This window comes from Hyla sarda, chromosome 6, assembly GCF_029499605.1.
Source record: "Hyla sarda isolate aHylSar1 chromosome 6, aHylSar1.hap1, whole genome shotgun sequence".
NCBI lineage: Eukaryota > Metazoa > Chordata > Amphibia > Anura > Hylidae > Hyla > Hyla sarda.
In genome coordinates this window covers 204,675,011-204,819,189 of record NC_079194.1, presented here as the reverse complement: position 1 = coordinate 204,819,189, position 144,179 = coordinate 204,675,011, and positions in this window count along the sequence as shown.

Here is a 144,179-nt window from a genome sequence, read left to right as displayed (position 1 = left end):
CTGCCGGCCAGTGATATGAAAAGAACATCACTCATTCATATTTCCCGCTAAGTGCGGGGATTGGCTGCAACCATCCGGCCAATCACCACTTTGGGTGGAAAATAGGAATGAGTGATGTTCTATTCACATCACTGGCTGGAGTACAGAGCAGAGATGGGAATGCTGTATAGAGCCGCTCTGCATCTCTGCTATATTATGGACAATCGCATCGGGTGTCAGGAGTGACACCCGGGGCGATCTGTCTATTAGTACAGGTACTACTACTCCCATCATGGAACAGTCTGTAAAACATTTAAAAATAGAGAAAAAAAGTGAAACACACACTTTATTAAAAATGAATACATTTTCTTTATAAGCAGGCTTTGTGCATGACAGATGCATACTGATGTCACGGATGCTGCTTTTCCACTGGGCCCTGCTGCGAGGGGAAGCAGAAGCAGTGACGTCATCACACTCCTGCTGTGCAACAATCCTGTCGCCGCATTAAAGAAGATAACAGAGGAATGGGACAACAGATTGGGGGTAGGTAAGTATAGTTATAATCAGTGGCACATGCACTGCCTGCCTGTACCAAGAGATTAGTGTGGGTGACACTGATGACAATTTGCCTTTAAGTCAAACGACGCTAAAGAATGATGTTGCAAAGAGTGGTGTGCCTTTTAATGCATTTGATGCATCTTTGGCTCTCTTTGCACCAGTAAAATGAAATCAACACTAGCTATGAGTTGATGTAGATTTCAGTACACAGTGTACAGACTTATCTGCTTTCTGCTCTGTTCCAATGTGTATAGCAGTACTACAGCTCTGGCAAACAGCTGATTTATGGGGTTGCTAGATGTCAACACTAATAACTAATAACCTGCATGCATCGTATGTCTTAGGGGGGATTAAACTGGCAGAGTCACTGGTAGAGAAGGATCTGGGTGTACTTGTAGATCACAGACTACAGAATAGCATGCAATGTCAGGCTGCTGCTTCCAAAGCCGGCAGGATATTGTCATGTATCAAAAGAGGCATGGACTCGAGGGACAGGGACATAATACTCCCCCTTTATAAATCATTGGTACGGCCTTACCTGGAATATGCTGTTCAGTTTTGGTCACCTGTCCATAAAAGGGACACTGCGGAGTTGGAAAGGGTGCAGAGACGCGCGACTAAACTAATATGGGGCATGGAACATCTTAGCTATGAGGAGCGATTAAAGGAGTTACAATTGTTTAGTCTTGAGAAGAGACGTTTAAGGGGGGATATGATAAACGTATATAAGTATATTAATGGCCCATACAAAAAATATGGAGAAAAACTGTTCCAGGTTAAACCCCCCCAAAGGACGAGGGGGCACTCCCTCCGTCTGGAGAAAAAAAAGTTTAGTCTCAAGGGGCGACACGCCTTCTTTACCGTGAGGACTGTGAATTTATGGAACGGTCTACCTCAGGAACTGGTCACAGCAGGAACAATTAACAGCTTTAAAACAGGATTAGATACATTCCTGGAACAAAATAAGATTAATGCTTATGAAGAAATATAAAATCTCATCCCTTCCCCAATATCGCGCCACACCCCTACCCCTTAATTCCCTGGTTGAACTTGATGGACATATGTCTTTTTTCGACCGTACTAACTATGTAACTATGTAACACACCACCAATCTGATATTACTGTCCCATCTTGAGGATGGATCCTTAATATTTTTGCCTGGAAATCAACTTTAAAACATTAAGGCTAGGAAAGGACTGAAAAACTTATACCTGTGGGGGTCCGACTTTTTGTACCCCTGCTGATCTGTTGAAAAGAAGGATCACCAGGATTTGAGCAAGTGCTGCAACTTCTTTGCTGTGTTCATTCACTGGTTCTCACACATTGGCCCAGATTTATCAAAGAATGTCTACAGTAGAGCTTGTAGTGGAATGGGTTCAGCCTGTCCCATAACCTGCATATTTGACTGTATTCGTGTATTGTGTTCATGTGTTTCTGTATGCTCTTCGTATGTGGGTTCAGTAGTTCATGGGAAGGAAACTACCGAACCATAGGCGTTCACACTTCTCATAAACAAAACTGCAACTTAAATTGTAATTACTGATGCCTGGGTGTCCGCTGTTCGGTAAACGAACCACGTGCAGCGGCCATCTTACGCATGAAAGTTTCAGCGGTGTTTGGTCGTCAAGGGTCTGGAACTCAAATCGGACACTCAAACAACCGAACACCCCTGAGACCTCCAGAACTCTGTAACTACCGAACGGAGAGACCTAACGAGTCCCCATTCGGTAGAAACAAAGTACCGAGCGAGGGAACCATAATCCAGGTGAATTTAAGTGTGGATGGCTAAGATTATTGTATATTTTAACTGCTGAACGGAGACCGACCGCAGGGCCCAAATGCATGGAACCCTTTTCGGATACCATCTCGTGTGCGGTCGGTCAAACTTCAACTTCCACCTAACTACCGAACCCCTGGTCCGATCTGGGTGAATTTTGGATATATTATTCACCCAGATCAGGGCTACCTGGCGGTACCCTGATATTGATGCTATATACTAGTTTAGGGGTACATCCAGGTTTGGGGTAAACCTAAAGTACAGTTAATGGGATTATGAGTCACTCTGAGGGGAGGAGATGTGTGGGAGGTAACAGTTATAGTATTGGTTACTGTCCTAATTGATGTGAATCCCTCCCTTGCATGGGAGCATGCTTTATAAGGCACCCTGGAATAAAGATTGTGAGTTCTGCTCCTGAAACTGTGTGTCGTCCGGTTATTGGGAGTGATGTTGGGATATTGCTGTATTACTTTGCCTGCTGGAAACTCTGCTTGTGGATTTACAATTGCCTTGTTCCTGAGCCTACCTGGGATCATAAGTGGAGAATAGCTGTCGGATAGCAGCTCTTTGCTACAGAGCTATTTTCCCACATTTATTTGGTGGTGGGTTTGACTAACATGCATCTTATTTATCAAGGTGCAGCAGGATGATAAATTTTGCGCAGCTCTGCTGTGGTGGGAAAAGCTCTACCACATACACTTTTTCTAGATGCTTGTGAGGGAAGGAAGTAGACACTTTCCCAGGTCCTGAATTTGGCAAAGCTGCCGTGACATTTTTATTTGCATTTTAGACGCTACAATCAAATTTGATTGCGGTGTCTAAGGGGTTAAAGCCGGTGATGTCTGGCATTAGAGATGGGCCCTGGTGGCAGATAGCCGTCAGTACCACCCAACTATGACCCGCGCTCAGCTCCAGAGAGCGTGTAATAGAAGAGGAGTGGGACGCTGTCGTTCACAAGAGGTTAAAGGTTGAATTGAGGCAGGTAGAAGTGATTCTCACGCTTACTGGTAGGTGGTTTAGCTTTGCGCCTAAAAAGTACCTTTGCGCACAAAATAGCGACTTTTGACAAAAGTCACAAATGATAAATATGTGACCACTGCATGGTCAAAAAGAAAAAGTTCTACAGTTAGGCAAAAAGAGTAAAACTGTCTATATCAAAAGATGCATAAAAGTCGCAAAATATGCTGCTTGCGCCTGAACTGCGCCAAAACATAGACAAAAAAAATTGCTCTGAAAACAATTATAAATCTCCCCCATTATGTACTATTCAAAGAGGTTGTAAAAAGTTTTGCAGCTGTGCCTCTTGTAAAACTCAGGAGACACACCAATGATGCCAGAGCATATTTCTAGTACGTTGAATTATAAAAAATATTATTACATACAATTCCTTGAAGGGCTAAATAAAAACTAAACTAAAATAAAATAAAAATGAGAATACATGTTATTTTCTTAAATACATATACAGTAATATAACTACTCTCGTCATAACATATACTATAATAAAATGCACTCAAACAGCCTATAAAACCTATGGTGATGGTGTTGATGAAGGGCAGATGTTATTACCCCTTGGGGAAAATGGCATTAAACCATTGTGTTCGTGACGCCAGGGCGTGGTTATCTGCTACATCACCCCAGGTATGGCCGCTGGTTCCTGGGCCAGACACGGGGCAAACAATCACTCGGATGCAAGGTTACGGAACAACGGCAGCTTTACTGAGGCAGACAGATGGTATAGTCTTTACAGCTCAGTTAGGCCCAAGGAGATGACCAGTGACTTTAGAGGACTTGCGGCCTCTCTTCATTTCATCCATGCACTCAGAGATAGAGAGGACGGGACTGCGTGTGTGTGAATAGCTTATACCACAGAGTTACACTGCAACTGCTAGTCACATCAGCATTGGGGAAAGACAGGAGTGCAGTGCTTTGCTGTTCTCACGGAGAAGGATCTTTGATAGCTAAACCTCCTATTCACGTTATTGAGCATTGCATCAGAGAGGGGCAGATAGCTGTCAGCTGCCTCATACAAATAAACAAGCTGCCTGAACTTAATGAACCATCTTATCTCCTCATTTTTCAGCGAAATTCAGTGTTTTTTTTTTTTTGCTCCACAAATCATCTGCTGCTCAGAATTGTGTAACGGAGTGCAATTTAGGGTTTAATCCCTGTTTCTTTTTTATTGTGGTGCTGCACTGTTGGGTCCTGCTGCTGTTCACAAATAAGTTATTTTTCAGCGGACTGTAGTGCATTTGTCTGCCCTCATACGTGCATACCACATGCCTACATCAAAGCAGTCTACTATTCTGTATCTGTAACAAGTCTAGCTACAGGGAAAGTCCTGATTCCTGGCAAAAGTAATCACCTGCTGGTGTTGTTAAAAAATGCTGATTTTTTTTCTGCGTATTGTTGCGCACATTACTGTCTTCATCAGTGCATCCAGCATACGTACATCCAAGTATTGTACCATTTTCTACCTTTTAATCTGTCAAGGTCCTACATACTGTGAAAGTCCAAACAATAGTATTCACCGGCTGGTGTTTTACAAGAATACAGATTTTTTACTGCGTATTGATGCGCAAATTTCTGCCCTCATCAGTGCATAACACATACGTACATCCAAGTAGTGTACCATTTTGTACCTTTTAATCTGTCAAGGGCCTACATACTGTGAAAGTCCAAACAATAGTATTCACCGGCTGGTGTTTTACAAAAATACAGATTTTTTTTACTGCGTATAGTTGCGCATATTTCTGTCCTCATCAGTGCATACGTACATCCAAGTATTGTACCATTTTCTATCTGTTAATCTGTCAAGGGCCTACATACTGTGAAAGTCGAAACAATAGTATTCACTGGCTGGTGTTTAACTAAAATACAGATTTTTTACTGCGTATTGTTGCGCAAATTTCTGCCCTCATCAGTGCATAACGCATACGTACATCCAAATAGTGTACCATTTTGTACCTGTTAATCTGTCAAGGGCCTACATACTGTGAAAGGAGAGCCATAAGTAATCACCTGCTACTGTTTAAAGAGTAGTGTAGCGTATTGTAATACCCTCATATGCGAACTAAGTATGTCAGGCAGAGAAGTGCCAGGACGCGCACAGAGGATTGGCAGAGGCCTAAATACTTCAGGAAGAGTTGGCAGCAGACTAGGGGCGAGTGGCAGCAGGAGTCGCAGCGAGAGGCCTGAGCTCCCGTTATCAGCCAGCGGTCGTGTCTCCACCAGCAACCCATCTGCCGTCGTCGATTGGTTAACACGCTCATCCACATCATCACAAGTGACATCTGACACCCCCTGTCAACAGTCGGTGGGTTCCTCAGACACAACCCTCAGTTGGCATGGCCTGGGAGCAGTCCCTGTCCTCCCATTACCTTTGTCCTATGCTGTTTCCTCATCTAGAGAAGTATCTTATGCTGTGGGTTCAGCTCCACTATTCACTGAGGACGATCTAATAGGGGACAGTCAGCAGCTACTGCCCAGCCAAGAAGGGGAGGAGACATGCGCCGCTTGCTCCGCTAGGCGGCCAAGTAGTGATGCGGAGAGCGACGTGGGAGGCGGTGATGCAAGGGTTCAGGGTCCTGAAACAGACACTGTTGGGGAACCTGAGGAGAACATCAGTGACTTGCACACACCTATTGATGATGATGAAGCCGATCGCTATTGGGAGCCGGGTGCAGAAGGGGCTTCATCACCATCAGGAGAAGAGAGTTGCAGGTTGCCCTTGAGTCAGCAAGGCGGTAGCACGGTTGGCAGTCAGCGTGGTGGCAGAAGTGGAAATTCAGGAGCCAAATGTGCCCGGGGGAGACCCCCTGCTTCACGGCAGCCTACCTTTCTGGGAGGTAGTGGAACAGGGGTTCTCGGAGACGGCGCCAGTAGCAGTCAATTAGTGCCGACTGTAGGTGGGAAAATCATCTACTCGGCGGTGTGGCAGTTTTTCATCAGGCATTCGGAGGAGGTTCACGTAGCCACATGCAAGATCTGTCGGCGAAGCCATATCCAAGAGACAACAGCATGCGCCCACTCATCCAACGGCGCAGAAGTTGAATGTGCTCCTGTCAAAGTTGCTGGTGCTGCAGTCCCTCCCTTTTCAAGTGGTGAACTCTGCACCTTTCAGAGAATTGATGGCTTGTGCCGAGCCAAGGTGGAGAGTCCCAAGCCGTCATTTCTTTGCGAAGAAGGCAGTACCAGCCCTGCATAAGTTTGTACAAGAGAAAGTGGCCTTCAGCCTGTCGGTGTGTTCAAAAGTGCACGGCAGCGCCGACGTGTGGAGCTGTAACTACGGGCAGGGACATCAGAGCGGATGTTTGGTGCGGCCAGGGCCATAGTCACCCCAAGGCGAACTTGTCTGTCCACAAAAAAATGTGGAGAGACTGATGTTTGTTAAGATGAATCAGGGATGGATCAGCCAGAATTTCCAGCCACCCATGCCAGATGCCTCAGAGTAGATTGACCATGCTGCTACACCAACACTTCCCGATTATGGTTATGAAACCCTTTTGGGTTATAAATTAGGGTTATGAAACCCTCTTTGGTACTGCGAATTCCTGCTCCTGGCTAATCCTGTGTATTTCAGGAACTAATTGCCTCACAGATGCTTCGGGCCTTGGCCCTTTAATTTTTGGATGTTTAGCAGTAGCTAAATACATGCTTAATGCAAATTTCAACATTGATCTTTAATTGTAAGGGGTTATGAAACCCTCTTGGGTACTGTGAATGCCTGCTCCTGGCTCATCCTGTGTCTTTCAGGAACTACTTGCCTTCATGATGCTTCTGGGCTTGGGCCTTAAATTTTACGATTTGTAAAATAGATACATACATGCTTAATTAAAATTTCAACATTTATGGTGCAATGTATGGGGTTATTAAACCCTCTTGGGTACATTTTTTTTCAAATTTTATGATAATTTTCTCAGTAATAAACTTGAATTTTCAAGAATAATAACCATTACACCATTGAACGCTTGTTGTGTGTGATTTTTTAATTAAAATTGTCAAAAATAATACGGAGATGGATGAACTATTATTTATTTTAGAAAACATTATTTTAGAGAAGAATGTCTTTTTGTGGTCCACCGTCCGGCATTATAAAGTCTTCTGGACTCTTGGATATGCGCTTGTTCTTAAACAAAGGTACAAAAAAAAAAAAAAAAAAAAAAAGGGCCGGTCAGGGCAATGAAGACATTGCACCTACATCTCACGGCCACATGAGCCCTGTGGGGGCTTGTTGGATTTGGTCCGTCCTACCCACACGCTGGCGTCCGGGACACTCAAACTTTGATCTAAACTTCAAAGTAAAAACTGGGACATGATGTTCCTTCTGGTGCCTCGGGGTCCCCGAACCACCCTCTCTGGACGACATCCTCAACCACCTAGACGGGATGAGAAATTCCAGGACCCTCTTCCTCAGAGACAGAAGCGCAAGCCCTGATCCTCCTGAGTAGACACCTCCTCTGCACTCTCATCGGACTGCTGCTCTTTCATCTGACTGTGGTGACATCCAACCCTGGTTAATTATTACCCCCTCTGCCCCTTCCCATATGTCAGATATAGAGTAGTCACCCGAGTCTGCTACCTTCCATATGATGGTGGCACCTTCCTTTGCCTTATTCTGCCTCCCGGCCATTAGGTAGCACTGGGCCCTGTGCCCGCCCACATGGTGATAGCCCGCTATACACTAGCACCCCTTACCGTTCTTTCAGTTTGGGTTCCCTTCCCTTTGCCAACGGTCCCGTGTTTGACCTGTTTCTCCAACCTTTCTGTAGCATGTTGCTTTCACCATTTACACCCTGTTGTGCCTCGCACTCTGGCATGCCTTCTGCGCTACCTACCCTGGCATAGACATTGGACTGGTTCCGATTGAGTCTTTGGCCCTTACGGCCCACTCTTCTAGTACCTTTGTACCCGTGTCTGTGCGGTTGCTTTTCTACACTCCTCCTACTTTCTCTCATCCCTCTTCTCTTTCTTCTCTCCACAGGCTATTCATTCTCCAGCGGTGCCGTACTGGTGGATCGGATGCTCCTTCAACCTCCCTTCCTCGGGGTGAGTCAGTTCCCATTCACACGCATTCTCATGGCAGCTGATATCAATATTACCTCCCTTAATATTAGGGGATTCAACACTCCTGAGAAGCGTGCCCAGACATTATACTCCCTACATAAACAAAAAATACACATAGTTGCCCTACAGGAGACCCATTTCAAGGAAGGAAATCTTCCCCAGCTTACCAATCATTATTTTCCAACCTGGATTCACAGTGTTAACCCGGACACCAGGACGAAGGGAGTCTCTCTGGCATTTCATAAATCCCTCCCAATCACCATATGCTCCTCTCGAATTGACCCAAAAGCCCGCTATATATTTGCAAATTGCTCCCTCTGCGACAAATCCCTCACAGTAGCCTCCTTGTATTTCCCAAACCATGGCCAAATACCCTTCCTCATTGACACGCTAAATGCCCTGGCAAACTTTGCAGACGGCCCCATCTTATTATGCGGGGACTTCAACCTCTCCCTCAATCCTTCAGTCGACACATCCTCCGGACACTCCTACCTCTCACATACCAAGCTCAGAGCTTTGAAACGACAACTGCATCTTCTCCAGCTAGTTGATGTTTGGAGGACGTTGAGACCTCATGACCGTGACTATACCTTCTATTCGCATCCTAGATGCGCTTACAGTAGGATAGATTATATTTTCTGCTCACATTCCCTGCTGCTCAGCTTCCACTCGGCTGTGCTAGGTGTTGTGACATTTTCTGACCATGCCCCTCTGACATGCACATTCTCCTTGCCCTCTTTTGCCAAACCCCAGGCCTCCTGGAGACTGAATGAGTCTCTTCTGCTTGATGATCTGTGTATATAGGATCTTAAAGCGACAATCTCCAATTTTGCACTAGATCATGCAAATGACCCATCTCCCCCATTGACTAAGTGGGAGGCGCTCAAGTGCGTGATGCGCGGTACTCTGGTTAGGCATGGGGCACGTCTCAAGAGGGCAGCTTCAGCTAAATTATCATCCCTACTCTCACAGCTTCATGTTCTTGAGTCGCAACACAAGCAGTCTCAGCTAGAAGTGACCCTCAGAGAAATTATCATAGTGAGACAGGAACTGCTGTCTATTTTGAATGCAAAACACCGCTATTACAGACAAGTCACGGGTAAATTGTTTTATGAGTGGGGAAACAGGTCGGGACGCCTCTTGGCTAACACTCTGCGAGAAAGGAGATCCTCCCTCTATGTCCCCGCTATACGTTCTAAGAAGGGCACAGCCACCTACCTCACTCTGGAAATCCTGGAAACGTTTTGCTCATATTACGCGGATCTCTAAAACCTTCCCAAACCCTTAGCACTTGGCCCCCCCCCGACCCCTCCATACCCTCCCTCTCCCAATATATTGCAGATACTGAGCTCCCCTTCCTCCCTCCTGACGCCATTGCCTCCCTCGAAGCTCATTTCACCCCTGAGGAGCTGGAATGTGCGATTTCGGTGTTACCCACTGGCAAGAGCCCGGGGCCTGATGGCTACACAGTCAAATTTTACAAGGTCCTTCGGGGTGAACTGACTTCTCCATTACTCACGGCTTTCAATGACATCTCAGGCTCCTCGTCCATGCCCCCTTCCTTTCTACGTGCCTTTATTACTGTTATACCCAAGTCAGCGAAAGACCCTTTGCTCTGCTCTAGTTATAGGCCCATATCCTTGTTAAATTCCAATGCTAAACTGTTTGCGAAATTGATCTCAAATAGATTATCCTGCCACATGGAGTTCCTAGTCCACCCGGATCAAGTGGGTTTTATACGGGGTAGGGAGGCGAGAGATAACACTCTCTGTGCCTTCTCAGCTATACATTTAGCTCGCTAAAATAATAGGCCCCTTTTCTTGCTCTCTCTAGATGCGGAGAAGGCCTTTGACCGGGTGGACTGGAAATTCTTGGAGGCTTCCTTGTCTCAAATTGGCATAGGCCCCGCAATGAAATAACACATCATGGCCCTATATAGATCCCCCCTGGCCCAAATGCGTATAAACGGTCAATTTTCAACACCCTTCGGAATCAGTAAGGGTACGAGACAGGGATGCCCTCTCTCACCCCTCCTATATGTGCTGTGCATGGAGCACCTGCTAACGACGATTCCAAATAACCCCGATATCAGGGGACTGCCGACACCCCGAGGCCATTACAAATGCTCGACGTTTGCAGATGACGTCCTATTGTACCTGTCCTCCCCACTCATCTCTCTCCCGTCCTTGATGGCCACCATAACCACATTCTCCAAATACAGCAACTATAAATTGAACCCTTCAAAGAGTGAAGCCCTGAATGTCACCCTCCCTCCGGACATAGTTCACACCCTTAGATCCCTATACCCCTTCAAATGGCAACCGATTGCATTAAAGTATCTGGGTATACATGTCCCGACTAACCTATCAGACACTTACCAGGTCAATTTCCCTCCCTTACTACAAACTTTGCGTTCGGATCTCACCAGGTGGGAACGCAAGGATTTCTCCTGGCTGGGGCATATTAACATATTTAAAATGAATGTACTCCCCCGTCTCCTGTACCTCTTCGTGACTGTTCCCACGCTTGTCCCCAGCTCTTTTAACGAAGTGTCCTCGCTTCAGACTGCTTTCGTCTGGGGCCATAGACATCCGAGACTGGCCAGAAAATTCATGTGCAGACGCAAGGCGGAGGGGGGCCTGGCCTTACCAGATTGTCTGTCTTACTACCTGGCATGAACCTTTTGTGGAGGCCGGAAACCCCCTCCGCGTTGCGTGCGCAGACCCAACTACCCCCGATTATGGACTCCATAGCTAGAACCTGCTCAACCTATCTTTCCCACCATCCCCTGTTTACCCCTGATGGCCCTTTAACACCCATTTTTGGTAACCATGTGTTTCCACCTGCCCTGTCTTCCTCTCACTTTCTTTCTCTCAAATGCACTGATGGACCCACGTTCTGCTCGGTCTTGCTGGACAACGACCTCAAACGCCTCCATGACATTTTAGGATCCTCCCCGCACTCCATTATGCACAACTTTCAATATAATCAGCTCCGTCATTTTTACGCCTCTCACAAACACTCCCTCAGACTACATCGCCCACTCACTCAATTTGAGAGCCTGTGCACTCAGTCCTCAGCCATCCCACACGCCATAAGTGTTCTCTACCCCTTGCTCTTAGGTGCAGGTCCCGTGTCTACTCTACCTTTTTGTGCAGCGTGGGAGAGAGAGATGGGACAACCGCTGTCTGAGGGCGACTGGAAGCGTGCCTTCACCCATTGCTACAAGTCCTCAATTTCATGTTGGACACACGAAACCAATTATAAGATCTTATCCAGGTGGTATTGTGTTACGGCTCTCCTCTCAGGCATGTACCCGTCTGTACCAAATCTCTGTTGGAGGTGTGGACTACCGGGAGGGATGATGACACATATCTGGTTATCCTGCCCAAAGTTACATAGTTATTGGTCCTCCATTCTCCAAACAATACACTCCATTACTTCCCTACCCTTCCCAAAACCTCTGTCCGTTGTGCTACTCTCTATCCTCCCACAGTCCACTCTCCCATCCGCCTCTAAGCTAGCTAATTTCTTGCTGATGTCAGCCAGGGTGGTTATATCAAGACTTTGGAAGTCTACAGATCCCCCTACATACTCCTCCTGGCTCAAAGAAGTTTCTCAGGTGTGTCGAATGGAGGAACTACTGGCCGACTCCAGGAAACAAATCCTCAAATTTCAATAAATCTGGTCCCCATGGCTTTCCTATATGAACTCCCCTCAGTTTCGGGACCTTAATTGTACGGAGTGAGGTAAACCGCAACATACCCTAGGGGAGTGGGTGTCGGCGTTCCGATCCAACCGGTTAGTGCACACTCTGATCCCCCCCTCTTGTGTCTGTGGCCTGTTTTCTCTACCGCTCTCTTCTCCTCTACTCTCGTCCCAACACACCACCCCTCTATGCACCTACTTAACCTGCCAACTTACTATCCTTGGCCCCCTCCCACTGTGCCGTCTCCATCTTCTTTGCTCCCCCCTATTGTTGGTGCATACTGAACCTCCCTTTTTCTTTTTCTTTCTCTCATTTCCCCCTTACTCTCCTCTTCCATCTTGTCAAGCCAAGTAGTCCATAAATGACACATATTGCCTCATATTGCTCACTACAGGTGTCTTAGACATACTGTTAGATGATTGAGCTATTAGGTGCTGACCTGTAACCTCGACGATGACAAAATGAAGTACTTTTCTCTCTTTATTGTATGCATTTCTTCTGGACTCTATATTGCTCCTCACCTTGGGAGACTTACCGTTGTTATGCTCACACCCATAACGTGTTACGTTTACCATATGTTATGCTGATTGCATGTTTGTTACTTTGTTTTACTTGAAAATGGAATAAACATCTTAATCTTAAAAAAAAAATAAAAAAAAAATAAGAAGATGATGATGAACTTGACTCTTTAGACTCCTCCTCCTTGGGTACGCTGGTGGAGGCTTTAGGAGCAGACCTCGTCGGATTCAAGTTGAAGGGATCCGACTCCCAATCCGTTGACTGGAAATATTTGAAAGGAAGCTGTGTTGGGGCTGTTGGTCTGGTGACCGCTGCAGCCCATTCTCCATTAAGGCTCTGGACGGGGGTGTACTCCACAATTTCACCCACCTCCAAGGTGTAGAATTTCTTATGGAGATATGGCCTTTGCACTGCTCGACGGTTTACGAGGATGGTCTGCCCAGTGTGGCAGTCAAGGAGTGTCCCATAACCTCTGACCTTGTCGAACTTGGCCACAGTTGCTCTTCTCCTTTCTAACGGCTCCTCCCCTTCTCGGGGGTGATCCCATTTACGGATGTACAATGCTTCCATTTCTTTGGTATTTTATTGATACCGCACACTGTCTTCATAAGGCAAATGTACGTGCTTTGGAGCGTAGAGTACTTTGTATCGGGCCTTTAGCTTTTCCATCAATTCAGCCAGCTCGGCTTCATGACGGGCCCTTTCCCTCTCCAAAGTTGGGATTGGTGGGAGTGTCTTCCCAGGTAACGGTTGAAGTACTCTGTGCATGTACTCGATCAGCTCCGGCTCATCTCCGAACACCCATTGCGGCAATTTTGGTGAGCACGGTTGTGCACTTGGCAAGCTTGATTGAGGAATGACCTCAGGGCTGGAGGAGGAAGAATAGGCCGCCTCTGGCGGGGTACTCACAGCAGACTCCTCCGACGGGATCTCGGCCCACGAGCCCCAGGTTCTGTGGTGAGGGGACAATCTCACCGGTGACGCACCTCCAGGTGTCCCTGCACTGTTCGCTGGAGGTCTCTCTGGCCTATCGTCGTCATCATCAGGCAGTGTGGGAAGATTGCAGGCCCCCTCTTCGTCTAATGACAACCGCTGCAGACGGTCAGCAAGCTCTTGAAAAAGTTGGGCTGCGACTTCCACAACTTTCCGTGTTTCCGGCGCAATTTTGCCAACTTGACCACGTGGAACGCTGCTCTCCGCCATGTCTGTACTCTCCGGCTCTCTCTGCAAACTGAAGAGGTTGCTCTGCATGGCGCCTTTTATAGTAGGCTTCTCCAAAATGGCGCTGGGCAGGAAGGACGCTATCGGTGCAGCCCCGACTTCCGGTCCCTCCAGAAACGACTCCTGCATCTCCGAATTTCCGTTTCACCTGGCATACAGCCACTTGGCGTGGCGCAGCGCAGGCTTTCTTCGCGCACTTTTCCGGCAGCAGTTCGGCTCCGCCTGTGCCGACCGGACCAGAGGATCGCAGCATGAACTCATCAGTTTACACATTTCAACTGTAGACAAATCTTCGCCTCCCCCCTTACTTTTCTCTTGGCCCACAAGCACCGTTCTTGTACACAGCAACACATGAATAAAGTTTGCTTTCCTGGGGGGGGAGTACACTTTCACTTGTGGCAATAGTAGGCACACACCCGAATCCTGTTCGTGCAACGCCAAAAAGGCTTTGTGGTAGCCTTTGGGGGTGTATGGTAGTGGTGGTATGGTATCGGTATATGAGGGGTTAATGTTAACCCTATAGTTTGTGACGCCACGCTGAGGGCTGGTATGCACCTATCGCCCTTCCCAGTAATGATAGGTGCATGAAATGATTGAAGGTCCACAAGGAGATTGAACTTGAACAACTTTACTTAAGTGCTTGCGATACATCCAAGGCACAGTAACAGTCTCATACAAACAGTCCTTATATTGCTCAGTGACTGACAGTTGTTACGGACCTTGAACTAGTTAGAAAGTCTCTGAATTTAGGGTAGATATTTGCAGATCAATCCGGATTTAGGGGTTATATTAGGTCCGGTGATGCTGCAGAGTGTCTGGGGATTGATACACTCTCTATTCTGAATTACTCAGCCATTGCCACAAGGCTCGGGCCTAACTCACTGCGATAGTTGCTGCATAGATCCTTCTCGTTTGACAGCCCAGGAACAAGAGAGAGAAAACATGGCCGCCGCTCCCTTATATAGGCAGGGGGCGGGGTGAATCCGATTGGTCCGAACATCTGTCATTCACCATTACACAGAGTAATGGGATTGCATACGTCACCGGGCCTCCAAAGGTCCTTAAGCAGAATACCATAGAGTTTACCTAGTGTCGTGACCCGCAGGTCCTGCAACGCTATGGAACCAGTAATTAACCATTTATTTACATATATTACTATATTTACATCACCCTTACATAAATTACTAGGCTATTAGTTGGAATAGAGGCGACAAGGGGTAGGCTACACAACAGGGATCCCTACGTCCTAGGGACTCTGGCTATGGGGACCCACACATACATAGGATGCGGTACCGGGACACCACAAAATGAAATGCTAACATTTACATATCCTTAAATGATATGCATGGAATGGACAACTAAACTTTATAGCATTTACTTCTTTGACAAATATAGAGCAAGTTTATGGGGTTCTAAAAGCCAAAAATGGCACGCTCCTTAAGAAGCTAATGATAAATCTATCTATCACATACAAAAGCCAAAAGACAGCAGCACATCACAAAAAAACAGATGCACGGGTGCAGTCAGCTAGGAGCCCAGGTTCAGGAATCCATTTAGATATAACTAAAAAAGGCCGCAGCAACTCCAAATAAGGTGCAGAAAAAAGGTGCTTTATTCACACAATGTGAGGCGACGTTTCGGTTTGCTCACCAAACCATTTTCAAGCCTGAAAATGGTTTGGTGAGCAAACTGAAACGTCACCTCACATTGTGTGAATAAAGCACCTTTTTTCTGCACCTTATTTGGAGTTGCTGTGGCCTTTTTTGGTTATATATATATATATATATATATATATATATATATATGCAATAATCAAGAGAAAATAGCACACTAAAAATAAATAGATAAACAAACAAACAAACAAACAAACAGAAACCACACCAATCCAATAGGGTTTGGATAGAGCAGACAGCACCAGCAGATGCCACAACGGTCTCCGTACCGACACTAAATGCCTAATTCCTGGAGCAGACATTGAATCAATTGCTCTCAGATTAAATACTGTCCTTATTGCTACTTTTTCCTGCAATCTGTTCCTCTTGACAAAAGCATCCTCTAGATTTATGTAACCACTCCCCAGCTGTCTACACGGGTAGCAGCAAAGATATTTCACCATACAGCTGGGTAACAATTGTAATATTGCTACATCCCATTCCCTAAAAAACAACAAGAGGATGAGATTGAGCCGCGAACCTCTGCACATAAGGTCATTGTGATCAGTTCAACATGAAAGTGATGTGATTTGATTTTCTTTCGGGGAGGTGGAGTAGTATTTCAGAATTGCTTGTCTTCCCTTTTCTCCCTTATTAATAGTTGTCTTCAAAAGTTCTTTTACCCTTTTTTTTCTCATTATTGTCTGAAAAGGACAAAACTTTTTGGTGTGCAATAAAGTAACACCACTTTGATCTCTTGAACCATCGATGTGAGCTTTCTGCAGCTGAAATTGAGGCTTAAAACAATGTGCACTTTATTGTTGGCACTTGCTGAGCTCCGGAGACAGAAAAGACTGATTTATTAGCTTGTCAGGGGAAGCATTGTTGAAAGAGGCAATCAAAAAGCATTTACCTAGCTAAACCAAAATTACGGCCTTTTCACTGGCTAATTTGTATAACTCCCATGGAGGGACTTGGAAAGTGTTTGATGAGGCATAAAATGATGATTAATGAATTTATTGCCTTGCTTCTCATCAAACACAAAGTGCTATATACCCCACCCACCTTTTCTCTATGCAAGGCCACTCATAGCATAGACAGGAAAATCCTATTTCCAACCAGCTTGATAACAACTGTAATGCTGACCTATGGAATGACACTAACTGGGTCTGTGATTATTGGTATGCAGCGGTGGGGCCCTGGCTTTGAATCTTAACAAGGACAACATCTGCCTGGACTTTGTATTTTCTCACCATGTTTCTGGGGGTTTACTTCCAAATTCTCATGTTTCCATTTACACTCAAAAAAAAAAAAAAAAATACTAATAGGGTTGTTGACTTCCAATAAAATTGTCCCAAGTGTGTTTAAGATAGGAAATTTAGATTGGTTGGCATGAATGCTTGCAGTTTCTGAACAGTGTTGTGGAATACACTGGCACTATATTAAAAAAAAAGTGATACTTTTGTACAAAATTTCATATAAAATGTCAGATATCACAATTAAATAGATAGACCAGATGTATGAGGGGCTTGGGAATGACTGCGGCCTCTGAACTCTCTATAGTTATGCATTGGGTTTCCACTTGATTTTTTAGGCAAAAATAACCTATACTACTGCAAAAAACTCTGAGGGAGATTTATCAAAACCTGTCTAGAGGAAAAGTTCCTGAGTGGCTCATAGCAATCAATCACATTGCTTCTTTCATTTCTGAAAAAGCCTCTGAAAAATGAAAGAAGCGATCTGATAGGTTGTTGTGTGTAACTTTTCTTCTGGACAGGTTTTTATAAATCTCCTCCTCCATGTTGAGATGTTAGCTCAAAGCCAATAGGGAATTATGAAATGCCAAACCCGCTCGACATGTTTTACCTTGATATTTATTTTACTCTTCATTAGTGTTTTTTTTTCTGGCTCAGTGGCAATTTGTTTTATTATTTTTTTCAGGAAATCTTTCCCATAGACGTCTATGGGATGAAAAAATATCACCAACCACATTGCAGTGGGTGTTAAACATTGGTATTTTTTTCTGCCATGTCCCCACCCCCCTACAAATTCTTCGAGAAATAACCTTTTTCTTTCTGTTGACACAGCTGTATCGGGGGCACTGTTTTTATTTTCCTTTTTATGGTGTTTACCCTAAGGTTAAAATAATGTGTTAACTTTATTTCTTGAGTTGTAAAAATGCCACATGTATATTATTTTAAAATTTTTTAAAGAGTACCTGTCACCAAATAAAACTTTTAATATAGTGTGTAATTAGCTGACACTTTCCCATTCACTTGCTTTTAACATTATCAACATAAATATATTTCACTCCTTCCCGCAAATGGACTTATATTTACGTCCATTGCGGGCTCCCGCGGTATGATGTGCGCTCATTATACCCGGTGGGTCCCGGTTGCTATCAGCAATCAGGACCCGCTGATAATACCGGACATCGCCGATCAGGCTGATGTCCCATATTAACTCTTTTGATGCCGCCATCAAATTTGATTGCAGCATCTAAAATGGAGATTGCCATTGCCGGTTAGCTCAGTGGGCTGTTCAGGACTGCTGCGGTGAAATTGCAGAGTCTTGAACAGCTGAGAGGACAGCGGGAGGGTACTTACCAGCCTTTACGTTGTCTGATCGTTGCTTGATTGCTCCAAGCCTGAGATCCAGGCTTGAGCAATTGAGCACAGATAACACTGATCAATGCTATGCTATGGCATAGCATTGTTCAGTGTATGCAATCAAAATATTGCATGTAATTGTCTCCTGTGGGGAATAAAAAAAAAATGGAAAAAAGTTGAAAAAAAGTTAATAAATGTGATTTAACCCCTTCCCTAATAAAAGTTTGAATCACCCCTCCCATTTAAAAAAAAAAAATATGTAAAAAAAAAATTAAAATAAACATATGTGGTATCTCTGTGGTCAATCGCGTGCACGTAAAAAAAACTTCCAATGTAAAAAATTTTGTATTTTTGGTCACTTTTTATACCATAAAAAAAATGTATAAAAAGCGATCAAAAAGTCTTATCAAAACAAAAATGGTACATAAAAATGGCGATAAAGACTTCAGATCACAGTGCAAAAAATTAGCCCTCATACCACCCCGTATACAGAAAAGTAAAAAAGTTATAGGGGTCAGAAGTTGACAATTTTAAAAATAATAATTTTAGTGCATGTAGTTATAATTTTTTTAAGTAGTAAAATAAAATAAAACCTATATAAATTAGGTATCCTTGTAACCCTATGGACCTACAGAATAAAGATAAGGTGTCATTTGTAAGAAAAGTGCACTGCGTAGAATCGGACGCCCCCAAAATTTACAAAATGGCATTTCTTTCTTCAATTTTGCCCCACAAATATTTTTTTATGGTTTTGCTGTAGATTTTCTGGTGAAGTTATTAATGGTATTACAAAGTTAAATTGGTGGCGCAAGAAACAAGCCCTCATATGAGTCTGTAGGTGGAAATTTGAAAGGGTTATGATTTTTAGAAGGTGAGGATTAATGATGAGTAAATCGAATCTGATGAATCCGAATTCATTACAAATTTTAATAAAATTTGATTTGTAATGAATGTGAATATCGCGGCAATTCGATCACGCGAATCGCTTCATTAAACTCCATTTATTGCAGTCCAGGTGCCAGAGACCGGGCATCTAAAATGGTGTATCCACATGTGAGGACATGGGGCATGAGATGAGGACATGGGACAAGGAATCCTGGGAAGGTGGGAACAAGGGTGGGCGAGATGACCCTGAATCACATGTAGCATGCAGCCTATCAGCAGCCAGCCACCCCTGTGATGTCAAAGCCCTATAAATTCGGCAGCCATCTTGCGGCCAGTCACATCAGTGTTCTATTACAGAGAGAGAGGGACAGACAGCAGTGTGTTGCACAGAAAAGCATTTTTACAGCAGCGAGTCATCTCCTAGTCACATCAGCATTCTATTGCAGAGAGGGACAGAGAGAAATGTGTTGCACAGAAAAGCTTTTTTACAGCAGCGATTCACCAAATCCATAAGTACATCTAAGTGTTTTACCATTTGATCCTGTTAAAATCTTAAGGTCCTAGACACTGTGAAAGGCCAGGCAAAAGTACACACATGCTGGTGTTGTAGACAAATACTGTTTTAAGCGTACTGGAGCACATTGTCCTCCCCTCATGAGTGCATACCACATACATACATCTAAGTGGTGTACCATTTTGTTCCTGTTAAAGTCTTAAGGGCCTAGATACTGTGAAACGCCAGCCAAAAGTAGACAAATACTGTTTGAAGCATAATAAAGTGTATTGTACTCCCCTCATATACGCATGAAGTATGTCAGGCAGAGAAGTGCCGGGACTTGCACAGAGGAGAGGCAGAGGCCTAAATTCAATTTAATCACACACTGTGGGTCATAGCAGGATATAGAGACATTTAAGACATGTCCAGCAGGTCGCAGCAGACTAGGGGCGAGTGGCAGCAGGAGTCGCAGCGAGAGGCCTGAGCTCCCGGTATCAGCTAGCGGTCGTGTCTCGACCAGCAATCCATCTGACATCATCGATTGGTTAACATGGTCATCCACTTAATCACAAGTGACATCTGACAACCCCAGTCCATAGTCAGTGGGTTCCTAAGACACAACCCGCAGTCCTTGTCCTCCCATTGCCTCTGTCCTATGCTGTCCCCTCCCCCACAAAAGTATCTTATGCTGTGGGTTAAAGAGGCACTGTCATTGTTAAAAACTTTTCATATATTACAGGACTCATTATAATATGACATTTCACAATATACACCTGTTAAAAATAAAATTACATTTTCACCTGAAATTCAAGCTCAAAATAGCCGCCACAAGGGGTCGCCTGTCTTTTAGCCAGACAGACTAGTCTAGATTTGACAGCATACTGGATACCGGCCGTAAAGCAGATTAAAGCAAAAGCAAAAGGAGATTTCTATTGAGTGTATGCAAAACTACAGATAAAGGATGTGTGGACATGCTGGGAGCTGTAGTTTTACAACTGCTGGAGGCAACACTGCTCTAACACAGTTATTTACAAGCATTGCAGCTTCAGTTGTTACTAAACTACAACTCCCAGCATGCTGAAATAGTCAAAGCTTTCTCGGACTCCTGAATGACAAAGAAGTTGATCAGACATTCAGGAGTCTGAAAGATGAATGACACACATAGTGACAGCTATGCTGATTAGCATCCAGATTTACTAGGAGAAGATAAAACAGAAAATGCATTAAAAAATTCAAATGTATTCAAAAATTCTGTACTTTTATCTAAAAAATCCTTGCACCAATTTTATGAAGATCTATTCTTATATTTATACATTTTATCCTGTTATGAATTCACCATAATGTCTTCTGATTACAGCAGGCAAGCTCCAAGTATCTTCCTCTGACACATGACACAGCATGAAACCAGAGAGAAAAGGGTTACAGAGTAGAGAGTACTGATTGGCTGACTGCCCAGGGTTGCTCCTGTGAGGGAGACAGACTGACACGTCCCCTCCAGCCTGCACAATGAGAAAGTTACTCACCAGCAGATAAATGCTTATATCTCTGGATATATAGGTCCGAGACACATACAAATTATATGCACATGATCAGGATTGGGTCCTGAGTAACATATCACTTTTTTTCTTTTTTTTTTTTTTGCACTATGACAGATACGCTTTAAGCTCGTTTATTTAGTGAGGACGATCTAATAGAGGACCGTCAGCAGCTACTGTCCAGCAAAGAAGTGGAGGAGACATCCGCCGCTTCCTCCGCTAGGCAGGCAAGTAGTGATGAGGAGTAGTGTTGAGCTGCATAGGCCATATATTCAAATTTGCGATATTTCGCGAATATATGGACGAATATTCGTCATATATTCGCTAAATTCGCATATTCGTAATATTCGCGTAAAATTTTCGCATATGCGAAAATTTGCTTATGAAAAAATCTGCATAAACGGAAATTCGCATGTGCGAAAATTAGCGTAAGTGAAAATTCGCACATGCAAAAATTAGCATGTGCTAATTTTCACATATGCGAAAATTCGTACGCCAGTCTCACACAGTAGTATTAGAGCCTTCTTTACACCACACAAGCTGGAAGCAGAGAGGGATGATCATTGTGATGTGTACTGTGGAAAAAAAAAAAAAACAATATTCTTAATTACGAATATATAGTGCTATATTCGCAAATATTCGCCAATAAAATTTGCATTGCGAATATTCGCGAGCAACACTAATGAGGAGAGTGGCGTGGGAGGTGGTGTTGCGAGAGTTCAGGCTCCTGAAGCACACACTGTTGAGGAACCTGAGGAGGACATTAGTGACATGGAGACACAACTCCATGATGATGAAGTCGATCGCACTTGGGAGTTGGGTGCAAAGGGGCTTCATCATCATCATCATCATCATCATCATCATCAGGAGAAGAGGGTTGCAGGTTGCTTGTGAGGCAGCAGCTGAGCCAGCAAGGTTTTAGCATGGTTGGCAGTCAGCATGGGGGCAGAAGTGGAAAGCCTGGAGCCAAACGTGCCCGGGGTAGACCACCTGCTTCGCGGCAGCCTACCTTCCCGGGAGGTAGTGGAACAAGGGTTCCTGGAGTCGGCGGCAGTAGCAGTTAATCAGTGCGCACTGTTGGTGGCAAAATCAGCTACTCGGTGGTGTGGCAGTTTTTATCAAGCAACCAGAGGATGTTAACCTGGCCACATGCAAGATCTGTCGGCAGAAGGTGAAGCGTGGCCAGGGTCTCAATGTTGGCCCCATGGCCCTGTGTCAACATATGCAGCATCACAATAAAGCGGCCTGGGAGAATCGTGGCTCCAATGTGGGGGTCCAGCCTGCTGCATCACCCAGTGGCACACCACTCCCTGTTTCAGCCAGACAAGGCTCCACCACCTCAGCCGAAGGGAGCTGTGTCATACCCATTTTCTGTCGCTCCAGATGCTCCTGCTCCTCCTACTTCGAGTCAGTCATTCCGCCAGCAATCCATCAGCGAAGCCTTCTCCAAGAGAAAACAGTATGTGCCCACTCATCCAATGGTGCAGAAGCTGAATGTGCTCCTTTCCAAGTAGCTGGTGCTGCAGTCCCTCCCTTTGCAAGTGGTGGACTCTACACCTTTCAGAGAACTGATGGCTTGTGCCAAGCCGAGGTGGAGAATCAAAAGCCGTCATTTCTTTGTGAAGAAGGCAGTACCAGCCCTGCACAATTTTGTGGAACAGAAGGTGGGCCTGTCCTTGAGCCTGTTGTTGTGTACCAAAGTGCACGGCAGCGTCGACGTGTGGAGCTGTGACTACGGTCAGGGACAATACATGTCCTTTACAGCCCACTGGGTGAATGTGGTTCCTGCACAGCCACAACAGCAACTTGGACAGGTCACACCACTTCCGCCTCCACGCACTCCGGCCATTGGTCCTGTGACATTGTGCGACTCCGCCTCCTCATCCTCCACTGTGTCCTCAGCCTCCACTACATGGACAAGTCCGCTACGCTGTTCTTCACATCGTTTGCCTTGGCGAATGGAGTCACAAAGGGGAGGAACTGCTAAAAGGTATTCATCAAGAAATCAAATCAAGGCTTACTCCACAAAAACTGGAAATGGGAACCATGGTGACTGACAACGGGAAGAACATCTTGTCTGCGCTGCGACAAGGAAGCCTGAGCCATGCGCCCTGCATGGCACACTTATTCAATATGGTTGTCAAGCGCTTCCTAAAGTGTTAACCCCATCTGCCAGACATCCTAACAATGGGAAATAAACTTTGCATGCACTTCAGCCACTCTTACATTGCAAAGCACACCCTGCTTGAGCTGCAGTGTCAGAACGATATCCCCCAACATAGTGTAATTTGCGACATTTCCACACATTGGAATTCCCCCCTCTATGTGTTGGACTGACTATACAAACAGAGAAAAGCCATCACCGATTACTTGATGATCCAAGCGTATGGGGGACTCCCCTGTGTAACTTCAATGTCAACCAGTGGCAGCTCATGCGTGACACCTGCCATTTACTCAGGCCCTGTGAGGAAGCCACATTATTGGTCAATCGGCAGCAAGAGGAGCTAGAGGAGCTAGAGGGTTATGAGGAAGGCGAGACAGAGGACCCAGACACACCTTGGCAGTATGCAGTGTAGATGGAGGCTGGGAGTCCCTCCGAATCACTTGTACAAATGGCACAATGTATGCTCACTTGCTTGAGAAGTGACCGCCGAATTGTCACCATTCTGCAGTGGGATAACTTCTGGCTCTTCACCTTGTTGGACCCTCACTACCGGCATAAAATGGGGGCTTCTTTCTCACCCACTGAAAGGGAGGACAAACTGACTTACTACAGAGACCACCTACGTAGTCAGTTGGCCAATGCCTATCTGCGCCATCGTCCATCCTCTCGCAGGTCTGACTCAGGGGGGCACTCTGCACTCACCTTCCACTGCCATGGCTGCTGGGGAGGGGAGGGGTAGGGTGGCAGTAGCAGTACCATCTCCATCAGCAGCAGCCTGAGTCTACAGTCACTGATGAGTAGCTTTCTTCACCCGCATAGTGAGGCAACTCATCAGCAGCAGGTAGACCTGGAGCAGGACCTGGTGAGGTGTGGTGGCATACCTTGACATGACCATGCCAACACACCTTAAAGATCCACTCGACTTCTGGGCAGCCAAACTCGATTTGTGGCCGCAACTAGCAGAGTTTGTCCTGGAAAAGCAGTCCAGCCTGGCCAGTAGTGTGCCATGAGAGCATGTGTTTAGTGCAGCAGGGGCCATTATAACCCCAAGGAGAACTAGCCTGTCCGTGAAAAATGTGGAGAGACTGCTCTTTGTGAAGATGAATCAGGCATAAATCACTTGGTAACTCTTGCCAAGAAGAGAATTAATAAGGCGAGAGTAGGGCCTTACAGGGAAAGTTTTTTTTACCCCCATGTGCTACAATGGACAAAATGTTGTTCCCTTCCACCTTTTCAAGGAAAGTGTTACTCGTCTTTAAAAGTGTGGCCCCACACAGGAACCTCTCCCTATTTCAACCCAAAAACTCTGGGAAATGGCAGTGTTTGCAGGTGGAAAAATGGAGAGGTTCCTGTGTGGGTCCTCCCTTTTTAGGGCAAGTAACACTTGCCAAGAAGGGAATTAATAATGTGAAAGTAGGGCCTTACAGGGGAAGTTTTTACCCCTACCAGTTACAATGGACCATACATTGTTCCCTTCAACCTTTTTTTTGCACACCTTTCCTTTTGTTTGATTTTAAAAAAAAACATGTGGGTACATATATTTTACCCTAAGAATATTATTTGTGGTCGTGGCTAAAATGTGCATGAACTGCGTGGGATTAGTCCCTATAATAACCAATAATATGTAATAATGATAATAACGATGACAGTACTAACAATACTAGTAATGACGATAATGTAATGATTAACGATGATATTAATAGCAATAATGATAACACTATTTAATACAACAATAATACCAATGCTACTAATATAACAACAACAAGAATGATAATATCATGCTTACAGCGGTCAGAATTAAGCCCAAAACCGTGATTGTGGGCATGCCTATTGAGGGTCCACCCTTAGTAAAGAATAAGAAAAGGGAGGGTTGGGCAGCTGCGCCAAAATGTCCGACACACCCTTCCAGTATGCAGGAGGGCGTTATATATCCACTTGCCCCTCCCACAAATACAGCCTTAACAGGCTTTCACTTGTAGTCGTGGCTAAAACGTGCACGAACTGCGTGGGATTAGTCCCTGCAATAACCAATAATATGTAATAATGATACTACCGATGACAGTTCTAACAATGCTAGTAATGACGATAATGTAATGACTCTAACAATGATATTAATAGCTATATAATGATAACACTATTTAAAACAATAATAATACCAATGCTACCAATATAACAACAAGAATGATAATATCATACTTACAGCGGTCAGAATTGTGCCCCAAACCGTGACCTATAGAGGGCCAAAAAGCCTGTCAGTAATCAAACCCATTATCATGTACCTTGTCCTCGAACACCAGACCCACCTGGCCTTAGCTTTACTGACTATCTGGAACCATATGATGACGTCCTTGAAGCTGCGGGGGCGTACCTGTGCCCGAGCAAGACTCCCTCAACTGGCTGGAAATAATGTATCTGTACCTGTACAAAGATATTGCTTAACATGTTAGATTTTAGCAAACCTTAACCTCTTGCAAGGGCCTGCCTAAAAAGGGCCAAAAACCCAAACAATATCCTTTGACTCCCAACCACGACTTGTGCCAGTGATATTGTTACTCTTAAAACGTGTCAATTACAATAAAACGCAGTGCACTCCCCCCCCCCCCCGCAGACGTAGCAGGCATAACGGATGTCCTGTCACCTATGTGACAACATATTGCTCTTAAGTCTTATCCAAAACAATAACTGCATAGTGCATCCCTCTACAAACGTGGTAGGGAACGAGGTATACCTATGTATGACGGTATTAACACTCTAAAGACTTACCAGTAACCAATGCCCAGTGCATCCCCCCTGCAGGCATGGCAGGCATAACAGGTATACTACCAACTAATTGTCAAGCATTGTTGCTTTGAATACTTACCAAAAACGTTTCAGTAACAATAACTATGCAGTGCATCCCCTGCAGATGTGGCAGGCATTATAGGTATACTACCGCCTATATGACATGATGTTATTTCTCTGAAAACGTGTCAGTAACAATGATCACGCAGTGCATCCCCCTGCAGACGTGGCAGGCATGATAGGTATACTACCGCCTATATGACATGATGTTATTGCTCTGAAAACATGTCAGTAACAATAACTATGCAGTGCATCCCCCTGCAGATGTGGCAGGCATTATAGGTATACTACCGCCTATATGACATGATGTTATTTCTCTGAAAACGTGTCAGTAACAATGATCACGCAGTGCATCCCCCTGCAGACGTGGCAGGCATGATAGGTATACTACCGCCTATATGACATGATGTTATTGCTCTGAAAACATGTCAGTAACAATAAATACTCATTGCATCCCTTGCAGACGTGGCAGGCAAGATAGGTATCCTAGCCTATATGACATAATGTTATTGCTCTGAAAACGTGTCAGTAACAATAACAACGCAGTGCGTCACCTGCAGACATGGCAGGCATGATGGGTATTAGATCACCTATGAATTAAGAAGTAATAACTCTGAAAACCATTGTAAAGTAAAGTAGAGGCTACACATCTATCTAATCAAGCTAATCATAATACTAACGAATGAGGGAAACTGATTTTTTTTTTTTTATAAACTACTGTGATACTAATGCTATTGATACAAAAGTGTACAAATCGGCCGTGGTAACATATAGCCGGAATTTCAGCTAAAATAACAAACATAGTAACACACATCTAGAAAACATACATAATTTCAAAAGGTATCTAACGCATGGAATGACGGCCAAGTAATGTACGAATGTTATGTAACGTATAGGTGGTGAAGCTTATTGACATCTGAATATACCTATGACCATATGCACATTATAATATATGCATCGTAATTGACATTAACATAGCTCTGTGTGCTAAGAACGTAAGTGCAAGTAAATGCTATCAAAACACATAGAAGAGCAGTATGAATACTCTGAACGTATGGCCAGTATAATGCTATCTTCTTGTATCGAATGAAAATTAAGAGCATATAACCAGTGAAAAAGGTATGAGTGTAAATGCTATGACCATGAAACCGAATGATATATGCGAACGTACCGTAGAAAGACATGAGAGTATACACCGGGAACAGCTATGCGTATGTACAGTATACAATTATATAGGTACGAGCCTCATGAATACACAAGCATTTGAACCAAGTGGATGTACAGCATAAATGCTGTGCGCAAAGTTCAGTATAATATAAACACCATAGGTTTATGCACGACATGAAAGCTATGGGCTTGTACCGTATGAATGCTACAAGTGCCTGAACAGTGTTAATGCTAAGAGTGAAATACCGTGAGAATGCTATGAACATACAAACCAAATAAATTATGTAAGTGAAGTACCATAGACATGCTTTGAGCGACTGTACCCTAAAAGGATTAAGAGAATGAACCATGTAAAAGCAATGAGAGTATATACCATGAAACTGCTATTAGCGTATGTACAGTATATGACTAAACATATGAGCCTAATGAATGCTACGTGCATATGTACAGCACAATACTACAAGCGATTGTACCGTGTACTATAACCAGCATAAAAGCTGACCACTAAGTATAGGATGGATACCATGTGTGTTTGCACAGTATACAAGCTATGGGCTTGTACCGTATGAATACTATCAGAGTCAAACAGTATAGATGCTATGGTTGTAAGTACCATATAAATGCTATGAGTATACTACTATAATGATATGAACAAATGTACCGTAGAAATGCTGTGAACGGCTAATGCTGTAAGTAAATGTACCGTATGCTATGAGTGTAATTGCTGTGAATCTGTTATAAGCGTGTGTGCAGTATACAACTATAACTTGTGAGCCTTCTAAATGCCACAAACATATATGCAGTACCAAAACTACGAGCATTAGAACCCTGTGCATGCATAGCATAGATAGTGACAGTGTAAATGCCAAGAACGTGTGAACAATAAAAGCTGTGGGCGTATGCACTGTACAAAGATCTGCACTTGTGTACCGCATAAATGCAATAATCGTACGATCAGTATGAAGCTACGAGTGTGTGGTAAGTAAGAGTGCATGTGTAGCAGGAATGATTAGAGTGTATGTGTAGTTTAAATGGTAAGAGCAAATGTGCAATATAATTGCTATGCACCCATGTACAGCATAAATGCTATAAATGTATAGCAGTACAATGCTACTGGCGTATGACCAATGAACACTAAAATATGACCAAAATATGTAAAAGCTATGAGCGTAACATAGCGTGGAATGAAAACACTATTTTCATATTAATCCTTCCTGTACTTATTAGCTGCTGAATACTACAGTGGAAATTCTTTTCCATTTGAAACACAAAGCTGTCTGCCGACATTATGAGCACAGTTCTCTCTGCTGACATCTCTGTCCATTTTAGGAACTGCCAGAGTAAAAGGAAATCCCCATAGCAAACATATGCTGTTCTGGGCAGTTCCTAAAATGGACAGAGATGTCAGCAGAGAGCACTGTGCTTGTGATGTCAGCTGACAGTTCTGTGTTTCAAAAAGAAAAGAATTTCCGCTGTAGTATTCAGCAGCTAATAAGTACAGGAAGGATTAAGATTTTTTAATAGAAGTAATTTACAAATCTGTTTAACTTTCTGGGTTTTAAGGTCCCAGGACGTCCCCGGATGTCCTGGCGTTTTCCGGTCCCTGCCGCCCGCTGGGCAGAGATCGGAAGCGGATGCCTGCTGAAAGGCTTCAGCAGGCATCCAGGGCAAATGCCGATGCCCACCATGTCGGCGATCGTCGCCAATCGCGAGGGAAATTGCCCCTGCGATCTGCGGCGTTACCGGGCTGGTTACCGCCCAGTAATTTTGCATGATCCCGGTTGTCACAGACAGCCAGGACCATGCTGAAGTATAGGTTGCGAAGTATAGGTCAGCTAACCGACCAATCGGAGGGGGGGGGGGGGGCGGTTACTTCCTCCCGCCCTGCCCGGCCCCTGGAAGTCCGGAGAGAACGGGAGGAAGACCGGAGGACGTGGCGGGGGACGGGGGAGTGCTGGGGCCGTAAAGCGATCTGGACTGCTCCATCTGGTCCCCTTACACTACAACTCCCAGCATGCCCAGACAGCCATTGGCGTCTGGGCATGCTGGGAGTTGCAGTTTTGCAACTTCTGGAGGTCCACAGTTTGGAGACCACTGTGCCTTTCCAGATGATTCAAAACTACAGATCCTCAGCATGCCCTTACTGTCCAGGCATGCTGGGAGTTGCAGTTCTGTAACATCTGGCCCTTCAGATGTTGCAGAACTACAACTCCCAGCATGCCTGGACAGTTTTGGCATACTGGGAGTTGCAGTTTTGCAACATCTGTAGGGCTACAGCTTGAACAACACTACACAGTGGTCCTCAAACTGTTCTCCTCTAGCTGTTGTGTAACTACTACTCCCCATATTTCTTTCGGCTGTCTGGGCATGCTGGGAGTTGTGGTTTTGCAACAACTGGAGGCACACTGGTTGGGAAACATTGTCTGTTTCCTAACTCAGTGTTTCCCAACCCTTGTGCCTCCAGCTGTTGCAAAACTGATAGACCGTGCATGCTAGGAGTTGTAGTTTTGCAACAGCTGTAGGTTCCCCCCCCCCCTGTGAATGTACAGGGTACATTCACATTGGCAGGGGGCTTACAGTGAGTATCAGGCTGCAAGTTTGCGATGCAGCAAATTTTGCGTGGCAGCTCAAACTCGTAGCTGGAAACTCGCTGTAATCCCCCGCCCGTCTGACTGTACCCTTAAAACACTACACTACACTAACAAAAAATAAAATAAAAAGTAAAAAACACTACATATACACATATTTCTACACAGCCCCCCTCCCCTCCCCAATAAAAATGAAAAACATCTGGTACGCCACTGTTTCCAAAATGGAGCCTACAGCTGTTGCAAAACATCAACTCCCAGTATTGCCGGACAGCCGTTGACTGTCCAAGCATGCTGGGAGTTTTGCAACAGCTGGAGGCATCCTGTTTGGGAATCACTGGCGTAGAATACCCCTATGTCCACCCCTATGCAAATCCCTAATTCAGGCCTCAAATGCACATGGCGCTCTCACTTTGGAGCCCTGTCGTATTTCAAGGCAACAGTTTAGGGCCACATATGGGGTATCGCTGTACTCGGGAGAAATTGCCTAACAAATTTTGTTGGGCTATTTCTCCTTTCACCCCCTTATGAAAAGGTGAAGTTGGGGTCTACACCAGCATGTTAGTGTAAAAAAATAATTTTTTTACACTAACATGCTGGTGTTGCCCTATACTTTTCATTTTGACAAGAGGTAAAAGGGAAAAAAGCCCCCCCAAAATTTGTAAGGCAATTTCTCCCGACTACGGAGATACCCCATATGTGGGCGCAAAGTGCTCTGGGGCGCACAACAAGGCCCAGAAGGGAGAGTGCACCATGTACATTTGAGGTGATTTGCACAGGGGTGGCTGATTGTTACAGCGGTTTTGACAAACGCAAAAAAAACAAAACCCCACATGTGACCCCATTTCGGAAACTACACCCATCATGGAATGTAATGAGGGGTGCAGTGAGAATTTACACACCACTGGTGTCTGACAGATCTTTGGAACAGTGGGCTGTGCAAATAAAAAAATTTGTACAGCCCACTGTTACAAAGATCTGACAGACACCAGTGGGGGATAAATGCTCACTGTACCCCTTGTTACGTTCCTCAAGGGGTCTAGTTTCCAAAATAGTATGCCATGTGTTTTTTTTTTTTTTTGCTGTCCTGGCACCATAGGGGCTTCCTAAATGTGACATGCCCCCCGAGACAAAATTTGCTCTCCAAAAGCCAAATGTGACTCCTTCTCTTCTGAGCATTGTAGTTCGCCCGTAGTGCACTTCAGGTCCACATATTGGGTACCTTCATACTCAGAAGAGATAAGGTTACAAATTTTGGGGGGTCTTTTCTGCTATTAATCCTTGCAAAAATGTGAAATTTTGGGGGAAACACACATTTTAGTGAAAAGATTTTTTTTTTTTTACATATGCTAAAGTCGTGAAACCCCTGTGGGGTCTTAAGGCTCACTTAATTCCTTGTTACGTTCCTCAAGGGGTCTAGTTTCCAAAATGGTATGCCATGTGGTTTTTTTTTTGCTGTTCTGGCACCATAGGGGCATCCTAAATGCAACATGCCCCCCAAAAACCATTTCAGAAAAATCTCTCCAAAATCCCCTTGTCGCTCCTTCGCTTCCGAGCCCTCTAATGTGCCCGCCGAACAATTAACATAGACATATGAGGTATGTGCTTTCTCGAGAGAAATTGGGCTACAGATATAAGTATAAATTTCACCTTTTACCCCTTGTAAAAAATCTAAAATTGGGTCTACAAGAACATGCGAGTGTAAAAAATTAAGATTGTGAATTTTCTCCTTCACTTTGCTGCTATTCCTGTGAAACACCTAAAGGGTTAAAACGCTGACTGAATGTCATTTTGAATACTTTGGGGGGGGGTGCAGTTTTTATAATGGGGTCATTTGTGGGGTATTTCTAAGATGAAGACCCTACAAATCCACTTCAAACCAGAACTGGTCCCTGAAAAAGTTTGAAAATTTTGTGGAAAATTGCTGCTGAACTTTGAAGCCCTCTGGTGTCTTCCAAAAGTAAAAACACATCAATTTTATAATGCAAACATAAAGTAGACATATTGTATATGTGAATAAAAAAAAATATTTGGCATATCCATTTTCCTTACAAGCAGAGAGCTTCAAAGTTTTTCATAAAATTTTGGGATTGTTCACCAAGAAAGGATGCAAGTTACCACAAAATTTTACCACTATGTTAAAGTAGAATATGTCATGAAAAAACAATCTCGGAATCAGAATGATAAGTAAAAGCATTCCAGAGTTATTAATGCTTAAAGTGACAGTGGTCAGATGTGCAAAAAACGCTCTGGTCCTAAGGTGTAAAATGGCTGGGTCCTTAAGGGGTTAAGGACCAGGCCAATTTTATTTTTGCGGGTTTTTTTTCTCCTCGCCTTCTAAAATCCATAACTCCTTTATATTTCCATCTACAGACCCATGTAGATGTAAGGGCTTGTTTTTTGCGTGACCAATTGTACTTTGTAATGAAACCTCTCATTTTACCATAAAATGTACGGCGAACCCCCCAAAACATTTTCTAGGGAGGAAATTTAAATGAAAACCAAAATTTTGCACAGTTTGGAGGGTTTTCCTTTCACACTATGCACTTTACGGTAAAAATTACATGTGTTCTTTATTCTGTGGGTCAATACAATTAAAATGATACCCATGGCTAGATACTTTCATATATTTGTACCGCTTAAAAAAAAACTAAAACTTCTTGTACAAAATCAGTAATCTAAAATCGCCCTATTTTGACCACCTATAACTTTTTCATTTTTCCATATATAGGGTGGTATGAGGGATAATTTTTTGCGCCGTCATCTGTACTTTTTATAGATGGCACATTTGCATATATAAAACTTTTAGATCATTTTTTATTAATTTTTTTTCAAATAAAATGTGATAAAAAAGCTGCATTTTTTTTACGTTAACGCCATTCACCGTATGGGATGATTAACATAATATTTTGATAGTACAGACATTTACGCATGCAGCGATACCAAATATGTTTATTAAAAAAATTACGCTTTTTGGGGGTAAAATGGGAAAAACTGACAATTTTAATTTTTATTGGGGGAGGGGATTTTTCACTTTTTTTTACTTTTTATTATTACTAGAGATGAGCGAACTTACAGTAAATTCGATTCGTCACAAACTTCTCGGCTCGGCAGTTGATGTCTTATCCTGCGTAAATTAGTTCAGCCTTCAGGTGCTCCGGTGGGCTCGAAAAGGTGGATACATTCCTAGGAAAGAGTCTCCTAGGACTGTATCCACCTTTTCTAGCCCACCGGAGCACCTGAAAGCTAAACTAATTTATGCAGGAAAAGCCATCAACTGCCGAGCAGAGAAGTTTGTGACGAATCGAATTTACTGTAAGTTCGCTCATCTCTAATTATTACATTTGTCAACTTTTTTTTTACACTTTTTATGTCCCCATAGGGGACTATCTATAGCAATCCTTTGATTGCTAATACTGTTCAGTGCTATGTATAGGACATAGCACTAGTGTTTAGCGGCATAGGCCATATTCGAATTCGCAAATATTCGCGAATATATGGACGAATATTCGTCATATATTCGCGAATATTCGCATATTCGTAATATTCTCGTCTCTTTTTCGCATATGCGAACATTCACGTATGCTAAAATTAACATATGCGAAAATTTGCATATACAAAAATTAGCATAAGTGAAAATTCGCATACGCGAAAATTCGCATACCGGTCTCACACAGTAGTATTAGAGCCTTCTTTACACCACACAAGCTGGAAGCAGAAAGGGATGATCACTGTGATTTGTAGTGTGGAAAAAAAAAAATATTCGTCATTACGAATATATAGTGCTATATTGGCGAATATTCGCGAATTCGCGAATATGCGATATTCGCGAATAAAATTTGCATTGCGAATATTCGCAAGCAACACTACATAGCACTGATCAGCATTATCAGTCATCTTCTGCTCTGGTCTGCCAGAGCCAGGTGAGGGGACCTCTGGCCACCATGCTGGATGATCGGATCGCCGCGGTAGCGCTGCTGGTGATCCGATCATCCATTCAAAGTACCGCACTGCCGCAGATGCTGTGATCTGTATTGACCATGGCATCTGAGGGGTTAATGGCGGACATCTGCGCGATCGCAGATTTCAATCGTTCCGATGCTCGCGGTCATCCACAGGACGTAAATGTACGTCCTGATGCGGGAAGTCCCGCCAAACCAGGACCTACAGTTGCCTCCGTGGTCGTTAAGGGGTTAATGTAATTTTTATTTAACTTATTTTTAATATATTTTAATTTTTTTAAATCCTTTTTTGAGGACCCATTCTGGTGAGCATCGAGCTGGCGGTCCCCCGCGAGGTGAGCTACCACCTGTCCCATCCCCTGCCTCGCAACGCTGCCCCCCCCCGACTGTATTGCTCTGTGTGGAACTGCAAATCTTTCATTTAATCTGTTATGGTTCATTGTTATCGCTCCAACCTGTTTCATTGGATTCTTGTGGTAATTCCAGAGGTAATATATGAAGACGACCATGGGGCCTCAGTCTTGAAAAGATTACAGATGTTAGATGTTTTAAAATTTAAATAGAAGATGTTGAATAGATTCACAAGTTTAATGTGCCAGCAACATGAGGAGATCACATGGCTGCACAATGACAGAGCCTGGTTATTGGAATAGCCAAACTTTAAATCCTTTTTTGAGGACCTATTGGAATGCAAGTCTGCATTAATTCCAGCTCCAATAGTGTATAAATGCTGCAGTGTAAACTATGGCAAAGCTCCTAGTTGTATCTTAAAATAAAGCTGGCGGTCCTCCGCGAGGCCAGCAACCACCTGTCCAAGCCTCAGCATACCCCCATGCTCTGAGTGTCCACTTGTAAAGGGAGAGACTGCAGTACCAGCAACTTGGATAGGAGTATATTCAGCTCCCGTGCCGTTGGATAATTGGGCACATAAAGCTAGAAGTGGCTGCAGTGAAAAAGCTCATACTTGTATCTTAACATCAGGCTGCCGGTCCGCGAGGCGAGCTACCACCTGTTCCAGCCCATGCCTCTTAGCACCCCCCCCCCCCCCCGACTGTGAAAGTGCAAATGTTTCATTTAATCAGTTATGGTTCATTGTTATTTCTCCAACCTGTTTGATTGGGTTCTTGTGGTAGTTCCACAGGTAATATATGATGTCGACGACAATAGAGCCTCAGTCTTAAAAAGATTACATCAATTGTTTTTTACATTTAAATTCAAGATTTTGGTTAGATTCACAAGTCTAATGTCCCGACTGCCCGAAGCGTTTACTTTCTTCTAATACTGTATGACCACAAAACCCAATATAACAAGGAGTCACATGGCAGCACAATGACAGATCCTAGAGGTGGCAGCAGCCCGACGAGACCATAGGGCCCCACAATAGAAAATTTTAAATAGATTAAAATCGTAAAAGTTTAATTAAAGGTGCCAACATCATTAGAAGACCATATGGTGGCACAATGACACAGCCTGGAGGTGGCAGCAGCATGAGGAGACTATAATGTGCCCCTTAACCTCTGAAGACGTGACATCTGTGATGAAACATGTTAGGGAGGCATGGTGAATTTTTAAACAGACAGCATCAGCACTTCTCAACAGCACATTCTGCATGATGTGCTGTTTTATACCAAGTTAATTCCTAGTCCTGCTGGACAGTTATATACAAGTCAAACAGAGAGCTTTTGATGCTGGTTTTTTAATTCAATATCAGCTCACTTTTTCTATATGATTCATGTTTAAAATAAAAGTTAAGTTTTATTAACCCCTTAAGGACCCGGGCTTTTTCTGTTTTTTCATTTTCAATTTTTCCTCCTTAACTTTAAAAAATCATAACTCTTAAAAATTTTCACCTAAAATTCTATATGATGGCTTATTTTTTTGCGTCACTAATTCTACTTTGTAATGACATTAGTCATTTTACCCAAAAATCTACAGTGAAACGGGAAAAAAAATCAATGTGCGACAAAATTGATGAAAAAACACTATTTTGTAAGTTTTGGGGTCTTCCGTTTTTACGCAGTACATTTTTGATGATACCTTATCTGTATTCCGTAGGTCCATACGGTTAAAATGATACCCTACTTGTATAGGTTTGATTTTGTATCACTTCAGAAAAAAATCATGAATACATGCAGGAAAATTTATATGTTTAAAATCGTCATCTTCTGACCCCTATAACTTTTAATTTTTCTGTGTTCAGGGCGCTTTGAGGGCTCATTTTTTGCGCCGTCATCTGAAGTTTTTATCAGTACCCTTTTTGTTCTGATCAGACTTTTTGATCACTTTTTATTCACTTGTTTGTGGTATAAAAAGTGATCAAAAATGCGCTATTTTGGACTTTGGATTTTTTTTGTGCGCATACGCCATTGAACGAGCAGTTTAAAAAGCGGTATATTTTTATAATTCGGACATTTCCGCACGCGGCGATATCACATATGTTTAATTTTATTATTATTTACACTGTGTTTTTTTTTATTCTTGGAAATGCCGGGTGATTCAAACTTTTAGGGGAAGGGATAATTGAAAGGGTTAATGATTTTTTTTACACTTTTCTTATGCAATATTATAGCTCCTATAGGGGGGCTATAACATTGCATTAACTGATCTTTTACACTGATTGATCCATCTCCATAGGAATGGATCAATCAGTGTTTTCGGCGATTGAATGCTCAAGCCTGGATCTCAGGCTTGAAGCATTCATTCGGCGATTGGACAGCACAGGAGAAGGTAAGAAGACAATTATACCGCGGCGATCCCGAACAGCTCCCTGAGCTAACCGGCAACTTTCACTTTCGTTTTTAGCCGCGCGGCTCAGCTTTTAGAGGCACCGTGTGACCGCGGGACCCAGGATGTACCCATACATCCTGCTATTTTAAATGTACAATTTTAAATGTATTAATTTTCCTGCATGTAGTTATGATTTTTTCCAAAAGTATGACAAAATCCAACCTATATAAGTAGGGTATCATTTTAACTGTATGGACATACATAATAAAGATAAGGTGTCATTTTTGCCGAAAAATGTACAGCGTAGAAACAGAAGCCCCCAAAATTTATAAAATGGTGTTTTTTCTTAAATTTTGTGATTTTGTGATGATTTTTTTTTCCGTTTCGCCATAGATTTTTGGATAAAGTGACTAATGTCATTACAAAGTAGAATTGGTGGCGCAAAAAATAATCCCTAATATGGATTTTTAGGTGCAGAATTGAAATTGTTATGAATTCTAAAAGGTAAGGAGGAAAAAACGCATTGCAAAAACAGAAAACCGCTTGGTCCTTAAGGGGTTAAGATAAAGTTTCATTTAATGTGCTGGCAGCATGAGGAGACCATAATGTGGCAGAATGACCCAGCCTGGAGGTGGCAACAGCCTGACGAGACCATAGGGCCTCACAATTGAAAAGATTAAAGATATTTTGGAAACTTTTAATTGAAGATTTAAAATAGATTAAAATAAAGTTTCATTTAATGTGCCAGCAGCATGAGGAGACCCCATGACCAAGGTGTGTCTGGGTCCTCTGTTTCATCTTCCTCCTCACCCTGTAGCTCAACAGCCTTCTTCTGCTTCTCCTCTCCTGTCAATATTCGCATTTCTAATTTTTATCGCGAATATCGCAAATTCACGAATATTGCAAATATATTTGCTATATATTCGAAATTATGAATATTCACTTTTTTCCGCATATGCGCATATTAGAATGATAGATCAATTAGAATGATGCAAATACACTTGTCAGAGGTTATCAACAACATCCCTAGCAACCAATAGTAAAGTTGCCCACCCCGTCACTGTTTTCTTCCTCGAATACGCGAATATGCAAATATTCACATATTCGAATATGCAAATTCACATATTCGAATATGCGAATATAACGAATATGCAAAATTCTCGAATATAGGACGAATATTCGTCTATATATTCCCAAAATTTCGTGAATTCAAATATGGGCAATGCCGCTCATCACTACAGATGACTAGTGTTGCTCACGAATATTCGCAATGCAAATTTTATTCGCAAATATCGCATATTCACGAATTCGCGAATATTCGTGAATATAGCACTATATATTCGCAATTCCGAATATTGTTTTTTTTTTTTTTTTTTTCACAGTAAACATCACAGTGATCATCCCTCTCTGCCTCCAGCTTGTGTGGTGTAAAGAAGGCTCTAATACTACTGTGTGAGACTGGCATCCGAATTTTCGCATATGTGAAAATTTGCATATGCTAATTTTCGCATATACAAATTTTCGCTTATGCTAATTTTCGCATATGCAATTTTTCGTTTATGCTAATTTTAGCATATGCTAATTTTCGCATATGCGAATATTCGCATATACAAAAATAAAACGTAAATTTTCGCATATACGAAAATAAATGCAAAAATTACGAATATGCGAATTTAGCGAATATATGACGAATATTCATCCATATATTCGTTAAATATGACAAATTCGAATATGGCCTATGCCGCTCAACACTACAGATGACTATAAAAACCACCCATTTCGCAAAACCTTGCCTGTGCTCCTCCAGTTCAGCCCCCACAGGGCTCATGTGGCTTTGAGGTGTAGGCACCATGTCTCCAGTGCTCTGACCAGCCATCGTTTCCATGTGTTGTAGGATATGAAGCAGTGGAATGACGTGGTTCATTTCATAATCCTGACCTAAAAATGTGGCTTCCTCCAAGGGCCTGAGCAAACGGCAGATGTCATGTATGAGCTGCCACTGGTAGACATTGAAGTTACACAGTGGAGTCTCCCTATCCGCTTGGATCATCAAGAAATAGGAGATAGCTTTTCTCTGGTCGTATAGTCAGTCCAACATATTGAGGTTGAAATTCCAAAGTGTGTAAACGTCGCAAATCAGACTATGTTAAGGGATGCCATTTCAACGCTACAGCTCAAGGAGGTTGTGCTTTGCGGTGTACAAGTGGCTGAAGTGCACGCAAAGTTTCCTTCCCATTGTTAGGATGTCTTGCAGATGAGGGTAACACTTCAGGAATTGCTTGACAACCAGATTGAACACGTGTGCTCAGGCTTCCTTGATGCCGCGCAGACAAGTTGTTCTTCCTGTTGTCGGTCACCGTGGTTCCCATTTCCAGTTTTCGTGGAGTAAGCCATGATTCAATTTCTTGATGAATGACTTTTAGCAGTCCCCCCCCCCCCCCCTGTGTGTGATTCCGTTCTTCCGTTCACCAAGGCAAACCATATGAAGAACAGCGTGGCACCGCCGTGCCCTGCACAAATGGAATGCTGGAGGGGCACTGAGACTTGTCTGTGCAGTGGAGGCTGAGGACATGTTGGAGGATGAGGAGGTGGAGTCAGGGCCGTTTCAAGGAATTTGGGGGCCCCAAGCAAAATGGACATGGAGGCCCCCCCCTTGATGTTCACGCACATCACGCTCTAGGGCCAGTGTCAGGACGTAGTAACGCTAGCCCCGGAATTCTGGGAGCACGACGTGAGTGAACGTCGATACGAGGCCCCCACATTAGGTGCGGCACAGTTCCCCCCACATTAGGTGCAGCAGAGTTCTCCCCACATTAGGCTAGCAGTGTTCCCCCACATTAGGTGCAGTATAGTTCCCCCACATTAGGCGCAGTATAGTTCCCCCACATTAGGCGCAGTATAGTTCCCCCACATTAGGCGCAGTATTGTTCCCCCACATTAGGCGCAGTATAGTTCCCCCACATTAGGCACAGTATAGTTCCCCCACATTAGGTGCAGTATAGTTCCCCCACATTATGTGCAGTATAGTTCTCCCACATTAGGTGCAGTATAGTCCCCCACATTATGTGCAGTATAGTTCCCCACATTAGGTGCAGTATAGCTCCCCAAATTATGTGCAGTATAGTCCCCCACATTAGGTTCAGTACAGTTCCCGCACATTAGGCAGTACAGTGGTCCCTCAAGATACAATATTAATTGGTTCCAGGACTACCATTGTATGTTGAAACCATTGTATGTTGAGACCATAACTCTATGGAAACCTGGTAATTGGTTCTGAAGCCCCAAAATGTCATCCAAAACATAGGAAAAAGGGAGAATTAAAGAAAAATTAAGTGGATAACTAATATAGATAAAGCAAATCCTTACATGTAAAAGTAAGAAAGATCAGCTGGGAGCTGTAAATCACTGTATGTCTGTGTTTCCCAAGCAGGGAGCCTCCAGCTGTTGCAAAACTATAGGGAGTTGTAGTTTTGCAACAACTGGAGGCACCCTAGTTGGGAAACACTGGTCTAGGTAGAGGACAGGAGCTTCTTCAAGGTCCTGTACAGTACACACAATGTCCTAAAAAAGTAACATGGAGCCGTCCTCACCTGGTGTCCAAAGAAGTACAGAACATGTAATACCTCCCTGTACTGTAGGGGGCGCTACCAGACACCAGTCAGTGCATGCATTTCAGTAATACATGGGTTTTACCAGTGAATGCCCATTCTGATTGGTCAGATCTTCCAGCCATTGAAACGTTTCACAGATCTGGACTGTACATTGTATGTTGAGTCAGAAAAGCCAGAAAAGACCATTGTAAGTTGAAACTATTGTATGTTGAGGCCATTGTAAGTTGAGGGATCATTGTATAGTTTCCCACATTAGGTGCTGTACAGTTCCCCCACATTAGGCTGTAGTTCCCCCACATTAGGTGCAGTATAGTTCCCCACATTAGGTGCAGTATAGTTACCCACATTAGGTGCAGTATAGTTCTCCACATTAGGTGCAGTATAGTTCTCCACATTAGGTGCAGTATAGTTCCCCCACAGTAGGTGCAGTATAGTTCTCCAGATTAGGTGCAGTTTAGTTCCCCCACATTAGGTGCAGTATAGTTCCCCCACATTTGGTGCAGTATAGTTCTCCACATTAGGTGCAGTATAGTTCTCCACATTAGGTGCAGTATAGTTCTCCACATTAGGTGCAGTATAGTTCCCCCACATTAGGTGCAGTATAGTTCTCCACATTAGGTGCAGTATAGTTCCCCCACATTAGGTGCAGTATAGTTCCCCCACATTAGGTGCAGTATAGTTCTCCACATTAGGTGCAGTATAGTTCCCCCACATTAGGTGCAGTATAGTTCCCCCACATTAGGTGCAGTATAGTTCTCCACATTAGGTGCAGTATAGTTCCCCCACATTAGGTGCAGTATAGTTCCCCCACATTAGGTGCAGTATAGTTCTCCACATTAGGTGCAGTATAGTTCCCCCACATTAGGGTCAGTATGGTTCCCCCACATTAGGTGCAGTATAATTCTCCACATTAGGTGCAGTATAGTTCCCCACATTAGGTGCTGTATAGTTCTCCACATTAGGTGCAGTATAGTTCTCCACATTAGGTTGGCAGTATAGTTTACCCCACATTAGGTGCAGTATAGTTCCCCACATTAGGTGCAGTATAGTTCTCCACATTAGGTGCAGTATATTTTCCCTACATTAGGTGCAGTATAGTTCTCCACATTAGGTGCAGTATAGTTCCCCCACATTAGGGGCAGTATAGTTCCCCCACATTAGGTGCAGTATAATTCTCCACATTAGGTGCAGTGTAGTTCCCCACATTAGGTGCAGTATAGTCCCCCAACATTAGGTGCAGTATAGTTCCCCACATTAGGTGCAGTATAGTTCCCCCACATTAGGTGCAGTATAATTCTCAACATTAGGTGCAGTATAGTTCTCCCCACATTAGGCTATAGTTCCTCCACATTAGGTGCAGTACAGTTCCCCCAACATTAGGTGCAGTATAGTCCCCCCCACATTAGGTGCAGTATAGTTCCCCCCACATTAGGTGCAGTATAGTTCCCCCACATTAGGTGCAGTATAGTCCCCCCACATTAGGTGTAGTATGTTCCCCCACAGACATACAGCCTCCAGCCATACAGTGTATGACTGGAGGCTGTATGCCTGTTTACTGCCCCACTTCAGTGCTCCGACCACTCTTCCTCTGTTCCGACCACCATAACAGTAGGTCCCGGGACTGGAGGAGCGGTGGTCGGAGCACTGAAGCTGATGTTCCGCTGGTCACTTACCAAGCTGGCCAGCGCATGTCCTGTTCGCTGCTCCGCTCCTCTGCGTTGATTTACAATGGGCGCCCTCCCAGCGGTCCCTGCGAGGGCCGCAGAGGGTTAACAGGGGCATGGGATGTCCTAAATAGGGATGTCCTTAATAGTGATGGGAAAATTAATCTGGGGGTGGGTGGGGTGGGGGGGCAATTACCCCGTCCCCCCCCCCCCCTGGATCCGCCACTGCATGCATTATACACACACACAACACACTGTACACATTACATACTGTACATGCATGCTTCATACACACACATACTGTACACATTACATACTGTACATGCATGCTTACACACACACACATACTGTACACATTATACACTATACATGCATGCTTCATACACACACATACTGTACACATTGCATACTGTACATGCACCATACACACACACACTGTACACATTGCATACTGTACCTGCATCATACACACACATACTGTACACATTACATACTGTACATGCATTATACACACATATACTGTACACATTACATATTGTACATACATCATACACACACACACTGTACACATTACATACTATACATGCATCATACACACACATACTATACCCATTATATACTGTACATGCTTCTCACACACACACATACTGTACACATTACATACTGTACATGCATGCTTCATACACACACATACTGTACACATTACATACTGTACATGCATCATACACACACACTGTACACATTACATACTGTACATGCATCATACACACATATACTGTACACATTACATACTGTACATGCATCATACACACAGCACACATACTGTACACAGTACATACTGTACATCACCACAACACACATACTGTAAACATTACATACTGTACATGCATCATACACACAGATACTGTACACATTACATATTATACATGCATCATACACACACACACTGTACACATTACATACTGTACATGCATCATACACACACACTGTACACATTACATACTGTACATGCATCATACACACAGATACTGTACACATTACATACTGTACATGCATCATACACACAGATACTGTACACATTACATACTGTACATGCATCATAAACACACAGCACACATACTGTACACAGTACTTACTGTACATCATACAAAACACATACTGTAAACATTACATACTGTACATGCATCATACACACACACTGTACTCATTTCATACTGTACATGCATCATACACACACATACTGTACACATTACATACTGTACATACATCATACACACACTGTACACATTACATACTATACATGAATCATACACACACTGTACACATTACATACTGTACATGCATGCTTCATACACACAACACACTGTACATGCATTATATATACACACAACATACTGTACACATTACATACTGTACATGCATCATAAACACACAGCACACATACTGTACACAGTACTTACTGTACATCACCACAACACACATATTGTAAACATTACATACTGTACATGCATCATACACACACACTGTACTCATTTCATACTGTACATGCATCATACACACATACTGTACACATTACATACTGTACCTGCATCATACACACACTGTACACATTACATACTATACATGAATCATACACACACACTGTACACATTACATACTGTACATGCATGCTTCATACACACAACACGCTGTACATGCATTATATACACACACACATACTGTACACATTACATACTGTACATGCATCATACACACACTGTACACATTACATACTGTACATGCATTATACACACACATACTGTACACATTTCATACTGTACATGCATGCTTCATACACACACAACACACTGTAAATGCATTATATACACACACAACATACTGTACACATTACATTACCGTGAGGACTGTGAATTTATGTAACGGTCTACCTCAGGAACTGGTCACAGCAGGAACAATTAACAGCTTTAAAACAGGATTAGATACATTCCTGGAACAAAATAAGATTAATGCTTATGAAGAAATATAAAATCTCATCCCTTCCCCAATATCGCGCCACACCCCTACCCCTTAATTCCCTGGTTGAACTTGATGGACATATGTCTTTTTTCGACCGTACTAACTATGTAACTATGTAACTATATACTGTACATGCATCACACACACTGTACACATTACATACTGTACATGCATCATACACACACACTGTACACATTACATACTGTACATGCATCATACACACACACACACAGAACACATTACATACTGTACATGCTTCATACACACACACACATACTGTACACATTACATACTATACATGCATCATACACACATACTGTACACATTACATACTGTACATGCATCATAAACACACAGCACACATATTGTACACAGTACTTACTGTACATCACCACAACACACATACTGTAAACATTACATACTGTACATACATCATACACACACTGTACACATTACATACTGTACATGCATCATACACACATACTCTACACATTTCATACTGTACATGCATGCTTCATACACACACAACACACTGTAAATGCATTATATACACACAACATACTGTACACATTACAAACTGTACATGCATCACACACACTGTACACACAACACACTGTACATGCATTATATACACACAACATACTGTACACATTACATACTGTACATGCATCATACACACACTGTACACATTACATACTGTACATGCATCATACACACATACTGTACACATTTCATACTGTACATGCATGCTTCATACACACACAACACACTGTACATGCATTATATACACACACAACATACTGTACACATTACATACTGTACATGCATCATACACACACTGTACACATTACATACTGTATATGCATCATACACACACTCTGTACACATTACATACTGTACATGCATCACACACACTGTACACATTATATACTGTACATGCATCATACACACACACACTGTACACATTACATACTGTACATGCTTCATACACACACACATACTGTACACATTACATACTATACATGCATCATACACACACACATACTGTACACATTACATACTATACATGCATCATACACACATACTGTACACATTACATACTGTACATGCATGCTTCATACACACACAACACACTGTACATGCATAATATACACACACAACATACTGTACACATTACATACTGTATATGCATCATACACACACTCTGTACACATTACATACTGTACATGCATCACACACACACACACACACACACACACACTGTACGCAGTACATACTGTACATGCATCATACACACACACTGTACACATTACATACTGTATATGCATCATACACACACACACTGCACACATTACATACTATACATGCTTCATGCACACACACTGTACACATTACATACTATACATGCATTATACACACACACTGTATACATTACATATTATACATGCATCATAAACACACACATACTGTACACATTACATACTATACATGCATCATACACACATACTATACACATTACATACTATACATGCATCATACACACATACTGTACACATTACATACTGTACATGCATGCTTCATACACATACAACACACTGTACATGCATTATATACACACAACATACTGTACACATTACATACTGTACATGCATCATACACACATTGTACACATTACATACTGTACATGCATCACACACACACACACACTGTACACATTACATACTGTACATGCATCATACACACACACTGTACACATTACATACTGTACATGCATCATACAGACACATACTGTACACATTACATACTGTACATGCTTCATACACACATACTGTACCCATTACATACTATACTTGCATCATACACACATACTGTACACATTACATACTATACATGCATCATACACACACATACTGTACACATTACATACTATACATGCATCATACACACATACTGTACACATTACATACTGTACATGCATCATATACACACAACACACTGTACACATTATATACTGTACATGCTTCATACACACATACTGTACACATTACATACTGTATATGCATCATACACACACACTGCACACATTACATACTATACATGCTTCATGCACACACTGTACACATTACATACTATACATGCATTATACACACACACTGTATACATTACATATTATACATGCATCATAAACACACACACATACTGTACACATTACATACTATACATGCATCATACACACATACTGTACACATTACATACTATACATGCATCATACACACATACTGTACACATTACATACTGTACATGCATGCTTCATACACATACAACACACTGTACATGCATTATATACACACACAACATACTGTACACATTACATACTGTACATGCATCATACACACATTGTACACATTACATACTGTACATGCATCACACACACACACACACACACTGTACACATTACATACTGTACATGCATCATACACACACACTGTACACATTACATACTGTACATGCATCATACAGACACATACTGTACACATTACATACTGTACATGCTTCATACACACATACTGTACCCATTACATACTATACTTGCATCATACACACATACTGTACACATTACATACTATACATGCATCATACACACACATACTGTACACATTACATATTATACATGCATCATACACACATACTGTACACATTACATACTGTACATGCATGCTTCATACACACACAACACACTGTACATGCATAATATACACACACAACATACTGTACACATTACATACTGTACATGCATCATACACACACTCTGTACACATTACATACTGTACATGCATCACACACACACACACACACACACACACACACTGTACACAGTACATACTGTACATGCATCATACACACACACTGTACACATTACATACTGTATATGCATCATACACACACACTGCACACATTACATACTATACATGCTTCATGCACACACACTGTACACATTACATACTATACATGCATTATACACACACACTGTATACATTACATATTATACATGCATCATAAACACACACACATACTGTACACATTACATACTATACATGCATCATACACACATACTGTACACATTACATACTATACATGCATCATACACACATACTGTACACATTACATACTGTACATGCATGCTTCATACACATACAACACACTGTACATGCATTATATACACACACAACATACTGTACACATTACATACTGTACATGCATCATACACACATTGTACACATTACATACTGTACATGCATCACACACACACACACACACACACACACACACACTGTACACATTACATACTGTACATGCATCATACACACGCACTGTACACATTACATACTGTACATGCATCATACAGACACATACTGTACACATTACATACTGTACATGCTTCATACACACATACTGTATCCAATACATACTATACTTGCATCATACACACATACTGTACACATTACATACTATACATGCATCATACACACACATACTGTAGACATCACATACTATACATGCATCATACACACATACTGTACACATTACATACTGTACATGCATCATATACACACAACACACTGTACACATTATATACTGTACATGCTTCATACACACATACCGTACACATTACATACTGTATATGCATCATACACACACACACTACACACATTACATACTATACATGCTTCATGCACACACACTGTACACATTACATACTATACATGCATTATACACACACACTGTATACATTACATATTATACATGCATCATAAACACACACACATACTGTACACATTACATACTATACATGCATCATACACACATACTGTACACATTACATACTATACATGCATCATACACACATACTGTACACATTACATACTGTACATGCATGCTTCATACACATACAACACACTGTACATGCATTATATACACACACAACATACTGTACACATTACATACTGTACATGCATCATACACACATTGTACACATTACATACTGTACATGCATCACACACACACACACACACACTGTACACATTACATACTGTACATGCATCATACACACACACTGTACACATTACATACTGTACATGCATCATACAGACACATACTGTACACATTACATACTGTACATGCTTCATACACACATACTGTACCCATTACATACTATACTTGCATCATACACACATACTGTACACATTACATACTATACATGCATCATACACACACATACTGTACACATTACATACTATACATGCATCATACACACATACTGTACACATTACATACTGTACATGCATCATATACACACAACACACTGTACACATTATATACTGTACATGCTTCATACACACATACTGTACACATTACATACTGTACATGCATCATACACACACATACTGTACACATTACATACTGTACATGCATCATACACACACATACTGTACACATTACATACTGTGCATGCTTCATACACACATACTGTACACATTACATACTGTACATGCATCATACACACACATACTGTACACATTACATACTATACATGCATTATACACACACACATATATAACAGATCAGTGTTTGCCAACCAGGATGCCTACAGAGGTTGCCAAACAACAACTGCCAGCATGCCCAGACAGCCTTCGGCTGTCCAGGCATGCTGGGAGTTGTAGTTTTGCAACAACTGGAGGCACCCTGGTTGGGAAACACTGGTATAGATACACACATGCACTTTATAAAGTCATCCACAGTAGTAACACACACACAGGCACAGTACATAGACATGCACATATGTATATATATATATATATATATATATATATATCCACACACACATACAGTGACCCCTCGACTTAGGATGGCCCCGACATATGATCATTTCAACATATGATGGCCTCTCAGAGCCCATCGTATGTTGAAGGCAGCATCGACATATGATGCTGCTGTGTGTCGGGGCCATCGTACAAACAGCTATCTGACAGCGCTGACAACTTCAGCAACTGACAGATAGTTGTCTAATGTGCCCCGTTCTGCCCCCTGTTACTCACATGCTGTCCTGCTAACTCACGCAGGCTTCCACTGTGAGCTCCGTGTAAGCCACGCCCCCCCAGTGCAGCCATAGCCAATAGCCTGCAGCATCTTTCCTATAGAGCTGTAGTTGGCAGGATCGTAATGGAGGACATTCTGTCCCCCCTGAAGGTATTTAAAGAACTGTACAGTACTGTATGCGATGTCACACATCACATACAATACATATACACACTATACACCCCATACATCAATGTTTCCCTATCAGTGTGCCTCCAGCTGTTGTAAAACTATTACTCCCAGCATGCCCAGACAGCCAATGGCTGTACATGCATGCTGGGAGTTGTAGTTGTGCAACAGCTGGAGGCACCCTGGTTTGTTAAACACTCCCCATACACTCCACATACAATGGTCATCCCAGAACCAATTAGCAGTTTCTCATAGAGATATGTATTCAACATACAATGGTTCCGAGGCCCCAGAACCAATTACCATTTTTACATAGACATGTGTACTCGACATATGATGGTTTCAACATATGATGGTTCTCCTGGAATCAATTAATATCATATGTTGAGGGACCACTGTATATATATCCACACACACATGTTTACACACATTAATACATGCAGGGACACCTAGTGTAGTCAGGCCCCATGTTGTACAGCCTCTGCGGTCTCCTTTCCTCCCAGCTCTCTGCTACACCCTCCCCCTCCTCAGACGGCTGAGAGAAGATACCAAGTGCAGCAGGGGTGGGGGGAGCGGGATTGTGGTGAGAAGAACTCCAAAGCTGCAAATGAGTTTATTTAAAAAAAAATGTCAGACATTTGAGGGCCCTCTTGTTTGACTGGGTGCCTGGGGCCCGGAGCACAAGCTCCAAGACCACAGAGTGTTAATATGGCCCTGGTGATGGATGGAATTGCCCCATTGCTACAGGACAGGCAAGCACTGGCTCTGCTTGGGGCCCCCAGCCAGCTCGGGGTCCCAAGCAATTGCTTGGTTTGTCTGTCCTGTAGCGACGGGCCTGGGTGGAGTCGCACACTGTCGCAGGACAAACGGCCTGAGAACGTGGGGGCGGAAGTGGAGTGACCTGTCCAAGTTACTGTTGTGGCTGTGCAGGAACCACATTCACCCAGTGGGCCATAAAGGACATGTATTGTCCCTGACCATAGTTACAGCTCCATACGTCGGCGCTACCGTACACTTTGGTAGAGTGGGGTGGTGAGTGTTAATACCAGTACCCGGTGACGAAGGTGGGTGAAAGAAGGAGAACTTGGCATCAGATGTGTGGCATCGGGTGGGTAGCAGGATCAGGATAGTAGTTGGGCAGGAAGGCAAAAGAAAATGGTCTCTTTTGGCAAAGTGTTGGTGTGCACAAGTAAGTATTGAGGATATGTATTAGCTAATACTTAACTTTTATGAGGATAAAATATATGGACCCCAAATTTTTTTGAAATCTAAAAAAAAAAAAAGGTGTGCAAAAACACCATGTGCCGCCTACGCTGCCAAGTATTGATGTGATGCAAAGACCTCTAAAATGTGGAAGGGAATAACGTATGGTCCATTGTAACAGACGGGGGTAAAAACTTCCCCTGTAAGGCCCTACTCTCGCACTTTTAATTCCCTTCTTGGAAAGTGTTACTCGCCCTAATAAGGGCCACCCCACACAGGTACCTCTCCCTATTTCCACCTAAATAAACTGCCATTTCCCAGGGTTTTTTGTTGGAAATAGGGAAAGGTTCCTGTGTGGGGCCGCTCTGTTTAGGACGAGTAACACTTGCCTCCAAAAGGTGGAAGGGAACAACGTATTGTCCATTGTAACAGGCGGGGGTAAAAACCTCCCCTGTAAGGCCCTACTCTCGCACTATTAATTGTCACGATCCCGGCTGGTAGGAGGTGGATCCTCTGTGCCAGAGAGGGATTGGCGAGGACCGTGCTAGTGGACCGGTTCTAAGTCACTACAGGTTTTCACCAGAGCCCGCCGCAAAGCGGGATGGTCTTGCTGCGGCGGTAGTGACCAGGTCGTATCCACTAGCAACGGCTCAACCTCTCTGACTGCTGAAGATAGGCGCGGTACAAGGGAGTAGACAAAGGCAAGGTCGGACGTAGCAGAAGGTCGGGGCAGGCAGCAAGGATCGTAGTCAGGGGCAACGGCAGGAGGTCTGGAACACCGGCTAGGAACAAACAAGGGAACGCTTTCACTAGGCACAAGGGCAACAAGATCCGGCAAGGGAGTGCAGGGGAAGTGAGGTATAAGTAGGGAGTGCACAGGTGGAAACTAATTAAGCTAATTGGGAAGATTGGGCCAGGCACCATCATTGGTGCACTGCCCTTTAAATCGCAGAGACCCGGCGCGCGCGCGCCCTAGGGAGCGGGGCCGCGCGCGCCGGGACAGGACCGACGGAGAGCGAGTCAGGTACGGGGACCGGGGTGCGCATCGCGAGCGGGCGCCACCCGCATCGCGAATCGCATCCCGGCTGGAGGCGGGACCGCAGCGCACCCGGTCAGTGGATCTGACCGGGGCGCTGCAACAACGAGGATGAGGCGAGCGCTCCGGGGAGGAACGGGGACCCGGAGCGCTCGGCGTAACAGTACCCCCCCCCTTGGGTCTCCCCCTCTTCTTGGGGCCAAAGAACCTGAGGAAAAAAAACTCAATTTTTCCGTGATGAGGTCCGATGCACATTAGGAGGGGTTCCGTGCGGTAACGCACGAGACAGTCCAATCTTTCATTGTAAACACAATTGATGTAGAGGGGTCTGGCGAGACTGGTCACAGGGACGTTGAACCTGTTGATAAGAGAGGCCAAAAAAAAATTTCCTGCAGATCCGGAATCCAAGAAGGCCATAGTAGAGAAGGTAGAGGCAGATATCCGCACAGGCACAGTAAGGCGTGGAGAAGCAGAGTTGACATCAAGAGCTGTGTCACCTTTGTGCGGAGTCAGCGTACGTCTTTCCAGGCGGGGAGGACGGATAGGACAATCCTTCAGGAAGTGTTCGGTACCGGCATAGTACAGGCAAAGATTCTCCATGCGGCGTCGTGTCCTCTCTTGAGGTGTCAAGCAAGACCGGTCAACTTGCATAGCCTCCGCGGCGGGAAGCACAGGAACAGATTGCAGAGGACCAGAGGAGAGAGGAGCCGGAGAGAAAAAACGCTTCGTGCGAACAAAGTCCATATCCAGGCGGAGCTCCAGACGCCATCCGGAAGAACGCATGTCAATGCGAGTGGCTAGATGAATGAGTTCATGTAGGTCAGCAGGAGTCTCTCGTGCGGCCAGAACATCTTTAATGTTGCTGGATAGGCCTTTTTTAAAGGTCGCGCAGAGAATCTCACTATTCCAGGACAACTCGTAAGCAAGAGCACGGAACTGAATGGCGTACTCGCCAACGGAAGAAACACCCTGGGCCAGGTTCAGCAGGGCAATCTCGGCTGAAGAAGCTCGGGCAGGTTCCTCAAAGACACTTCGAATTTCCGAGAAGAAGGAGTGTACAGAGGCAGTGACGGGGTCATTGCGGTCCCAGAGCGGTGCGGCCCATGACAGGGCTTTTCCAGACAGAAGGCAGAACACGAAAGCCACCTTAGACCTTTCAGTAGGAAACTGGTCCGACATCATCTCCAAGTGCTGGGAACATTGCGAAAGAAAGCCACGGCAATACTTAGAGTCCCCATTAAATTTGTCCGGCAAGGACAGGCGGAGGCTAGGAGTGGCCACTCGCTGCGGAGGAGGTGCAGGAGCTGGCGGAGGAGAAGATTGCTGGAGAAGTTGCGACTGAAGTTGGTGCGAAATGGTGGACATTTCCGACAGCTGACGGGTTAGAAGGGCGATCTGTCGGGCTTGCTGGGCGGCCACCGTGGTGAGGTCAGCGACAACTGGCAGAGGAACTTCAGCGGGATCCATGGCCGGATCTACTGTCACGATCCCGGCTGGTAGGAGGTGGATCCTCTGTGCCAGAGAGGGATTGGCGAGGACCGTGCTAGTGGACCGGTTCTAAGTCACTACAGGTTTTCACCAGAGCCCGCCGCAAAGCGGGATGGTCTTGCTGCGGCGGTAGTGACCAGGTCGTATCCACTAGCAACGGCTCAACCTCTCTGACTGCTGAAGATAGGCGCGGTACAAGGGAGTAGACAAAGGCAAGGTCGGACGTAGCAGAAGGTCGGGGCAGGCAGCAAGGATCGTAGTCAGGGGCAACGGCAGGAGGTCTGGAACACGGGCTAGGAACAAACAAGGGAACGCTTTCACTAGGCACAAGGGCAACAAGATCCGGCAAGGGAGTGCAGGGGAAGTGAGGTATAAGTAGGGAGTGCACAGGTGGAAACTAATTAAGCTAATTGGGAAGATTGGGCCAGGCACCATCATTGGTGCACTGCCCTTTAAATCGCAGAGACCCGGCGCGCGCGCGCCCTAGGGAGCGGGGCCGCGCGCGCCGGGACAGGACCGACGGAGAGCGAGTCAGGTACGGGGACCGGGGTGCGCATCGCGAGCGGGCGCCACCCGCATCGCGAATCGCATCCCGGCTGGAGGCGGGACCGCAGCGCACCCGGTCAGTGGATCTGACCGGGGCGCTGCAACAACGAGGATGAGGCGAGCGCTCCGGGGAGGAACGGGGACCCGGAGCGCTCGGCGTAACATTAATTCCCTTTTTGGAAAGTGTTACTCGCCCTAAAAAGGGCAGCCCCACACAGGAACATCTCCCTATTTCCAACTAATAACCCTGGGAAATGGCAGTGTTTTTAGGTGGCAAAAGGGAGAGGTTCCTGTGTAGGCTGCCATTTTTAGGGCGAATATTACTTGCCAGAAGGGAATTAATAATGCAAGAGCAGGGCCTTACAGGGGAAGTTTTTACCCCCACCTGTTACAAAGGACCATATGTTGTTCCCTTCCACCTTTTAGAGGTCTTTTGCATTGCATCAATATTTGGTGGTGTTTTTTGCACACCTTTCCTTGTGTTAGATTTCAAAAAAATTTTGGGTCCATATATTTTATCCTACGAAAAGTTAAGTTTGAGCTAATGCAAATCCTCAATACTTCCTTGCGTCTAATGCAAGGAATTTTTGTAACTGGAGACCATATGTTTTGCAGCATCCATGGCAGTATAATGAGAGAGCCTGGAGGTGGTAGCATCAGCAGGAGGAGACCATGTGGTGGCACAATGACAGAGTCTGGATGTGGCAGCATCAATATGAGGAGACCATATGGTGGCACAATGAGAGAGCCTGGAGGTGGCAGCATTAGCATGAGGAGACCATATAGCAGCACAATCAGAGAGCCTGGAGGTGGCAGCATCAGCATGAGGAGACCATATGGTGGCACAATGACAGAGCCTGAAGGTGGCAGCAGCATGAGGACCATGCCAACTGAGGGATGAGTCTGAGGACCCCACCGACTGTTGACTGGGGGTGTCAGATGTCACTTTGGATGAAGTGGATGACCGAGTGAACAAATCAATCATGGCTGCTAGGTCGCTGGTCGAGACATGACTGCTAGCTGACACCGGGACCTCAGACCTCTTGCTGCAACTCCTACTGCCACATGCCCCTACACTGTTGCAACCTCTGCCTACGCCTGATAAATTTAGGCCTCTGCCACTCTTCTGTGCACGTCCTGGCACTTCTTTGCCTGACATACTTATACACCAGCTGAGTGCATTTATGTCACGCTTATGAGAGGAATACAATGCACTCCACTTTGCTTAAAACTGTATTAGACTACAGAAACAAGGGTGTAGCTTTGGCTGGCCTTTCACAGCCACTAGGCCAAAATTAGTTTTTCAGGGGGAAAAAAACGGACACCGCCTATGTACGCACAGGTTACACTTATGATATGACAATAAGCTCCGCTATGCAACTGGTATTAGGCACTGTAATTAGTTGACTATGGCTTTTCTTGCTCACTTTAACTGGCCCCTGTTAGCTTTACAGTTTGCAGCAGTACAGAATCGCTGTGTAGTAGAGCCCAATACAGTACTATTAGGCACTTAGAACAGGTGACAATTGCTTTTACTGTTCTGCCTGAGTGGCCGCTCTAACCTGTTGGGGATGGAGGGCGTACCTGTACGTCCTTCACCCACTCCCTTTCTATAATGCGGGGCCACGCCATGGCCCCGGGTCATAACGGGTTGAGACCCGTGGCTAATAGCGCACAGCACTGATCGCGGTGCTGCATGCTATTAACCCTTTAGACGCGGCGTTCAAATTTGAAGTGAAAGTAAAGATGGTTAGCTCAGGGGGCTGTTCGGGATCACTGCGGCAAAATTGTGGTATCCCGAACAGCTGTAGGACAGCAAGAGTTACCTGCCTCCTGGTGTCCGATCGCCGAATGACTGCTCAGTGCCTGAGATCCAGGCATGAGCAGTCAAGTGGCAGAATCATTGATCAATGGTTTCCTATGAGAGCTATAACATTGCAAAAAAAAGTGAAAAAAAACCAGAGTAAATAAAAATAAACACATGTGATATGTCCGAGTTATAAAAATGTATATTTAATTAAACTGCATGGTCAATGGCGTACACGCCAAAAAATTCCGAAGTAAAAATAGTGTATTTTTTGTCACTTTTTAGATCATGAAAAAATGAATAAAAAGCGATCAAAAAATCCAATCAATACAAAAATGGTACCGCTAAAAACTTCAGATCAAAAAAAATTAGCCCCCATACCGCCCTGTACGCGGAAAAATAAAAAATTTTACCGAAAAATGCACTTCGTAGAAACTGAAGCACCGAAAAGTTACCCCCAAAAGTTACAAAATGGCATTTTTTCTATTCTCGCACAATGATTTTTTTTCTGTTTTGCCGTATATTTTGGGGTAAAATGACTGATGTAATTACAAAGTAGAATTGGTGGCGCAAAAAATAAGCCATCATATTGATTTTTAGGTGCATAATTTAAAGGGTTATGCTTTTTAAAGGGTAAGGAGGAAAAAACAAAAGTGCAACCCTGAGTATTTCTAGTCCCTGCTGCTCACCGGCCGGGGACCGGAACGGGATGCCTGCTGAAATCATGTTGGTGATCGCCACAAATTGCCGATCAATTCAGATCGGCGATTTGCAGCGATGCTAGGCTGAGCAGGTCTCTGATGACCCGATAGCCTGGAAAATAGGGATGATCATCCTGAAGGATAGGAGCAAGGTGGCAGGGGTGCCACCTACTCCTATCCCCTGCCATTGGTCGGTTAGGACTACCCAACCAATGGCAGTTGGGGGTGGGGGGTTACAGATTAAATCCCCGCTCTGCCTGCCCCTGGATGTCGGGCAAATCGGGGAGAAGATGGCGGTGGGTACCGGAGTGTACGAGGAGACCAAGGGACTGGCGATCGCGGCGGGACGGGCAGATGGCAGTGGCACGATCGGTGGCAGTAAGGAGGTGGCAGCGGAGCAGCGGTCGAGGCAGAAGTGAAGATCAGTGGTAAGTGATCTTCACTGCTGCCTTCTAGGAGTTGCCAAACTGCAACTCCCCACATGCCCATGTCTGGGCATGCTGGGAGTTGTAGTTTTGCAACATCTGGAGGGCCACAGTTTGGAGACCACCATACAATGGTGCCCAAGCTGTAGCCCTAGAGATGTTGCAACACTTCCAGCATGCCCAGAAAGTCCAGGCATGTTGGGAGCTGTAGTTCTGTAACATCTGGCCCTTCAGCTATTGCAGAACTACAACTCCCAGCATGCCTGGACAGTCTCAGCATGCTGGGAGTTGTAGTTTTTTAACATCTGGAAGAACACAGTTTGGAGACCACCGTACAGTGGTGCCCAAACTGTAGCGCTCCAGATGTTGCAAAACTGCAACTCCAAGCTGCCTAGACTGCCCAGGCATGCTGGGAGTTGCAGTTCGGCAACATGTGACCCTTCAGATGCATGCCTGGGCCGTCTGAGCATGCTTGGAGTTGTAGTTTTGCAACATCTGGAGGGCTACAGTTTGGAAACCACTACACAGTGGTCTCCAAACTGTTCCCCTCCAGTTGTTGCATAACTACAACTCCCAACATGCCCTTCGGCTGTCTGGACATGCTGGCAGCTGTAGTTTTGCAACAACTGGAGGCACACTGGTTGGGAAACATTGTCTGTTTCTTAACTCAGTGTTTCCCAATCTGTGTGCCTCCAGCTGTTGCACAACTCCAAGCATGCACTAACAGACCATGCATGCTGGGAGTTGTAGTTTTGCAACAGCTGGAGGCACACAGGTTGGGAAACACAGAGTTAAGTAACAAACTCTCAGTGTTTTGCAACTTGTGTGCCTCCAGCTATTGCATAACTACAACCCCCAGCATGCACGGACAGCCAAAGGGCATGCTGGAAGTTGTAGTAGTATGCCTCCAGCTGTTGCATAACTACAACTCCCAGCATGCCCTTCTGCTGTCACTGCATGCTGAGAGTTGTAGTTTTTGCAACAGCTGAAGGCACACTGGTTGCGAAACACTGAGAGGGTAATTTTGGTATCAGAGGCAAGTCTAATTCTTGCATCCGGGTCAGTCCCTAGGCAAATCCCTAATTCAGGCCTCACATGCGCATGGCGCTCTCCCTGTTGTATTTCAAGGCAACAGTTTAGGGCCACATATTGGGTGTTTCTGTACTCGGGAGAAATTGGTAACAAATTTTGGGGGGGCATACTCCAGCATGTTATTGTAAATTTTTTTTATTTTTTACACTAACATGCTGGTGTTGCCCCATACTTTTCATTTTCACATGAAGTAAAAGGAAGAAAAGACCCCCAAGATTTGTAACACAATTTGGCACAAGAAGGCTCAGGAGTGAGCGCACTATGTACATTTGAGGTGATTTGCAAGGGGTGGCTGATCATTACAGTGGTTCTGACATAAACGCAAAAAAAAAACACATGTGACCCCATTTTGGAAACTAGACCCCTCAAGGAACCTAACAAGGGGTATAGTGAGTCTTAACACCCCACAGGTGTTTGAAGAATTTTCGTTAAAGTTGGACATGAAAATTTAAATTTTTTATTGTTTTCCCAAAAATGCTGGTGTTATCCCAAATTTTTCATTTTCACAAGGGGTAACAGGAAAAAAGCCCCCAATAATTTGTAACCCCATTTCTTCTGAGTATAGAAATATCCCATATGTGGATGTTAAGTGCTCTGCAGGCGAACTACAATGCTAAGAAGAGAAGGAAGCGCCATTGGGCTTTTGGAGAGAGAATGTGTCTGGAATGAAAGGCCTTGTGTGTTTAACCCCTTAACGACGCAGGACGTATATTTACGTCCTGCGCCGGCTCCCGCGATATGAAGAGGGATCGCGCCGCGATCCTGCATCATATCGCTTCGGTCCCGAAGCTCATTAACGGCCGGAACCCGCGGCTAATACCACACATCGCCGATCGCGGCGATGTGCGGTATTAACCCTTTAGAAGCGGCGGTCAAAGCTGACCGCCGCTTCTAAAGTGAAACTGAAAGTATCCCGGCTGCTCAGTCGGGCTGTTCGGGACCGCCGCAGTGAAATCGCGGCGTCCCGAACAGCGGATCGGACACCGGGAGGGCCCTTACCTGCCTCCTCGGTGTCCGATCGACGAATGACTGCTCCATGCCTGAGATCCAGGCAGGAGCAGTCAAGCGCCGATAATGCTGATCACAGGCGTGTTAATACACGTAAAAAAAGTGTTAATAAAGGTCATTTAACCCCTTCCCTAATAAAAGTTTGAATCACCCCCCTTTTCCCATAAAAAAAATAAAACTGTGTAAAAAAAATAAATAAATAAACATATTTGGTATCGCCGCGTGCGTAAATGTCCGAAATATAAAAATATATAATTAATTAAACCGCACGGTCAATGACGTACGCGCAAAAAAATTTCAAAGTCCAAAAAAGCGTATTTTGGTCACTTTTTATACCATTAAAAAAATGAATAAAAAGTGATTAAAAAGTCCGATCAAAACAAAAATCATACCGATAAAAACTTCAGATCACGGCACAAAAAATGAGTCCTCATACCGCTCTTTACGTGGAAAAATAAAAAAGTTATAGGGGTCAGAAGATGACATTTTTAAACGTATAAATTTTCCTGCATGTAGTTATGATTTTTTCCAGAAGTGCGACAAAATCAAACCTATATAAGTAGGGTATCATTTTAACCGTATGGACCTACAGAATAATGATAAGGTTTAATTTTTACCGAATTATGCACTGAGTACAAACGGAAGCCCCCAAAAGTTACAAAATGGCGTTTTGTTTTCGATTTTGTCGCACAATGATTTATTTTTTCGTTTCACCATGCATTTTTGGGTAAAATTACTAATGTCACTGCAAAGTAGAATTGGCGATGCAAAAAATAAGCCATAATATGGATTTTTGGGTGGAAATTTGAAAGGGTTATGATTTTTAAAAGGCAAGGAGGAAAAAATGAAAGTGCAAAAACGGAAAAACCCTGAGTCCTTAAGGGGTTAAAAAGCCCCCATGGTGCCAGAACAGTGGAACTCTCCCCCCCACATGTGACCCTATTTTGAAAACTACATCCCTCATGGAATGTAACAAGGGGTGCAGTGAGCATTTACGCCCCACAGGTGTCTGACAGATTTTTGGAACAGTGGTCTGTGAAAATGAATTTTTTTTTTTCATTTGCACAGCCCACTGTTCCAAAGATCTGTCAAACGGCAGTGGGATGTAAATGCTCACTGCATCCCTTATTACATTCTGTGACGGGTGTAGTTTCCAAAAAAGGGTCACATGTGGTAAAGGGGGGGTTCACTGTTCTGGCACCACAGGGGGCTTCCCGACTTCCATTCCAAACAAATTCTCTCTCCAAAAGCCCAATGGCAATGTAGTTCGACCGCAGAGCACTTTACATCCACATATGGGGTATTTCCATACTTAAAAGAAACAGGGTTAAAAATTTTGGGAGGCTTTTTCTCCTATTACCTCTTGTGAAGATAAAAAAATTTGGGGTAACACCAGCATTTCAGTGAAAAAAATCTAATTTTTAATTTACACATCCAACTTTAACGAAATGTCATTAAACACTTGTGGGGTGTTAAGACTCACTGTACCCCTTGTTCTGTTCCTTGAGGGGTTTAGTTTCCAAAATAGTATGCCATATGTTTTTGCTGTTATGGCACCATAGGGGAATCCTAAATGCGACATGTCCCCCAAAAACCATTTTAGCTAAATTTGCAGTGCACTTGACGTCCACACATGGGGTATTTCCATACTCAGAAGAGATGGGGTTACACATTTTTGATGGCATTTTCTCCTATTACCCCTTGAAAAAATAAAAAAAATTGGGAAAAACAGCATTTTTGTGAATTTTTTTTTCATTTACACATCCAACTTTTAACAAAAAGTTATCAAACGCCTGTGGGTGTAAAGGCTCACTGTACCCCTTGTTACGTTCCTTGAGGGGTGTAGTTTCCAAAATACTATGCCATATGGGTTTTCAGTGCGGTTCTGGCACCATAGGGGCTTCCTAAATGCGACATGCTCCCCAAAAACTATTTCAGCAAAATTTGCTTTCCAAAAGCCAAATGTGACTCCTTCTCTTCTGAACATTGTAGTGCACCCGGAGTGCACTTGACGTCCACACATGGTGTATTTACATACTCAGAAGAGATGGGGTTACAAATTTTTTTTTTTGGGGGGGAGGGCATTTTCTTCTATTACCCCTTGTAAATATGTAAACTTTGGGGAAAAAATGCATTTTAGTGAAAACATTTTTTTTTCATTTACACATCCAACTTTAACAAAAAGTCATCAAACACCTGTGGGGTGTTAAGGCTCACTGTACCCCTTGTTGCATTCCTTGAGGGGTGTAGTTTCCAAAATAGTATGCCATGTGGGTTATTTTTTGCTCTTTGCGGCTTCCTAAATGTGACATGCCCCCCAAAAACCATTTCAGAAGAACTTACTCTTCAAAATCCCATTGTCGCTTCTTCGCTTCTGAGCCCTCTAGTGCACCCACTGAGCACTTAACATCCACATATTAGGCATTTCCTTACTCGAGAAAAATTGGGTTATACATTCTAGGGCAATATTTCTCCTTTTACCCCTTGTAAAAATTCAAAAACTGGGTCTACAAGAACATGCGAGTGTAAAAAATGAGGATTTTGAATTTTCTCCTTCACATTGCTGCTATTCCTGTGAAACACCTAAAGGCTGAATGTCATTTTGAATACTTTGAGGGGTGCAGTTTTTTATAATGGGATCATTTATGAGGTATTTCTAATAGGAAGGCCCCTCAAATCCACTTCAAAACTTAACTGGTCTCTGAAAAATTCAGATTTTGAAAATTCAGTGAAAAATTGGAAATTTGCTGCTGAACTTTGAAGCCCTCTGGTGTCTTACAAAAGTAAAAACATGTCAACTTTATGATGAAAATACAAAGTAGACGTATTTTATATGTGAATCAATATATAATTTATTTGGTATGTCTTTCTTCCTTACAAGCAGAGAGTTTCAAAGTTAAAAAAAATGTTGTTAAAATTTTTCTTCAATTTTGGGATTTATTTATTTTTTTTTACCAAGGAATGATGCAAGTATCGATGGAAATTTACCACTAACATAAAGTAGAATATGTCATGAAAAATCCAATCTTGGAATCAGAATGAAAAGTAAAAGCATCCCAGAGTTATTAATGCTTTAAGTGACAGTGGTCATATGTGCAAAAAATGCTCGGGTCCTTAAGGTGAAAATGGGCTGAGTCTTTAAGGAGTTAATGAAGCGATTTGTGTGATCGAATCACGGCAATATTCGGATGTGTTACAAAGCAAATTTTTCCTGAAATTCGTAACGAATTTGGATTCGTCAGATTTCATTCACTCATCCCTAGTAAACACTTCAATCCTGTCTTTGCTGTGGAGCAACACATTGCCCCAACTGCTGGTGTGATGAGACTGGGTTGCCATTCTATATTACAGTCGGTTGGTCACTTCTTGTAGTGATATGAGGGATACTAACCAGGCCCGTTGCAAGAGGACAGGCAAACCAAGCAATTGCTTGGGGCCTCAAGGTGGCCCGGGCCCCCCGAGCAGAGCTGGTGTTTGCCTGTTCTCCTGCGATATACCGTTCGGCAGGCAGCTCGCCCTGACGGCCTGCCGGGCTAGCAATGTGAGACCCTGCCTGGAGCTGCCTCTGGCTTCTTTTTGTGCTCTGCTCTGGCTCACCTTCAGTCGGTCCGGTATTCGTATTTTTTCGTGTCATATGACCGTCATGACAACACGCTGAGTCCCAGAATTCAAGGGCCAGTGTCCTAACGCTGGCCCTAGAGCATGACGTGACATGTCACGTGATGGTGTGCGGTGCGCAAACTCACAGGATTACCGCGTGTGACGTTTAGTGCAACATATATTTCTGACAGTGAGTGAATGTTATTTCAAGGTTCAGAACTACCTGCCCACTTGCTCTGGGGTGAGGGGGTTAATTTGGAGTACCGTACTACCTTCCTACGGGGGGGGGGGGTTAATCTGGGGGTACTACCTTCCTTCGAGGGGGGGGGGGGGTTAATCTGGCAGTACTATCTTCCTCCTGGGGGGATGGGGTTAATCTGGGGCACCCCCAGTAGGCAGGTAGTACCCCCAGATTAACTACCTCACCCCCAGTAGAAAGATAGCACCCCCAGATGAACCCCCCTCCTGGGGTACGGGGGGTACTATCTGCCTACTGGGGGGGTTAATCTGGGGGTACTACCTGCCTACTGTGGGAGGGGGTTAATCTGGGGCCCCCAAGTAGGCAGGTAGAACCCTCAGATTAACCCCTCCCTCCAGTAGGATGGTAGTAGCCCCAGATTAACCCCCTCCCCCCCAGTAAGAAGGTAGTACCCTCAAATTAACCCCTCTTCCCGCCAGTAGGAAGGTAGCACCCCCAGATGAACCCCCTCATCAGGGGGTGGGGGGCCTCCATGTCTATTTTGCTTGGGGCCCCCAAATTCCTTCAAACGGCCCTGACACTAACAGTTCAAGAATATATGCAGGAAATTCTGCAGCCACATGTGTTGCTTCTCATGGATGGCTTCCCATGGCATTTTTTAGAAAGATTTTAAATCAATCTTCCTAATTTCCATGGCTCTTTTACGCATCTGAATATGTTTTATTTTTATTTTGCGACTAGGTATTCCAGTAGTGATACATTTTTCTGTATGTATACTGTATGTATGTAAACTGTTTTATGCAAGGCAAAATGTGCTTTCCTGAGGTAACATTGTATAGTACATATCATTTATATGTTAAAGAGATAAATGAAGAAGAAGAAGAAGAAGAAATGACACAGGGTTTGGGGATTAGGGAAAAGAATGACAAGGAAGAGAAGACTAAAGGTTCTAACCATACTCTTTCTCCACATAACCCTGTGCCTTGTTACCTTTATCTACTGGGGGTAGGCTTCATATAAACATTATAAAATGCCACTTTTCACCTTTTTATCTTCTTCCAGATTGTCCACATAATAGTGGTTTCAGGAGAGGGAAAGCTGAATTGTGTGATGACGGGAAGATGAACACCTGAGGTTGGTAAACCGCTGCCATGCTCCCTCGTGGCACGGGGCACCAACCAAGATGGGCAGGCAGGCCAGGTCTGAATGAGGTGTCTGGATTAAGGAACGCTTTGAACATTATGTATGGTATCTATGTGTACTTTTTTCACTCTGCAGCAGCACTAGACTTAAAGGGGAACTCCGGAGGAAAAAAAATGTTTTCAAATCAACCGGCTCCAGAAAGTTAAACAGATTTGTAAATGACTTCTATTTAAAAATCTTAACCCTTCCAGTACTTGTCAGCTGCAGTATACTACAGATAAATTACAGAGAAATTTGTGAAGTTCTTTCCAGTCTGACAACAGTGCTCTCTGCTGACTACTGTCCGTGTCAGGAACTGTCCAGAGCAGGAGAGGTTTTCTATGGGGATATGCTTCTAATATGGACAGTTCCTGACATGGACAGAGGTGTCAGCAAAGAGATCTGGTGTCAGATGGGAAAGAACTGCACAATTTTCTCTGTAGTATACACAGTACTGGATGAGTACTGGAAGGGTTAAGATTTTTTAATAGAAGTAATTGACAAATCTGTTTAACTTTAAAGGGTATTCCAGGAAAAAAACTTTTTTTTATATATCAACTGGCTCCAGAAAGTTAAACAGATTTGTAAATTATTTCTATAAAAAAATCTTAATCCTTCCAATAACTATCATCTGCTGAAATTGAGTTGTTCTTTTCTGTTGGTAACAGTGCTCTCTGCTGACATCTCTGCCTGTCTCGGGAACTGCACAGAGTAGAAGAGGTTTGCTATAGGGATTTGCTTCTACTCTGGACAGTTCCCGAGACAGGTGTCATCAGAGAGCACTTAGACAGAAAAGAACAACTCAACTTCAGCAGCTCATAAGTGCTTAAAGGATTAAGATTTTTTTAATAGAAGTAATTTACAAATCTGTTTAACTTTCTGGAGCCAGTTGATATATAAAAAAAGTTTTGCTCTGGATAACCCCTTTAACCTCTTAAGGACCCAGGGCGTATGGATACGCCCTCACACCCTGGGCCTTAAGGACCCAGGGCGTATCCATACGCCCTGGCGTTTTCCGGTCTCTGCCACGCGTAGGGCAGAGATCGGAACTGGATGCCTGCTGAAATCCTTCAGCAGGCATCCAGGGCAAACGCCGAGGGGGGCCATGTAGGCCCCCCATGTCGGCGATCGCCGCAAATCGCAAGGGAAATCGCCCTTGCGATCTGCGGCGATACCGGGCTGATCGGGTCTCTGGGACCCGACCGCCCGGTAATTTCGCATGATCCCGGCTGTCACAGACAACCAGGACCATGCTAACGTATAGGAGCGAGGTGGCAAACCTGCCAGCTCCTCCTATACCCTGCTATCTGTCGGTTAGTTAACCGACCAATCGCAGGAGGGGGGGCGGTTACTTCCTCCCGTCCTGCCCGGCCCCTGAAAGTCCGGAGAGGACGGGAGGAAGACCGGAGGACGCGGCGGGGGACGGGGGAGTGCTGGGGACCGGCCCCAGTACTTACCTCGTCCCTGAAGACCCGGATCCTGGCGGCGGAGACGGCGGCGGCGGCGACAGGTGAATAGATCTTCAGCCGCGGTCGGGCCCTTTACAGCAATGCACGTCGCCGTAAAGCGACATGCATTGCTGTAATGGGACCCTGTAAACTACAACTCCCAGCATGCCCAGACAGCCCTTGACGTCTGGGCATGCTGGGAGTTGCAGTTTTGCAACATCTGGAGGTCCACAGTTTGGAGACCACTGTGTCCTTCCAGATGTTGCAAAACTACACATCTTCAGCATGCCCTTACTGTCCAGGCATGCTGGGAGTTGTAGTTCTGTAACATCTGGCCCTGCAGATGTTGCAGAACTACAACTACCAGCATGCCTGGACAGTTTTGGCATACTGGGAGTTGTAGTTTTGCAACATCTGGAAGGGCACAGATTGGGAACCACTGTATTAGTGGTCTGCAAACTGTAGTCCCCCAGATGTTGCAAAACTACAACTCCAAGCATGCTGGGAGTTGTAGTTCGGCAACATCTGGCTCTAAAGATGTTGCCAACTACTACTCCCAGCATGCTTGAGAATGTTTGGGAGTTGTGGTTTTGCAACAACTGGAGGCACACTGGTTGGGAAACATTGTCTGTTTCCTAACTCAGTGTTTCCCAACCCGTGTGCCTCCAGCTGTTGCAAAACTATAACTACCAGCATGCACTGATAGATTGTGCATGCTGGGAGTTGTAGTTTTGCAACAGCTGGAGGTCCCCCCCTTGTGAATGTTCAGGGTACACTCACATGGGCAGGGGCTTACAGTGAGTATCAGGCTGCAAGTTTGCGATGCAGCAAATTTTGCGCGGCAGCTCAAACTCGCTGTAACCCCCCGCCCATGTGACTGTACCCTAAAAACACTACACTACACTACACTAACACAAAATAAAATAAAAAGTAAAAAAAACTACATATACACATACCCCTACACAGCCCCCCTGCCCTCCACAATAAAAATGAAAAACGTCTGGTACGCAACTGTTTTCAAAATGGAGCCTCCAGCTGTTGAAAAACACCAACTCCCAGTATTGCTGGACAGCCGTTGACTGTCCACGCATGCTGGGAGTTTTGCAACAGCTGGAGGCACCCTGTTTGGGAATCACTGGCATAGAATACCCCTATGTCCACCCCTATGCAAATCCCTAATTTAGTCCTCAAATGCGGATGGTGCTCTCACTTTGGAGCCCTGTCGTATTTCAAGGCAACAGTTTAGGGTCACATATGGGGTATCGCCGTACTCAGGAGAAATTGCCTAACAAATTTTGGGGGGCTTTTTCTCCTTTCACCCCTTATGAAAATGTGAAGTTGGGGTCTACACCAGCATGTTAGTGTAAAAAAATAAATTTTTTACACTAACATGCTGGTGTTGCCCTATACTTTTCATTTTGACAAGAGGTAAAAGGGAAAAAAGCCCCACAAAATTTTAATGCAATTTCTCCCGACTACGGAGATACCCCATATGTGGGCGCAAAGTGCTCTGGGGGCGCACAACAAGACCCAGAAGGGAGAGTGCACCATGTACATTTGAGGTGATTTGCACAGGGGTGGCTGAATGTTACAGCGGTTTTGACAAACGCAAAAAAAACAAAACCCCACATGTGACCCCATTTTGAAAACGACACCCCTCACGGAATGTAATAGGGGTGCAGTGAGAATTTACACCCCACTGGTGTCTGACAGATATTTGGAACAGTGGGCTGTGCAAATTAAAAATGTTGTACAGACCACTGTTCCAAAGATCTGACAGACACCAGTGGGGGTAAATGCTCACTGTACCCCTTGTTACGTTCCTCAAGGGGTCTAGTTTCCAAAATGGTATGCCATATGGGGGTTATTTTGCTGTCCTGGCACCATAGAGGCTTCCTAAATGCGACATCCCCCCCGAGCAAAATTTGCTCTCAAAAAGCCAAATATGACTCCTTCTCTTCTGAGCATTGTAGTTCGCTCGTAGTGCACTTCAGGTCAACTTATGGGGTACCTCCATACTCAGAAGAGATGGGGTTTCAAATTTTGGGGGGTATTTTTTGCTATTAACCCTTGCAAAAATGTGAAATTTGGGGGGGAAACACCCATTTTAATGACATTTTTTTTTTTTTTTTTACGTATGCAAAAGTCGTGAAACCCGTGTGGGGTATTACGGCTCACTTAATTCCTTGTTACGTTCCTCAAGGGGTCTAGTTTCCAAAATGGTATGCCATGTGGGTATTTTTTGCTGTCCTGGCACCATAGGGGCTTCCCATATGGGACATGCCCCCGAGCAAAATTTGCTCTCAAAAAGCCAAACATGACTCCTTCTCTTCTGAGCATTGTAGTTCGCCTGTAGTGCACTTCAGGTCAACTTATGGGGTACCTCCATACTCAGAAGAGATGGGGTTACAAATTTTGGGGGGTATTTTCTGCTATCAACCCTTGCAAAAATGTGAAATTTGGGGGGAAACACACATTTTAGTGAAATTTTATTTAATTTTTTTACATATGCAAAATTCGTGAAACACATGTGGGGTATTAAGGCTCACTTAAATCCTTGTTACGTTCCTCAAGGGGTCTTGTTTCCAAAATGGTATGGCATGTGTTTTTTTTTGCTTTTCTGGCACCATAGGGGCTTCCTAAATGCAACATGCCCCCCAAAAACCATTTCAGAATAACGTACTCTCCAAAATCCCCTTGTCGCTCCTTCGGTTCTGAGCCCTCTACTGCGCCCACCGAACACTTTACATAGACATATGAGGTATGTGCTTACTCGAGAGAAATTGGGCTACAAATATAAGTATACATTTTCTCCTTTTACCCCTCGTAAAAATTCAAAAATTGGGTCTACAAGAACATGCGAGTATAAAAAATGAAGATTGTGAATTTTCTCCTTCACTTTCCTGCTATTCCTGTGAAACCCCTAAAGGGTTAAAAGGCTGACCGAATATCATTTTGTATACTTTGGTGGGTGCAGTTTTTATAATGGGGTCATTTGTGGGGTATTTCTAAGATGAAGACCCTTCAAATCCACTTCAAACCTGAACTGGTCCCTGAAAAATAGGGAGTTTGGAAATTTTGTGAAAAATTGGAAAATTTCTGCTGAACTTTGAAGCCCTCTGGTGTCTTCCAAAAGTAAAAACTTGTCAATTTTATGATGCCAACATAAAGTAGACATGTTGTATATGTGAAAAAAAAATTAAAATATTTTGAATATCTATTTTCCTTACAAACAGAGAGCTTCAAAGTTAGAAAAATGCTAAATTTTCAAATTTTTCCTAAAATTTTCACATTTTTCACCAAGAAAGGATGCAAGTTACAATTTTTTTTACCACTATGTTAAAGTAGAATATGTCACGAAAAAACAATCTCGGAATCAGAATGATAACTAAAAGCATTCCAGAGTTATTAATGTTTAAAGTGACAGTGGTCAGATGTTCAAAAAATGGCCGGGTCCTAAGGTGTAAAATGGCTGGGTCCTTAACCCCTTAAGGACACATGACGTACTGGAACGTCATGTGTCCACTCCCGATCTATAACGCGGGGCCACGGCGTGGCCCCGCGTCATAGCGGGTCGGGCCCGGCCTCTAACAACGGCCGGGACCCGTGGCTAATAGCGCGCGGCATTGATCGCTGTGCCGCGCGCTATTAACCCTTTAGACGCGGCGTTCAAAGTTGAACGCCGCGTCTAAAGTGAAACCGAAAGCATCCCGGCTAGCTCAGTGGGCTGTTCGGGATAGCCGCGGTGAAATCGCGGCATCCCGAACAGCTGACAGGACAGCGGGAGGGCCCCTACCTGCCTCCTCGCTGTCCGATCGCCGAATGACTGCTCAGTGCCTGAGATCCAGGCATGAGCAGTCATCCGGCAGAATCGTTGATCACTGGTTTCTTATGAGAAACCAGTGATCAATGTAAAAGATCAGTGTGTGCAGTGTTATAGGTCCCTATGGGACCTATAACACTGCAAAAAAAAAGTGCAAAAAAAAAGTGAATAAAGATCATTTAACTCCTCCCCTATTAAAAGTTTGAATCACCCCCCTTTTCCAATAAAAAAAAAAACACAGTGTAAATAAAAATAAAAATAAACATATGTGGTATCACCGCGTGCGGAAATGTCCGAATTATAAAAATATATCATTAATTAAACCGCTCGGTCAATGGCGTGCGCGCAAAAAAATTCCAAAGTCCAAAATAGTGCATTTTTGGTCACTTTTTATATCATTTAAAAATGAATAAAAAGTGATCAATAAGTCCTATCAATGCAAAAATGGTACCGTTAAAAACTTCAGATCACGGCGCAAAAAATGAGCCCTCATACCGCCCCATACACGGAAAAATAAAAAGGTTATAGGGGTCAGAAGATGACAATTTTAAACGTATTAATTTTCCTGCATGTAGTTATGATTTTTTCCAGAAGTCCGACAAAATCAAACCTATATAAGTAGGGTATCATTTTAATCGTATGGACCTACAGAATACATATCAGGTGTCATTTTTACCGAAAAATGTACTACGTAGAAACGGAAGCCCCCAAAAGTTACAAAACAGCGTTTTTTTTTTTCAATTTTGTCGCACAATGATTTTTTTTCCCGCTTCACCATAGATTTTTGGGCAAAATGACTGACGTCATTACAAAGTAGAATTGGTGGCGCAAAAAATAAGCCATCATATGGATTTTTAGGTGTAAATTTGAAAGAGTTATGATTTTTTAAAGGCAAGGAGCAAAAAACGAAAATGCAAAAACGGAAAAACCTCCGGTCCTTAAGGGGTTAAGAGGTTAAGGCTTTAACAAGATCAGCAGAGCAGTGATATAGAAAATGGCTCTTTTAATGTTGTGCTTGGGTAGATCAGGATATGCCCAGCACACCTTGTGCCACGCCTTTGAAGCACACCCTTTGTTAGATTGAAGAAAGGTGAGTTGGAGATTTTAAGCCTGGAAATCAATGTGTTGAAAAATTTTAGGGACTCATTTTTACATCAGTCCTTTAAGCAGACATTTAGATAATTAAAACTGGTAAAAATTGTCTTTTTATGGTGTTCTACATTATAGAATTACATAAAACACAATGTTTGAAATTGCATTGAGAGCATATTAAAAGGGTGAAACCACATATCTGTCTAACTGAAATTAATGTACCAAATTAGATTTTATTAGGTTAATGGTGTATTTGAAAATGCTTATTTCATTTTCTAAAACCACATTTGATAGACGTTAAATGTTTCCTGTTGAATAGTATTTGAGCTGCCATATTCTGTGTAAAAGTATGAGATATTAGTGCAATGATTTACTAAATCTTCATACGGTCATGGGTAGTGTCTACAATATGATGTAATGTTCCCAAATGTTTGGGGTAATGTTCAGAGTGTTTATAATTAATACCTGCCTACTACATTTACCAGAATAAGGGTGGGTTCACAACACGATTTTTGATACAGTTTTTGGATACGGTTTAAAAAATGAATAAACGTATGCAACTGTACAGAAAACCGTGCCCATAGACTTTCCATTCAAAACCGTATGCATCATATTGCATACGGTTGTCTCCGTTTTTCACTCCGTTTTTTTCTGGACAGAAAACCGTGGCCTACCTGTGATTGGCTGTAATGGGCAAAATCTCACACATTTTGATAAATCATGACCAGTGTGTGCACAAAGAAGATAACAGGCAACCTGCTGATGTATTGGAAGAAAAATGGACAAGCCTAAAGATCTCTACTCAACCAAAGTCTTTCCTGAAGAAAAAAAAGGAATTTGATCCATAAAGTATGGGCTAGTGGGCCCTAGAACAAACGTAAAAGAATACACTGAACATTTGTATTAGGCATTAATATGTAGGCCTACCAAGTTTGGAAATTTTACTTCACCTTATAGGCACATTAGAAGAGCCATGAACACATGGTCTGGTTGCTTCTATAATGATTCTCCAACATAAGCAATTCCATATGTCCAAGATTATCCACCACAGCAAATGGTTTTCTGGCATGATCGCAATATGAACAACATTGATTGCTAACAGGATTTGCGACCACTGTATAACCATGATATTTCTGTGTCTTGAAAGATCCTATTAGGAGACAGGGATATCCCAGTTATTCTGTGGGTCTGCGGGCACTTTAAAGAAGAAGAGGCTGTGGGGAGGTATTGTCACTGACGTGTTGTGCACCCAGACTTGAGGAGCGGAGCAGCTGAGCGGGAAAACACATGGGCCGACCAGGGATGGTAACTCACCGGCACTGCCTCATCAGCTTTGGTGCTTCAACCACTGCTCCTCCATTCTGGAGACCTATTGCGATGGTCCTTAGGCCCTAGCAATAGTCCTGACCTGGACCAGAGGAGCAGTGGAGCAATGGGGCATTACACAGATATACTGTATACTGTAAATGGCCGGAGGAAGTATTCTGCGGGGGCCTAGCCCAGTTGCCAATAAGAGCCTGGACCTGGTTTCAGGGGCTTTAAATAAAATCTGATGTCAGCCACGTAAAGCAGCAGCATGGGGTAATATATATAGCCCTGTCCAATCAGCAGTGCCGAGATAGTTCCTCTTAGTGCCAAATCCAGGTCTCTCTAGGTCACTTATCCGTGTGTGACATCCCTAACCCTGCTTGGCAATTTCTGTTTTCTTACCATGACACCACATGTCCACCCTAGTCTCCAGATAATCCTGCCTTCCAGGGGCCTACACCTATATCAGGCACAGAGACTATTATGAAAGCCTTCAACTATATGAGGGCACAAAGCAGACACTAATACTGTGTGGGGGAAATACACAGGGAGTTTGTTTGCCTTGGCGAGTTCTGTGGAGACTCTTGGCCAGGAAAAGTTATAATGGCTCAGTCCGCATAGTTAAAAAAAAAGTAATATTAACAAGTCTGATTAGAGAAGATGTCACTAGTGAGTCCTTGGTTGTAACTGTAACTTTAACACTTGTAGGGTATGTTCACACTGTAGAATTCCAGCACAATTCTGCTCACGGAATTCCGCGGGAATAGAAATCTGCGCTGTGAACATTAACATCAGTGTGAGCGGGTCTCGCGGAAGACCTGTTCACACTGCGGAATTTCAGCGGCGGACAATTTTGCCGCTGAAATGGTTCTGCGCAAAGAAAGAACATGTTTATTCTTTGTGCAGAATTCCGCGAATACTGCTTAGCCGTCAATGGTGACGGCGCAGTGCCCCGTGGTCCTACCGCTGAAGTATCTTCAGCCTCGGCCACCTGGCGAGCAGAGATACCGCAGTTTGAACATACCCATTCAGCCTGTAGAACCTGTGTAAAGTTGGTGTCTACCTTTATATGGGAATTTTGACATAATAGGGTTTAAAGCGCAACTGTCATGAACTCTGGATGCTATAAGCGACACACAGCCTTTGTACTGTGTGTAGATGGTGTGTACAGGATTGTTTTTACCTTATTTTTGCAGGCTTTCATCACCTCCAAAATGCTTTTGGTCACAGCCACACACAGTCGGTTAGGCGAGGTGCAAGGTACGCTATGCCCCATCGCGCCCACCCCTGTGTCAGCGCTGGGACCGCTGTGATTGACACACAGGTCCCAGCGCATGCACCCCTCATCTCGCCACGTGTTATCCAGGCAAGCGATCGCTCCCACCGCCATCTGCCTCCTCAGTGCACTTGTGTCAATCACTCCGCGGTCCCAGTGCTGACACAGGGGGTGATCAAAGCCTGTAAAAATAAGATAAAAACAATGCTGTGCACACCATCTGCACACAGTACAAAGGCTGTGTGTAGGTTATAGCACCCAGAGTCCATGACAGTTGCGCTTTAATAGTAACCAGAATAGGGTATATTAGGTTATAGCAGAGGGCAGTACAGTAAAATTCAGTGAAGCTCAGCTTTTACTGCATTGCACTCTGCCCTGGGTCAGACATGGGGGCATGCCACAGAGGGACCAGGCCTTAAAGGGGTTCTCCACTGCCCTGTCTTCCACTCGCAGCGTCCGGAAGTTTATTACTTTGAACGCTGTGTGCAGGCTTCCTTGTTTGAGGCCGCCCCCTCGTGATGTCACGCTCGCCCCCTCAACAAAAGTCTATGGGAAGGGGGTGTGACAGCGGTCGCGCCTCCTTCCCATAGACTTTCGTTGAGGGGGCAGGCGTGACGTCACGAGGGGGCGGGCGTGACGTCACGAGGGGGCGGCCTCGAACACAAAAGCCCGCACACAGCGTTTGGAGTAATAAACTTCCAGACGCCGCGAGTGGAGCTCTGGAAGGCAGGGCAGTGGAGAACCCCTTTAAGCTGTATAAAGGAGCACCAACATTTCTGGTGAAAGCCTTTTACATTGATCACATTTGTTACCGGGTGGCTCCTTTATCCATAAATTGATTGGCTATGGTGGAGTATATGACAAACATGTCTCCTCCATGACAGTACACTGCGCACTGCCAAGGAGCGATGCCGCAGTGGAGGAGGCAGAGTGACATGTTTGTCACATGCTCCTCCATAGCGGTGCTTTTTGTGGTTGAAGGAGCCGTCTGGCTCCAATGCAGGGACCGAAGATCATGGGCGTTTTACAGAAGAGGGCCAAAATGAAGCCTTGGAGTATTAGGAAGTGACTTATTTTAATCATTAATATAGGCTGCAAAAATTTCATACAAGGGGGCCAACCCCTTTAAAGAGTTAAAAAAAAATTAAAGAGGGGGAAAAAATTTAAACATGAAAATAAAAATGATTAGCATGAAGGAAATGGCTGAAAACTTTTTGACAAGAGGGTATTTTTGATTTTTCAAGTACATACCCAGTATCTTGCTCACTCTGAACTACAAGAATGATTTGCTATACCATTAGGTAACAGGCATTAGACCCATGTTGTTTTTCATTGGTTGCCATATTTCATGGGATTTGTATTCTCTAATATGATTGGTTATACCCATGTTTACATATAACTATGTTTTTTATTCTGAGTTTAGCTATGATGAAAACATAACTACCCACATACCTAATTTCCACAGTATTTTGAACATGTGATTAATAAGTGATAGTTTTAAACCTATTCCAGTGTTGGATTCAATGCTCTACTTCCCTTGGCAAGTGCACCAACAATGCGTGCACCCTTGTCTTACTCACAGCTGATGACTGAGAGGACGCTGCTGTAATGGGTCACGGTGGTTGATGGATCCTCTGGGCCTGTGTGGATGATGACCTGAGCCATGCCAGGGAGCGGAGTCTACGGTGCCACTGGTTTTCACCAGAGCCTGCCGCAAAGCAGTATGGTCTTGCTGCGGTAGGCGGCACCCAGGTCGCTACCCCTGGCACGGCTCGTCCACACAGGTAGCTGGGAGGTGGCGTGGCACAGAAGGAGACTGTCAGGAAGTGGCAAGATGGCAGTAGGTCAGGGCAGGAAACACAGGTGCAGAGTAGGTAAGGTAGCAGGGAACATGTACACGGTAACAAGGACACAGGATTTTCACTATGGCACTAGGCAACCAAAGATCCAGCAAGAGAACCAAGGGAGGAGCTGATATTTAAGGACAGGGGACAGGTGTAGACACATGATTAATTGAGCACTGGCCCTTTAAGTGAAACGCCCTTGGAGGCGGGGGCAGGCGTGTCGGGGCTGCAAGGACAGGGAGAGGCGGAAGATGAGGGAAGTGAGTGACGGGCTGGGATTCACATGAAGGCGCGTCCCACAATGAGAATTCCAGCCCCACCGGCAGCGGGGACATAAGCAGGGAGCGCTCACGGCCGGCGTGTCCAGGCCGGTGGGCAGGTGTTTGCCTTCTTTTTATACAAAAAGTATATTAATAATTGTGCCATAAAATCTTCCACTAATTCTAAAATAATCATTTATATGTAATATATTGACTTATTAATACATGATTGAAATTGTTAACTCTATATTGGTTAATATAAATATTTGGATTACATAGTGCGTTCCATGCATTCTTGTTCTATGCTCAATTTTTGTCACTACTTGGCTTCTGATGTTACTAAGTCCGTGCCATATTAAGGGTAAGTGGTGAAAATCCTCCACAATAATAGTAAAACTAGCTCAATCACAGTCCTAAGAAAATACACACAGAGATATACAGTAGGTGAGCACCAACAAGAAACTTCAAAGCACTGGTACTCGGGTGGAAATATTTTGTTTTTTCAAATCAACTGGTGACAGAAAGTTAAACAGATTTGTAAATTACTTCTATTAAAAAATCTTAATACTTCTAGTACTTCTCAGCTGCTGTATACTACAGAGGAAGTTAAGTAGTTCTTTTCAGTCTGACCAAAGTTCTCTCTACTGACACCTCTGTCCATGTCAGGAACTGTCCAGAGTATAAGAGGTTTGCTATGGGGACTTGCTCCTACTCTGATCAGTTCCTGACATGGACAGAAGTGTCAGCAGAGAGCACTGTGATCAGACTGAAAATAATTTTACAACTTCCTCTTAAGCATACAGCAGCTGATAAGCACTGGAAGGATCAAGATTTTTAATATACATAATTTACACATTTGTTTAATTGAAAAAAAAATGTTTTCCACTTTATTTTTTATAAATGTTATTACAAATTGGACATATAAATACAAGACAAAAGAATCATATTATCACACAACATTATACAACCATCACCCCCCCCCCCCCCCCGTCAGAAGGGGAATTTTTTTAATTTTTTACATTTAATTAACATTTCCCTTTTATCCTCTTACTCTTCCCATTTTGCCCAGATTGCTCTATGTTTAATTAAACATTTTTTGAAGTTGCCAACTAGCCATTTCTCATACTTTCGAACTTTTTGGACCAGTCTGTCCCATTCAATTATGTTTGGACCAGTGTTTCCAAAAAGCCCTCTCAGGATCACTACCTTAGCCAGCATAAGGATATGATTCAATAACTCCCAACCCTTCCTAATTTTGCTCAGATCCCCTAAAATAACCTATGTTCCTAATCAGTCTCTCTTCATGTTTAAAGGGGTACTCCGGTGAAAAACTTTTTTTTTTTTTTAATCAACTGGTGCCAGAAAGTTAAACAGATTTGTAAATTACTTCTATTAAAAATCTTAATTCTTCCTGTACTTATTAGATGCTGAATACTACAGTGGAAATTCTTTTCCGTTTGAAACACAGAGCTGTCTGCTGACATCATAAGCACAGTGCTCTCTGCTGACATCTCTGTCCATTTTAGGAACTGTCCAGAGTAAAAGGAAATCCCCATAGCAAACATATGCTGTTCTGGACAGTTCCTAAAATGGACAGAGATGTCAGCAGAGAGCACTGTGCTCATGATGTCAGCAGACAGCTCTGTGTTTCAAAAAGAAAATAATTTCCACTGTAGTATTCAGCAGCTAATAAGTACAGGAAGGATTGAGATTTTTTAATAGAAGTAATTTACAAATCTGTTTAACTTTCTGGCACCAGTTGATAAAAAAAAAAAAAAAAGTTTTTCACCGGAGTACTCCTTTAATTTATTTTCAATACTCTGTAGAACCTTAGACCGAAATTCTCCCACTATTGGGCATGACCGTAGCAAATGGATTAAGTCTGCGTCACATGTACCGCACTTAGGGCAGTCTGCCTTCCTCCAACAGCCTATCTTTTTCAAATATGCCGGTGAGTAATACAAATGATGGATTATTCTTAATTGCATAATTTGATGTCTTTTATTAATGGAACACTTTTTAACATTCATCAGTATGCCATCCCATGCTTCCCTTGAGATTGGGCCTAGTACGGCCTCCCACCTCCTCTTTTTGTTCTCTTGAAATGTGACAGGTACAGTTTTTAGGAGTAACTTATATATATAATTTAACTTTCCACCTCACTCCGTATTCATATAATCAATCACACTATGTGTACAGTATATATCCTAAATGTCTCCTTCTTTTCAGTGCATCTCTGTGGTTCACACAATTGTATATACCAAAATTTACGTTCATTCCTCAAACCAAAATCTGTGCCACATATTTAATCCCCTTCAACTTCCAAAAGTCACTCCCTAACCCTTTTTCAAATTGTTCCAGTTCTATATTATCCCATATCACAGTGTTTCTTATACTACCCTCTATTTTAAATCTCTTTTTAACTTCCTGCCAAGTTCTCCTAAGTAACCCTATCAGTGAAATGTGACTTAATTCTTTCTTTACTGGAAGCCCCCCTTCCACAATTCCAAAAATTTCCCATAATGATCTCTATAATCATTAAATAACTCCCCCCCAAAGTGCTTCATTCCATCCCTGTCTAATATTCTGAAGGTTTCTAGCGAAAAAATACAACATAAAATCCTGTAAACCACTCCCACCACCCTCCAACTGTACCCACCTTGAATATTTCATACGAACCATTCCTCTCCCCCACATAAGTCTACCCATCAGAGCTTCCAAACCACGAAACCACTTCCCAGGAATCCAATAGGGGGCAGCCCCTAAAATATATAAAACCTGGGGGAGCACCACCATTTTAATTAGACCAATCCTGTCTGCCATTGAGAGAGGCAGTTTCACCCAAGCGTCAACTTTTTTCCTTAACTTACTCAATAGCGTTTTAAGGTTATATTGTATGAAGGTGACAGGTGGGAGTCACAGAAAGAACCTGTGACTACAATAGCCCTGACTCTGATGGTACAAACAAAGGCAAGAAAAGGAAACAAGTAATGCTACAATACACCTACAAGATACATGACCAATGCACCCTATTGGAAATACCTCTCACCTCCAATCCCAAATGCGTTTTCGCTAAGCAGCTTCGTCAGGGGCATGTCTACCAGGTGGTAAAGTTCAGTATATATGGGAGGTGGTGGCTAATCACAGTCAGCGTATATCCTGACTGATTAACCCCTTAACGACGAAGGACGTAAATGTACGTCCTGGTGATGCGGTACTTAACGCACCAGGACGCACATTTATGTCCTAAGCATAACCGCGGGCATCGGAGCGATGCCCGGAGCAGGTCCCAGCTGTTGACGGCAGCCAGGGACCCGCCAGTAATGGCGGACATCCGCGGTGCCGCGGATGTCCGCCATTAACCCCTCAGATGCAGTGATCAATACCGATCACAGCATCTGCAGCATTGCGGTCACTTAATTGGATGATCGGATCGCCCGCAGTGCTGCCGCGTCGATCTGATCATCCAGCACGGCAGCCGGGGGTCCCCTCACCTGCCTCTGCTGTCTTCCCGGAGTCTTCTGCTCTGATCTGCCTTCCCGCAGACCAGAGCAGAAGATGACCGATAACCCTGATCAGTGCTATGTCCTATACATAGCACTGAACAGGATTAGCAATCGAGTAATTGCTTTAAATAGTCCCCTATGGGGACTATTAAAGTGTAAAAATAAAAGTAAAAAAAGTAAAAAAAAATGTGAAAAACCCCTTCTCCCAATAAAAACGTAAATTGCCCCATTTTCCCTATTTCACCCCCAAAAAGTGTTAAAAAAATATTTTATATACATATTTGGTATTGCTGCATGCGTAAATATCTGAACTATTAAAATAAAATGTTAATGATACCGTACGGTGAACGGCGTGAACGTAAATAAAAAAGTCCAAAATAGCTGCTTTTTTATAACATTTTATTCCAAAAAAAAAATTTATAAAAAATGTATTAAAAGTTTTATGTAAGCAAATATGGTATCAACAAAAAGTACAGATCACGGCACAAAAATTGAGCCCTCATACCGCCGCTTATATGGAAAAATGAAAAAATTATAGGTCTTCAAAATAGGGGGATCTTAAACGTACTAATTTGGTTAAAAAGTTTGTGATTTTTTTTTATCACGGGTATCATTTTAATCATATTGACCCAAAGAATAAAGAACTTTTACCATAAATTGTACGGCATGAAAACGAAATCTTCCAAAATTAGCAAAATTGCGGTTTTCTTTTTAATTTCCGCACACAAATAGTATTTTTTGGGTTGCACCATAAATTTTATGGTAAAGTGAGTGATGGCATTACAACAGAAAACTGGTCACGCAAAAAACAAGCCCTCATACTAGTCTGTGGGTGAAATAAAAAGAGTTATGATTTTTTGAAGGCGAGGAGGAAAAAATGAAAACGTAAAAATAAAATTTTCTGCTTCCTTAAGGCCCAAATGGGCTGCGTCATTAAGGGGTTAATAGCATGTGTGGTACTCACATAATAGAATGAATCATGTGCGCCAAATCCTGTGATGACAGGAAGGCAAAGTGTGCACCACATACCTGACGAGTGAAGGCAGTATAAGAAGCGCAGCCGGAGGGCGGCGCAGAGCTACCGAGCGGTCATGTTACTGGACTGCAGACACAGGACCTCCACTTCCGGTAAAGTGACCTCCACTTCCGGGCTATGAGCACACTATGTCACTCGTCACGTATGTGGCGCACACTTTGCCTTCCCGTCATCACAGGATTTGGTGCGCATGATTCATACTATTATCTGAGTACCACACATGGTTTTTACACCGATGCAGTATTTATTGCAGTAAAACAATAGCTCAAATATTTCAGTGCATAATACAATCAATAATAGTATAAATGTAACATTCCCTAGAGAAATACAAAATGAAAAATAATGATACAACATGATTTTACAAGGAAGGGGGGAGAGGGAGGGTGTCAATGGACAACAAATGCTTTTTTATGCCTATAGAAAATGTTTTCCGAAAAATGTGTCCCCAGCTGTGGCAAAACTACAACTCCCAGCATGCTGGGAGTTGTAGTTTTGCAACAGCTGGAAGCACACAATTTGGAAAACACTGGCCTATAAAGTGGTATAAGTAAGATCCTTCCATTGGAAGTTCACGTCAGAAAATACCAGGTATACGACTGACAGAACTCTCAGACACAATGCGAACAGAGCCTTATTCCCAAGAAAGCATGGATATCTGAAGAGGGTTGGTGGGTAACAGTGGGCAACACGAGGGTTGGCAAACAAGAGGCAACACGAGGGTGGGCAAACAAGAGGGTTGGTGGGTAACAGTGGGCAACAAATAACAGTAGGTACTGTAGGTATTTAGCGGGGTTTCCCCTTAAAATGGTGCACGCCTTATAAGGATAGAATGTTTCCTGTTTCTGGGTTCTCACATGAAAATGATATGCCTCATTACAATCCGTTCATGATGACATATCCCATTCCTCAGTGAGAAGCTTTGCCGATGGACATGTGTACAGCTTGTGTGAAGAAGCTTGTCTTCTTTCAAAGTCTCTGAACCCATACATTACAGTACTGCTGTGAGAGACAACAGCAGAAATTCATAGCTTTGATTTACAGCTATGATGCCTTAAGGCCTGAAAAATCCAGTCGAAATACTGAGAAAATGGACTTACATTCTCCAGTTAAAGTGAATGTGACAGCAAAGGAGGAAGATAATATATTTCTGCCCTCTATCCATCTTATCAGTCCATCAAATGTCATGCTATTTGTAATCCGATCAGACTGTTAACCTTCCAAATATCTCTAGGCCCTGTAGTCCCTATAGCCAATGAAAGGTCAATAGATGCTTAACACCTCTATTGCTCCATAAGGACAAATAAAATGTAAAATTAAATCAGAGTAGATACAGATATATACCATCGTAGTATAGTAAATATTTCACCAAGATCACATTTACTTATCAAATCACTAAATCATCTGCTTGTAAAAAAAAACCTCTTCTATACTACAGGATGGATCCAGCAAATAGGTCCTAATAGGTCTTTTTACTTAGTTGTATGAGGGATTGTTCTTTGGGGTGTGATGGCAACATTTTGGGGTACACATTATTTTAGAAACAACAATCTAAAACAGCAGCAATAAATATCATCTGTTGGCATTGTTAGGTAGGGTTCACAGTATGATTGTGCCTTCTGTGGCATGTATAGGTTGGTGACTTGTTAAAATGGGATGCCAATGTATTTGTGTATGGACACGTATGGGCTTCATTGACCTCAATAGCCTGAATATAGTCAGCTAGTAACTACATTTGGGGAGTTCCCTGATTGTATACATGTTTGTACTCTGACTCAAATAGCGCAGCCCACCACAATTTTGATTCAATACACATATAGTCAAATGAGGTCCTGTCCATTTACCCATATATTGTGGTCCTGCCCCAAAATAAGACCCTTTTGGGATGTGGTTGAATGCACCATCGACCAAGTGTGTAAAACCAATGTTATACTTACCAATCTCAACAGTCTCTACCTACACATATGCTAGCTACAGCCAAGGCCCTTCAGCTTGTCCATTGGCTTCAGAAGATGCCTCCTACTGAGGATTAGTGGCAGAAAAAGCTTAAAGGGGCATTCCAGGGAAAAACTTTTTTTTATATCAACTGGCTCCAGAAAGACAGACAGATTTGTATATTACTTCTATTAAAAAATCTTAATCCTTCCAATAATTATCAGCTGCTGAAGTTGTTCTTTTCTGTCTGGCAACAGTGCTCTCTGCTGACATCTCTGCTTTTCCCGGGAACTGCACAAAGTAGAAGAGGTTTGATTTGGGGATTTGCTTCTACTCTGGACAGTTCCCGAGACAGGTGTCATCAGAGAGCACTTAGATAGAAAAGAAGAACTCAACTTCAGCAGCTCATAAGTACTGAAAGGTTTAAGATTTTTTTGTAAAAGTAATTTACAAATCTGTTTAACTTTCTGGAGCCAGTTGATGGAATTATAGACATAACAAAAAAGTGTGAAACAACTGAAAATATGTCATATTCTAGGTTCTTCAAAGTAGCCACCTTTTGCTTTGATTACTACTTTGCACACTCTTGGCATTCTCTTGTTGAGCTTCAAGAGGTAGTCACCTGAAATGGTTTTCACTTCACATGTGTGCTGGTGTGGAAGAGGAGGTGTGATGGTGTGGGGGTGCTTTGCTGGTGACACTGTTGGGGATTTAGTCACAATTGAAGGCATACTGAACCAGCATGGCTACCACAGCATCTTGCAGCGGCATGCTATTCCATCCGGTTTGCGTTTAGTTGGACCATCATTTATTTTTCAACAGGACAATGACCCCAAACACACCTCCAGGCTGTGTAAGGGCTATTTGACCAAGAAGGAAAGTGATGGCTGCAACCAGATGACCTGGCCTCCACAGTCACCGGACCTGAACCCAATCGAGATGGTTTGGGGTGAGCTAGACCGCAGAGTGAAGGCAAAAAGGGCCAACAAGTGCTAAGCATCTCTGGGAACTCCTTCAAGACTGTTGGAATACCATTTCAGGTAACTACCTCTTGAAGCTCATCAAGAGAATTAGTGTGCAAAGCAGTAATCAAAGCAAAAGGTGGCTACTTTGAAGAACCTAGAATATGACATATTTTCAGTTGTTTCACATTTTTTGTTATGTATATAATTCCACATGTGTTAATTCATAGTTTTGATCTGTTTTTAAACATGACGCTTTTAAAGTGGTACACCAGTGGATTTTTTTTTTAAATCAACTGGTGCCAGAAAGTTAAACATATTTGTAAATTACTTCTATATGAAAATCTTAATCCTTCCAGTTCTTATCAGCTGCTGTATGCTCCACAGGAAGTTCTTTGCTTTTTGAATTTATTTTCTGTCTGACCACAGTGCTCTCTTCTGACACCTCTGTCTATGTTAGGAACTGTCCAGAGCAGAAGCAACTCCTCATAGCAAACCTATTCTGCTCTACATAGTTCCTTAGACAGACAGTAGTGTCAGCAGAGAGCACTGTGGTCAGACAGAAAAGAACTATACAACTATAGAAGTAATTGTGGTCGGTGCTCATTCGTATAGCGTGCCTACCTAACTGAACCTCTTACTAAACTCATATTCCATACTAAACCCTATAACCTATCTAGGCAGTCAGAGTTATGCCATATATTGCTGTGTAGGAGTACACCTGAAAAATAGAGCGCAAAACTCATAATCAGAACAAAGCGCTATTAACACGCGCAACAACCCTGTGATCAATGACTGAAATGCACTGTGCACTACCGACTACGGAATGGGGGTATGGTGTACGTAGCACCCCTATATCCTAACCACGTATGCTGGCACACAATGGCGTGACGTCGGTGCAGCAGCTCCAGTGCTTAGAGAATGACTGGATATAATGGACGGATCGCTATAAAGTATTTAACAAGAATACGTACATGTTTGTCAACAACGTAGTAATGAGTGCAGCCCCCTAAACAATGGCAGCGGCTGATCCCGTTGGATCCTTGACATGTGGAAGCGAGGCTTGCCATACTCGAGCTGAGCAACACTCGTGGGACTTGGGAAAATGCTGTATGATGATAACCTGACAATAACATTCATCTGTTATACAATTTCAATACATAATTATTTGCATCCATGCAAAGTTATTGTAACTACGGCCATGCATTTACATGCAATTCCCCTAAACCTTAGTTAACCATGGCAACTGAAGGACAGCGCTGCATCTAACGTTAAGCTGTCCTGATGTCCCAATGGGGAATTACCTAAAGCGCCAGCTAACCAACTAACTAAGCTAGCTGCCAGGCTGACGGCTGGAGGGTTTACGAACCTCCCTCTCGCGCACTCTTCAGGACAGATTTGATGGCATGGGATGCAAACAATGACGTCCTGTCAGAGCAAGACCATGTGATATTATGCTGGATACCTGACAGATATACTTTGATGGATGCAAAGAAGAGTGGCAAAACCCGATGAATACAAGTAGGAATAAAATGGCATGTGAGACATCCTCTCGTTATCTAATGTAAAATATCGCGTAAGTATTCCAGGCTACATGTAAGAGCTATGGATGTGAAAAGTCCCAACAGAGAACAACCCTAAACCCGTATGCACAACTCCAAGTGCTAACAATGTGTATACACAAATGACTACGTAGTCGCCAACCTACACCTGTGTCAGGTTACCACTGTAATCAACCTGTGGATGTGAACGGCAATGAAACCACTTACTCAGCAACATGACGATGAGACTCAAGCAAAATGTGACTACTATCATTGTCAATGTAAGCCGAGACAAACAAAACCAACCACACAGAACCAAGCTATGTCCCTAATGCTAAGTAATCATATGGACACATGAAGACGTTGCCGCCAACCTGAAGTCATGTCAGGTCGTAACTGAACCGACCTGTAGATGTAACAGGCCGGAACATGAATGAAAGACTCAACCAAATCTGTAACCAATAGTATGACTGTCACCCTGAACCAAGACAGGTCGTAACCATGGTATACCTATGGACGTGGCAATTAACAATGGAAATATAAAGCTATCCCTGCAGCATAACCCAACTGCTTAAAAAACACAACGTATACAAAGACATTGTTGCCAACCTAAAGTCGTGTCAGATTATATCCAGACTGACCTGAAGATGTAACATAATGAAGGAGGTCCCAGCACTCACCAATGCAAGCAATAAGTATTTATTGTATATCCAAGTCACAGGATGCGTTTCGGCACTTAGCCTTCCTGACGAAATGCGTCCTGTGACTTGGATATACAATAAATACTTATTGCTTGCATCGGTGAGTGCTGGGACCTCCTGCATTATATTACATTACTCTTTTCCTCGTGCACCACCACTTTTCAGATAGTGCTGACCATTGCTCTACCATTGACCTGAAGATGTCACTGGTCTAGCCGAAATTAAAAACCTCAACCAATGTAAATGACTATTGGTGTCGACGTTAACCTGAAGCTGAGACAGTTCGTAACCATGCTTGACTTGTCGACTTGGCAAGTAATAAACCGAACCCCAGCTATATTTTCGTATGAAGAACTTAATATTAATAAAATTGTAACCCACCGAATTATCCATGCAGATTCGCCCCAATGCCATGAAACTCGCGCAGTATCAAAGACATGGGTGTATGGTCTAAACACCATAATATAGCACAGCAAAGCATCACAAAATATATATATATATATTGTTACGCCGAGCGCTCCGGGTCCCCGCTCCTCCCCGGAGCACTCGCAGCGTTTTTCTGTTCGCAGCGCCCCGGTCAGACCCGCTGACCGGGAGCGCTGCGATAATGTCCCTAGCCGGGATGCGATCCGCGATGCGGGACGCGCCCGCTCGCGATTCGCATCCCGGTCCGCTTACCAGACTCGTTCCCCGTCTCTACTGTCCCGGCGCGAGCGGCCCCGCTTCCTAGGGCGCGCGCGCGCCTGCTCTCTGCGATTTAAAGGGCCAGTGCGCCGCTGATTGGCGCCTGGTTCTAATTAGTATATTCACCTGTGCACTTCCATATATAACCTCACTTTCCCTTCCTTGCCGGATCTTGTTGCCATTGTGCCAGTGAAAGCGTTCCTTGTATGTCCCAAGCCAGTGCTCCAGACCTCTTGCCGTTGCCCCTGACTACGATCCTTGCTGCCTGCCCTGACCTTCTGCTACGTCCGACCTTGCTCTTGCCTAATCCCTTGTACCGCGCCTATCTCAGCAGTCAGAGAGGTTGAGCCGTTACCGGTGGATACGACCTGGTTGCTACTGCCGCTGCAAGACCATCCCACTTTCCGGCGGGCTCTGGTGAATACCAGTAGCAACTTAGAACCGGTCCACCGGTACGGTCCACGCCAATCCCTCTCTGACACAGAGGATCCACCTCCAGCCTGCCGAATCCTGACAGTAGATCCGGCCATGGATCCCGCTGCCAGTTTTTGCTGACCTTACCACGGTGGTCGCCCAGCAATCGCAACAGATAGCGCAACAAGGCCATCAGCTGTCTCAACTGACTGTTATGCTACAGCAGCTTCTACCACAGCTTCAGCAACCATCTCCTCCGTCAGCTCCTGCACCTTCTCCGCAGCGAGTGGCCGCATCCAGCCTCCGCTTATCTTTGCCGGACAAATTCAATGGGGACTCTAGACTTTGCCGTGGTTGTCTCTCGCAATGTTCCCTGCATTTGGAGATGATGTCGGACCAATTTCCAACTGAACGGTCGAAGGTGGCTTTCGTGGTTAGTCTCCTGTCTGGGAAGGCCCTGTCATGGGCCACACCGCTCTGGGACCGCAATGATCCTGTCACTGCCACTGTACAGTCCTTCTTCGCTGAGGTTCGAAGTGTCTTCGAGGAACCAGCCCGAGCTTCTTCTGCCGAGACTGCCCTGCTGAACCTGGTCCAGGGTAATTCTTCTGTAGGCGAGTACGCCATCCAATTTCGTACCCTCGCCTCTGAATTATCTTGCAATAACGAGGCCCTCTGCGTGACCTTCAAAAAAGGCCTATCCAGTAACATCAAAGATGTGCTGGCCGCACGAGAAATCCCTGCCAACCTGCATGAACTTATTCATTTGGCCACCCGCATTGACATGCGCTTTTCCGAAAGACGCCAGGAGCTCCGTCAGGATATGGACTTTGTTCGCACTAGGCGGTTTCTCTCCCCGGCTCCTCTCTTCTCTGGTCCGCTGCAATCTGTTCCTGTGCCTTCTGCCGTGGAGGCTATGCAAGTAGACCGGTCTCGCCCGACACCACAAGAGAGGACACGCCGCCGCAATGAGAACCTATGCCTGTACTGTGCCAGTACTGAACACTTCCTGAAGGATTGTCCTATCCGTCTTCCACGTCAGGAAAGACGCTCTCCGATTCCGCACAAAGGTGAGACAGCTCTAGGTGTGAACTCTGCTTCTCCACGTCTTACTGTGCCTGTGCGGATTTCTTCTTCTAACTCCTCCTTCTCAGCTGTGGCCTTCTTGGATTCTGGATCTGCAGGAAATTTTATTTTGGCCTCTTTCGTTAACAGGTTCAACATCCCAGTGACCAGTCTCGCCAGACCTCTCTACATCGCTTCTGTTAATGGAGAAAGATTGGACTGTACTGTGCGTTACCGCACAGAACCCCTGTTAATGTGCATTGGACCTCATCACGAAAAAATTGAATTTCTGGTCCTCTCTAACTGCACTTCTGAAATTCTTCTCGGACTGCCTTGGCTCCAACGCCATTCCCCTACCCTTGACTGAACCACCGGGGAAATCAAGAACTGGGGTGCTTCTTGCCACAAAAAATGCCTCACGTCTGCTCCCAGTCCTGCCAGTCAAACCCCTATGGCTCCTCCTATACCAGGTCTCCCCAAGGCCTATTTGGACTATGCCGATGTTTTTTGCAAAAAACAAGCAGAGACTTTGCCTCCTCACAGGCCTTATGACTGCCCTATTGATCTCCTTCCTGGTACTACTCCACCCCGGGGCAGGATTTATCCTCTGTCAGCTCCTGAGACACAAGCCATGTCGGATTACATCCAAGAAAATTTTAAAAGGGGATTCATCCGCAAGTCTTCCTCCCCTGCCGGAGCGGGGTTCTTCTTTGTCTCCAAAAAAGACGGTTCCTTACGGCCATCGATTACCGCGGTCTTAATAAGATCACTATAAAAAAACGCTATCCCCTGCCTCTTATCTCGGAACTCTTTGACCGCCTACGTGGCGCTAACATCTTCACCAAATTGGATTTAAGAGGTGCATATAATCTCATCCGCATCAGGGAAGGGGATGAGTGGAAGACCGCATTTAATACCAGAGACGGACACTTTGAATATCTGGTTATGCCCTTTGGGCTCTGCAACGCCCCTGTCTTCCAGGACTTTGTGAATGAAATCTTTCGTGATCTATTATATACCTGTGTTGTGGTTTACTTGGACGACATTTAGATTTTTTCTTCTAACCTCGAAGAACACCGCCGTCATGTCCGTCTGGTGCTCCAGAGACTCTGTGACAATCAGTTATATGCCAAGATGGAGAAATGTCTCTTTGAATGCCAATCTCTTCCCTTCCTAGGATATTTAGTCTCTGGCCAGGGACTTCAAATGGACCCAGACAAACTGTCAGCCATGTTAGATTGGCCACGCCCCTCCGGACTCCGAGCTATCCAACGCTTCTTGGGGTTTGCCAATTACTACCGACAATTTATTCCACATTTTTCCACCATTGGGGCTCCAATTGTGGCCCTAACCAAGAAAAACGCCAACCCTAAGTCTGGCCTCCCCAAGAGGACGAGGCATTCAACCGTTCAACCGAAAATTGCCTTTTCTTCTGCTTCTGTACTCTCCAGACCTGATCCATCTAAACCCTTCTTACTGGAGGTAGACGCCTCCTCGGTGGGAGCCGGAGCTGTACTCCTACAAAAAAACTCTTCTGGACATAACATTACTTGTGGTTTCTTTTCTAAGACCTTCTCTCCGGTGGAAAAAAATTACTCCATTGGTGATCGAGAACTGCTGGCCATAAAACTAGCCCTCGAGGAATGGAGGCATCTGCTGGAGGGTTCCAAATACCCAATCATCATATACACAGATCACAAGAATCTCTCTTATCTTCAATCTGACCAATGGCTGAACCCACGCCAGGCTAGGTGGTCGTTGTTTTTTGCCCGTTTTAACTTTGAGATTCATTTTCGCCCTGCTGACAAAAACATCAGGGCTGACGCCCTCTCTCGTTCCTCTGATGCCTCCGAAACGGAAGCCCCCCTGCAACACATTGTTCCTCCTGAGTGTCTGATCTCCTCTTCCCCAGCTTCCATCAGACAAACACCTCCTGGAAAGACTTTCGTCCCTCCACGCCAGCGCCTCAAGATCCTCAGGTGGGGACACTCCTCGCACCTCGCCGGCCATGCCGGCCATGCTGGCGTCAAGAAGTCCATCCAACTCATCTCTCGACATAGAGGATCCACCTCCAGCCTGCCGAATCCTGACATATATACATAATTAACCTATGAATCTATACCGAATAGAACAATCCTGCACCATCAATTTATGCCTAGCATGATTTCTCCCCAGCATAATCATGAAGGCCAGATGCACCTCCATAACACCACAACCACATGCTCAAACAACCCACGACCGTATACACAGTCAAAACTATATGGGCATATGTATAACGCTTTGAGCACATGCACCGAACAAACTATGAATGTGTGGCTAGAATGAACTGCATGAGCAAGCATATGCACTGAACAAACTATATGAGCAGATGCACAGAGCAACTTATCCACACATATGCCCAGTACAACTATATAACTGCATGAAGCACTGATGTATGATACAACACATGAATTTATTCATACGGTGTCAGTCCCACTGTACAACAACTAGAAAGCACTGATGTGAAGCGATTTTTCTCTTACATATATTTTTTTCTTTTTTATAGACGTGTCAGGTATAATGGGTATATCACCGCCGATGTGTTGTAATGTTGTTGCTCTGAAGGCGTGTCAGTAACAACAATTGTGTAATGTATGCCCCCTGCAGATGTGGCAGGCATAAGGGGTATACACCACCTATGTGCCGTAATGTTGTTACTCTGAAAATGTGTCAGTAACAACAATTATGCAATGTATCCCCCCGCAGACATGGCAGGTATAATGGGTATACACCACCTATGTGTCATGTTTTTGTTGTTCTGAAGGTGTGTCAGTAACAACAATTACGCAATGTACCCCACCTGCAGACGTGGCAGGCATAATGGGTATACACCACCTATGTGTCGAAATGTTGTTGCCCTGAAGACGAGTCAGTAACAACAATTATGCAATGTATCCCCCTGCAGACGTGACAGGTATAATGGGTATACACCGCCTATCTGTCGTGTTATTGTTGTTCTGAAGGCGTGTCAGTAACAACAATTATGCAACGTACCCCCCCTGCAGGCGTGGCTGGCATAATGGGTATACACCGCCTGTGTGTCGTGTTATTGTTGTTCTGAAGATGTGTCAGTAACAACAACTACGCCATGTATCTCCTTGCAGACGTGGGAGGTATGAAGGGTCTATCCACCTATGGTTCGAGAGGCTGTTGCTCTGAAATCGTGTTAGTAATAACTACTGAGTGCCACCCCCTGCTGACATTGTAGATATGACGCTCCGACCGAAACAGCTGTATAAATACTAAAGTGAGGAACGCACGTGCCCCAATTTTTTTTTTTTTTACAAACGAACTATATGAGCGAAAGCCCAGAACAGACTACATGCGCGTAAACCTGAAGCCACTATATACAGATGTGTACAGAGCGACTATATGTGAAACTGTCATATAACAGTTATGCATGACTGTACCACCAAACTTGATGAACCTATACTCAGGTCAACCCCACACGCGTATGCACCACCAAAGCGTACGCGCGTGTGGCCAACCACAACCGATGACAAAGAATATGCATGCATGTAGTAACTATTATGACCACATACCTGCACACAGGGCCACACCCATGCCCTGTATGAACATGTGCGTGGCACAAACGCAGCGACCGCGTAAAACTCACAAACACCGCAAGTGTATGTACAGCACACATGCCACAAGCGCATGCACAGCATGATTCCCACGAGCATATATATAACACAACCCTACGAGCGTGCACAGTATAAATCCTACGAGCGGGTGTGCAGCACAAATCTTACGAGTGCATGTACAGTATGAATCATCCGACCGTGTGAACCGTATGAATCTACGAACGTGTGTACAATATAATTCCTATGAGCGTGTGCACAGTAGAATTTCTACGAGCGCGTGTACAGAAAAATCCAACAAGCGCGTGTAGTATGAATCCTACAAGCGTGTACAAGCGTGTGTACAGTATAAAACCTGCGAGTGTACAGTATGAATGCTACAAGCGTATGTACCGTATGAAACCTACAAACATGTGTATAGTATAAATCCTACAAGCGTGTCCAAGCGTGTGTACAGAATAAATCCTGCAAGCGAGTAGTATGAATGCTAGAAGCGAATGCACAGTATAAATCCTACTAACATGTGTACAGTATGAATCCAACAAACGTGTGTACAGCATAAATCCTACAAGTGAGTGTACTGCATAAATCCTACCAGTGTGTGTACAGCATAAATCCTACAAGCGTGTGTACAGCATGAATCCTACAAGTGTATTTACAGCATAGATCCTACAAGCGTGAACAAGCGTGTGCAGTATAAATGCAACAAGCATGAATACTACAAGCGTGTACCAGCGTGAGTACAGTATAAATCCTACAAGCGAGTGTACAGTATAAACACTACAAGCGTGTACAGCATGAATCCTACGAGCTTGTGTACAGTATAAAACCTACAAACGTTTGCATAGTATGAATGCTACGAACGTGTGTACAGCAACTATGAGGGCATGTGCACGGAACAACCATATGATCTTATGCATAGAATAAATTATAGGAACGGACAAATTATATGAGCATGCACAGAACAACTATATGCACGGACCAACTATATGACAGTGTACGTAGATTAAATTATAAGAGCGTGTATACTGACAACTATATGACCATATGCGTAGAATAATGAAGCATGTGCCTGGCACAACTACATGACTGTCTATGTGGAAGGAGTGTGTGCATAGAATGACTATATGAGCGTACATATAGAGTAATTTGTAGGAATGTGTATATATATATTTATTTTTGTGTGTGTGCTTGCTACTGGCAACTAATGTATGCCAAAAAGATTAGGAGACCCCCGGAACTCATGAGACTGCAATCACCTGTGCTACTCCGATTCACATTGCCCAAAGTGATTGCACCCTGGATTTAAATGTAAACATGTGACCTGAGTATGCTGAGCCGCTATTTGCGTGGCGCGTGACACATGTGCCCACATTGTCACAGAGGCCGCAGGCAATGTGGAATATGCTTGTAACATGTAGTTGCCCCGGCTCCCGGTCTCCGCAGCGTCGCATACTCACCACCCGTAGTTGTATGTCACCGGACCGGGAGCCCCTGACAGGCATACTTACCACCCGCACTAACGCTACATCCTACTTCCGGTCAGATGACTTGCTGACATCACGAGACGAACCCGTGGCGTCAGGCACAGGTACTGCTGCGGGTTCTTATAGGGAATCCCTGCCCCTCCCACAAATGCAGGCTTAATAAATTAGCCTTCATACTTTACAAATCTGTTTAACTTTGGCACCAGTTGATTAAAAAAAAAAACTTTTCCACGAGAGTACCCCTTTAAGGGGATATGGAGTCACATAAGAGACTTTTGCCTTCACTGTATCGTACATGTTATGTAAAAATTTTATTTAGTAACTTTTGTGCTGAATAAAAAAAAACAGACTTGCGCAGTAAAAACATACTTGTTGAAAAAATTAAATAAAAGGAACTTTCTGGAACTTTTCCAGGATGACATCTGTTTGAGGCTGCTAAAAGGCTGCCATTTTATGTAGCTGCCACCAAATGTATGCAATAGTTAGGCTAGGTTTCCACACAGGTTTTTTTCTGGCATTTTTTAGAATACTGCCACTGCAACTTTTGAGCCAAAGCCAGAAGGGTATTCAAATGGAATATGACATATAAACAAAGGACTTATACTTCTGCTTCCTACTAGATCCACTTCTGACTTTGGCTCAGAAACTGCAGTGGCAGTTTTCTTAAAAACACCAGAAAAAAAACTTGTGTGGAAACCTAGGCTTAGAATGTCACACCTACATGGCTAAAATATAAAGGCAAGTACAAGTGTGGTGCAATAAGATGGCCAACATTCTAGTATTCCCATAAAACAAAGATTTTCTGTTCCAGTGATAATTCTTTCAAATTCCAGGTTACATCAGCTGTGACAGCAAATATTTGGTATATGGTTTATAATTTAACATATATTGACTGAACCTTTAGAATACTGTAAAAAGGAATGGCTGACCACATTTCTGTCTGTCAATATGATGTGTACAAGTCCTTTGGTGCAGCCAATAACTTTTCTCTGTACACATAGGTAACCTTAGTTCATTCTGTGTTTTGTTGGGTTGTGCGCCAGATTCTGTCGCATTGCGCCAGAAATTCTGTCTGCGCCAGATGTTGCGCCAGAATTTGCTCCAGAATTGAAAAAACCCTGACTACCTCTCCATTTTGCTAAGAAAACCCGAAAAAGGGGCGTGGTCACTGGATAAAGGGGGCGTGGTCGCTGAAAAGGGGCGTGAAAAGGATTAGCTGAGCAGAAATTTACTTATTAGGCCTAACGGTGGTCTCTGTTGCTCTCCTCTTCCTGATGATGGGGCACAATATGTCACATTGCTGCTCAGCCTATCACTGGCTGAGGCTGGACACCCCCCAGCACCAGGAGAAAGAGAGCACCGGAGAGCAGGAGAAGTGTAACTAAAGGTAGCAAGGGAGCATTTTGAAGGTATGTACAAGTCCTTTTTTTTTCTCTTATAGCAGACAGCCTAGGCATCTTTATTAAAAAATAAAAAATAAACAAGCAAAAAACCTTCATCTAGATAAGGCTTGGTTCACATCACGTTTCTTCCTATACGGGAGGGCATACGGCTGAGGGGAGCTAAAAACTTGTGCTCCCGTATCCCTGCTGTATGCAGTCCCGTATGTAATTCATTTCCATGAGCCGACCGGAGTGAACCGGTTGGCTCATTTTTCCCCCTTTGCGGTTTTCTAACGGACCTAAAACCATGGTTGACTACGGTTTTTGGTCCGGTAGAAAAAAATCAGCCGACCAGTTCACTCCGTTCGGCTCATTGAAATGAATTACATACGGGACCGCATACGGCAGGGATACGGGAGCGCAAGTTTTTAGCTCCCCCCAGCCGTATGCCCTCCCATATGGGGAAAAACGTGATGTGAACCCAGCCTAAGTAGTTGTTCCAACTAAGATTATTTCTGTCCTGGAAAAGGGTACGTTTATTGTGCAGTTGTCTAACCTTTTGGAAGCACAGGCAGATACCGTGAGATTCCATAGGATTTGTAATCTGCAATATGATTAGTTGGCTTTGGTTTTATATTTATGTGTTTCATACTAGGGATAGTTATGATTAAAACTGAGATTGCTCTAATATGTGTAAGCAACTTTCTGCTCACAATATATTTAACATCGGATTAATAGAACAGTGTTTTTAAATGTTCCGGTGGTAGATTCACCGCTCTATTTTAGGATATTATTCCTATTGCAATTTACTCATTGTGTGGCCCTCATCTTGTCTGATTTCCATCTGTAAAGCATTGAGTTTTTATTACTGATGTTTATCATTGCATAGACAAGATAGCGAGTACTTTGCATAATTGGTGTAGAAGTGCAGCCCCTTAGTCCTATCTGGGTTACAGCGATGATTTATTGTAAAAAATGTTCTGGTAAAAGTTACCAAGATGGATTGAGCTATATACGATCCATTGTGTTAGATGATAACAGTTTGGGGGATAATGCTTTAATGTGAGCAATTAAGTGTAAGTGCATGTGATTTGAGAGTATGGCCTACATTCCATGAAATGATTATAATGATCAATACCCGTGATTTGTAAGCTGCTTATTATTGATCCAAAGGTAAAATGGTTGACCTTCTCTAGTGGAAGTAATTTGCTAAATTATGACACTACATTGAGACTTTCTCAGTTCAAAGGTGAGGACTGTGCGATTTGGAATAAAAACATTTGTAAATGCAGATCCATTTTACACCCATGTTCCTTATGGTGTACCTTTACACAAAAAATTGCTTTGCATTGTTAGTCTCTTTATCTTTATCATATCATTAAATGTTACATTACAATGAGATATTAACTCACTGTAATACATCTAGTAAGGTAATGATCTTAATTATAAAGGGCTCCATGGTACAAAACACACCTCCATTAATAAAATAAAAAGTTCCAAAAATATTCGAACAACAATTATCTGCATTTACCATACACCAAAATACAGTACACACTTTATCTCACAGTGTACCTCACGTCCACTACTCAAAAACACATAAAAAGCTTTAGCTTAACTGTTTATAACACTTTAACCACTCAGGGTGTACTTCTTGGGTGGCCATGTGGGTGTATGAACTACACTCACAAGCGGAGAGTGCTTCATATTCATCAGTACAGGCTGCCATTAACTCTTCAGATGCCACAATTAAAGTTGATTGTGGCATCTAAGTTGTTAAAATATTATTGCCAGCTATCTCAGTGGGCTGATCGGGACCATTGCTGCGCGATTGTTGGATCCCAATCAGCTGACATGATGGTTGGAGGAACCTCACTTGCCTCCGTGCCATTGAAAAAGCCGTTATAAAAAAGGCAACCTTGACAGCCTGTATGGGCATAGTGCTTATGCCGTGCTATGCTATGGAATCAAAATGTTGCATGTAATAGTCCCCCATTGGGCCTAAAAATAGTAAAAAATTGTATTAAAAGGCGAGGAGGAAAAAATGAAAACAAAAAAAATTACAAATAGCTGCATCCTTAAGGGGTTAAAAAGCCACAGCCCATGCATGTTTATACAGTCATGGTCGTAAATGTTGGCACCACTGACATTTTTTAAGAAAATGAAGTATTTCTCACAGTAAAGGATTGCAGTTACACATGTTTTGCTATACACATGTTAATTCCCTTTGTGTTTATTGAAACTAAACCATAGAAGGGAGGAAAAAAATCAAATTGGACATAATGTCACACCAAACTCCAAAAATGGTCTGGACAAAATTATTGGCACCCTTTCAAAATTGTGTAAAAATAAGATTTTTTCAAGCATGTGATGCTCATTTAAACTCACCTGGGGCAAGTAACAGGTGTGGGCAATATAAAAATCACAGATAAAAAGGAGAGAAGTTCACTTAGTCTTCACATTGTGTGTCTGTGTGTGCCACACTAAGCATGGACAACAGGAAGAGGAGAAGAGAACTGTCTGAGGACTTGAGAACCAAAATTGTGGGAAAAAAATCAACAATTTCAAGGTTACAACTCCATCTCCAGAGATCTAGATTTTCCTTTGTCCACAGTATGCAACATTATCAAGAAGTTAGCAACCCATGGCACTGTAGCTAATCTCCCTGGAAGTGGTTGGAAGAGAAAAATGTATGAAAGGTGTCAATGCAGGATAGTCCAGATGGTGGATAAGCAGCTACAAACAAGTTCCAAAGATATTTAAGCTGTCCTGCAGGCTCAGGGAGCATTAGTGTTAGCGCAAACTATCCGTCAATATTTAAATTAAATGAAACACTATAGCAGGAGACCCAGTAGGACCCTGCTGCTGACACAGATACATAGAAAAGCAAGACTACATTTTTCCAAAATGAACTTGAGTGAGCCAAAATCCTTCTGGGAAAACGTCTTGTGGACAGATGAGTGCAAGATAGAGCTTTTTGGTAAAGCACATCATTCTACTGTTTTCTGGAAATGGAATGAGGCCTACAAAGAAAAGAACACAGTACCTACAGTGAATTATGGTAGAGGTTCAATAATGTTTTAGGGTTGTTTTACTGCCTCTAGCATTGGGTGCCTTGAATGTGTGCAAGGCATCATGAAATCTGAGGATTATCAACAGATTTTGGGTCACACTGTACAGCCCAGTGTGTAAGAAAGCTGGGTTTGCGTTTGAGATCTTGGGTCTTCCAGCAGGACAATGACCCCAAACATACGTCAAAAAGCACCCAGAAATGGATGCCAAAAAAGCGCTGGTGAGTTCTGAAGTGGTCATCAATGAGTCTAGATCTAAATCCCATTGAACACCTGTGGAGAGATCTTAAAATTGCTGTTGGGAAAAGGCGCCCTTCCAATAAGAGAGACCTGGAGCAATTTGCAAGGAAGAGTCGTCCAACATTCCGGCTGAGAGGTGTAAGAAGCTTATTGATGGTTGTAGGAAGCGACTGATTTTAGTTATTTTTTCCAAAGGGTGTGCAACCAAATATTAAGTTAAAGGGATACTCTGCCCCTAGCATCTTATCCCCTATCCAAAGGATAGGGGATAAGATGTCAGATTGCGGGGGTCTCACCGCTGGGGACCCCTGGGATCTCCGCTGCAGCCCCCTGCTATCATTACTGCACAGAACAAACTCGATCTGTGTGTAATGACCGGCGACACAGGGGCCGGAGCATCGTGACGTCACGGCCCTGCCCCCTGCAGTAATGATAGCGGGGTGCTGCAGCGGAGATCACGGGGGTCTCAAACGGCAGGACCCCCGCGATCTGACATATTATCCCCTATCCTTTGGATAAGTACCCCTTTAAGGGGCCAATCATTTTGTCCAGCCCATTTTTGGAGTTTGGTGAGACATTGGGGGAGATTTATCAAAACCTGTGCAAAGGAAAAGTTACTGAGTTGCCCATAGCAACCAATCTGATCGCTTCTTTCACTTTGCTGAGGCCTTGTTAAAAATGAAAGAAGAGATCTTATTGGTTGCTATGGGCAACTGGGCAAGGTTTTGAGAAATCTCCCCAATTATGTCCAATTTGCCATTTTTCCTCCCTTTTTTGGTTTAGTTCCAATACACACAAAGGGAATAAAGATGTGTATAGCAAAACATGTGTTACTGCAATCCTTTTCTGTGAGAAATACTTCATTTTCTTGATACATTTCAGGGGTGCCAACATTTACGGCCATGAGTGTATGCAGGTTGTGCTTAGCCTTCTGGTTCCACCTTCAGGGTAGATGGAGGTTTCTTCTTTCTTCTTTTACTCTATAGAGATTAAGCATAATCTTACCTAGTGCACCCATCCAGTGTTTTTACATTACAAGGGAATTTTTGTATTATATTCTCAAAATGTAAACATTTTAAAAAGTTTTCCACAGCATACCATGCATCAGCTGGACTAAATCAGGAGGACATGGTACAACCAAAGATATATGTAATATAGTGGCAGCCCTTTACACTATTTTGGGCACCCTATAAAGGAAGGGTCCAAATCCTAGTTGGTTCAATCTCCCTTGTTATTGAAAAGTGAAAACCCGCAAAAGTAACTGCTTTTCATCAATAAAGAAGTGGGGAATTGGTCCAACGGGGGGATATCTAGGCCCTTCTGTCCTGGGGACAAAATCCAGCACCTCAATGGAACTCCTAGTTTAATCACATCTAATGTTCATAGTCCCACAATACATCATTTCATTGTTTTTGTCTTCATATTCTGAACCATTTAGTCTCCACTGCCACTTTTGCCCTACAAATAGTAGTGAGAGAAAGCTTCTCTTCATACACTTATAATACCACTCAGTATTGATTATCTGTCACTGTTTGTTTCAGGGTTTACTTCAACATGTTGGTTCTCATGTATAAAGCCATAAAAATGCTACAAAGTATCGGACATCATCCAAAAGTACAGAATCTTTAATCAGGCGCACATTTTAACCCAGCATGTTTTTACTTAATTCACTTATATTTACTATGCAAAGAATGTTAAAACAACCCTTATTCTAAATGTATTTCTTATTTAACCATGGGAGGCATGGACAATTGTTACTGTATAAGTACCTCCATTTACCACTGAACTGGTACGAATAAATTTCCACTCTCTGAAGTGTGGTAAAGGCTACATTTCACAAAAGGCCACAAGGTAAAGTCCAACAAAAGTTCTAACTATACTTCTGCAAATTATCTGTTTTTAATTCCTTTAAATAATTGTGTAGTCGGACCGATACTATCTATGGTAGATCTAAAAGGTTGTAAGACAGTCTCAAAGTTAGGGCTCTCACACAATTATAATGTTGCAGTGTAATGCTTCTACCTACTTGTTTTAATTATCAATTATTATTATTTTTTTTTAATTAATGACAGGAACACTTTAAACAGATGTGATTGGCCACTGCTGAAAGTCCTACACTAGTAAGCCATTTTAAAAATTGTACATTTACAACATAAATTCTGGCATATACTAGTATTTCAATTTAAAGGTGTACATAGAAGAGGGTAGGCCTCCATTATGGTACCAGGTTTTGTCACCTAGGACAGAAAAGACAGCTGTTTTTTCCACATCCATGCCCTTGCAATTACTCTTAGACCAATTCATTACTGCCTTAATTACTAACAATGCAGTTTTTTTTTGGAGAGGAGAGTCCTGACCAGATTCTTGCCACCCAGTAGCAAATTGGTATAGGGAAGCTCCACCCACTGCCAAAAAGCCCCATACCCAATACCTGGTCGGCTCTCCATTATGTTGCCAGATTTTGCCATGGAAGGGCTTATGCAATGGTAGGGTTTTTTTTTTTTTGCAACTTACCTCCTGTGCTCCACTGGCTCCTTCAGTCCCTGGCTGTGGTCCTCTTCCTCTCAGAAACCATGACGCCTGGGCCCGGAGTGACATCTGATTGGCCAGAGTGTCAGTGATTAGCTGAGCGCAATGTGACACTCTGGGCCTCAACGCCATTCAGGGCCGGGTGTCACTATTCCTAAGAGGGAAATGGACCGCAGCCAGGGAATCAGAACAGGACATCGGAAGCACAGCTGAAGTGCTGGAGGTAAATAAACGTTTTTTTTTTGTTTTGTTTTGTTTTATATGCTAAGTGGGGAAAAATAAAAAATAAATAAATAAATAAAAAACTCCCACTGTAGAACCCCTTTAAGAACAGAAGGGCCTGTGGTTTATTTCTTGATCCAATCCCTTAGTATAATATTTTGGGCTGATTAACGGAGTTCTTAGGAAGGAGAATACTGAGCAGGCTCTCACCATCTCGGGGCAAATTCGTGTGAAACCAATGACAGGTGGACTTCCTTTCTTTTAAGAGTTCACGGTAAAAACCTGGTCCGTCTCTATGATATGTACACAGGTTTTTCTACTGCTTATAACATTCAATGTAGGTGGAGTTTGTCCTTTGTTCTAGTATAGATTGTCAAACAGTTATCAATATATTCTGTTATAATCTCTATGCCATTTTTAACACCCGTTATGAAACTACTAGTGGCCTAAATTCATATCTTAAGTAAAAAGGGATTAACATTAAGAGTCATATGTGACTTTAGATGCTGAGACGTGCCAGGAGGGGCAATTACCAACGAGTAAGCTCTTGAATTCACTTCTTTCTAAATGGAAATTGCTTGTATCGTATGCTGTGGCAAGGTAAAGCTGAAGGTGAAACATCTTGTAATGTATGAAGATATCACGAAGATGTCAGAACATGTTAAGACTTCTCAGTTACTGACATATAGTGTCAGGCAGGGATTATGATATCTGATACACTCCCTCTAACATTTTCTCTTCATTCCAGTGCCAGCAGTCACAGTCATTCTGATTTTTCCCATATTACATTTTTCTGTCTGTCTCAGAAATCTCTATTATTGTAATTTGTCATAATTGAAATTACATTGAGGACGGTACCACAATATAATAATAAAACGTCCAATATGCAGATGAATAGCCTAGATTTGGATGTCTTCACATTTGGAAATCTTTTGTAGTCTATGCTATCTTAAATTAAGTCAGTGTCATTTTTGACCGTAACATGACATTTGAACATATGAAATTAAATATATTTATTTTTTGATCTTTAAAACTCAAGCAGACACGTGAAATCTTCTTACCACCATTCACCTAAGCCCACATTATAACAGTGATTTATTATCTATGCCCTAAATTTAGATACCATGAAACTAGATGAGACAGGTAGAGGCTGCACCAAATTTATGGCTGCATGCCGTATAAGAAATGATTAGACAGTTTTCTCTTCCTTCTAACATCTCTTGGTTGGCTTACCCCAATGTTGTGTGCCAAATGAATAAATCTGGAACATTTGATAACTACTTTGATGGTCACAAGCTCTTTTCTGGAAACGTTTTAAAACTGTTTAGCATGGCGGGACCCCTGCATTCAGGCATCTTATTCCCTATCTATTGTATAGGGAATAAGATGTCTAGGGATGTCTAGGGTATTAACCCCTTAAGGACTCAGGGTTTTTCCGTTTTTTCATTTGACATTTTTCCTCTTTACCTTTAGAAAATCATAACTCTTTCAGTTTTTCACCTAAAATTCTATGTGACAGCTTATTTTTTTGTTCCACCAATTCTAATTTGTAATGACATCAGTCATTTTACCCAAAAATGTACAGCGAAACGGGAAATAAAATCATTGTGCGACAAAATTGAAGAAAAAACACTATTTTGTCACTTTTGGGGGCTTCCGTTTTTACGCAGTACATTTTTCGGTAAAAATGACACCTTATCTTTATTCTGTAGGTCCATACGGTTAGAATGATACCCTACTTGTATACTTTTGATTTTGTCATACTTCTGAAAAAAATCATAACTAGAAGCAGTAAAATTTATATGTTAAAAATTGTCATTTTCTGATCCCTATAACTTTTTTATTTTCAGGGGGACGGGATGGTGTGAGGGCTCATTTTTTGCGCCGTGATCTGAAGTGTTTCTCGGTACCATTTTTGTTTTGATCGGACTTTTTGATCACTTTTTATTCATTTTTTTATTGTTTGAAATGTGACCAAAAATATGCTATTTTGGAATTTGTTTGCGCATACGCCATTGACCGTGCAGTTTATTTAATTATATAGTTTTATAGTTCGGACATTTATGCACGCGGCGATACCACATATGTTTATATTTATTTTTATTTACATGTTTAATTTTTTATTATGGGAAAAGGGGGGTGTTTTGAACTTTTGTTCAGGAAAGGGTTAATACATATTTTTTTAACTTTTTTTACACTATTTTTTTTGCAGTGTTATAGCCTTCATAGAGGGCGAATATTTGCAATGCGAATTTCATTGGCAAATATCGCATATTCGCGAATTCGTGAATATTCGCGAATATAGCCCTATATATTCGCAATTACGAATATTCGTTTTCTTTTTTTTTTTTTTTTACAGTATACATCACAGTGATCATCCCTCTCTGCTTCCAGCTTGTGTGGGTAAAAAAAGCTCTAAGCTCTAATACTACTGTGTGAGACTGGCGTACGAATTTTCGCATGTGCGAAAATTGGCATATGCTAATTTTCGCACATGTGAATTTTTGCATATGCGAAAATAAAACGTGAATATTTCGAATATGCAAATTTAGCGAATATATGACGAATATTTGTCCATATATTCGCAAAATATCGTGAATACGAATATGGCCTATGCCGCTCAACACTACTAATGACATTACCATAAAATGTACGGCAAAACCAAAAAATAGTATTTGTGAGAGGAAATTGAAAGGAAAATCACAATTTCTCAAATTTTTTGCTACATGATCTGTACTTTTTTTGGTAACCAATTTGCATATATGGGAATTTTTAGCACTTTTATTATATATTTTTTTAAGCAGCAACTTTGGACTTTTTTTTCACCTTTCACCGTACCGGATCATTACCTTTATTTTTTAATATTTTTGACATTTATACATGCTCTGATACCAAATATGTGTATTCATTATTTCTTTTTACACTTTTTTGTGTAAAATGGGAATGGGAACGATTTAAATTTTTATTGGGAGAGGGGCTTATTCACATTTTTTAAACTTTTTTTTACCATTCATTTTTCATTTTTTATGTTCCCTTAGGGGACTATTTATAGCAATCATTAAATTGCTAATGCTGTTCCGTGCTATGCATAGGCATAGCACTGATCATAATAATCAGCAATCTACTTCTCTGGCAGATCAGAGAAGAAGACCCCATGAGAGAAGCGAGAGGCAGGGGAGGGGACCTCGGTATGCCATCTTGGCTCATCTGATCCTGAGTTATCAGAGCCACCACATTGCCACAAATGCCGTGATCAGTATTGATCATAGAATCTGAAGGGTAAATGGCGGGGATCAGTGCAATTGCTGATGTCCGTAATTATCGGTTATCAGCAGCTGGGACCCGCCGCGCATGAAGAGAGCACAGCTCCTGCGCTCCCTTCATGTACAGGATGTAAATGTATGTCCTGGTGTGTGAAGTACCAGTGCATAAGGATGTACATTTACATCCAATGTCCTTAAAGGGTTAATGCTATGTCCAATCATTAGATAAAAAAAGTGGGGCCAGATCACATATAGATTTTTTGGACAGCAAGGATAGGAGAATTCACAAGAGCCTTGTTGCAACCAGAGCCTAATGCTTCCAGCAAGGTCTAGTTAGGTTAACAATGGCTAGTGAGGCTGGGACCAAAGTTGGGACCAGTAGAATTTGAGGAATTACAAGTAATTATGCCAACTGATAAAACAGCCTGTGCCTCCCTGGAGGAGAGCTTTGCAAGGGACTGTAAGTGACTACAATCTTTTATTTGGTAGAGTAAATAAGCGATGGAGAAAAAAAAGACTCCAAAACACCCTATAAATGAATAACTAGGAGTACCCTAGCCAGGTAAATATGTGTACTGTGCATTTGATATTGGAAGTGTACTACTCTGCTACAGCCTGTATTGTGAAGAAACCTGCTTTGCTCTAATGGAAGTTAGTAAAAAATGTTGTTGTTAATTTGTCTACCATTATTTTGTACTTTTCCTGCATGTCTGCACCTGTAAATTTTCCTGCACAGCGAAGTATACCTGCTTCAGTCCACCACGGGGACAAAGCACACACAAAACTGTGACAAGAATGTAGAACAAAAGTCTAGACTGCCCACAGGTACCTCATCCCACTGGTGGCATCTCATCCATCAGACAGACCAGGGGTCAAGTCAAAAAGTGTGGAAACTCACCCAAGATTTCTAATACGCCCCCCCCCCCCCAGTTTGTGCAAAAAAAAATTGTCCAAGCTAAAACTTGACATCCTGCACGGTTCCAGGATTCTTACAGGCCACAGGCATGCAGCTGCCTACAGTTTATAAGAGTATAGTAACAGGGAAAGACTCATTGCTCAGTCACAGGTTTTAACTGTATACACCTTTTTTTTTTATAACAGGTTAACCCTCTGTGTTATCCTATCAGGGGGCTTTTCACATTACCATTTTAAATTATGCTTAGAATATACAAAAAGGGTTGCCAACACATACTGTGGTGTACTGGCAGTGGTCTAGTTCACTTTAATGGCCTAAACATACTCAACTAGTGACTAAGTTTTAGTCCATCCCCTGCATGTATATGTTTACTTTGCAGCACTGTAAAGCATAGCAGACCACACTTTTTAGTCACACTAAGTAAACATATACATGCAGAAAATGGACTAAACGTAGACACTAGCCCTTGGCTATGTTAAGGCCAATAAAGTAAATTAGGGCATTACCACTACACCACTGTATATGTTGACATCTCTGTTTGACAGAATATATACCCTAAGTGTAAGGTAACTACTGTCCCCTGCCCCCACTTTTACAGATATTCCCACATATGGTGACCATATAATGGTAGATATCAGCTGCACACAGGCTCTGCAGACCATATAAGCGATTACATAAAGTTACATCAGGTGACTCGCATGTGACGTCTTCTTTAATCAGAATCGGTTACTTTCCTTTTTCTTCTTAATCTGTCCCAGAATGTCATGACGATTAATTCCAGCCACAACTTATCTCCACAGAACATGCAAGACAAACATTTTAGACTATGCACTTTTCCAGCACCTATAGTGCCCCAAACAATAATAATGTGTGGAGATTACCAGCCCTCCTGTATAGCCCCTATATGGCAGCAGGCCCTGGTGGACCACGGTCTTAGGTCTGGTGGAAAACCGCATATGGGGCAAAAATGAGCCGACGGGAGTCAGCGATTCACTCCAGTCGGCTCATTGAAATGAACTACATACAGGCGGCATACGGCAGGGATACGGGAGTGCCCGGTTTTAGCTCCCCCAGGCGTATGCTGTCCCGTATGGCTGAAAACGTGATGTGAACCCAGCCTAACAAGCCTCCTCATGTAATTATCCTACTACTGTGGTGACACACTGTAACAAATCTACTTCCATGTAATTACCGTACTGGTGTGACACACTGTAACAAACCTCCTCCTCATGTAATCTCATTACTACTGGGGTGAAACACTGTAACGAACCTCCTCCTCATGTGATCTCCTTTCTACTGTGGAGAGACACTGTAACATACCTCCTCATGTGATTACCTTACTACTGTGGTGACACACTGTAACAAATCTTCTCCATATGTAATCTCCTTACTTCTGGGGTGACACACTGTAACAATTCTCCTCCTCATGTAATCTCCTTACTACTATGGTGACACACTGTAACAAATCTCCTTCCATGTAATTATCTAACTGGAGTGACATGTGACCTCTCCTCCAGCTCGGCCCCGCCTCCTCCACACCATCACACAGGTCCTTCAGCCACGATCTCTCCTCTCCTCCACAGCTAAGCTCCGCCCCCAACATGTGATGGTAACATCATCACAGGTCCTACATCTCCAGCATCTAGCAGTCTGGGCCAGGGGAGGAGACGAAGGAAAAAGCAAAGGAGCGACGTTCCTGTGCGTTCCTGCAGGACTCTAGTCCTGAGACAGACCCTGTCCTGCTGAGTATTGCACACTTAATACACTAACATAATATAGGTAGTAGCCTGGAAAACATTCAATGATAAAACAGAATACACAGGGCTAAGAGTGGGTTTCACACAGTGCATTTTGGACCTGGGCACATACTGCTCATTGTTGTAATATTTAGACCCAGTAGTACCAGGTGGGAATTCACTATGGTTTTCATTTGAAGTGTAAAGGTTATTTTATTGGTTTAATAAAACATTTGCATATACCGTATTTATCGGGGTATACCACGCACCGGCCTATAACATGCACCCTCATTTTACCAAGAATATTTGGGTAAAAAAAGTGTTTTACCCAAATATCCTTGGTAAAATGAGGGTGCGTGTGTGTGCATGCGTATACCCCGATACACCCCCAGGAAAGGCAGGGGGAGAGAGGCCGTCGCTGCCCGCTTCTCTCCCCCTGCCTTTCCTGGGGTCTAGAGCCCTGCTGCCGCCGCTTCTCTCCCGCTGGCTATTGGCGCCGGTGCCCCATTGCCGGCACCGATAGCCAGGGGGAGAGAAGGGGCGCCGGCACTCATTGCGCCGCGCCGTGCAGCGCATTGCAACGACTCAGGGGACGCACACTGGAGGCCTGAAGCAGCGAGGACCCGACCCCGGCAACAGGTTATTATGCAACCGGGAATGGGGGAGGCAACGGGGCAGCGGCGCCGGCAATGGGTGCCGCTGCCCCTTCTCTCCCCCTGTCTGTCGGCGCCGCTGCCCCATTGCCTGCGCCGCTTCTCTCCCCCTGGCTATCGGCGCCGGCAATGGGGCGCTGGCACCGATAGTCAGGGGGAGAGAAGGGCCGGCAACAGGGCTCTAGACCCCAGGACAGGCGGGGGCAGAGAAGCCGGAAGCGCTGGCGGTCTCTGCACCTGCAAAGCCGCTGCAGTTCATTGATTTTAAGCGCCCATTTTAAATCATTGAACTGCAGCGGCTTATCGGCGTTTAACACGCAGGTAGACTTTAGGTTAAAAATTTTAGCCTAAAAAGTGTGTGTTATACGCCGATAAATACGGTAACTGATATATTATCACTTTTTTAACTATCAATTAATTCTGGAAATTAATTTTTAACTATCAATTAATTCTATTATTTTCCTTTTCTGATTTCTATTTTTTTTTTTTTTAAAGCTTTGCTTTCAGGGGTCTATAGAAATTTTTACTTCTAAGACCAGAGAATATCTTCAACCCCATTAGTATCAATTTAATAAAGTTTAATTATTGAGAGAGACTGTATCATTTTCATCCATTGTGACATCACGATACTCCGGCCCCGTAGTCATGACCCTGTAGACTGCGAGGGTGCAGCGTTGCGTGCAACTCCCAGAGGTGGGTGCTGCATGCGAGATAGCAGGGGTCCCCAGCGTCAGGATCCCCATGATCGGATTGGGGATAAGATGTCGTAGGGCCGGAGTACCCCTTTAAGCCTTTGTCTGTTTGAAACTCAACATCAGTGCCATGCTTATGTGAAGGCAGTATTTATAAGGCAGTAGCAATTTCTGGAGAGTCTAAACGAGCAGCCATATCATTTTCTACATGAGCTGATAACTCGTTCTCAAGGGTCTGTTTGCATTTTTTATGTCAGTACGGTACAAAGACAGTACATGTGTTCTAAACCTAGCATGGCTGCTAAATGGTAATCGCCGTATCATATGCTGAAATCCTATAGGAAATGGCAATGAGAAAAGATGGCTGCAGAAGCAACATTCCAAAGGAAAGCTTGGCTTTCTTACAATCAGAATAGATACTCAGTTTTACCTAGATACAGAATAAAAGACAATATAACAGAAACAATGGTAATGCATATGTGATAGTATCAACAGTGGTACATAGAAAATGAACTATATCTCGTATAAAATAGCTTCAGTCCTAGAGAAAATATATAGTAAAAGAGTAAGCCACTGCATATATAACATTGTCAGACATGGTGAAAGTATAACTGCAGCCATTAACTATTCTGCATACATTATGGTGGCAGCCATAATGGTTTTATAATTAAGTCATTAATGGTTAGAGGTGAGTAAGCCGAGCCAGGTGAACCCGGTCATGCACCAAATTTTGGGGATTTTTGCAAGGTTCTGCTATTATAAGAGTAAAGGTGAGGAACACATGGCGTTTTGGCACCTGAATGCATCATAGGATGGGTAAGTAAGGCTGGGTTCACATATGTCCGGCATCCGGTGTGTACAACCATCCGGCGTCAAAATTGAGATGCTGAATGACTGTGAACTGTCCCATTCAAATGAATGTGATCAGTTCTAGGATCAGAAACTGTGCCGGATGCCGCACATACGTGAACTTAGCCTTACATCGAGGTTATGTCAGGGTAGACCATCATATCTTGCAGCTAGCAGCAAGATCACATGACCCCGGGTTATCTAATCATTGCTTGCATTATGTTGCATACAGCTCACAGGCCAATCAGGCAACAGCATAGGGGTGGGTTCAAGAGACTGATAAAAGCCCATGCTTTGAATTATGGCCACCATCTTGGAGAGAAAGCTGACCAGTGAGCAGTGCACAGAGGAACTCACTATAGAACTACTGATCCCAGAAAGGAATCATTTTTGTTCAGCTTTTCATACAAAAGCCATTTCTTCTTTAAGATTTTGGGATGCCAATCCAGTTGCAACTACCAAAAGAGAGAATTTTTGAACACTTTTTGGAACACTTACAAAAAGCCAGTCTTCTTTACTTGCCAGACACAAAACTTGCTGCAACTCCCGAAAAAGGAGAATTTTCGAAAATTTTTCTTACTTTTCAACATTTGCAAAGCTTATTTCTTCTTCACTATTTTGAGACACCAATCCTGTCGCAACTGCAACCATGTGAGAATTAAGTTGTCATTAGTTGTATGGTATCCAGTGTCCCGTGTTTCTGGATGATGGACTGGGAAACGCAGCAAGCTGTGCTTCCCTGTCTGGTGCCCTTTTGGCGTGTCCAACCATCCAGAAAGTCAAAATTGAGACACTGGATGATTATGAACTGTCCCATTCACATCAGTTTCCCTCTGGTGCAAGACGGAGGAAAACTATGCTGGATGCCTGATATATGTGAACCCACGCTTAGTGATAGCAGAAATGGCACAATAAACTAACTACAAGTTTCTTGCTCAATGGTATTGAGTTCTTCATCAATGGTACCAGATGATCTCAGAGGCATGTTGGCTCTGTGAACTTACTACCAGCACTATATCTCACATTTTGAGGGATTGCCCTTCTCTTTGTACCTTTTGGCCCTCTGTACTTCGTATCTGCAAAGTCATGGGTGCTATGATCCCTAACACACCACAGGCGACCCTGTTGTTTATGTTTGATATGTATCCAGCCACCTATAAAAAAATCCTTTACTCGTCATTTGCTGCAAATGGCCATATGTTATCCAGTGTAAGATCGCCTAAACCTCCTACTTTTGGATAATGGCTCACTGAGATCATGCACCTGCAGTGTATGGAGGAGCTGATCTCTTTTACCCCTGCAAAAGTTCACTGTTATGGTAAGATGTGGTTTTACTCTATGCCCTTTCAGTCATCTCCAGGTTATCATAATCTCTTGAATTCTGGAACCCCTGATACTGAGTCATACAGGTCTTATTTTTGAGCGGTGTGTACGCACTGTATGCTCCAGTTTTGCTTTGTTTCTGCCTTTATGTGATATTTTAAATGACAAAAATATATAGTTTTTAACTGTTTTAATTTTGATTTTAATATTGTCATTCAAAAATGTCCACCACACTTTAAAGCCAATATTTCCAACCCTAATTCTATGATTAGAATAAAGCAGACAATCAGTTGCAGTGTTTTATGTTATTTTCCCAAGGGAACATCAATAAACACGTATACAATGTTTACCACAATTTTTGACATTGTCATTGTTCCAGAAAGCATATCATATCAAATTATAATTCCATCACTGCTGGTAAAAAAAAAAAACACAAACAAAAACTTAATATTAGGGGGAAAAAATAATAATCGATGAATAAAAGCCATCAGATGTGACCACTTTCATGGTCATGTATAAACACAGTCCATAGTGGTGAGAAGTAAACTCGGAGTGACAGTTTCCAGCATGCATCTTAAACATGTTTATTGATTACTTGTACAAATCTGAGAAAAGCCCTTCGCTTGGGAATTACAGAATATAGAGAGAGGACGCAGCAAGTAGCAAGGAAAGAAACTCCTAAGGACAAAGTGTGACCAGATGCTGTCCAACTTAGAAAGCAACAAGAGCAGTCAGCCTGAGAGCTTCGCTCCCTCCATAATCAATACTGTGTCATACATAAAATGCCTGCTCCTGCTCTTAAGTGAAATGTGTCTAACGTCTTTAAAAGCATTGATTTGAGATGGATCAATGCGTATCTAGGCACATTTTGCCATGTAGAAAAAAAAAAGACTAATAACGTTTTGTAGTTAAGAGAGAGGAACAGGAAGGTTGCAGTGACAGGTGGAAATGAACCCTTCCGCATAACAGTGACAATACAGTTAAGGTTATATATAGTAGGTCAAGGAGTTTTGTTTTGCTTGTCCTTCAAAATTAGGCAATTGGATATCTGATACATGTGATATAATGTCTTACCAAAACAGCAATGGAATGGTAATACAATGGATTCTATATATATTTGCTGTGTCACATAATTATGTAATATACAAGGAGAAGAGATTCTGTAAAATTGAAGTGAACCTTGCCTTTAGTTACACCAACTCTCCAAGATTTGTGCACCTTTGCAACCATTTTAATTATAATTATTGAGATGGCTTGCATCATTGTGCATCTATTGTTCCTATGCAAACCTGTGTGTCTCCATGGTAACAGACTACAAAGAAACTTTTTCTAGGCTGATTCTTCCATAGTTGACACTTAAAGAAGAACTCTCCTACTTTACTTCTCATCAGTGTCTGATTGCAGGGGGTCCAAACGCTGGGTTCCCCCACTATATCTCGTGCATAAAGTGGGGTCAAAACGCCACCTCTATAGGAGAGCCAGCAATACATTAGTACAGCGCTCATTTATCTCTGGCTCCTTTTTATAGATGTACATGAAGGGGGCATGTCGATCCCGCTCTGTGCATGAGGAGAGCTGGGGCCCCATTCAAAACAGCCGAGCAGTCAGACGCTTATCCCATATCCTATTGATAAGGTATAAGAGATAAAGTAGCTAAGTACCTCTTTTTGCCTCCTTCTTAGGCCCAGACAGAAACATGTCCCAGTAAAACCCGGAAAGCCAAGAAAACAACGGAGAACACCCAAACACCACCCAAATCCTGCTTAAACTGCCCCTTCCACTACCTCTGCCCCTGAGGTCAGACCCACCCCTTTTCCAGAACAATTTGACCTTGTCTGAAGAAAGAAATTAGGTAAATTAGTTGGAAAGAAGGGTTATTTCTGTTTCATGGATTTAGTAAATTGGTTGAATTAAATGTGCAACAAAGTTTACTACAATTTGCGCCAAAGTAAAAAAATAATTATAATAATGCTAAAATTAGACCTATGCTCTCCTTATTTTCTTTCAGAAAGTTCAACTTTTTTTTAATCATCTTTTAAGGATGAATTCTATTTTTCAATGGCATTATGTTGGGGGACATAATTTATTGGAAAAATTCTTTTTTTTTTAAATATATATATTTTTTATGTCACCATCTTTTCAATTCTATTTTTTAGAAGGTGAGAGTAACGAAAAAATGTTATTCAGATTTTTTTTTGTACGAGCAGTATAAGTAGTATAACTATGTTTAGTCATTCACTGAACACCAGTTTTCATTACCTAAGAGATTACCTAAATGGTATAGGTTGGATGGTAGTAATAGGATGTCCATAACAATTAAATGTATCCCTTATTGGAATAATCGTGCTAAATGTGAAACAGGAAAAATCAAATATTGTTCATGGAGTTGATATTGTCTCAGGAGCTGAGATCGCTGCATACACATTGAGTAATGGCTGCTACCAGCAGCTGGGACGCATCGCTGATGATGGACATATCTGCAATTAACCCTTTACATGCTGTAATCAATGTCGATCACGGCATCTAAAAGCTAAAATTGCAGGGGCCGGTGGGTTTTTTCGGCTCTATTCAGACTCTCCATAGCATGATCGTGCGGGTCCAATGAGTTAAAATGAGGGCAAGGGATTTATCTTTACCTTTGTGCTGTCGATCATTGCTCTTCTTGTACAGTCTGCCCCAGTCTGAAAGGCTTTTGCTTTATTCCATAGAACTGACAATGAATTCAACTTGATATAGCTATTTTCCCAGCAGTTACGTTTTGTGCTAACAGAGTATCAGCAAACTTCATTTAAAAAGATAATCTAATTCAAGATTTTTCTACAACTGGTTTGCACCAATTATAGATACATTAGAGCAGTGATCTCAAACTGTGGCCCTCCAGATGTTGCAAAACTTCAACTCCCAGCATGCCCGGACAGCCAATGGCTGTCCGGGCATGCTGGGAGTTGAAGTTTTGCAACATCTAGAGGGCCACAGTTTGAGACCAATGAATTAGAGCCATCAGACAGCATGAAAACATTGAGATTTCATCATCTTATCATGTACAACCCTGAGGAAAGCTCTGTTAGGAGAAGTTGAGGTGGTTATAGTTTTGCCAAATTGTGGAAAACTATTATAAACAATGGCATTTTATAAACAAAAAAAAGAGTGTATTACATTCCGTATTTGATTTCTTTATTCTCACAATTTTTCCGTTTTGTATGTGATAAAACAGACTTTTAGTGGAAATGATAAATAGATATGAGAAATAAATAAATATCTAAATAAATAGATAAATTAAAGAAGATGTCCAGCGAAACAAAATGTATCCCCTATCTGTAGGATAGGGGATAAGAGACTAATTGTGGGGGGTCCCACTACTACCCCGCAATCTCCTGTATGGGGCCCTGGCTTGTCCCCGTCTCTGCTCTGCTAATGCACGTCTCATACCCAGCACACCCCCTTCACTCATCTCTATGGGAGAGGCAGAGAGACACACAAACGGGGTGCGAAATGCACATTAGCGGAGCAGAGAAGGGGCCGAGCCGGGGCCCAATACAGGATGTCATGGAGGGGATGAATTTTTTTTCTCTGGACATCTTCTTTAATAAGCATTCAAGTGTGGTGGCATGAAACCTCTTGATCAGTTTCTATATTGGAATCATTAGAATCAGATGAAGGAAAATTTTGTATGAGATAGCAGAAGAGTTCCCTCTTTATGGAGTACCTGTCATCAACCCAGAGCTGTGCCTCACCATGCCCTGCACGCACTTCCTGAGTTTGGTCTCCTGCCAGGCGGGGGGAGACCAAATTAACTGTTTGAATTGCGCAGGAAGAAGAAAAGAGCCACCTAGTGGCCGTTTTTTCAATCACATTGAAAACATATAAAGTTTGAGAATTTTAACAGCAAGTACATAGTAAAGTATCTTATAATTACATAAGGAACAATATATTAAAAGTTTAGTTTGGCGACAAGTACTCTTTAAGACACCGATGGAGATCACATGGCTCCCATATAGTAAGCAGCACTATCTGTAAATTTGCTTTTCAATAAATGAATTGTAACAGATGCAGAAGCTGCAGATAATCCTAAGAATTAAAGTATGAAAAGCATGTTGGATCAGTAAACTCCAATTAAGCAAATGAAATTGTGTACCATTATCTACCTGTAGCTCTGCCGGAAGCTGGAATTAGCACTCCGTTCATAGCTTAATAGAATCGGAGAAATACAGTAACACTTTAATGAAATTGCTCTTAAAAGGATGCTGCAGCCAAATGGGATTTTATTGGAGCAGTAATGCATACTTTTCTTTTCTTTCTTTTGAGCAACCATTAAATCCAATGAAATAAGAGGTCAACAGATCTAGACAGGTTCCTTGTAGAGAGGAGGATGATCAATTTACAGATCATACATTATCTGCAATGGGAGAGCAGAATGCCTAAAACAGATTATAAACTTTTCTCAAACTAAATTATGGGGACGTGGGAATACTTGGTCCCAGGAGGTTGTGTTATAAAGGTAATTTGATCACAGGCAACATAGTGAAGGACGATCAAATAAATACTCACACATTGGCAGCATTAGGGCATTAGGTTTGAATGGGACCAAAGACAATGGCCCTGATTTACTATTGGGAACCCAACTTGCTTTTGTCGAGTTGTACACCACAATTGGCACACTTCACCACAAATGTGGTTGTGCCACAATTTGTTTCACAATTCACCAAAATCATTCTCGACTTTAGCATGCCATAGAACATATTGGCATTCATGGTATGTCAATGAGCTGTAGCTCCCCACTACCAGCAGCGCTCATGCCCTGACCGTGACCCTCCCACCACCATGATTGACTGTAGGCAAAATACACTTGTCTTTGTACTACCTGGTTTCTGCCACACATGCTTAACACCACCTGAACCAAATAAGTTTATCTTGGTCTCATCGGACCACAGGACACGGTTCCAGTAATCTGTGTCCTTAGTCACTTGTCTACAGAAAATGGTTGCAGGCTTTCTTGTGTATCATCTTTAGAAATGGCTTCCTTCTGGGACGACAGCCATGCAGACCAATTTGATGCGGAGTGCAGGCATGTAGATTGAGACTGGCTGACCCACCCGGATGCCTGGGCATGCAGGGAGTTGTAGTTTCACAACAGCTGGGGGTACCCTGGTTGGGAAACGCTGGTTTAGACATTAATGTGTGAAATTATTTTGAGCAGTGGACACAACATTAAACACTGTTATACAGGCTGTGCACTCACTACTTTACCTTGTAGCTGAATGCCATTTCTTCAGTGTTGTCACATGAAAAGATATAATAAAATATTTACAAAAATGTGAGGGGATGTAGTCACTTATGTGAGATACTGTATGTTTGAAGTATGTTTAAAGGGGTATTACAGTAAAAAAAAAAATCATATCAACTGGCTCAGGAACTGCCCAGAGTAGGAGCAAATCCCCATAGCAAACCTCTCCTACTCTGGACAGTTCCTGATACAGACAGAGGTGTCAGCAGAGAGCACTGTTGTCAAACAGAAAGAGCAACTCAACTTCAACAGCTGATTAGTACTGGAAGGATTAAGATTTTTTTAAATAGAATTACTTTACAAATCTCTTTAACTTTCTACAGCCAGTTGATATGGAAAAAAATAGTTTTTAACTGGAATACCCCTTTAAAGTCTGAACATAGACATCATCATTGAAGAGGCAAAGATAATTGCATGTTCCCTTTTTGTACAATATCCTGTTGTATGGAATGTGATTACAAATTGCCATGAAAAGATGCTTTATTTCTTTTTATAATTTTGTTACAAATGACCGGAGTGTTCAACCATTTCAAACAATGTTTGGTTAAGTTTTTTTGGGAACAGGCCACAGCATCATGGTTAGCTATACTACAAAGTAAAGCTAAAATATTAGCCCAACCAGAATAGACCTGAGACAGCAGGGAGCCTCGATGTCTACTTTTGGATCGGTGGTAGTAGGTAACTCACTGTTTTTTCTCAGGGACATGAAACAGTGTTAATAAGTGCTTTCTTTCTATGACCAGAATAAAATGGTTCTCAGCCAAACATATTATTATCTCCTTGTCCTTATTCTGACCAAAGCCGGAAGATGACTGTGTTTATAGGAACAGTGTGGCAATATTTAGAAGCGAAAACACGAAACAGGGCATAATTCCTGGTTATATGGGGATGCACTAAGGTTAAACTGTGGACACTGTGTGTCATACCTGTTTTAACTCTTTACAGTACATACCGGTAGTACATTGTTTTAAAGAGGTTGCCCAATGAAGCCATTCTTTAGCCTCAGGATAAGGAATAATAACCTCATCGGGGGAATGTTTGACAACTGAGATCCCCTGCGATTTCTACAATGGAGACCAAAGTCTCTTGTAAAAAGGGAGCAGTCATCCTACGTGTGCACTGCTACTCCATTCATTCTTTATAGGAGCTGCCAAATATAGCTGAGCACAGCGCTTTGGTTCTACAGCTCTCGTGGAAAATCAAAGGAGCAGAGGCCTTGCTTGTGCACCACCACTTTATTCTGAGTCTCGGTTCCCTGTTCTCAAATTTGCACGACGTCCAACTGCTGAAGATCCTGAAGATAGGGGATGACATGTAATTGAAGGACAGCCCAATTAAAAGATTGAATGTCTATTGATGCATTTAAATACCATACCTTCACTTTAGATGCCTCTAGTTGGAGGTGGACTAACAGATCTAACCTGTTTTTTACATGTATGACCATTCATATGAAGGGCCAACATCTAATGCTGTGATACCCCAGCAGAAGCCACTAAAGGCAACATTTCTTGACACTGTAATAAATTGTTCTGTAAATGGAAGAAGTAACACACTGTGTTGAGCATAACAGAGATCAGGTCCAAGTAGCTTTTCTATTATATGTAGTGTTGAGCGGCATAGGCCATATTCGAATTCGCGATATTTCGTGAATATATGGACGAATATTCGTCATATATTTGCTAGAAAAATCGCGTATGCGGAAATTAGCATTTGCGAAAATTAGCATATACAAAAATTAACATAAGTGAAAATTCGCATATGCGGAAATTAGCATATGCAAATTTTCGGATATGCGAAAATTCGCACGCCAGTCTCACACAGTAGTATTAGAGCCTTATTTACACCACACAAGCTGGAAGCAGAGAGGGGTGATCACTGTGATGTGTACTGTGAATTTTTTTTTTTAAACGAATATTCATAATTACAAATATATAGTGCTATATTCGTGAATTCGCGAATATGCGATATTCGCGAATAAAATTTGCATTGCGAATATTCGCGAGCAACACTAATTATAGGCCACAATAGATCCGCATTTGGGAAGATCAAAACATGTGTAGAGGAAAAATTGACAGTTGGCCACCCTTTCACTTGGCATTAAAGGGGTACTCCGGTGAAAACCTTTTTTCTTTTAAATCAACTGGTGGCAGAAAGTTAAACATATTTGTAAATTACTTCTATTAAAAAATCATAATCCTTCCAGTACTTATTAGCTGCTGAATGCTACAGGAGAAATTCCTTTATTTTTGGAACACTGATGGCATCATGAGCACAGTGCTCTCTGCTGACATCTCTGTCCATTTTAGCAACCATGCATAGAAGATGCATAGCAGATGTATGCTAAGGGCAGCATGGTGGCTCAGTGGTTAGCACTGCTGCCTTGCAGTGCTGGGGACTTGGGTTCAAATTCCACTAAGGACAACAATAAATAAAGCGTTATTTTTATTATAATAATGTCAGCAGAGAGAACTGTGCTCGTGATGTCATCAGAGAGCAATCCAAAAAGAAAAGAATTTCCTCTGTAGTATTCAGCAGCATATAAGTACAGGAAGGATTTAGATTTTTTAATAGAAGTAATTTACAAATATGTTTAACTTTATGCCACTTGTTGATTTAAAAGAAAAAAGGTTTTCACCGGAGTACCCCTTTAACCCGACAACGACCATGGACGTCTATACTCGTGCAATGGCCGTTACCGGGGTATGACGCGGGCTCCCGACTCGAGCCCGCGTCATACCGGCCAGCCCCCAGCTGATTCCTGTAGCTGGGGGCCGGCATTAATAGCCGACATGCGGCGATCGCCGCGGCCGGCTATTAACCCTTTAGATCGCCGCTGTCAAAGTTGACAGCGGTGTCTAAAGGTGCCTGTATACAGTCCCTGGTGGTCCAGTGGGGTGGATCGCTCCCCCGCAGCGCGATCGCGGGGGAGCGATCCACTGCTGAGGTAGCCTGAGGGCCTACCTCTCCTCCTGTGTCAGCTCCGGCTCTCTGAATGATAAAGCCTGGCAGGACCAGGCTTTATCAATCGAGCGCAGAGCACACAGATGAATGGGATTGTATGCAATCCCATTCATCTGTATGAGGAATCAAATGATTCCTCCTAAAAGTCCCCTAAGGGGACTAAAAGTGTAAAAAAAAAAGTTTAAAAAAAGTTTAAAAACACACACATTAACCCCTTCTTTATTAAAAGTTTAAATCACCCCCCTTTTCCCAAATTCCATATTAAAAATATGTAACCATAATAAAAATAAACATATGTAGTATTGTCGCGTGCGTAAATGTCTGAACTATAAAAATATATCATTAATTAAACCGCACGGTCAATGGCGTACACGCAAAAAAATTCCAAAGTCCAAAATAGCGTATTTTTGGTCACTTTTCATACCATAAAAAAAGGAATAAAAAGCGATCAAGAAGTCCAATCAAAATAAAAATGGTACCGATTAAAACTTCAGATCACGGCGCAAAAAATGAGTCCTCAAACCGCCCTATACGTGGAAAAATAAAAAAGTTATAGGGGTCAGAAAAGGACAATTTTAAATGTATAAATTTTCCTGCATGTAGTTATGATTTTTTCCAGAAGTGCGACAAAATCAAACCTATATAAGTAGGGTATCATTTTAATTGTATGGACCTACAGAATAAAGATAAAGTGTAATTTTTACCGAAAAATGTACTGCCTAGAAACAGAAGCCCCCAAAATTTACAAAATGGTGTTTTTTCTTCAATTTTGTCGCACAATGATTTTTTTTTCCGTTTCGCCATAAATGTTTGTGTAAAATGACTCATGTCATTCCAAAGTAGAATTGGTGGCGCAAAAAATAAGCCCTCATATGGATTTTTAGGTGCAAAATTGAAAGGGTTATGATTTTAAAAAGGTGAGGAGGAAAAAACGAAAGTGTAAAAACAGAAAAATGCTTGGTCCTTAAGGGGTTAAGGAAATTAGTTCAGTCCGAAAACATAAATTTTGGTTTCACCAGACCAGGAGGCTTTTGTGTGTCTTTTGTGTACCTTCTAAATATTGTGGAGTGCTTTAGTGATGTTTAAACATCTGGAAGTTTCTCTCATTTGCACACAGAATATCTGAGAGACCCTTGGGTTTCTTACCAACACCCTTCTCCCAGATCACTTAGTTTAATGGAGTGGTCAGGAACTCCAGGAAGGATTCATTGTTTGTCCAAACTTCTTCCATTTAAGAATTACTGAGGATAATGTGCTCTTGGGAACTTTCAGTGAAGCAGACATATTTTTGTACCCTTCTCCAGATCTGTGGCTCCACACAATCCTGTCTCTAAGCTCTACAGGCAGTTATTTCCACCTCATAGCTTGGTGTTTGCTCTGCATTGTCAGCTGTGAGACCTTATATAGACAGAGGTATATCTTTCCAAACCATGTCCAGTCTGTCCATGAAATGTTTTAGTTTTTTTCTCTTTAATAAATTAGCAACATTTTTAAATGTATTATTCACGTTTCTCATTATCGGGCAATAAGTACAGAAAGATGGGGAATTTTTTTATTTTTTTCTTTAAAACGTGCATGTGGTATATAATTGTTCCAACTAGTATTAGGCTGAAGAAGGGAGGGGGCGTATGACTGAATGTCACAGAAAGGTTCTCTACGAGGTCTCTCTATAGAATGTAAACTTGCGATCTCTCTCTCAATAAAAAAAATCACATCTACGTTGTCCAGTCTATTATAGGTCGATTTTTCCTAAAATAAGGAATTTATAAACTAACACATTGACAACCTGTGCATGTTTTCAATATATTTATCTGGAAATAAAGCATTTCATTTCTCCATACTGTGTGTTTAGAGCATACCGCCAGGACTTCTTATGCTTATTTATGCAGTATGTATACACCTGCAGAAGTATATCATGGATTCTTGTATAGGGGCTTGGCTGTTGAGGTTCTGAACTGATCTTTGGATCCTGGGGCACAGAGTTTAGATCTGAGGACAGCACACAATAGAAAGGGATGCTGAGCTTATAGATATAGACTGAACAGCCAAAACATGAAATCATTCACAGGTATGGCAAATAACATTGATTATATTTTTCCATTTGCAGGCAAATATGCAGTGTTTTATGTCTACAATGTATTTTGTGATACAAAATGTCTTGTGAAAGCCCCATCTTTGAGCAAAAAATGTTGTGCAAACTCCCATTTGCTTGTGAAAAAAATGTGCACTTTCTCCATTGTGCGATGGTGCAGTGAATGATAAATTCCCCCATTTGTGTTACAAAACCTATTTTTTGAGTCCACGATGTTATGCAAAATTGAATTGTGTCACAAAATAACATTCTGTGTGAGAAAATAAAATTCAGTGCTAGAAATAATCTTTTGCGACCGAAAAATTGATTAACACAAATAACTTATGTGAGAACATAAATTGTGTGTTCTTGTGTATATAGACTGTATTGTGTGTTTTTATAGTCTATTTTGTGATTATGACATATTTTTGGCTGTATTATGTGTTGACATAGATAGTGCACCCTTTCTTCTTTATTACACTGATAATGCCCTCACACAGTAAGTATGCCCCCACATTAACAGCAGAGCATTTCAGGCCTAAGACCTCTTCTGGTCTATGACATACACTTAAAGAAGAACAGCATGATGACATCAGTGCACCATGCCAGTCTAAATAGAGTCTGTAGGCTGCAGGACTGAAGTGCCTGTGGCCTACAAGAGTGTAAGGTGGGGCAGGAAGCTTAGGGCACTTTTTCGTCATAAATTTGATTATATCTCTATACTGAGGAAATGGATGTAGTTAAAGGACCACAAAGAGTTGCTTTTCAATGTGTACCCCACCATCACCACACACAGTGAGAGCGCCCCACCATGTAGCTGGGCCCAGACCCACAACATATTAAAACATTATTATGCCCTCCTCAATATGTTTTGCTGTAATTACAGCATCATTAGGATATAGGCAATGTAAATAAAGGCAGTGAATATACATTTAGAAAGTTTAAGGTCGTATAGACTGTAGGAGATTAGTTCCATAGAGCAAGGCAAATAGCAGTCAGAGACAGTAACTGGGAGGTAAAGTATAAACAGGGCTTCTCCTGTTTTCCTTTTCAGCAAACAAAAATACAGCCTTTACACTCAGGCACAAAATAAATTCCTGCTCACCCAAGTGCAAACTATACAATTATCTTCTCTATCCATACATGTGGCTTACTACCAGCCACCCAACAAAACAGTCATCAAATACAGTCATGGCCATAAATGTTGGCACCCCTGAAATTTTTCAAGAAAATAAAGTATTTCTCACAGAAAAGGATTGCAGTAACACATGTTTTGCTATACACATGTGTATTCCCTTTGTGTGTATTGGAACTAAGCCAAAAAAGGGAGGAAAAAAATCAAATTGGACATAATGTCACACCAAACTCCAAAAATGGGCTGGAGAAAATTATTAGCACCCTTTAAAAATTGTGGATAAATGAGATTGTTTCAAGCATGTGATGCTCCTTTAAACTCACCTGGGGCAAGTAACAGGTGTGGGCAATATAAAAATCCCACCTGAAAGCAGATAAAAAGGAGAGACGTTCACTTAGTCTTTGCATTGTGTGTCTGTGTTTGCCACACAAAGCATGGACAACGGACAGAGGAGAACAGAACTGTCTGAGGACTTGAGAACCAAAATTGTGGAAAAATATCAACAATCTCAAGGTCACAAGTCCATCTCCAGATATCTAAATTTGCTTTTGTCCACAGTGCGCAACATTATCAAGAAGTTTGCAACCCATGGCACTGTAGCTAATCTCCCCGGGCATGGATGGAAGAGAAAAATTGATGAAAGGTGTCAACGCAGGATAGTCCGGATGGTGGATAAGCAGCCCCAAACAAGTTTCGAAGATACTTAAGCTGTCTGGCAGGCTCAGGGAGCATCAGTGTCAGCACAAACTATCCGTTGACATTTAAATGAAATGAAATGCTAAGGAGACCCAGGAGGACCCCACTGCTGACACAGAAACATAAAAAAGCAAGACTACATTTTGCCAAAATGAACTTGAGTAAGCCAAAATCCTTCTGGGAAAACATCTTGTGGACAGATGAGACCAAGATAGAGCTTTTTGGTAAAGCACATCATTCTACTGTTTACTGAAAATGGAATGAGGCCTACAAAGAAAAGAACACAGTACCTACAGTGAAATATGGTGGAGGTTCAATTATGTTTTGGGGTTGTTTTTCTGCCTCTGGCATTGGGTGCCTTGAATGTCTGCAAGGCATCATGAAATCTGAGGATTACCAACAGAATTTTGGTCACACTGTATAGCCCAGTGTCAGAAAGCTGGGTTTGCGTTTGAGATCTTGGGTCTTCCAGCAGGACAATGACCCCAAAAATACATCAAAAAGCACCCAGAAATGGATGGCAACAAAGTGCTGGAGAGTTCTGAAGTGGCCAGCAATGAGTCCAGATCTAAATCACATTGAACACCTGTGGAGAGATTTTAAAATTGCTGTTGGGAAAAGGCGCCCTTCCAATAAGAGAGACCTGGAGCAGTTTGCAAAGGAAGAGTGGTCCAACATTCTGGCTGAGAGGTGTAAGAAGCTTTTTGATGGTTATAGGAAGCCACTGATTTCAGTTATTTTTTCCAAAGGGTGTGCAACCAAATATTAAGTTAAGGGTGCCAATAATTTTGTTCAGCCCATTTTTGGTGTTTGGTGTAACATTATGTCCAATTTGCTTTTTTTCCTCCCTTTTTTGGTTTAGTTCAAATACCCACAAAGGGAATAGACATGTGTATAGCAAAACACATGTTACTGCAATCCTTTTCTGTGAGAAATACTTCATTTTTTTGAAAAATTTCAGGGGTGCCAACATTTACAGCCATGACTGTAAGTTACCGCAAAATCTTTCAAAGTTTGTGGTAAAGTACCCCTTACCCACCTGTTCTAGGGTATTGGGTGTAAAAATAAAGTTATAATGTTTTGACTGATCAGTGTATAGTTTTTACCATTTTTATTTAATATCTTACTGAGAAAAGCTAAATATAGCTAAATATACTTAGAGACGAGAAAGCAAAGCAGCCCACAGAGCCACAAATCCCGCCCATAATGCCTGATTCATAAAGGATTAGAAGAAGTCTGCATCCATTGTACTTCACTGAGCATGGAGTGCCAAACCATACAAGCTTAACCATGCAGACATGAAATTCATGAGAGGATATACAAATTGGTATTATTTTACGTTCACGAAAAAATTCACGAGTGTTCATGAAGGGGTACACAGATTAGTATGAATTGTTAAAGCCCCTATATAGCAGATTTAATCCTCAAATATATGGGGCACCCTGTAACACTCCTGGACATTATCTAGGGAGTACATAATAATGTCTGATAAAAATACAGTCCACAGTTATCATTAGGCATCCCCGTGACACAGTCACAATGCAGTTCAATATTCTTGTAACTGTCTTTTCTATGCTGGGTAGCACCCCTTAAACAAGCTATACATTAGCTGAGCCTCCCAATTCTTGTTTTTTGTTGGCTAGTACATAGCCGTCACACCTCCTCCCATAGATGTGAATGGAGGGGGCGTGGCGGCTGGCATCGCCACTCATCGAGCTTGGATCCGAGGTGCACCAAATGATGTGGGTGCCGCAGTGGAGATCTAACATTTTAGTCCCTATCCTTTGGATAGGGGATAAGATATTTTCAGCGGACTACCTCTTTAAGGGAAAGTCTGCCATGAGACAACCCCCTTTAACTATGCAGACATTTAAAAAAACTTGATTTTTTTTCATTTTTTATTCAAGACTGTTGATACTCAAACTACATTTATTTTTGTTATCAACTTACCTTTATTTATATTCCAATACGTTGATTCTAATGAAATGAATGGTTTCATCTGCTATAGATAAAAATATAATATTCCTATGTCTAGCCTGTCAGCCATAGTGAAGAAATAATATCTTTCATTTCATTATACTGGTCCGCTGGCCGTCTTTTCAATCACTTAACCCCTAAACCATTTTGCTTCTTTGAAAACGATTGTAGATGACAGCTTTATCTTTAATATTTAATATAGTGCTTAAATGAAGCTGAAGCATTTATGGCCATTTGCTAACAATGGAACATTTTAGGAGGGCTACATATTTTAGAGACAGCCAGAATACGGAATAAAAAGTCCTTGGGGAAGGGACAAATCACGTTATGTTAAGGTGCAGTGTTTGGTGAGATCAGTTAGGTATAGGTGACATCTTTTTTATGGATATTGCATTTTTTTTTTTTTACTATTTTAGTAAAGTACTTTATAGTAAAACTTTTCTTCAAGGTATAAAGCAAAATTTTGTGAACAGGGCAGGGAGGAGATTGAGAAGATTTCTCCAAAATCCTATGTCAATGACACTTTGCTTTTACAAAGCGATGGTTGCAAATTATCAAAATCATTTTAGCAAGTTTTTTTTTCTCATAGAAATGAGAATTCGATGAGATAAAAGAATGAGGTAAAAGAAATCCAAAGTTTGTAAAAACAAAATGTATACTTGCCAGTAAATATTAGTCAATAAAGTTCATCAGATGTTTTGTTGAAAGTGATTTGTATTATTTGGAAAAACACTAAAATGGTGCCACACCTATCCACAGGTTGTGTATGGAATTGCAGTTCAATCTATCTTGCATAACCTTGGGAAACGTCACTATTCTGTTTGCTCTGGGCACTTGACTCCATGGAAATTAGTCCAACATGGGCCTGGGGTGGAAGCTATCATATGCCAACAGATTATTGTGATCGGTCTCCTTAACATAAAGTCTGTAAGGCTGAATTCGCTAGTTAAATGTGACAAAAAATTTACACTGGGTGGTTGCTGTAAAAGGGTTAAGTTGTGCTGCCTCACAGCGCAACTTAACTCTTTTAGTATAGTAAACCACAAGTCGGTATAATGGCTGGATAATGTATACAGTGAATAAAGTTCTACTTATCACATAATCGCACAGTCACCTGACTCGGCCACTCACGTGATAGAGAGAAAAGTCACATGATCAGAGTTAATTCAAGTGCCACTATTTACAAACATCAAACCCAAGAAATAAAATAAAGAAAACAATCACTATGAGCATGAGTAGGTTAACAATAATTGAAAACATAATTATTTACAGATAACTGCAACCCAATCAGTTTCCTCTCCTCCTGTGTCCAATAGAATAATAGAAGATTATAGATATAATATAATAGTAAAAAATGATGAAAAGGATAATGATAAATAGAGTATCAAATAATAGTGAATAGAGTAGCTTAATAATAGGGAAACAACAATATATAGTATAGTAAGGGTATTAAGTAAACTAGATACCACACCTAATTTACCGTATACATACAAATATAGATAGTAACCTAAATACCACACCTGATTTACCCTATACAAACAAATATAGATAATCTGATAATAGAGAAAATTGATCCTTGTGTGACATGCTGTACACCAAAAATAAAAAAAACACCCAAACTTGTCTAGAATATAGATTGATTGTGTAACAGCCATAATTTTGAAAAAAACCTGTTAAACTTCTAACATCACAATCATGTGGCATATATCAATATATATCAATCCATATCCCTGCCTAATACCGGTATCTAAAAACTATATAACAAGAAATTATACAAAACTTAGATATAGTAGTGAGAAATAATGACCAATTTTAATAAATTTTAATAAATATAGTAAACATTTTTAATAAATAAAAAATACATATACCGTATTTTTCGCCGTATAAGACGCACTTTTTCTTCCCCAAAACGTGGGGGGAAAAGTTGGTGCGTCTTATACGGCGAATATACGACCGAGGCTGCTGCGGGCGAGAGCGGGAAGTCAGCGGTAAGTACAGAAGCTGTGGCGGTGCGGTACAGCGCTGACTACCCGCTCCCGGGCAGATAAAATCATAGGTTTTCCTATGCCGGACATCCCTATGTCCCGAAAAATCTTCGGGACATAAGGCTGTCCGCGGGTCACTCACCATTCCCCGGCCGATGCGCGTCCTCCTCCGGTCCTCCTGCGGTCTTCCTGCGATCCTCTGCCTCTCTATGGTTGTACGCACGGGACCTCAGTGACGTCCCGTGCGTACAACCATAGAGGCGCCGGAGGACCGGAGGAAGACGCGCGCCGACCGGGGCCTGGTGAGTGACCGGCGGTGTGTAATCTTCAGCGTTCCGGTCACCGCTCCTCCGGTCCCGGCACCTACTGCTATGGTCCATAGGCCATAGCAGTAGATGTGACACTGGGCCAGAGGAGCAGTGACCGGATCACTGTGGGGGCAGCACACAGAGATACAGCCTCCAGCCATACACTGTATATGGCTGGAAGCTGTATGTCTGTGGGGGGAGCTGCCTACAATTGCGGGGGAACTATACTGCCAGCCATTGTGGGGGAACTATACTGCCAACCATTGTGGGGGAACTATACTGCCAACCATTGTGGGGGAACTATACTGCCAACCATTGTGGGGGAACTATACTGCCAACCATTGTGGAGGGTGGGGAGCTGCCTACCATTTTGGAGGGGGGGGGGAGCTGCATACCATTGTGGGGGAACTATACTGCCAACTATTGTGGGGGGGAGCTGCCAGTGCCTACCATTGTGGGGGAACTATACTGCCAACTATTGTGGGGAAACTATACTGCCTACCATTGTGGGGGAACTATACTGCCAACTATTGTGGGGGAACTATACTGCCGATCATTTTGGGGGGAGGGGGAAGGAGCTGCCTACTGTTGTGGGGGAACTATACTGCCAACTATTGTGGGGGGAGGGGGGGAGGAGCTGCCTACCATTGTGGGGGAACTATACTGCCAACTATTGTGGGGGAACTATACTGCCAACTATTGTGGGGGAACTATACTGATATAAAATATTTTACTACAGTATTTGGTTCAGAATCTTTTTTTTCTAGATTTTCCTCCTTTAAAATTGGGTGCGTCTTATATGCCGGAGCGTCTTATATGGCGAAAAATACGGTAAGTGGAGAAATATATAAAGTCACAAAGGAAATGATTTATAAAGAACCTTATTTAATAAAGTCCCTCCTAAATATGCTTAGAGATGAGAAATCAAAGCAGCCCACAGAGCCACAAATCCTACCCATAATGCCTGATTCATAAAGGATTAGAAGAAGCCTGCATCCATTGTACTTCACTGAGCATGGAGTGCCAAACCATACAAGCTTAACCATGCAGACATGAAACTCATGTGAGGATATACAAATTGGTATTATTTTACGTTCACGAAAAAAATTCACGAGTGTTCATGAAGGGGTACACAGATTAGTATGAATTGTTAAAGCCCCTATATAGCAGATTTAATCCTCAAATATATGGGGCACCCTGTAACACTCCTGGACATTATCTAGAGAGTACATAATAATTTCTGATCAAAATACAGTCCATAGTTATCATTAGGCATCCCCGTGACACAGTCACACTGCAGTTCAGTATTCAATGGTCCTGGCCTTGTCCAGGGCCGTTTGAAGGAATTTGGGGGCCCCAAGCAAAATGGACATGGAGGCCCCTCCCCTTGATGTTCACGGACGTCGTGCTCTAGGGCCGGCATCAGGATGTAGTAACGCCGGCCCTTGAATTCTGGGAGCGCGAAGTGAGCGAATGTCGATACGAGGCCCCCACATTAGGTGCAGCACAGTCCCCCCCCACGTTAGGTGCAGCACAGTTTCCCCCACGTTAGGTGCGGCACAGTTCCCCCCACGTTTGGTGCGGCACAGTCCCCCCCACGTTTGGTGCAGCAGAGTTCCCCCCACATTAGGTGCAGCAGAGTTCCCCCCACATTAGGTGCAGCAGAGTTCTCCCCACATTAGGCTAGCAGTGTTCCCCCACATTAGGTGCAGTATAGTTCCCCCACACTAAGTGCAGTATAGTCCCCCCACATTAGGTGCAGTATAGTCCCCCACATTATGTGCAGTATAGTTCCCCACATTAGGTGCAGTATAGCTCCCCAAATTAGGTGCAGTATAGTCCCCCACATTAGGTGCAGTATAGTTCCCCCTCATTAGGCAGTATAGTTCCCCACATTAGGTGCTGTACATTTCCCCCACATTAGGCTGTATTTCCCCCACATTAGGTGTAGTATAGTCCCCCAACATTAGGTGCAATATAGTTCCCCACATTAGGTGCAGTATAGTTTCCCCACATTAGGTGCAGTATAGTTCTCCACATTAGGTGCAGTATAGTTCTCCCCACATTAGGTTGCAGTATAGTTCCCCACATTAGGTGCAGTATAGTTCTCCACATTTGGTGCAGTATAGTTCTCCCCACATTAGGCTATAGTTCCCCCACATTAGGTGCAGGATAGTTCACCCCACATTAGGTGCAGTATAGGTCACCCCACATTAGGTGCAGTATAGTTCCCCCACATTAGCTGCAGTATAGTTCATCCCACATTAGGTGCAGTATAGTTCCCCCACATTAGGTGCAGTATAGTTCTCCACATTAGGTTGGCAGTATAGTTTACCCCACATTAGGTGCAGTATAGTTCCCCAACATTAGGTGTAGTATGTTCCCCCACAGACACACAGCCTCCAGCCATACAGTGTATGGCTGGAGGCTGTATGCCTGTTTACTGCCCTACTTCAGTGCTCCGACCACTGCTCTGGTCCGGCCACCATAGCAGTAGGTCCCGGGACTGGAGGAGCTGTGGTTGGAGCACTGAAGCTGATGTGCCGCTGGTCACTTACCATGCTGGCCAGCGCATGTCCTGTTCGCTGCCCCGCTACACCGCGTTGCTTTCCAATGGGCGCATGCACGTTACGTCAGTGACGTCCCGTCGTGCGCTACCTCCCAGCAGTCCCTGCGAGGGCCAAGAGGGTTAACAGGGGCATGGTATGTCCTTACTAGGGATGTTCTTAATAGTGATGGGGAATTCATCTGGGGGGGAGCAATTGCCCCCCCCCCCCGATCCGCCACTGCATGCATTATATACACACACGGCACACTGTACACATTACATACTGTACATGCATGCTTCATACACACACACATACTGTACACAATACATACTGTACATGCATCATACACACACTGTACATATTACATACTGTACATGCATCACACACACAACACACTGTACACATTACATACTGTACATGCATGCTTCATACACACATACTGTACACATTACATACTGTACATGCATCATACACACATACTGTACACATTACATACTATACATGCATCATACACACACACACACACACACACTGTACACAGTACATACTGTACATGCATCATACACACATACTGTACACATTACATACTGTACATGCATCATACACACACATACTGTACACATTACATACTGTACATGCATCATACACACACTGTACACATTACATACTGTGCATGCATGCTTCATACACACATACTGTACACATTACATACTGAACATGCATTATACACACACACACTGTACACATTACATACTGTACATGCATCATACACACAACACACTGTACACAGTACATACTGTACATGCATGCTTCATACACACATACTGTACACATTACATACTGCACATGCATTATACACACACACACTGTACACATTACATACTGGACATGCATCATACACACACATACTGTACATATTACATACTGTACATGCATGCTTCATACACACATTCTGTACACATTACATACTGTACATGCATCATATACACACATATACTGTACACATTACTTACTACATGAATGCTTCACACACACACACACACACACACCATACTGTACACATTACATACTGTACATGCATGCTTCATTCACACATACTGTACACATTACATACTGTACATGCATGCTTCATACACACATATACTGTACACATTACATACTGTACATGCATCATACACACAGATACTGTACACATTACTTACTACATGCATGCTTCATACACACACATACTGTACACATTACATACTGTACATGCATCATACACACATACTGTACATATTACATACTGTACATGCATCATACACACAGATACTGTACACCTTCCATACTGTGCATGCGTCATACACACACACTGTACATATTACATACTGTACATGCATTATACACACACAACATAATGTACACATTACATACTGTACATGCATGCCTCATACACACATACTGTACACATTACATACTGTACATACATCACACACATACACAAACACATACACATACTGCATACATTACATACTGTACATGCATCATACACACATACTGTACACATTACATACTGTACATGCATCATACACACACATACTGTACACATTACATACTGTACATGCATCATACACACAGATACTGCACACATTACATACTGTACATGCATCATACACATACACAACATACTGCACACATTACATACTGTACATGCATCATACACATACACAACATACTGCACACATTACATACTGTACATGCATCATACACACACACACACACACACACTGTCCACGTTACATACTGTACATGCATCATACACACAGATACTGTACACATTACTTACTACATGCATGCTTCATACACACACATACTGTACACACTACATACTGTACATGCATCATACACACATATACTGTACACAGTACATACTGTACATGCATCATACACACAGATACTGTACACATTACTTACTACATGCATGCTTCATACACACACATACTGTACACATTACATACTGTACATGCATCATACACACATACTGTACATATTACATACTGTACATGCATCATACACACAGATACTGTACACATTACATACTGTGCATGCGTCATACACACACACACACACACACACACACTGTACATATTACATACTGTACATGCATCATACACACACAACATAATGTACACATTACATACTGTACATGCATGCCTCATACACACATACTGTACACATTACATACTGTACATACATCACACACATACACAAACACACACACATACTGCACACATTACATACTGTACATGCATCATACACACACATACTGTACACATTACATACTGTACATGCATCATACACACACATACTGTACACATTACATACTGTACATGCATCATACACACAGATACTGCACACATTACACACTGTACATGCATCATACACATACACAACATACTGCACACATTACATACTGTACATGCATCATACACATACACAACATACTGCACACATTACATACTGTACATGCATCATACACACACACACTGTACACGTTACATACTGTACATGCATCATACACACACATACTGTACACATTACATACTGTACATGCATCATATACACACAGATAGAATAGATCAGTGTTTCCCAACCAGGATGCCTACAGAGGTTGCAAAACTACAGCCTTTGGCTGTCCGGTCATGCTGGGAGTTGTAGTTTTGCAACAACTGGAGGCACCCTGGTTGGGAAACACTGATATAGATATACACATGCACTTTATATATAGTCATCCACAGAAGTAACACACACACAGGCACAGTACATAGACATACACATATGTACATATATATATATATAGGATCCAACAATAACGCAGCACTCCAAAGAACGGTGAAAAAAGTGTTGATTTATTCCTGTCACATCAGTACAAGCAACGTTTCTGCTCCTATGGAGCCATTTTCAAGCTTAGTGTCACACATCAATAGGGGGTTTAAATACCCATGTGCATTAAACATCATACAAATTTCAATTAAGTGCTCATTACATAAAAACATTAAAATTTTGTAAACAGTGTATACGTACATCTTCCCTTGTGTATATATCATAGATCTTCAGTGCATCTTTTATATATTAAAGTGCAAATTCGTGCATATTAGTGCATATAAGTGTTTTAAAACATAGCTGCGCTCGAAATTGGATACTCCACTGACATTATGTTGATACATAGCAGCTGTATAATACAATTATACATATATAATATAATGAAATGGGGAGTTTGACTCTTACCCGCTCTGTACTCGTTTAATGGCGTCCAGTGGCGTGGGTGAAAACACCACTGCGCCTGTGCAGGAAGCGGTCTCAGTCCAGAGCTGTCACGCGAACAAGTCACATGACTAGCCCCGGGTCATGTGATCACTTCCGCATACTACTGCACTGAAAGCGTCGCCCGTAGTCCTGGTTACCACCTGTGCTGATCAGCCCTGGTGTAAAGCAGGAAACAGGCATGACGGATGTTTCTGGGTGGACTGAATGGGGATGCAGCTTTTTTGGCCACACCAACTATCAATGATGTTAAACGTAACTATGAAAACGAGTCTAGGAGATACATTGTCTTGGATTTACACCTTATTACATTGGGGGAATATTACAAATGCAAACGCATACCACGTGGGATGAGATCACGATTGAGACCTTCTGTACATACTGAGAATCCAATGTTTAAGAAGAGATTTGAGGAGATATCAGATAGATATGCCCTTGATATCATCTTATTGAACTTGGACTTTTTACAACAAGAACTGTTGGTAGTGAAAGGGAAACTGGAATCTCTAGAGACTGATTTAACCTCTATGCTGTCTTCAGATGATCTTGGGATATACAAGGAGAAAACAAAAACCTTCCTTGATAAATTCAGGACTGATATTATGGAAACTAAAAAGAAGAAGTGCTTTAGAGATTTAAGTGACTACTCAAAGGATCGAGTATATAATTGGAATCAAAATGCATTTAATTATACAAGACAGGATATAAATCGCAAAGGAGCAAAACCTAAAATGCCAACAGATGGATCTAATACTTCTGCATTTTTTGAAAAAAGTTTTTTAGGTCAAGGGGGGAACCGGAGTACCCCCACAGGAAGCCAACCAGAAGAGGTGGCAGAAGAAGAAACCGGAAAAACAAGATCACAAAGCCACCGCCCCCAGAGACAAGGAAACAACAGGAACCAGGGTCCCAAGAAAAAGACATAAATAGAACTGTGGTAAATATATCATCATATGATCTGTCAGATACTGAATTGTCTGTATTATCAAAGGGTCTCTCATATTGTCCTACTACTAAAATGGATTGGTTTAATTTAGAGTGTGATTTACAAACATTCTTTAGAAGATTGAAATTGAAAATTTGGTTTAACACACAAGATAGAGGTAACTTAACCACATCTATTGATTCTATGAGACAAATGTTGAAATTGAAAGATTTTGAATTGTACAATACCAGTACATTCAATCCAGTGATTGCTTCTCATCCCTTAGAGACATTTATGTCCTTAGTTAAACAAGATATTCAGAAATTAAAAGACGAAGATAGTGGCATTAGAAAATACAATTTATCCTTTGCAGAGAAGCAAGCACTGGATGGACTGGCTTCTAACCACGACCTCACCATCAAACCAGCGGATAAGGGTGGTGGGGTCGTGGTTATGAATACTGTTGACTATAAAAAGGAGATTTATAGACAACTGGCGGATATACAGACATACAGAGAACTGAAAGGGGATCCCATGAGAGAGATCATGGGTAGACTTACCAATATAGTAGAGGGGGCATTCGCAGATGGACTCATTGATAAAGACCTGAAAGAATTTTTGATAATTAGATACCCTATTACACCGAGGTTATATATCTTACCAAAGATCCACAAGTCCCTGCGCGATCCCCCTGGAAGACCGATAGTATCGGGTCGGGATGCTGTATTGAGTAAAGCATCCATTTTTTTGGACAGGGTCTTGAGACCCTTTGTTTTCCGGACAGCTTCATACATCCAGGATACCAATGACTTTTTGTCGAAAATTAAACCTATACAAATTACAGATCACACAATCTTGGTTTCCTTGGATATATCAAGTTTATACACCTCTATTTGCAATGAAAGGGGCTTGATGGCAATAAAAAAGACATTGGCGACCTCAGACTTCCCCATGGCGGTTCAGGATTTTCTTTTACAACTTTTGAACCTTATTTTGAATAACAATTATTTTGTTTTTGATAACAAATATTATTTACAGTTAACCGGAACCGCCATGGGGACGAACGTGGCGCCAATGTATGCAAATCTATTTGTGGCTACCCTGGAGGAGGGTGTCGTCTATGAATCCCACCATTTCAGACATTGTCTGGGATGGTGGCGGTTCATCGACGACATCTTCCTCCTATGGGAAGGGTCAGTGGATGAGTTACAGCTATTTTACGAATTCTTGAATAATATGGACCCAAATATTAAATTTACGATGATACATTCTACCTCTGAAGTGAGTTTTTTGGATGTATTAGTGAGGAAGGTAAATGGCAAATTAACAACACAATTATATACAAAACCAACAGACAAGAATACATTGCTACACTTCAATAGCCACCACCCCAGGAGTATGATAAAATCATTGCCCTACAGCCAAATGCTGAGGGCAAGAAGGGTGGTGGATAATGAAGATGCTTTAAAACAATCTCTTGAAACCATGACAAATAATTTCCTGGTGAGAGGATACCCGAGGAGGGTGGTGGATCAACATAGACAAACGGTGGAGACTCTAGATAGAGAATCTGTATTGTTGAAAAAACCAAGAATTGAGAACAAACGTATTCCATTTACCTCTACCTATCATGACATGAGTGGACAGATTGCAAAAATATTGAATAAACATTGGTTTATATTGAGAAACAGCTACAAGGAAATTGATGAATTTTCGGTTGGTCCACTCATGTCCTATAGGAGGGGTCAGAACATCAGGGACAAATTGGTTAAAACAGAAGTCATACCTGAGAAAAAAACAGGGCAGACATTCTTGACCCCTAGGAGGATGGGATCATATCCTTGCCTGTCCTGTATAAACTGTAATCAGATGATGAAAGGATCTACATTCATACATCCAGTTACCCAACAAGTACATACATGTAGGTATTTCCTTACGTGTGACTCTACATGGGTCATATACATTCTTATGTGCCCATGCAAGAAGTTATACGTGGGACAGACCACATGGAGCTTAAAAGTTAGAATTAACAATCACAGATATAGCATAAGGAAAGGTAAAGTTGATTTACCAGTTTCTAAACATTTTATTGATTGTAAACATTCCGAGAAGGACTTGAGATTTATGGCGATTGATTTTGTACCAGCACCAACAAGAGGAGGTGATAGATTGGCATTATTGAAAAGGAGAGAAATGTGGTGGATTCATAAGTTGGATTCACTAAGACCAAAGGGCCTAAATGTAGATTTTAACATTATTTAGAATATGGCAGAGAGTGCATAACCAGAAATGCCACATAGAGTTTTGACTCTGAATCCTAAGGCAGTCACACATAGTTTTGGATAGGGTACTATGTATAATTGGATATTATTTTTATAACCTTTTTTCTGTTTGTCTATTCTCATAGATTTAATACAAGATGAAACACCAAGGAGAAGACATTACCTGCTCTGTGTAGATCATCTGTATGGCGTTATTCTAGAGAACAATAAACTTCAAGAATTATGTTTAGAATATGTGCCTTCCTTGAATATAACATGGTATTATAGAATTTGAATTGGTTCAGTGTGCATGCATGTCGGTTCCCCTCTCCAACAGTTCGATGTGTAATTGAGAGAGAATCCCCCTATACAGTTGGTGGGTGACCCTATCTCAACACACATTTATATTTTTTTTCATTTCTTAAAATCCTTTTTTTTAAATTTCTTTCTTTCCTATATTTCTTTATATTTTGTTTTTTATTATTTCCTTTTTATTTATATACCATCAATGGATAACCGAGACCACATTGAGTATGACTGATGCTGCTATGATAACAGAGAAGCTCCAACCAAGATGTAGGTGGGTAGACGGAGACATGTTGGGACCCTACAATCCCAATGTCACTGTCCCCCGGTGACAGACACCCCTTTGGAGATCAGAGATGACTCTGAGGGATGAAAGTCCTACACAAGAGGAGCGGTTCTGAGATGTAAATGTAAGGTGTGTCTGGGTATAAAATTGCCCTAGAAAAGAAGGGATCCTTATAAATAAGGAATGATATTTATTTATAAAAATTTCTTATTATTTATAAAAATTTCTTTTTATTTGTTTATTTATTTATTTTTTTTATGTATTTTTTTAATTATTTTCTATTTTTAAAAAAATTTTTTTCATTTTTTTATTTCCATTTTTATTTTTTATTTTTTATTTTTTTATTTATTTCCATTTCTTTGTATTTTTATTTTTTATTTAATATCTCTGTTGGTTAATGAACTGACCTTCATGCACTATATATATAGATCTGGTTAATAATAAATATATATCACTAGTTTTTATGGAAAAACTTGTATTCAAGTCTGGCATGTACCTTTATAACATCCGTCATGCCTGTTTCCTGCTTTACACCAGGGCTGATCAGCACAGGTGGTAACCAGGACTACGGGCGACGCTTTCAGTGCAGTAGTATGCGGAAGTGATCACATGACCCGGGGCTAGTCATGTGACTTGTTCGCGTGACAGCTCTGGACTGAGACCGCTTCCTGCACAGGCGCAGTGGTGTTTTCACCCACGCCACTGGACGCCATTAAACGAGTACAGAGCGGGTAAGAGTCAAACTCCCCATTTCATTATATTATATATGTATAATTGTATTATACAGCTGCTATGTATCAACATAATGTCAGTGGAGTATCCAATTTCGAGCGCAGCTATGTTTTAAAACACTTATATGCACTAATATGCACGAATTTGCACTTTAATATATAAAAGATGCACTGAAGATCTATGATATATACACAAGGGAAGATGTACGTATACACTGTTTACAAAATTTTAATGTTTTTATGTAATGAGCACTTAATTGAAATTTGTATGATGTTTAATGCACATGGGTATTTAAACCCCCTAGTGATGTGTGACACTAAGCTTGAAAATGGCTCCATAGGAGCAGAAACGTTGCTTGTACTGATGTGACAGGAATAAATCAACACTTTTTTCACCGTTCTTTGGAGTGCTGCGTTATTGTTGGATCCTATTTAAACTGAGGACTTTTGGTCAAGAAGTTTTTTGGACGCTGGCACCCACACATTGAGGCTGAGTAGTGCTGCAATACTTTTTTGGCTTTTATATATATATATATATATATATATATATATATATCCACACACCTGCTTCTACACATATATATCTATATATCCACACACACACGCTTATACACATATAAATACATGCAGGGACACCTACTGTAGTCAGGCCCCATGTTGTACAGCCTCTGCGGTCTCCTTTCCTCACAGCTCTCTCCTCCCCCTCCCCCTCCTCTTGCTCAGATGGCTGATGGCTGAGAGAAGAGTCCGGGCTGAGGGAAGATACCAAGTGCAGCGGGGGTGGGGGGAGCGTGATTGTGGTGAGGTGAGAAGAACTCCAAAGCTGCAAGTGAGTTTATTTAAAAAAAAATGTCAGGCATTTGTCCGGCCCTGGTGATGTGTGGATTTGCCCCATCGCTACAGGACGGGCAAGCCCTTGCTCTGCTCAGGGCTCCCAGCCAGCTTGGGGCCCCAAGCAATTGCTTGGTTTGCCTGTCCTGATTTTTATGATTTTTTTCTGAAGTAATACAAAATCAAACCTATACAAGTAGGGTATCATTTTATCCGTATGGACCTAGAGAATAAAGATAAGGTGTCATTTTTACCGAAAAATGTACTATGTAGAAACAGAAGCCCCCAAAAGTTTCAAAATGGCTGTATTTTTTCAATTTTGTTGCACAATGATTTTTTTCCCTTTTTGCCGTAGATTTTGGGGTAAAATGACTGATATCATTACAAAGTAGAATTGGTGGCGCAAAAAAGAAGCCATAATACAGATTTTTAGGTGCAAAATTTAAAGAGTTATGATTTTTTTAAAGGTAAGGAGGAAAAAACGAAAGAGCAATAACGGAAAAATGCCCGGTCCTTAAGGGGTTAAATTAACACTTTACACTATTTCTTGATAGTGGTGGAAACCAAATGCTTGTGTGTTATGGCAATTTTTTTTTTTTACTATTGTTACTGTCTGTCTTAATTCCTAAATGATAACTTATATCAAGTCTGTAGAATATGAGAAAGGTATTGTCATCCATATTTAAAGTCAGGGCTGCCATCAGGAATTTTATGGCCCCAAACAGCCGACGTGTCTTTCATATCAACCGTGAGCTAGAAGAAAAAAAAAAAAAGATGCACCATAGGAAAAATACTTATTGACACAGTTTCCATGTGGGGTAGCCACAGAGGATTGGGATGATTGCAGAAGTAAGGGACCACTGATGTCGTAGTAAAGTCCGCCATCATCAGGAGACATCATATTGGTCTAGACCGGAAGAAGAAGAAAAGAGAAGAGAACAGCTACAGTGCGGCAAAAAAGTATTTAGTCAGCCACTAATTGTGCAAGTTCTTCAACTTAAAAAGATTAGAGAGGCCTGTCATTTTCATCCTAGGTATACCTCAACTATGAGAGACATAATGAGAAAAAAAAACTCCTTCCATCAGCAAGGGCATTGAAGATGAAACGTGGGCCTTTCAGCATGACAATGATCCCAAACACACTGCCTGGGCAACGAAGGATGGGCTTCGTTGAAGCATTTCAAGGTCCTAGAGTGGCCTAGCCTGTCTCCAGATCTCAACCCCGTAGAAAACCTTTGGAGGGAGTTGAAAGTCTGTGTTGCCCAGCGACAGCCCCAAAACATCACTGCTCTAGAGGAGATCTGCATGGAGGAATGGGCCAAAATACCAGCAACAGTGTGTGTTTGACCTCTGTCATCGCCAACAAAGGGTATATAACAAAGTACTGAGATGAACTTTTGTTATTGACCAAATACTTATTTTCTGCCTTAATTTGCAAATAAATTCTTAAAAAATTAGACAATGCGATTTTATGGATTTTTTTCTCATTATGTCTCTCATAGTTGAGGTATGCCTATGATGAAAATTACAGGCCTTTCTTATCTTTTATAAGTGGGAGAACTTGCACAATTGGTGGCTGACAAAATTCTTTTTTACCCCACTGTACATCTCAGAGAGGATGCCCCCTTTAGGTATAATAGTCCTGTATTCTGTGAGTGCTCTAACATGACCAGAATTCAGATGGTTCATAACTTAATTTTAATAATAGGAGCTAATATCAGGTGATGGGCGGGAGTATACAGTCAGGTGGGGTGAATTTTGTACATTGAGGGGCATGTATACCTAATGCACAACCCCTGACTGTATAATCCTGCCCATCACCTGATTAAAATAACGTTCGTTCGCATCTTACTGATTTCCTGAATTCAGACAGAGAACAAGAGGAAAATCCAGCTCCCAAGGTGCAAGTACAATAAAACTTAATGTTTACTTCATCCAATTAAAAATAAAATTCTGTGGTGGAAGTGAGTGGTGAAATGTCACTCTAAAATCAAAGTGAAACACTGATGCGTTTCAAGCATAAGCTCTTATTCATGGCAGTGCCACTGCCATGACTAAGAGCTTATGCTCGAAATGTGTCAGCATTTCACTTCGATTTTAGAGTGACATGTCACCACTCACTTCCACCAAGGAATTTTATTTTTAATCGGATGACATAAACTTTAAAGGGGTACTCTGCCCCTAGACATCTTATCCCCTATCCTAGACATCTTATCCCCTTATCCCATATCCTCGTGACATCACGGGCCGTGATGTCACGAGTGCCGGAGCCATGATGTCATGCTGCTCCGTCCCCTGTATCGCCCGTCATTACGCACAGAGCGAACTCGCTCTGTGCTGTAATGATAGCGCAGTGCCGCAGCGGGGATCCCAGGGCTCCCCAGCAGCAAGACCACAGCGATCATACATCTTATACCCTATCCTTTGGATAGGGGATAAGATGTCTAGGGGCGGAGTACCCCTTTAAGTTTTATTGTACTTGCACCTTGGGAGCTGGATTTTCCTCTTGTTCTCTGCCTGAATGCTATGGGGATGGGCGGATCCCTGCATCCGTGCTTCCATAATATCATCCATCTGTGTCTGGAGTCTCCAAGCGGTGAGCTGATCTATTTCCCTTCTGTACCTATGATTTCCTGAATTGTCAAACTATAAACCCTCATATCTCAGGAAAGGGAGGATGTATCAAGATGCAGTCTTATTTTTTGGGGGTGTTGGCCACAGATCCTCTTAAAAGCAAAACTGTCACCAAGAATATGCCTGTGAAGCTGCACATACAGTGCACTAGGGCCTCACAAACATATTCTAGGCATACCTTTAGTGGCACCTTAGGCTAGTTTATACTTACACAGTCAAGCTTTATAATCCTCTAGGGAGTGACACTGACAGTCATGGGAGGCGGAGCCCGGGGATCCGCTCTGCTCCGGGCCGCACCACCTCTTTCTGCCAGCAGTTGTTTTTTTTTTAAACTATACTAAACTATAAACTAGCCTAAGGTGTCACTAAAGAGATGCCTAGAATATTCATGTGAAGCCCTAGTGCACGGTGGGTCCAGCTTCACAAGCATATTCTTAGTGAGAGTTTCGCTTTAAGGTTTACTCTTTTATAGAAACACTTCCACTCTGGTCCATGGCTGTATCTAGTAATGTAGCTTAATCACATTGATGACAAAGGTAGTGCTTCGGTGCATTCACACCACGTTTTGCTGATACGGTGGGAAAATTAAAACAATGGGCGCTACTGTATCCCTGCCGGACCCGGCACCGCATCTCATTCATTTAAGTGCGCCAACCAGAGTCAGATAGTGACTTTGGTCAGCTCATTTTTGCACCGTACCCGGTTTTGTAGCCGTACAGAAAATCGCGGCATACCACCATGATGACCCTATCAGCAAAACATGGTGTGAATGCATCCTTACTTACAAAATGACCTTATACTCTTCACATGAGAAATTCATAACCTGTTAGGTAAAATACTGCACTTTGACCTCTTACTTTAATTCAATTAATTAACTGATCCTTATCATAGGTTTTTGTCGCCCTTTTTGACTTGGGCAAGTGACCGAACATTACACTGAAAATGAATAATCCCCAGGACACTCAATGGTTACTGATAGTTTTCTATGTTTTATGTATCTGCCTCAACTGTAGCCTGGATTGGTGCTGCATGAATAAGCCTAAAGTTATGCCTCAGAAAATGTGACCACAAATTGTAATTGTTATGTAAGGATACATAAAGTCTGATCTCATAATGATTGTCTAGGCGCTGTAATTCTTCAGTTTATAGCAGTGTATAATTTATCATCCCAAAAGGAGATCATTACCAAGATTTTATGGAGGACAATAGAAAACAGTGCAAGATTTTTTTCCCGATATTCCTTAACTGATGGTTCCAAAAAGAACCAACGTGGGAGAGCGATGCCATTAGAAGCAGTGAGATGGTGGGGAATTATTCATTTATCCTGGAATATAAAACTGCATTCTGTTATTCTACATTAAGATGTTCTCTGGAATTGTGCATCCACTGCTCCATTCTAAAGACTATGACTTAGCTGACAAGTGTTTCAACATCTAACAGTCAATAAAATAGGGACATTTTTGTTTAGAAGCACACAATGTGTGGACAGATAAGAATCATTTGGCCCATCTAGTCTGCCCAATAATCTGAATACTATGAATAGTCCCTGGCCCTATCTTATATGAAGGATAGCCTTATGCTTATCCCATACGTGTTTAAACTCTTTCACTGTATTTGCAGCAACCACTTCTGCAGGAAGGCTATTCCATGCATCCACTACTCTCTCAGTAAAGTAATACTTCCTGATATTACTGCATAAACCTTTGCCCCTCTAATTTAAAACTATGTCCTCTTGTGGTAGTTTTTCTTCTTTTAAATCTTCTGTCCTCCTTTACCGTGTTGATTCCCTTTATGTATTTAAAAGTCTCTATCATATCCCCTCTGTCTCTTCTTTCTTCCAAGCTGTACATGTTATGGTCCTTTAACCTTTCCTGGTAAGTGTTATACTGCAGTTCATGTACTAGTTTAGTAGCTCTCCTCTGAACTCTCTCCAAAGTATCTAAATCCTTCTGGAGATACGGTCGATAGTATTGTGCACAATACTCCAAGTGAGGCCTCACCAGTGTTCCGTACAGCAGCATGTTTCATAGGTTATAAAAGCATGTCTCCTAAAGCGGAACTATAATTTCAGAAAATTATTGACATGTCATAAAGACATGTTAGAAGTTTTGATTGGTGGGGGGATGGGTGTTGAGATCCCCACTGATCACTAAAAACAAATAGGAAAACTTTCTGATGTGCCCATCCTCAGTGAGTGAGGAGAGACAACACTCACCTAAGCACTTCTTCCTGCTAATTCTAGCAATCGGGGAGGATTTCAACACTTAGACGCCTTTAGACCAAAACTTTTGACAACAATTTTGTGAAATTACATTTAAGATTAAGTGACTCTTCGTATGAGCATATGAACATCTATGTGTGGCAATATTCTAGATTCTCATGGCAGCTGCTGGCAGCCAAAATTGTCTTATTTAACTCAATGGCAGGGAAGCAGGAGATTTTGGGCCCATTCACACAGCAGAATATTCACACGGGGTACACTTTCTGTGTGCGGCAGGCACAGACAAATCAGTTGACACTAGGACTGTTTTCTGTCTATGAGGACTGCACATTTCCAATGTTCATTATTTCTGCAGAATCCGTAATTTAAATTTCCGCTGCAAAGTTTTTCACTGCAGAAATTCTGCCATGCGCATGGTGCAGCACAATCCCATTGAAAACATTGGGAGGCTGCTACATCAGAATTTTGGAACGGAATTTTTGCAATGGATTCCACTCTGAAATTCTGCTGTGTGAATAGACCCTTAGTGGATCCTGATTTGCACCGCATGCCCACCTCATCGGTGCTCAGTTCACATGATGAAAGTTCCCTTACGGAACTTCCAACAAGGATTTGAATTCTGTTGGTCAATGGGACCAGGCTTATGTCTGCGGAAATTCACAGCAATTTGCAGCAATAATTGCTAATTGTGAATAATTTCTGCTCCATGCAGAAGATCGCAGATCCAATTGAGGATTCTGAATAATTCTGAATAATTTCTGCTCCATGCAGAAGATCGCAGATCCAATTGAGGAAATTGAGCTAAAAAATCCCTCACCGAATTTTCTCAGCCGGGAGAAATTCTGGGTGGACATTCCATGTGTAGTAGCTGCTGCCGTGAAAATTTGGCGCTATGACTGCACGGACATGCACCATCCCAACTGTTGGCATTAAAATGTTGGCGGTAAGAACGAACAAAAAAAATCTAAATGTTTATCCTTTTGGGGGAAGTCTGAAATTCGAATTTCCACTGTGAAAATTTGGCCACAGCAATGTGCACAGTGCAGCAGAATCCTATTGTAGACAATAGGAGGCTGCTGCAACTGAATACAAATTCTGGGCCGAAATTCCACAGTGTGCATGGGCCCTGATACAGTAATATTTACTTCTGCTTGAAATCCTGTTGCAAAGGCATTCCCTGCAATTATTAATAAAAAAAAGGGAAATCTTCATTTCCATGTTAAACTTAAACTTTAAGTTATTAACATAAAAATGGACGTATGTGGAGGTATTGTCAGTTTTCATACATATTTTGCCCTTGAAATGCAATGTTTTCTTTTTCTAAGTAGGTTGACATTTTGTTATGTGCAATTTCTTAATACATTAGTATAGAAAGATTATGGCAGTAGTTTGTTTAGTTTCACATAAGATCTTATTGGTGAAAAGCTTAGGGGGAATATGACAGTGCATTGTTTCCCCATGTAGGGGGCATCATATGATCAAAATATTTTATATAGGAAACATATGGTAGATAATATATACCTTTGAGCCAACAGGATATGTATTCTTTTACAGTATGACAAACAGAACATGTGGACTACACTAAACCGCCTGAGAACAAAGCAGAATATAGATTAAGGAGTTTGATTTTTAAATAGACACAGTCTTATACATGTGGTTCTCACATATAGGACACGTGCCTATCCCTAGAATTGTGCCCCAAATCTTGTCTGGCCTTGTTGAAGCTGAAAGTGGGAGCTACAAAAGCACTGTGGCACTGCAGAATATGCAATGTGCACAAGTCAGTAGTTACACAAACTGCATACTGTGGCTTTCAGTGCTATGCTATTGCCATATTGCCCATTATCTTCAATGGGAGAAACAGACAAAGCATTGAACAGCCTGCTGTGCAATTTTTACAGTCCTGGCCACCTCTGAATGTTGCAATAGGACCCAATCTAGAGACAAGTGTTAGATCAGCATCCATCAGATATGTCTTAAGGACTCGGGATGCAGGGCGTATGCATACTCCCGATGTTCTGAACAGGTTAAAAAATGAAATCCCAGTAGCTCAGCGGAGCTAATCGGTACACCAGCGGTGAAATCGTGGGGTCCTGATTAGCTGAGAGGATGAGCAAAGTAGCCCATGGTGCACAGATAACACTGCTAAATGCTATGCTATGCTATGGAGCAGCATTGAACAGTGCATGCAGTCTAAACATCGCATGTAATTGGCCCCTATGGGGACTAAAAGAAAAAAAGGGAATAAAAACGCAAAAATATGAATTAGCCTCTTTTCTAACAAAAGTCTGAATCCCCCCCTTTTCCCATTTTTTTTATTAAATAATGTTAACAAAAATAAACAATCATATTTGGTGTCACGTGTCTAAATGTCCGACCTATTAAAATATAATGTTAATTAAACCCCACGGTCAATAGTGTATATGTGAAAAATTACCAGAATTGCGTAATTTTGGTCACTAGGGGGCTATAACATGCAGTATATTGATTCAATACACTGATCAATGCTATGCCATAGCATTGCATTGATCAGTGTTATCGGCGGTCAATTGCTCAAGCCTGGATCTCAGGCTTGGAGCAATCAATCGCCGATCGGACGCACAGGAGGCAGGTAAGGGACCCTCCTGGTGCATCCTAGCTGATCAGGACACCGCGGTGGTCCTGATCAGCCCGACTGAGCTGCCGAGAATGCTTTTTTTACATTTTAGAAGCGGCGATCAACTTTGATCACCATGTCTAAAGGGTTAATACCAGACATCACCGCGATCGGTGATGTCCGGTATTAGCCCCGGGTCCCGGCTACTGTTAGCTGTCTGGACCGACCTGTTACATCGCGGGAGCTGGCACAAGGCATACAGGTATGCCCTGCGTCCTTAAGAGGTTAAACAACTTTTCTACTTAAAAAAATCTGGGCCTATATACTTAGATATAGGCCCAGATTTATTAATCTGTCTGATACAAAATCTTTTATACTAAGAAGAAAAAGAGCTTAGCCATGTATTTAGAGCAAATAAAAAATAATACTTTATTTATATTCCATTAAAACATACCGTATTTATCGGCGTATAACACACACTTTTTAGGCTAAAATTTTTTGCCTAAAGTCTACCTGCGTGTTATACGCCGATAAGCCGCTGCAGTTCAATGATTTAAAGCAGGCGCTTTAAATCAATGAACTGAAGCGGCTTTGCAGGTGCAGAGACAGCCAGCGCTGCCGACTTCTCTGCCCCTGCCTGCCCTGGGGTCTAGAGCCCTGCTGCCGGCCCTTCTCTCCCCCTGGCTATCGGCGCCGCTGCCCGTTCTCTCCCCCTGACAAGCGGCGCCGGCAATGGGGCAGTGGCGCCGACAGACAGGGGGAGAGAAGGGGCAGCGGCACCCATTGCCGGCGCCGCTGCCCCGTTACCTCCCCCCATCCCCGGTTGCATAATTACCTGTTGCCGGGGTCGGGTCCGCGCTTCTTCAGGCCTCCGGTGTGCGTCCTCTGCGTCGTTGCTATGTGCTGCACGGCGCGGCCCATGACGTCAGTGCATAGCAACGACGCAGGGGGC